Source organism: Crinia signifera, chromosome 5, assembly GCF_055691185.1.
Source record: "Crinia signifera chromosome 5, ASM5569118v1, whole genome shotgun sequence".
NCBI lineage: Eukaryota > Metazoa > Chordata > Amphibia > Anura > Myobatrachidae > Crinia > Crinia signifera.
In genome coordinates, this window is record NC_139221.1 from 31,730,551 (window position 1) to 31,874,729 (window position 144,179).

General features: G+C 44.9%; 2 protein-coding genes across 9 annotated transcripts; both read left to right on the forward strand.

Annotated features, from left to right (window-relative positions):
- The first annotated feature begins 1,276 nt into the window (after nucleotides 1–1,276).
- UBR5 (ubiquitin protein ligase E3 component n-recognin 5) lies at nucleotides 1,277–79,879 on the forward strand. 8 transcript variants are annotated; one of them, XM_083186958.1, is made up of 60 exons: nucleotides 1,277–1,789; nucleotides 16,158–16,202; nucleotides 17,129–17,210; nucleotides 17,297–17,373; nucleotides 21,821–21,940; nucleotides 22,282–22,471; nucleotides 26,827–26,986; nucleotides 27,207–27,356; nucleotides 28,288–28,499; nucleotides 29,792–29,908; nucleotides 30,106–30,216; nucleotides 32,137–32,291; nucleotides 33,736–33,853; nucleotides 35,568–35,654; nucleotides 37,844–38,028; nucleotides 38,127–38,236; nucleotides 39,071–39,183; nucleotides 39,284–39,427; nucleotides 40,331–40,442; nucleotides 43,295–43,449; nucleotides 44,807–45,004; nucleotides 45,533–45,743; nucleotides 45,894–46,020; nucleotides 47,364–47,512; nucleotides 47,808–47,903; nucleotides 48,006–48,129; nucleotides 48,555–48,652; nucleotides 48,737–48,885; nucleotides 49,968–50,059; nucleotides 50,162–50,308; nucleotides 50,983–51,101; nucleotides 51,225–51,351; nucleotides 51,432–51,561; nucleotides 53,571–53,731; nucleotides 53,882–54,121; nucleotides 55,125–55,215; nucleotides 55,365–55,476; nucleotides 55,554–55,685; nucleotides 55,771–56,032; nucleotides 57,746–58,001; nucleotides 58,414–58,625; nucleotides 60,844–61,071; nucleotides 61,567–61,640; nucleotides 62,102–62,274; nucleotides 69,283–69,396; nucleotides 72,007–72,224; nucleotides 72,365–72,485; nucleotides 72,573–72,671; nucleotides 72,841–73,084; nucleotides 74,177–74,282; nucleotides 74,374–74,518; nucleotides 74,823–74,953; nucleotides 75,062–75,122; nucleotides 75,390–75,565; nucleotides 75,681–75,765; nucleotides 75,909–76,064; nucleotides 76,859–76,972; nucleotides 77,190–77,334; nucleotides 77,811–77,896; nucleotides 79,057–79,879. In XM_083186958.1, the coding sequence occupies exons 1-60, from the start codon at nucleotides 1,728–1,730 to the stop codon at nucleotides 79,267–79,269; spliced, it is 8,427 nt and encodes a 2,808-aa protein (XP_083043084.1). In that variant the 5' UTR covers nucleotides 1,277–1,727; the 3' UTR covers nucleotides 79,270–79,879. The 8 variants fall into 8 exon arrangements, with proteins under 8 accessions (XP_083043084.1, XP_083043079.1, XP_083043082.1 ...); XM_083186953.1 differs by having other exon boundaries at nucleotides 1,278–1,789; nucleotides 55,092–55,215; XM_083186956.1 differs by having other exon boundaries at nucleotides 1,278–1,789; nucleotides 51,438–51,561; nucleotides 55,092–55,215.
- Nucleotides 79,880–95,740: 15,861 nt separating this feature from the next.
- RRM2B (ribonucleotide reductase regulatory TP53 inducible subunit M2B) lies at nucleotides 95,741–123,613 on the forward strand. The gene is made up of 9 exons (XM_083186962.1): nucleotides 95,741–95,890; nucleotides 100,585–100,743; nucleotides 104,797–104,913; nucleotides 106,536–106,669; nucleotides 111,941–112,035; nucleotides 117,003–117,136; nucleotides 118,543–118,647; nucleotides 119,190–119,303; nucleotides 120,307–123,613. The coding sequence occupies exons 1-9, from the start codon at nucleotides 95,837–95,839 to the stop codon at nucleotides 120,457–120,459; spliced, it is 1,065 nt and encodes a 354-aa protein (XP_083043088.1). The 5' UTR covers nucleotides 95,741–95,836; the 3' UTR covers nucleotides 120,460–123,613.
- The last annotated feature ends 20,566 nt before the right edge of the window (nucleotides 123,614–144,179 follow it).

Below are 144,179 nucleotides of genomic sequence, written 5' to 3' on the forward strand. Positions count from 1 at the left end.
GTGTCCATTTACACGGGTCCTCTACCCAGGTCCTGACCTGGGTAGAACCCGGATGGGACCCGTGTAAATGGCGGTGTAAATGGTCCCGCTGCGGGTCCAGGCACCCGCAGCGGGTCCACAGCGTGCAGCGCTGGGGAAGCTGTCCCCAGGTGCTGCGGGAGGAGGGAGGTCCCTGCGGCTACTGAGGGGAGATGGGGTACCTGTCAGCGGCCAGCCTGACACGGCGCTGCCACTGCTGTATCTCCCCCCGGCGGCCGGTCCTTGCGGCGGATGGACAGTCAGTGTCGGCGGTCCCTCTGGCGCAGGGGAAATAGTACTATTTCCCCTGCGCCAGAGGGACCGCCGACACTGACTATCCATCCGCCGCAAGGACCGGCCGCCGGGGGGAGATACAGCAGCGGCAGCGCCGGCAATCATAGTGTCAGGCTGACAGGTACCCCCTCTCCCCTCAGCAGCCGCAGGGACCCCCCTCCTCCTCACAGCACCCGGGGACAGCTTCCCCCCTCTACCCCCACAGCACCAGGGGACAGCTTCCCCCCTCTACCCTCACAGCACCCGGGGACAGCTTCCCCTCTCTACCCCCACAGCACCCGGGGACAGCTTCCCCCCTCTACCCTCACAGCACCCGGGGACAGCTTCCCCCCCCTACCCCCTCCAAGCTATATAGATAGATCTATATAGATCTATATATATAGATATATAGATATATATATCTATAGATATCTATATATATATATATATCAACAAGGAAAGGCAGGGCTGACCCAGGTTCAGTGTAACTGGTGCAGACCCAGGTCCGACCCAGGTCGAAGTGCTGTGTAAATGCAGTATAAAGCAGGGTCAGACCCTGGAAACTCCAGCGTTCAAAGACCAGGGTCGGACCAGGGTTTTTGGTGTAAAAGGGGTATGATTAAAGAGAGAGGGAGATTGCTGCTATTTCAGGGAGTCTCCTGCAGAATGCAGGAGGGGATGTAACTATGATGTAAGTGTAATGTGGGCTAGGTGCAATGAGGGAGATTGCTAGACTAATATCAGGGAGAGAGGGAGATTGCTGCTATTTCAGAAAGTCTCCTGCAGAATGCATAAGGGTAGGCAGCTATGTAATAATAATAATAATAATAATAATAATAATAATAATAATAATAATAATAATAATAATAAATATGAACGCTTGAAAAACATTGTAGTCCCGCCTGCGCCCAGCTGCGCATGCGTCCTGATTTGACACGCCCCCTTCTCCCATTCTAGCGCTGCCTCTGGGTTAGCAGTTTGCACATGCTCAGTGCCGCAGCAAGAGCCCGTTTCCGCTGTGACCAATAGGGAAGGGCGTTCCGTGACAGCCTTTTGGCCGGCGAGGCCTCCCCGATCCAGCCAACCAGCGACGCGGTGACATCGGCCGCCCAGGCCCCGGAGAGAGAGAGGAGGAGGGAAGAGAGAAAGTGCTGGGAAGCGGCAAGATGGCGGCTGAGTGCTGAAGGTTCCGCTCCTACCCCGTCGCTGTGTGATACCCCGTGCGGCTCGTTGTGTTCCCCCCCAGTAGAGACACTGTTAGGCCGGGGGAGGAAAGAGGAGAAGCCGCCCCCTCCCCGTCAGAGCAACGTCGTGGTTTTATATCCCATTCTATAAGGCGGCTGTGGCCCCGCCTCGCCCAGGAGCCCGCAGACATTTTCTTTTCCCCCCCGTATCAGTCTCTGTCAGTCCGGGGACCCGCGCCCGGAGCCGTCGCTATGACGTCCATACACTTCGTGGTGCACCCGCTGCCCGGCACCGAGGACCAGCTGAATGACCGGTAATAGATTCCTCCTCTCTACCCCCCAACCCCCCCTCCCGTCACACCGGGGGAGGGCGCTGCTCTAGGCCGAGGCCTATCCGTCATACCATCCGTCCTTCCCGGCGGCCAGGACAGCACCCGGGGCCCCCGTGTGACAACGGGGCGCCTAGTGTTAGCACCGGGCGCGCGTCATATCCACAGCGTGGGGGCCACATGGCGGCCGGGACCCTCATCCGGCCCTCGCACCGGGGTATAGGGATTACCCTGTGTATTATAATATACTAGTCACTGCTACCTGGGGTGTAGGGATTACCCTGTATATTATACTACAGTTACTGCCACCGGGGTGTAGGGATTACCCTGTATATTATACTACAGTTACTGCCACCGGGGTGTAGGGATTACCCTGTATATTATACTACAGTTACTGCCACCTGGGGATATAGATTACCCTGTATATTATACTAGTCAATGCCACTGGGATGTAGGTATTACCCTGTATATTATACTATATTCACTGCCATCTGGGGGTATAGATTACCCTGTATATTATACTACTACAGTCACTGCCACCTGGGGGTATAGATTACCCTGTATATTATACTACTACAGTCACTGCCACCTGGGGGTATAGATTACCCTGTATATTATACTACTACCGTCACTGCCACCGGGGTTTAGGGATTACCCTCTATATTATAATCTACTACAGTCACTGCCACTGGGGTGGAGGGATTACCCCGTATATTATACTACAGTTACTGCCACCTTGGGGTATAGATTACCCTGTATATTATACCACACTCGCAACCATCGGGGTGTAGGAATCGCCCTGTATATTTTATTATATTATTCACTGCCACCTGGGGGTATAGATTACCCTGTATATTATACTACAGTCACTGCCACCAGGGGGTAGAGATTACCCTGTATATTATACCACACTCAATGTTACTAGGATTATTATATTCTACTACAGTCACTGCCACCGGGGTGTAGGGAATACCCTGTATATTATATTAAACTCACAGCCTTCGGGTTGTAGAGAATACCCTGTATATTATACTATACTCACTGCCACCGGGGTGTAGGGATTACCCTGTATATTATACTACAGACACTGCCACCGGGGTGTAGGGATTACCCTGTATATTATACTACAGACACTGCCACCGGGTTGTAGGGATTACCCTGTATATTATACTACTGGCACCGGGGTGTAGGGATTGCCCTGTATATTATACTACAGACACTGGCACCGGGGTGTAGGGATTACCCTGTATATTATACTACAGACACTGCCACCGGGTTGTAGGGATTACCCTGTATATTATACTACTGGCACCGGGGTGTAGGGATTGCCCTGTATATTATACTACAGACACTGGCACCGGGGTGTAGGGATTACCCTGTATATTATACTACAGACACTGGCACCGGGGTGTAGGGATTACCCTGTATATTATACTACAGACACTGGCACCGGGGTGTAGGGATTACCCTGTATATTATACTACAGACACTGGCACTGGGGTGTAGGGATTACCCTGTATATTATACTACAGACACTGGCACCGGGGTGTAGGGATTACCCTGTATATTATACTACAGACACTGGCACCGGGGTGTAGGGATTACCCTGTATATTATACTACAGACACTGGCACCGGGGTGTAGGGATTACCCTGTATATTATACTACAGACACTGGCACCGGGGTGTAGGGATTACCCTGTATATTATACTACAGACACTGGCACCGGGGTGTAGGGATTACCCTGTATATTATACTACAGACACTGGCACCGGGTGTAGGGATTACCACTGTATATTATACTACAGACACTGACACCAGGGTGTAGGGATTACTTAATGAAGAGAAAAACTTAAAAGCTAAAAAGTTACTCTCCTTATTATGTATAGTCGTCTCTGATTCTTCTTTAGCATTTAGTATATTTGTGCATATTTATTCCATATACTAAATTCTAAAGAAGAATCAGACGACTACATAATAAGGAGAGTAACTTTTTAGCGCTTTTAACAGTGGAAGGGATTTTTTCTTCACACTATATTTAGAGGGTTGGTGTTACCTTTTTCTACATTAAATTATAGCTGCTTCCAGCGCAATCTCTCACCTATTTCTTTATCCTATAGGGATTACTCTGTATATTAGAATACATAGGGATGACAGGTGCACAAGGTGCTGACGCTCATAATATTGAAGCTAGAATCCCCACAGGTGTCCGGCAAAGTATTTTACCTTCCCTCAGCATAAGACTAAAGCTGGGTGCACACTATGCGATTTAAGCGATATGGTATTATCGATACACTAAGCGATATGGTATTATCGTCCATATCGTTTAGTGTGTACCCACTAAGTTAATGATGTGTGCGCTCCTGCGGGTCATTAAGGCTCACAGTGCACTGTGTGAACACATATATTGTAATGTATGTGTTCTTGATGAAATCCATCCATCCCACCATCTGGTTCTACTGCAGCATGCTGTTGTAAAACCTGTGTGGACGGCTGCATAGGAGCCTTGCGGCGCATGCCGGTCATGCTAAACTGGAAGGGCGGCGCCGTTGTGGGGCCCCTGCCTAATCTACCCCTCCGGCAGACTAAGTTCTTAGTTCCTAAAGATGCACATACACGGGACCGATTTGGGCTGATCTCACCGGATTCCAGTGGATTGGGATGATAAATCGGCCCAAATCGAAGGGGTTTGACACCAGGTCCGATCCAATGTGCATCGGATCGCACCCTGGTGATCTTATATGGAGCAGATAAGATGAATCAGGCCATCAGCAGCACATTGCGGGCGCTTTTTCCCCCTCTTTCACATGACAAATTACATGTGATTTATCACATAAAAGATGACACGTCACGTGCCAAATCACATGCAAGCCTTCCCGGGGAGCTGCTGGGGGGAGGTCAAGGGCTTTATGCACCCTGCATGCTTATGTTCAGACTGGAAGGCTGGCGTCTTCATCAATGCCGGGTTTCCATCGCCGGTCTTATGGATGCAAATCGGCATGCTTGTGTATAGGGTTTATAGTAATACTTGATATATAATATGATACTATTGACAGCAGGGTTTTTATCCTTCCGATATACAGTCACTCCTACTGGCATGTAGGGCTAATGATACATCATATATAGTAGGCATAGCCTGGCCCCCAATCTAGCCTAGATCTACTCCTGACTGGCAATAAGGAGAATGATGATCCTGGATATATTTGGTTATAGACATGGCTTCTACTAGTATATAGGAAGAATCATCTCCAATATATTGTAGTAATGGTGGTACAGGGCATGAGTACACTACTGGTGTTTAGTGATACAGGTCGAGTATCCCGTATCCGAATATCCGTTATCCGAATTATTCCGAAATACGGACATTCCAGAAAGTGAAATTTTTTTTTTTTTTTGCTAAAAACTCACTGGGGACATTTGTAACAGCATCACTGGGGACATGATATGTAACTGGCACTATATATGTACAAGAAAATGATTGCTTGGCATTCAAATTCAGTATCTGAGATAGTACACACATTTTGTTTCACGTTTTGAAACCTTGTTTTTTGAACAAATAAAATATATTTGTGTGTATTTTATGTGGTAATAAAATATATTTGTGTGTATATTATGTGTTTATACAGCATAAATGCAAGATACTTCAAAATACATCATTGAAATATTAAAATATTCCGAAATACGGAATAATCCGTTATCCAAAATTCTCCTGGTCCCGAGCATTTTGGATACGGGATACTCAACCTGTAATACCAAATATAGTAATGACAGCATAGCTTTTGGTCCATCTCCGATACATATATATTCACACTGTCACACCTTCATGATGTTATGGGAAGGTCCAAAGCTGGCCATAAAATAGTGCGATTCGGCTGTTTTTCATACCGAGAAATCGGATGGTCCCATTTATATCGGAGCGGGAGATCGGACATGCTGCAAATAAAGGTGGCCACACTGTGTTTATTCTGGCTTGCGATGCATGCTCCCCTTCAAACAAAGTATGTGTGTGCAGCCCATACTCTCTGTACTAGATCGCATCTAATCGAATCACACTCTGCTGTAGCGTATCGCATGCGATTGGAACTAGATGCTATGCGATCTAGTACAAAACATACCGTGTGTGGGAACCCTTTTAGATCTGATGGATCGGACAATCTCCAGCAGCGGTGAATGTGATCTTAACGCTCGGGAAGCCGCTTGCTGGTTTAAAGGAAATCTTATGTGTATGGCCAATTTAATATGTATTTGTCCAGTCACTTCTAAATATTTCCCCTAAACCTTAATATAATAAGAAATAGTTGTTTTGAAATTCTCATTGTTTCCATACGGATTGTCTGAATAGTTTTGTTGTTTGTGTCTCTTTGTCTGCGGTGTCGTAGCAGCTGCTTGTATCTGCATCAGTACAGTGTGCTCGCTGGCTACATGGACCTTACTGGTCCCAGTGAAGAATCTAATAACTTCTAAATGACTAAAGCAGAGCAGACTGGAAGGCAATTACCTATTATATCGTAATTAGCAGCCAGCCTGACAGGTTAATGCTCAGCTGCTCTCACGTGGTTTAAGCACATGTACTGAATATTCCGTTGTCATCTGATGATTTACCTGTTCGTTGTAAACATTTATTTTATAGGGTTAGTTGTTTACATTTATTGCATTTAGCCCTGAATAACAGAGCAGGAAAAATAAAAACGTTGGTTATATAAAAGATGGCTCCTGGCAGATGTTGGGGGGTGGTTTCTTTTTATTTATTTTTTATAATTTTTGTACTTTTTTTTTTACTTTTTTGTGAGTGGAAACGTGCTTACTCCCCTCTTGCAACTGTATTTTTTTTTTTTGTGGGTATTTGCTGTATCCAGGCTCTAAACCTTATGGGCCCCATACATCAGCAATCACAATTAATGGATTTCCAGATCCAGGGATTTTTTTGGCCAGATAAATGGTTTCTACAATCTATTTGACTTGCCCACACATTACAGATTTATTTCAGTGATCGGCAGATTTTTCCATCTAAAGATTGCATCTTGATATCTGGAAATTGCCCAATCGATTGTCATTTCAGCTGTTCATAATGTAAATACATGAAGAAGACGAATTGGGAATGCCCACACATATAAAAAAGATCCGCAGATAATACCAGATTATTAAGCATGTTTAAAAATCTGATTAAGCAATCGATTGGCGATTTTGATTGGGATTGCCAAAAGGGGGAGCCCACACATCTATGATTAATTGTGGCAATCATCTCCAGATCTCAGGATTGTCACAATTAATTGCTGATGTATGGGGCCCATTACGTTGTATTCAGTAAAAGTTTTCCTAGTCCGCCCCAACTATTTTAATAAAATGTGACCGATGATTACATTAGCATCTTGTTTTTCAGAATTATCTTAATGTGAAACATTTTTTAACCCTTTGAGGGCCAATGTTTCTGTGAGATACTCAAAATATCCTCTAAAAATGCCAGCGCCGCACACAGCGACTCTTCTTTTTTTGGGTGCGATATGTAACTAAACTTCAATGAATTGACTTGGCTGTATATGTATGGATACTACAAGAACAGTCACTCTGAGCGACGCTGGAATTTTTAGCACGTCTTCTGAGCAGCTCTCGCCACAACAGTGGCACTCAAAGGGTTAATGTGGCCAAAGTACACTACAGTATGTTGGGTTTCAGAATGAATGACCGATTTCGTGAAATATTTCTAAGGTGCCCATACACGTTACAATTACTGTATCCAATATTGGATACAATATCGCATCTCATCGCATCTCATCGCATCTCGGTTTTGCGATAAGATGAGATTTAGTACAAAAAGTATGTGCAGCACACACTTTTTGTACTAGATCTCATCTTATCGCAAAACTGAGATGCGATATTGTATCCAATATTGGATACAATAATTGTAACGTGTATGGGCACCTTAAGATAACTTTTGTAAAAATTAGGAAGCACTTTATTTTCGGAGCTAGCGATATTTCAGGAAATTGGAACCTTGAGACAGTAAGCCGAGTGTGTAGATTACAGCGGGCTTTGTGTGCAGTAAATGCTGCATGGATGCTGTTCGGCTTTCCATGTCTGCAGAGTTTTTGCTCTGACCTGGTAACATGATTTCAGTCTGCCTTGTCACGTGTTGGAGTAGGCCCAGCCTCATGGGATGCAGTTATTAGCAGCTTATGCCAGCTCTCCTATTGCAGCCCGTGCAGCCTACTCATAACTAGTGTGGCATGCAGCTGGCTTTGTGTTTTTTTTTTTTTTAATGTATCGCTTTAAATGCTTTGTAGTGTAAGATGCTGTTTTTCTGGTAGTATTTGCTTTTTTTTTATTTTTTTAACATTTTATTGAGTTTGAGGCCATATTACAAGTACCCTTCACTGTGGACAGTTTTTCTTCATCTTTCTATCTGAATAATTTATGAATTCTCACGTTTAGCACTTATAACCATGTTTGTACTGGTTGTAGATTCATGTCCCATGCGTTCTGTTAAACACCCAGTGAGTATAAACCAGACAACCACTCACTGATGTGCGTTCTTGGAAGTGTTTTTTTGTTGTCTGTAAATGGAAGTGGTGATCTCCCTATATTTTAAGGTTGAGCCATGATGATTAGCTAAGATTCCTGTGTACCGATGTGCATGTAGGGGCCGTGGTAGTATTTATTAGGGTTATACAGTGCTAGTATATTCTGCTGGAAACAAAACATCAATAAAACAAGAATGCTTAATAACAGGGAGGTAAGAGGGCCCTGCTCACAAGCACACACACTATAGGCTAGCATCATTTCTATTTCTGCTGTCCTCACTGAGGGGCCCTTTTTTATGTCTGCCCCCCATAGCAGATGACCTAAGTTTTATATAAATGTGACAACTGACTGCAACTGAAAAAAGCAATGTTCTCCCAAGGGCCTTTTTGGAGTCTAGTCTTTATATCAGCGCTGAGACACAGACCATAGTGTGCTAGAAGCATCACAGCAGAGAGGGACAACCAAGGCACCAAATAGAAACTGCACAGGTTTTGAAAGGTGCAGGATGCTAGAATGAACACTACTGTGACCATTGGCCAAGCCTCTTCTGAAGCCAGCAATCGGTGCCGAGCATTTAACCTGTAGCCTGGACTACAGGTGGTGTTCTATAGCAGTGATTGCTTGCCTTCTCCAGGAAGGAAGTGTTCATGAGAGGCTGGTCTGTTTGTGCAGGCATCATCTGCAGGGTAAAGCATTGCTCGTCTACACTGTACATTGTAGAAGCAGTTTTGGTTATATTATCCCATTATAAGGTTATTCTATAGTAAGAGGCAGCAATGAATCACTCATGGCTATATAGGCTACACTGTTGAAGTATATTATGGAGTAAAATGCCCATCAGTGTCTGGAGATGAGTGTGCACAATTTCACCACATCACACACAACCCCCACTTCATCTGTTGCTTCAAGGCTGGGTAGTGCTATGTACACTAATAGTAAGTTACGTAGGACAGGCGGTACAAAGTAGACCTTGTAATTAGTGTGGCATGGCTTGCTCTATACAATAGGGCAACACTTAGTCTTTATAGAAAGGATTTAGGTGTAAAGCAGATGTCGCACTGAGACAGTAAAATGTTCTGATCTCACACACCTTCCTCCTGTTATGGTCATTAATGGCGTTCTTTGGCTGTCTGTTTATGTTGGCTGTCTGGATGGCTGAAATTGGCAGATTGTGTGACTGGTGACTTCTTACTGTATACACTAAGCAGCATATCTAAAAATGGGTACAGTGCTTCAGATTATATTATGTAGCAAAGCATCACCTAATTCAGGCATGTCCAAACTGTGGCCCTCCAGCTGTTGTGAATCTACACATCCCAGCATGCCTTGCCATAGTTCTACATTCCCTTATAGCAAAACTGTGGCAAGGCATGATGGGACTTGTAGTTTCACAACAGATGGAGGGCCTAATTAGAAGTTTGTAACGTGTCATGGAGAGCAGTGGCTCAAATAGTGGTTGGCAAAACAAAGAAAATAACCAGATGCTGTCCTTATTTGGGGAAGATGTTTGTCCTTATAGCTCAGTCAGGCCTACATTCAGTACCTGCAGTGGTGTGGGGGGCCCTTGCTGGTAAATTGAAATGGAGGTCTAATTGTAAGAGTAGAAGTTGACTACTGTCAGCATACGTTGTCTAAATAAGCAGAGGTGCATTATTCAAATAGTTCTATTTAGCTTGTCAAATTCAGTCCTGAGTCAGGAGAGGCAGTGTCATCACAGTATGCCAGCGATTAACTTGTAGCTTACCTGCCATCACAATCACAGCATGTTAGCAACAGTCTCATTTAGGGGTATTCAATCTTCGCAGAAATATCGGCAACCCCCTATTCAATGCTGCCGTTAACGACAGCATTGAAGGGTGTCAGATCAGACAGTCGGATCTGTTTTGTCGGAAACGGACGCGGATTTCCTGAGTTCACTGCCGGTTTTCATCTATGCCCATTTTCGCCAATCCACTGACACTTGACAGCCAGTACATTGAATTCCATCTGTTGAGTTACGTTCGATTAGGCCGAAAACAGCCCTCGATTCCGAATTGTCGGGATGCCCCCCACCCACCCCCCCTGTACACTAGCCAAGAGTAACTCACTGACTGCTCAGGGTGACTCGCTTATAGAACAGGTGAGGAACGGTTTCATACAACCCACCCCTCAGTTACTGGATAACACCACGGACGGTTTAAAGCTTGTATTTTTCTTTGAACCTGACTTTATAGGTAGTTGTGTCTGCATGAATATTCATTATTCTCTTGGAGCTTGCTTCACTAATCCTGCACTTGGCTTCTGTAACCATAATCTCCATGCATCTGAAATGAATGAGATAGACCACTGGAGTCACTGGAGCCTGCAGCATTGGCTGCATAGAATATTAGGTGGGACATCTAAGTCTGTGTGCTCCAATTTGGAGCTGAAGGTACAGAATACATCATTTATTCAGGGTTAAACAAAATTTGTTTTTCGTTTAAACCATTTTTTTTGCACAATTGTTTTTAAGGAAAGAAAAAAATTATTCCTGCATGTTATCTTAGTACTGTGAAACATTGGTCAGTGACTGTGTTAATCGCTCCGCTTCCATGTCAGTACAGGTAAATAGACACAAACTGCAGGTATTGAACACTTCCGCTTCATGCGTTCTTTTCCTGTCCTTTAAAAAAAAACAAAATAAACCAACAATATTATTTTAGCAATCTAGATCAGCCGTAAGTAAAAAAAAAGTCGTGGCTAGGGCAGCGGAGGTCTGGTTGTATCCAGGGAAGTATCTGAGGTTGGGGCAGGCAGAGCATCTTCAGGGACATAGCTGGGGTAAGCAGTACAGCTGAGGTTCCGGGCAGAAGGTTTATCTGTATAGCAAGTTTGGTGTGGGACAACCACAGAGGATGAGGAAGACGTTTCTGATTGATAGGTATCCCTGGGTATAACTAGTTGTGGGGAATGCTCAGCAATATATTGCTGAGCAATATATCGCCCCCGTGTGTACAAAGCTATAGAGAGATTTTGTATAAAACAATTACAAGCAGAGTAATAATGCTTTCACATTGCAGAAATGGGTAAAGACCCGGTATTCTTAAATGGGACTTTAAAACGGGTCTGAACCTTAAGACCTTTCACATTGCAGGTGAAAACAGTTTTAAAAAGCATTTAATACCATTCACACATTTAACCCGTTTAACCCCCAAGGGACACGTTTCAAGCCATTGAAATAGAGCTGTTCAAACTGCCTAAAAAATGGCTCTGAAACGTGTAGGACTCTGCTTTTTAAACGTGTTGAAATACCGGTTAACTTTAACCGGTAACTCAACTCTGGCACCTTCACATTGCAGCCTTAAACGTTTTAAAATGGAAAAAAAAACGGCAATATACCGTTTTAAAAGTGCGATGTGAAAGGGGTATAAATATTTGATCTCAATATTTATAAACTATTATAGAGACACGTTTTCATGAACGTACATATATTCTTAACTAAATGATGCTCCAGAGAGCATTCGTGAAATATTTTTGTATATAGTGTGAATTTGTTAGATTCTAAAATATCAGAACAAGATCAGTTCCTGTAATAGATGTATGATCGTTCTAGGCTGCATTTAATGTATTCATTGTTGTTCCATAATGGTGAAAAAGACCACCATCATATCTCCTGTGGAGATAGCAGTGGTTCCCCAAACTCTGTGCCATGGCACCCTGAGGTGCCTCAGGTTTGGTGGTCCAGGAATAACTCCATACAAATTGGTCAGTTTAAAAGGCAAAACCAGCACTTGTGGCTTCCCGTCATACAATATGTGGACAAACAGAAGTGAATCCTGTCCCTCACAAAGTAACTGACCCTAATGATCACATATAAACACAATTTACTTAATCTAAACTTTTTTCTAAATTTCTCAATAAACTTTGGGCCTAGGGGAGCCATGAAAAAAATTTGATACCCAAGGGCACATTAATTCAAAAAAGGAACCACTGTCCTAAAGTGTGGTCACCTAAGCGTTGGGTCAGTGTTCTTAGACCATTTATGTGATTTTTGGTATTCAAAAATCACATAAATGGTCTAAACACTTGGTAAGTATACACATGCAGTAATGATACTAACTTTTATAGCAAAATATAGGAGATAATGTTTTTAGAATCTGGACCTTGGTGCCCAGAAATTGAGAGAGTCCTGTTCGGTACCAGATGTGAATGTCATAGAAAAGAAGTGGGCAGTCTCTAGTACAAAACTCTGCACCACCACCTATGCCGCAGTGCAGGGGGAGTATGCAGAGAAACACCTGTGTGATTATGCCCATAGAGAGACAGAGAGAAGGTCATGTATAAACCGACAGACTGCTTGTTCATTTATTATATTTGATTGATATACCACTTTTCAGTTGTGCTGTGCACAATAAATAAATAAATAACTATAAGTTGCTTATACCCCTTTCACACCGCCCTTGTTAAAAGGTATATTGCCGTTTTTTTCTCCTTTCTAAACGTTTAAGACTGCAGTAGGAAAGAGCCAGAGTTGATTTACTGGTTAAAGATAACCGGTATTTCAACACGTTTAAAAAGCAGAGTCCTACACGTTTCAGAGCCGTTTTTTATGCAGTGAGAATGGCTCTGAAACGGTATTTAATAAAAACAACAGACTACAGACCTGTGATAGGCTGTCCCTGCGTTCTTCCTTGAAACGTGTTCAGGGGGTTAAACGGGTTGACTGATGTGAATGGTACTTAAACGGTATTTAAAACTGTAATCTACTGCAATGTGAAGGCTCAGACCTGTATTAAATACTGTTTAAAAATACTGTTTTTTAAAATGTTTTGGCAGTGTGAAAGCGGTATTAGGGTATGGACTATGATACTGTGCATAAAGCACTCTGGTGTCTCCTATTCCACTTGCTGAGCTAAAAGCAGCTATAATGTGCACAGGATCACATGTGATCTATAGTGTTGTATTGCTTGAGTCTAATAACTTGCAACAATGAAGCAATCACTGAGTGTCAGTTGCTTGCTGTATTTGCAACAAAAAGACAGCGTTCATTTCACAAAGTGTCAGTTGCTTGTTGCAGGAATGTGTATAAAAGCGCCATAGTAAGAATCTCAGCCTGGCGGTGATCCGTCCAGGGTATAACAGGAGGTGTATCTCCAAGGAACTAGCTAAGGTCATGGCAGGTGGGGCATCTTCAGGGAGGCCGCTGCTGTAGATGGCAGACAATACTGTTGTTGTGTTCTTGTTATTACAGCTGAACGTAATGATATCATCAGATGGTTTTAGATAGTGTTTGGAATTGATTATGGATGTGCACTGCAATTTTACCTAATCTATGTAACTATAATCTCTATAAATGTGAATTCCTATAATTGGTTCTGTTGCCTTCCACAAAGTATGTGACCAATGGTGGCTGCCTTCAGCTCACAAACATTTTTTTTGTTTTTAAGAAATTGTCTGTGCACAAACCAGCTTAATGTGTTGCTTCAACCACTTCATTGCTTTCCCTGGGGGGTCTGATGGCTACATAGATGTGTTCTCATACATGGTGTATTGAGGCTACTAGATGTAATGTGAGTCACCAGGTCCCATATGATTCTTCTCGCACTTTAAAAAAAAAAAAAAGTCTAAAGCTGGGTACACACTGGATGACGTTCTTAATGATCTTGATGATTCCGATGAGTCGGAACGACAAAATCAAAATGTCATCTAGTGTTAATGCACTGATTTACTCTATTGACCTGTACATGCGGGATAATGCAGGATATTGCTAGTGACAGCCATGCTACTGATAGGGGTAAACACTAGATAATGTGCCTGGTACGTCAACTCTGTCTGATGGCTCAGAAGACACATTGGGGCAGATGTATTAAGCCTGGTGAAGAGATAATGGCCCAGCCAATCCGCTATGTTTGACAAAATTACCGGAGTTGTGGCTGATGTGTTATCATCTTCCACTTTATCTCTTCACCAGGCTTAAAACATCTGCCTTGACGTCTAGAGTGGATGTAAGTGGCACAAATGTTATAGGGGGTATTCAATGTCTGCCAATGTTTCTGAAAGTCGGAAGTATTGACACCTGCCTGTGGCCTTTTTTTTTTATTTTTTTATTTTTCTACTGCATTGAAGCCATGCAGATTTGACTTTTGAGAGTCTAATTTTCATTGGTGAAATAGACTGCTAGATTTTTGAATCTGAGCCCGTTATCAACACTCGACTTGGCCAGTATTTGCAAATTTCTGTTTGGCCAGTGTTTCAGACTGTTGGAAATATTCCGCTAGTCAAAAGATCACTTTGGCCCCTTTCACATTGATTAATCTGCAGCAGTAACTGTGGGCAAACATTGGGATAGGACAATGCTTGCCCTGGGCTGGCCAAGTGGCTGGGCCGATTTAAGACATTGAAGGCTGTTAATACATTGCCCCGGCTGCTAATTGCTGGCGAGTATTGCAGGGGACAGCCACACTGAGCGTTACTCGGCGGGCTGTTCCTAGCGCACATTAGATGCGCTGTTGTTACTTCTTAAAGTAGTCCCGTCCCCCCGTTAAGTGCAGATTTGCACTTAATGCTAGTTGATGCATCTACCCCTTTATTTTTTAGGCGTATATGATCTAAAAATATGTAAATATAGATAGGGCAATCACTCCTAGGTTCTGTCAGCAGCCTGCTTTCCTGGGCATGTGCTGTTTGGTCACTTAAGAGTGTTTTGTGGCCCCCAGTTATGCTGTGAGGGTTAGGGTTCACTATTCTGTAATACTGCTGAGCACGTGCTGGCCATGTTACACAGGAACTTTGGGCTGTTTACTTTACAACCCACCCCCCCCTCCACAAAGAAAAAAATCCTCCCAATGTTTAAAAAAAAAAAAAAAAAAAATCCCCACCTGTTGGAATCGCTGCTGTTTTCTGTCATATGGCCTCCGCTGCTAGGATGAATTGGTTGTTAAATCTTCACTACCAGGTGTTCTCTATGAGTTCAGAATGCAAACACCATTCTTTTCCCAACCATCTCTTCTTCTTTAGTAATTCCTGCTTCCATTACACGTTCCCAGTGCAACTTCCTTTTGCCTTTTATTATTTACTTCCGGTTTTGTTAAATAGCTGTAGAAATGTTGTGGCTTATACGCAGCTATTTTAGGGAGCTTTTTTTTAATTTTTTTTTTTTGTAATATTGGTCTTATTCAAAAGCTTTAAAAAGTGACAAACAAACAATCAACTCCTACCTGTCATTTTTCAAACCCAGCCTGTAACATGGCAGGCAGGAGCTGATTGGCTGGTTTATCACTCTCTATTTTATCACTGTTTGAAGCCTGATACATCTGGAGCTGTATGTTGGCGGAATGAAAATGATACTTGCATAACAATACACATTCTGGTAATTTTTTACTGAGGGGAAATAAGGGAATATAAGCTTTATTAAAGAAGAAAATCTTAAGCTTTCTTCTTTAATATTTGTCTGGTGAAGCAAACGCATATGGGAAGCCCTTGCCTAGCCAATGCTGGGTACACACTAGGCCAGTGATGGGGAACTAGGTTTTTGGAGCGAGGGGGAAACGGAGTGTGTGGCCACTAAAACAGGCCATCCACTGATAGTGAGGATTTCCACGGCGCGTTGCATAGGGTGAGAGGCTGCGGTGGGGGTTTAGTGATGAGGCGATCCCTGCCGTTCAACACCTTTGCCGGCGGCATTAAATACGGCCTTTAGTGTGTAGGCGCACATACACTGGGCAATGAAAATCGCTGGCTGATAAATTGCTCAGGCGAGGCACACAGCAGGAATATTATGTAGTAATATATGCACATTGGCGAAGCAGCATTCTGTTAGTTTCTTGTTATGCAAATTAGAGGTTTTTAAAAATTTTCCTTTTGTTTCTCTTTTTAGGTTAAGAGAAGTTTCTGAAAAACTGAATAAATACAATTTAAGCAGGTGAGTGGGGTGGGGCCATCCATTTACTATGTGAGTTCTACTAAAACTGAATGTGGAATTAAGCTCCAGTGCTACAAGTTATAGCAGCAGAACTTATTCTGTTATGAGATAATTCAGCTTAGTACTGTATGTAGTTAGATACTTTAATATGCTGCTATTTGAAGGAGTTTAAGTAACTCAGGGGTAGATGTGTGAAGCAGTGATAAGGGATAAGAGGCCCGTGGCACCCAATCAGCAATGAGTTTGAAAAGTGACAGTTGAGAGCTGATTGACTTCACCAGGCTTAATTAATCTGCCCCAAGGTAACAGTAATGTCAGTTCTGGCAGCTAAATGAAACACTTGACTTGGTCTGTCGGGCGACATTTAGTTGCTGCCAGCGTGCAAAACACTTTAATTCCCCCATAGAGGTAAGGAGCAGCTTTATTTTTTTTATTGTATAGAATGAATGTACAGATTTTATACAGTGTATATTTTTTTGTTCTCGTAAAACCTGTCTGTGTTTTCAGTATAGCAGATATGTGTCAATCTTTCCATTGGAATATTTTTTTTTTTTGCATGATGTCAGTGCAAAATGACTAACGTCCGGCTATAGACTAAATAAACCATGTAAGCTTTTTGTGTGAAACTGGTATTCAAATTATTTTACATCATTTCAGTTAGTTCTGGAGAATTGAAATGATCTGCGACGTGCGGGGGCTGCACCAGTCATGGATAATTACAAAACCACATCTCTGGGCACACATATTGAAGTCTAAATGGGGGCGATGATGTGCCCCTTTTACTAGCATGCTGACCACTAATCAGTCTTCTCTTTTAATTGAGTCTGTCCCTTAAACACGAATAGGGAATTGTCTTGCATTACCGTTAATGAGTAAATTAAAATGTTGGTCTAAGATGATATGTATTTGTTGTGTTTTCTGCACAGCCACCCCCCTCTGAACGTACTGGAACAGACCACTATAAAACAGTGTGTGGTGGGGCCGAACCATGCCGCTTTTCTCTTGGAGGTAATGAAACCCTTTTTCCTTTTCTGCATTTGTTACGTTCTACAGTGATGGTATTTCTGATTTCACAATGGTTTGTTCTACATTAGGATGGCAGAGTTTGCAGAATTGGCTTTTTAGTCCAACCAGACAGACTGGAATTGAGTAAACCAGAAAATAATGATGGGTAAGACATTATACTCTAGAATGGGTGTGTTTTGGGTTTATGTCTATTTTTCTAAAAAAAATCTATATAACTTTTTTTTTATTCTGCAAACTTCATGTATGCACCGCTATTGAAGTGCCACACTCACAGTGGATATTGGATAAGCTTTCATTGGCAGCAGCGACATTCATTTTGAGCTAAGAAAGGGCAAAACATATTTAAGCCGGCCATATACATATACAATTTAGTCCCGTGCGCATTGAGCCGGAGCTGGTGATCCCAAGTGCTGCGCTACAGATTTGTCGGATTCATGAGCCTTGTGAACAAGGGAGCTGCCCGTAGTATCGTATGCAGTGCCGTGGCCTGGTGTATGGGCGCTTTTTACCCTTGGGCTATTTGGGTAAACTTATCTTAACCCTTTCTGTTTTTTTTTGACCGTCTCAACATTGTTTTAAATGTTGCAGTGTCGTATTCCACCATGCTTCACAAAATCTTACTCTTTAATCTTCCATGTGCTGCGATATTCAACTTTCTTTTGTCTAGAATGCTTACAAATCGGTCACTGCCAAATGAGGTTCATTGTTGGGAGGAGAATAAATTTAACCCGTTGAGGACCAACATCTGTGAGATGTGCAAAATATCCAATAAAAGTGCCAGCGTCGCTAACATTTGTTATATAAATTCAAATAAAAAATGTGTAAAAAATGATCAGGTCATTATGATAAATAAAAATGTTTGCCAACGTTCGCCCCTATTCAGACAAATTCACTTGACACCTGAAAGGAGGTAAAAGCTGTAGTTTAATATTAGAAGGTGTTTTCATGAATCTGATTGTATTTGTTTTTGACAAAACGTTGAATCAAATCTAAGTTTGCAGCATTTTCGTGCATATGTGCATCCTTTGACCTTGCTAAAAAAATGCCCATTTGTTTTATGAGTATTTTAGGGGGGGAATTCTATTGCTGGCAATGTGTCGATGGCAGGACGATAGGAGCCAGTTAGGTTACCCCCGAGATGTTAACTTTTAATGTTTATCTATGGGGTTTAACGATAGTATCATTGAATGGCTTCCCGCTTAGTGTGCTGTGATCTTCTGACCAGGAAACTAAAAAAAAAAAAAAAATTAGTTTTTGTAAAATAATTTTTATTTTTATTATTTAAAGTTGTACAAAGCACTTGAGCATTCCATGGGGGGGGGGGGGGGTATTCAATCCTAGCCAGTTTTCGGCCCACTCGCGAGTTTATCGGCAGGCGGGATTCAATGTCCCGTCTGCCGATCGGTGAAAAGGAGGCATGTTTGCGAAAACGGCCCTGGATTGTCTCAATAATCCACGGCCGTTTTCAGCAAAACGGGCTTGACTGCTTTTAAAGTAGGGTCTGTTTTGAGGAAATGCCACTTCAATGCTGTCGGGAAAGACGGCATTGCATAGGCGTTCCCCCTCTATTTCCAACTATTCCCCCCCCCCCCCATAGCTTGCTTTGACAAAGGCAGTAATATAACTTGCTGCTTGTGCATAAAAGAAAATTAAATTCATTTGCAATGTATATTTTATTATTGGAATTGCATTTGAAAGGACTAAAACGAAAAAAATTGTTACATAAATATTACGTAAGAAACGTAATCCAAAATCGAATGCATTGGAACTTTGTTTTGGATTTGAGTTCTACAGCTGGGTAGGCACCGAGCGATATGTTGCCTGATTGGGCAGATTGTACCAACATGGTCTACATCGTTCAGTTTGCTTGGTCAATGTGCGCTATTCAGCCGGTGCATACTATGTTAGGTTTTGTGTGGTGCATATCAAACCTAGCAATTTGTATTGTGCAGTGTGTATAGCAAATCAGATGACAAACGCTATGATGAAAAGATTTTACCTCCCTTTCATGCCACTTCCTAGAATGAAAATGACATGAATGTCCTGGGTATTTGGTCTTTACCAAGATTGCAGTGTGTGTAAATTCGGGCAAATGTATTAATCCTGGTGAAGTGATAAAGTGGAAGGTGATAACGCATCGGCTAATTCACCTGTATGTTCCACTTTATTACCTCACCAGGTTTAATTAATCTGCCTCTTAAGGCCCCCCATACATTAGTCCGACTTGTCCTAAGGACAAGTCGGACCTGATTTCCCCCTGCAGCTCCCCGGGAGGGGGATACACGATTAGGCACTGATATGCCAAGTTTTGCAAATAATACATTGCATGCGATGTATCATTTGCAACTCCCGGGGAGCTACAAGGTGGAGGGAGCAGGGGGGCAAGGGACATCCAGGTGGCGGGTGGAGGACGCTGCGAGGTGGCTGGGGGGCGCTGCTAGTAGCCCAGAGGCAGCGGACGCTACGGGGGACACAGGCGGCAGGCAGGGGGAGCCGCTGCAGAAAAAAAAAAGCCCATACAATGAATGGGCGGCCTGTGATTGGCTGAGCGCGCTCTCAGCCAATTTTTTCTCCAGCGCTGACAGCTCCCGGCTCCCCCTGCCTGCCTATACGTTACTGCCGCCTGTGTCCCCCGCAGCGTCCGCTGCCTCTGCGCTACTAGAAGCGTCCCCCCCCTGCTCCCTCCACCGGACGGAGCATTGACAGCTCCCTGCTCCGGTTCCCCCTGCCCATCTCCCTCTCCAGCATCCGCCGCCTGTGTCCCCTACCTGGCTGCACATAAGATTTAGCAAATCTTATGTGCAGCCGGTCCGACCTCCCGACTCTGACCCGATGTGCACGGGACCGCGCATTGGGTCGGACCGGGTGTCTATACCTGCGATTTGGCCCGATTTCACTGCCCGATCCATCTGAATCGGGTGAAATCGGGACCAAATCGCATACTGTATGGGGGGGCCTTTAGTTTGCCAAGTTCTGGGCCCAAGGGATATTGGGGGGAGGGGTAATTCAATTAGTCCAGTTTTTTTTTCAGCTAGGCAAAAAAGGATGTTCTTAACCACATGGTAGTCTTTTTAGGGCCATGAAATGGCCAAAAATTAGTAACGGCTTGTGGTTCGGCTGCTAATTCACTGATGCACATGTTTTTTTGCCAGTGCTGTATTTTTTGCTTAGGTCAGTGGTTCCCAACCCTGGTCCTCAAGTACCCCCAACAGTGCACGTTTTCCAGGTCACCCAGCAGGTGCACTCCGTATTCAGTCACATTTGAAAAGATCCACAGGTGGAGCTAATTATGTCGCCTGTGATTCTGTGTGGAGACCTGGAAAACGTGCACTGTTGGGGGTACTTGAGGACCAGGGTTGGGAACCACTGGCTTAGGTGAAAAATCTGCACTTTAATTGAATAGGGTCAATCCAAATTCGCCCTAAAAAAGTTAGCGTAAAGCTGCCCATACACGCTGCGATCCCGGCGTGCGTTGTGGGCTTAAATAGCATCCATCACATCGCATTGCATGCCTTGTGCATGCAATGCGATGTGATGAATATCAAGTACAAATAGTATGTGCAGCACATACTTTTTGTACTGTGCGATGAGGTGCCGCGGGAGCGCGCACCTCAAAGCACACATCGCACCGCCGGGATCTGTGCATGTGTGGGCGGCGTAAGAATACTCCGCACCAATTGAATGTCCTCCATTGTTGGAACGATTGGCGTGTTGCTCCGGCATGTACCCTGCTTATGGATTTAACTCCTTTGCAGGCATGTGTCACACTTTCCGTATTTTCTGGGTAGTTAAGGACGCGCGGGCGTACGCATCGTTAATGACATGGAGTGTACACACTAGGCAAAGGTGTTTATAATATGGCTCAGAAAGACCTTTCTAAGCGATGTTGTGAACCATATCGCCTAGTGCAGTGGTTCCCAACCCTGGTCCTTAAGTACCCCCAACAGTGCATGGTTTCCAGGTCTCCACATAGAATCACAGGCAAAATAATTAACTCCACCTGTGGATCTTTTAAAATGTGTCTGAATAATGAGTGCACTGTTGGGTGTACTTGAGGACCAGGGTTGAGAACCACTGGCCTAGTGTGTATGGTGCTTATTTCACTTATGTGAGAACCTGCTGTGACTAACTGAAATCCTATGAAGACAGTGTAAAGCTTATTTTAGATAGAATACACTGATTTTTTTTTTTTTTTAATGCATCTAGATTAGTCCTCTGGTGAGGAGGAACTCAGTAGGTTTCTTTGGTTGAGAGCAATGCAGCTGGTAAAAGCAGAATGCATGTTCCAAGTGGTCAGTCTGTAGCAGGTTCTGCAGTATAAAGAATAGGAAGGTGGTCAACACAAGTTTCCCAAGGGTGTTGCTTAGGCTTGTATGTTGCCAGTATAAGTCCTTCAGTATTTGTTACTTTTAAGGATACATTCCACCCAAAAATGAACAGGCTGATGGTTTCGGTGGGAGTGTGAAGTATAAATTGTCATATTATTCCCGATATTTCAGTTTTGGGTGGAAATGTTTCATTTACAAACCATTTGGTGGAATATTTCTTCTTTCTTTTTCCTTTTGACTGATTTGCCCTCTCTCGTTTTTCAGTTCAAAGTTGAACAGTGGCTCAGGGGCAGGAAGGACATCCAGGCCAGGCAGGACTAGTGACTCTCCCTGGTTTTTGTCTGGTTCTGAGACTCTGGGCAGACTGGCAGGCAACACCCTTGGGTAAGTTTTATAGGGCTAAGGCTGAAGATGTTTTGTTCCAGGTCGATAAACATAACAATTTCTGTGTGTTTCACTAGGCTTATACCAGTAATTCATGTTGGTTCACTTTATTTACAGTTACAGGTAAATGGATCATAAAGTCTGCGTTGTTCAATAACCTTTAGTTTTAATTGATTTAACCTTTTTGAAATGGTAAATTTTATTTTGGTTACTTTGATATCTCGATGCCTGCAAAAAATGTACACGTAGGTTGATTTTTACTGTTTTTGTTTCTAAATACAAAATGTTAAGAATATTCTTTACAGTTAAAGTATCTATGTTCTGTGCATCAATTTTGTTAGCAGTCGTTGGAGTTCGGGTGTGGGAGGAAGCGGAGGTGGGTCTTCCGGCCGATCATCTGCTGGCGCTCGAGACTCCCGTAGACAGACCAGAGTTATTCGTACCGGAAGGGACCGGGGCTCTGGACTCCTGGGTAGTCAGCCACAGCCTGTGATTCCAGCTTCCGTCATACCAGAAGAACTTATATCACAGGTAATCATGTCATGTTTGCTAAAGTTTTTATATGGGTTTTTACTTTTTGTTTAGCGGAAAGTGAACACCTGTTGTGTTAGAATTTCATTTATCTTGAGTTTTGTATTTGTATCCTTTTATTAACCATTTCTTATATAGCGCACACATATTCCACAACGCTTTACAGAGAATAATTGAACATTCACATCAGTCTCTGCCCCAGTGGAGCTTACAATATATATTCCCTACCACATGTACACACAGACATTCTAGGGTTAATTTGTTGGGAACCAATTAGCCTACCAGTATATTTTTGGATTGTGGGAGGAAATGGGAGTACCCGGAGGAAACCCACGTAAGCACAGGGAGAATATACAAACTCCACTATGTTAGGGTCATGGTAGGAATCAAACCCATGACCTCAGCGCTGTGAGGCAGTAATGCTAACCAGTAAACCATCCGTACTGCCAAGATTCCAATGTTTAACCTGAGAAGACCTACCCAAACAGATAAATCCATACTCACAATGGAAGACTTGCATAAAAGTTACTTTTGCCATACCTACCATCTCCACCCATCCCAGGATTGACAGAATGCTCTGTTCCTCAACTTCCATTTAATCTGATTGCTGTCACCTGTGGTTAAAACTTTTCTTATACAGGGACTAGTTCAACACAGGTGACCACAATCAGATAATTTTGTCCCTCCTGGGATGGGTTATGTTGGGAGGTATGTTTAAACACCTTAATGTTGGGATTCTTGTCTGGCCAATGTTTCCCGCTTATTTATATTGTGCCTTCATAGCTCTATAAATGTGTTTGTGAAACTGGATATCAGGCTAGACTAGCATTTACTAACATATAAGTACCGTACTTTATTTGGTTCAATTAGATAGAATGTGATTAGTGCTAGTAATTTTATGGGGCTAAAGTTACCCTTTTGTGGTAAATGTAAAGGCAATGAATTAGAAGGTATAGGGGTCGATTTAAATTCCATGTGCTGTGAATATCCAACAAAACTAGTTCCTTATTGCTGTTTTGTGCCCTAGTGTGGGGCGCTTAAGTCGGTGAATGCCGGTTCTCATGACTGAACACTCAAGAGTACGGCATTTTCCAACAGCGCACGGATTTGAATAACTTTCTTTCGTCCAGCTCCATGGGGATCGGGGGAAAAAATGAGAAGCTCCTACCCCATTGGATGCACACATTGTTTGACTGGTTAGGTTGACCAAGCCTTTTCCTTTTCCTAATGTGGCCTCTCCCACTGACAGGAAGTTGGAGAATTGTAAAAAAAAAGTGTTTTTTTTTTTCAAAAAACAGCTGGAGGACGGGCTCCACACTGGAGCTAGTCGGTTGGGCCTTTTGCCCATAGTAGAATCCCTCAGATAGGCGGGTAGTTTACCTGGGTGAGGCAGCTATTGATGCAGATTTACTCGCTTCTAAGGTCTCTGCTTCCTCAGTGGCCACTAGCCTGACCCCATGGCTTTGAACATTGAGAGCAGACAGTGGAACCGTTTAGGTTGTGGAAACTCTATCTCCAGAGATTTTTTCTTTCTCGGTTGAACTTTCTATGGCACCTCAGGTGTTTGCAAAGGTCATGTCTGTGATGACTGAACATCTACGTTTTAGTCACATGGCAAAGTCCAGCATTGCTGCATCACAGGAAATTATGCATCTGGGAGCCCACCTAAGTTCACGGGTATGTGGTCATTAAGTCAACCGTGTATATGTAGGTCGACCACTATTGGTCGAAAGTCAGAAGGTCAACAGATCAAAAAGGTTGACATGAGTTTTCAATGTGTTTTTTTTTTTTTATTATTATTTTAATTAACCAACTTTACATACTTTACAATCCTGGCGGCTTGGAGAATATAACAGTCCCGAAGCATGGCGAGCACAGCAGTACACTAATACGATGTCCATATCGGCAAACGCCACAAAAAAAGTGAAACTTTTTCTTCATCAGCACAGTCTTAATCCACCTTCTGAATGTGGGTTCTGGGAAAGCTAATCTCCACCTTTCAACATTGTGGAATTCACACTATTCCATTCCTGCCTGCTACAAATGGTACTTGGTAAGACCATGCCGATGTACCCCGTAGATGTGTCTATCTCTATTGTGGCTCCAGTGGTTGGCCCTTCTAATTAAAGGATTGGATTCTTCTAACGTCTGTGTTAAGGCACCATCTCCAGAAGCCACATTTTTCAGGGCAGGTGGTCGATTTAGGAGGCTGCCCTCTCTATGAAATTTCTCGAATTTTGAGCTGCCTACTTGGTGATGTCAAATTCTACCTTTCCTTCAACACAAGGCAGTGAAAGTTCAGGGACATAAATACAGGCATTTACTAGTTTATGTGAATCGAGAGGACAAGTTGGATTCTCTGTTTTTTACGACTACAGCAAGCATGGCTGGCCTGCTCCCAAACATGTTTTGGTCTGATGATTGCACCTTGCCATTCGCCGGGCCCATTTGTCAGTGAATACCCATACCTGGCCTCAGTGAGGACTCAGTTCCAATTGGTCAATGGAAGCCTCTGTGGATCAGCTTTGTATGGAGGCAACGTGGTCCTCTGACAATATTTTCATACAATTTAACAGCTTTGATACCTTTTGGAGATGATGCCTTTGGGCATCTGGCAGAGGCACTTCCCTTCTTTTTAACGGGACAGCGTTGGGATGTTCCATGGTGCATGATAAACATAGAAAACTGTTCACTGCAGCGTATCGGATCATAAATTCTATAAATGGCGTTTGACCATTGCCCACACCTGTGCTATTTTTGGCCTGCCAGCTGCTCTGGAGCTTAAGGTGGCCATACATCAGAAAGACCGGTCTTACAATCCTGATTGTGTCCAACTTTCCCTTAAACTCCCAGGCAGTCCTTGGTGGTTTTTGGACACACAATGTACTCCGAATTCATTGTACAATCCAGCTGCTGCCTACGACCGTCATCTCGCATCCGATTGTATGCACCTAAACTGCCACTCAAATTACGCCGGTTGTATGAGCCGGCAAATGACCGATTGCATGTAATGCAATCTGCTCCCAATATCAACTGATGCAGCACATCTGATCATAGGACCAATCCCCCAACCAGCGGGACCACACATTGCACAGTTGTGTGCACACAATCTGCATAGAATCCCTCAAGATTGTATGATTGGGTGCAATGTCTTTCAGGTGTATGGGTGCCTTAAGTATCCCAGCAAAACTGTGACCAGGCTGGAATGTGTAGTTTCACATGTTGCCTACCCTTGCTACAGCATAAGTAGAAAACATTAATATCATGCCACAGACTTGGAACAGATAATGGTGGTAAGGGTAGGGTAACTCGCTGAAGCTACCTAGTCAGTCCTCTTTTTACCCAATGTGCAGTATGGCGAGCAAGCGGTCTCCTTAAGGGAACCTAGAAGCAGAGCACTTGTGATGCGAGTTAGGGAATAAGTGTTGTCAAACTATGGGGACGGGTAGTGATGTATATATGATTTCTTCTGGTGAAAAGTGCCCAAATCCTATGCGCCTATCCTCCAAATGCGATCCGATGCGAGTTGAGTAGCTGAGTAGCCTGGCTGTGATACAGCACAACTCAGCTGGTGTCCCTAATGCACTTTAAAGGGACAGGGTGCTGTTTGCCCTTTTAAAAAGTCGCTAAAGTCTAGTGTAAACGCTACAGTTTTTTAATATAAGAAGCAATTTTTTTTTTCATCAAAACACAAATGCAAATTAAATTGGTTTAAAAAAAACGGGATGCAGTTTAAATCCCGGCATTCAAAATCCTGACCCGGAATCCCGAACGCCGAAATCCCGACACTTTCTCCCCCATTGGGTGTCCACGACACCCTTGGAGGGAGAATAAATTAGTGTGCCCGCTGCGTGGCATTCGGGATTCCGGCGTCGGGATTTTGAACGCCGGGATCCTGACCGCCGGCTTTTCATGCCGAATCCTAAAAAAACAACAAATGCTTTTTTTCACGGGCAAATAGCACATAAGCCCCTGCATTAGCAGAATAGTCACTCTGGAAAATGTTTTACTACTGTGTGGTGTTGTCTTGTACATGAAACAAGTTTTATTTTTTTTGCTGCATTACAGTGGTTATAGCGGTTTATTTATGCCAAATAGTGAAAATATTTACAAAAACCATGGGTGCAAGTGAGGTATTCCTTTATATGATCTTTTATATGCTGCGGTTTGTTGCTGTATAAACCTTAAAATTGCAACATAAACCTACAATTGTGCGTTTTGATTTCTACGTGCTTGGACCAATTACAGCCAGCCGGTGCACAATACTACCAAGAATGGTCTATTTGTACGTTTTATCCACCTCTTCAATGAGTTTAGTGTTCCCAGCCAATCCCCTTTCTCTGTGTTTTTTACAGGCCCAAGTTGTCCTTCAAGGCAAGTCTCGGAGTGTTATCATAAGAGAACTCCAGAGAACAAATCTTGATGTGAACCTGGCTGTAAACAACCTCCTGAGTCGGGACGATGAAGACGGGGACGATGGAGATGACACTGCCAGTGAATCCTACTTGCCAGGAGGTTAGTGTTGGCTTCCTTGGCCCACCGATTAGACTTGGTCTTAGTTGCTGAATCCTAATTCTCATAGGCAATTAAAAGCCTTTGGAAGCTGAGACACATGATGATTGTTATTGGATGTGTGGCCTCAGTTGGAGGCTTGTTAGTGACTGTAGTGAAATGTCTCATGGCATTCTGTTTTCATATCTTGCTTAATGACGGCTTGTGATCCTTGTGTTTATAGAGGATCTTATGTCACTGCTGGATGCTGACATTCATTCTGCTCACCCAAGTGTCATAATTGATGCTGATGCTATGTTTTCAGAAGATATTAGCTACTTTGGTTATCCGTCCTTTCGGCGCTCTTCACTTTCCAGGATAGGCTCATCTAGAGGTAATTCTGTGCCTTTGTCTTCTTAGCAATTAGCCATGTTATGTCCTAGTCGTTTCCCCTTGTGATCCGGTTCTCCTAAAGTTTTGTAGGCGCAGCACTAAGGAGCTCGTAATGCAGTCCAAAAACGTCCCTTCATGGCCCAGTCACTCCAAAAGTTACAAGGATCATATCCGTTTAAGAATACGGTTACGCACAGGCTTTATCTGGATGCGCCGACTGGCATGAAAGACCCTTTGGCAATGTTTCATAGTCAGATTGGTAGAGCACATTTCTGATAATCCGAGATTTCAATTCCGAACCTGAAATTGTTATTTATTTTTCTGTTGACTTGGATCGATTCATTGGCAGATGGTCCTTCGTCAGTTCAGCTTTCCCAGATAAGTCCCTTTTTCTCTTTCCTCCACTAGGTGACACTGGAGAGTTACAGTGGGGAATAGAAGGCGACCACAGGGAGTGGTCCTTTTTATATATTTTGGTGTCACTGGCCCATTTAAATGTTAAACGGAAAGCCCCAGCCCACGCCCCCAAAGTCTGTGCTTTTTATTTACACTACGTATTCTAGCTCCTGACCCTCTTAGTGAGTAGTCTTGCATTAAACATCCCATTTAGGGCTTAACCATGCTTCTTGTCTAAGCTACTGTCATTTTTTTTGTTTTGTCCCTCAAGACCGATAAACAATGAAGTACGATTTCCCCTTGCTGGGTATAGAAGCACAATTATTGATTATTAGTTTCATAGTCCGTATCTAAGATACTTCCTATAGTTCAGCTGCAAAAAAACCTAGTTCCGTGACCCTGCATATCAAGAAATGGTAGTAACGGAGATCATTTCTATTGAGCATACGTAAGCTGTACTTGCTGCTAGATAAGAAGGGTCTTTAATAGAGATTGGCTTACTTTTATCCCACTGGTGTGACCCAATTGCATACCAGTTCTCCTTCTTCCCTTAGAAAGAGACTCTGAACTGTTGCGTGAACGCGAGTCGGTATTACGCTTGCGTGAGAGGCGGTGGCTTGATGGGGCCTCATTCGATAATGAAAGGGGCTCCACCAGTAAAGAAGGGGAACCCAGTTTGGACAAGAAGAACACACCCATACTGAGTCCAGTATCACTAGGAGAAGACCTGCAGTGGTGGCCTGAAAAGGTATTTGGTTTTTGATTCAGTCATGTTCTGTTTGTTTTTGACAATTAAACAAAGGCCTGCCTTGTAATTGTAAATATGAAAATGCCGACAGTTAGTTGCATCTTATAGGGCAGTGATTGCTAACCTTGGCACTCCAGCTGTTGTTGACCTACACATCCCAGCATGCCCTGCTACAGTTTTGGTATTGGTCATGCCAAAACTGATGCAGGGCATGCTGGGATGTGTAGTTCAACAACAGCTGGAGTGTCAACGTTAGCCTTCACTGTTATAAGGGCCAGGTGGTGGTGAATAAAGTTGGGCATGTGGGGGGGATTATCCTACACGATAATTAGTGTTCATTCTAGCACCCTGCAACTTTGAAAACAAATACAGTTCCTCTTCCCTGCCTGGGCTTTCGCTCCTTGTTGTGCTGCTTCTAGCACAGTGTGTTCTGTATTTCATAACAGGTATGCAGACCAGAACGTGCTAGAAATATCTAATTAGGTACTTGTGTATTATAGCGGCGCCCCCCGATGTACATCGTACGATGAACGTATCGCATCGCATGCCATCTACCTGATGGCATGCGATGCGACGCGATTTTGACCCCCTATACGATTAAAAATCGTATAAGTATAAGCACCCTAAAGGGTGCTTTTGAGCACCCTAATGGGTGCTTACAATGTTAAATGCACCCCCGTGCCACCCCCCCACTATAAACGTGAACCCGAAGCGTGGCGAGCGGCGGCGGTACGCGTTCTACGAACTTTTCATACCCCCACTATCGACGTCGGCGTGGAGTTGAGAATAGAATAGTGTGGCGAGCCACCGAGCCCGAAGCGTGGCGAGCGCAAGCGGATACCTTCAAAGGTAAACGCGTCCCTTGGCGGGCTTCACAGGTATCAGCGGGGCTCGCTGCGCTCGCCACACTATTCTATTCTCAACTCCACGCCGACGTGGATAGTGGGGGTATGAAAAGGTCGTAGGACGCGTACCGCCGCCCCTTGCGGGCTCGCCACGCTTCGGGTTTCACGTTTATAGTGGGGGGGTGGCGTGGGGTTGCATTTAACATTGTAGGCACCCATTAGGGTGCTTATACAATGTTTAATCGCATCGCATGGCATTGTATGCCATGTACAATGGCATACAATTTCAAAATTGTATGCCATCGTACAGTAACTAACGACATTGCATCGCATACCATCGCATGCGTTATGGTATACGATGCGATGGGCGCCGCCAAAATACACAAGTACCTCTAATTATATTGTTAATAAATTCATTACATTATATTAATCTTTTTTTGTGTTCAGGATGGAACAAAATTCATTTCAATCGGAGCCCTGTACTCGGAGTTAGTTGCTGTAAGCAGTAAGGGAGAGCTGTTTCAGTGGAAGTGGTTGGAGTCAGAACCATATAGGAATCCACAGGTTTGTACTTTTTCTTAGGTCAGTACAGAAACGTTTCTAAATCATAAAATGCCTTATTGAGTAACCTGTTTGGGGTGTCCGTAGGATGGTTCAGTTTGTGGGATAAACTAATAACTGTTTTTGACTGAAGCATTCTGCAGCATTAACTTCATTTTGACCATTTTTGCTTCCTTCCCACTACCGGTTTTGTCCTCCAGAATCCTTTGCTTCATCATCCAAGAACAACATTTTTGTGCCTGGCAAATGAGAAAATTGTTCTACTTTCAGCAAACAGCATACGAGCTACAGTCGCTACAGAAAGCAATAAGGTTTGGCCTATTTGAGATTTATATGGTCACTTATAAATGGTCTGTCTGAAAAGTTTTATTAATAACATTGCATTTTTCCTACATAAAAGACCATTAGGTGCAGATACAAAATTAAAGGGCTAATTAAGTTCTGCTTTCTTGGTGCGGACTGTTTTGCAAGATCAATGCTAAATGTGAATAGATTGCAGTAGAGCTCGTGGGATTTACATGCACTTTGCCAGATGGAAATGGCCACTGATTGTCCTCATCGATACAGGTTTTTGCATTGAGCTGGATTCCTGCAAGAGATTTACAGACACATGATATCTAAAGCTGTGTACACACGGGGGCGATATATATTGCTTAGTGTCTCCTTTTCATCAGTGGCCAGAGATGGTCATTGATAAAAGGGAACCTCTGCCGGGGGAGCAGCAGAGGGATTTGGCGATCATAAGTGGGCTAAAAAACGGGAGCGCGCGCCCGGCGAATTATCACCGGTGCACACTCCAATCGCTGGCAGTATGGTCGCTCAGCGACCATATTGCCAGCGATTATAGCCCGTGTGTACTTGTAGTCCACATGGATTAATTTGCAGGAACTCACACCTGCAACCTCCGTTTGGTTCAATGGACCAAGTGCAGAATGTTTCTAATGTGGAAATAAAATAATCTCCTTTCAGCCTATGGTGGATACTGGGACTATGGAGGTGCTGGTCTGGAGGACCCGGACACCAAGGAGATTACTTCTTTAAGGAAGTGCAGCCCATAGCTCCTCCTCCCTCTTACCCTCCCCTGGCCTCAGGAACCTGATTTTTTTTTTTTTTTTTTTTCCTTGGTTCATGAGGTAACGGCACCTTTTTTTATAGAGTCTTTTTACATTTCTTTGTTTTTATTTTTTGTTTAACAACTTGGGCTGTCAGTGCCACGACATGCTGAGTGGCTACTGAGCGCTCTCTCGCTCAGCGGGCGGTGTATGGACAAGTTGACTGTTCTCACAACCACCTCCCGACACTTAGAGGGAGCCGGGGCCTGGGACAGAGGAGCAAGTAAGCGGGTCTCCGTTCGCGGAGACCCGGTAATGCAGCTCACACCGCCGGTTCTTGAGGCAGCACCAGCGGACCTAGCAGTGGCGTTGAGTCATTTCTTAGCATCCTTTAGACCACCAGGGCGTTTTCAGGCCAATTAGAGCCATTATGGAGGCATCCCAGGAGGTGGGTGGCATGAACTCTTTAGCCCCGCCCCCATCCCCCTTGCCAGCATCCTGACCCAGGTTTCCTACCTTGGGGACAAATATCCCTCCTTTGTGAGCTCGGGGGCCATCTTGTGATCTCCTCACAGCTCTGCGGACTAGAATGCCCTCCTGCCTCCCTAGTGTCAGGTTTCGACTACCCTCACCTCATCTTTTTGTTCTGGTCCTAAGTGCCTACCTTTATTTATAGAAGTATCTGTACTTTTATTATTTTTCATATATCACTGTATTGATATATGGCGCATTATTAGTTTCAGAAAAGTAAAAGTTCTTAACTCAGTAAATTAATTTGGCAGACACTACTTTCGGCCAATGTGTAAAGTGCAGTTTGGGAGCGTACCCACCCTTAAGAGGGGGGGGGCGGCTTTGGAATGTCCCATTGTCCCAGCATCCACCATAGGTTGTAAGGAAAAAGCAAGTGTGTGATTTGTGCGGAGTATACGTGTCTCTTCCTCCTGTTACACTCGGCTAGTTACAATAACTGGTTCCTGAGGACAGGGGAGGCTGAGTGAGGAGGATCACTTCTCTAAAGAAGGTATCTCCTTGGTGCCTGGGTTCTTCAGACCAGCATAGCCATAGTCCCAGCATCCACCATGGCTTCAGAAAAGAAGGATTCTACAGGTAAGACCAAAAATCTTTTTCAGTGCAGCGACAATAAAAAAAATTTCCCCCGATTTTGTCATTTTGTGTTAGGTTGCCACATGGGTGGATGAGACACTAAGTTCTGTAGCCTCAAAATTAGAACACACGGCCCAAGTGTTCCCCGAGCTTCAGGGAGAGAAGATAGTCTCCTTGCATTGCTGTGCTCTTTACACCTGTGCTCAGCTGGAGAATAATCTCTATTGGTGGTAAGTAGAATTACTGTGGTCTATCTTGTTGAAACCCTTACGCTGGCTACCCAGGCTGCGAGTGCTTGGGCCTTTGGTCTGGGATTAGACACACTGCGATATCAGTACAGGCTGGTTAGTAATAGGATGATTAGTTGGCATTTTAATAAATACTGTAATTGGCTTTATGGCCAGAAGTCTAGGTGTTTAGTCCTGTATCTCAGGTGATACCGGCTTTATGTTGGACCCGAAACCAGACAAGTGCTGTTAATTACACGTATAGAACACATGCTGGCTTTTTTTAGTTTTACACTACCAATTTTGTCAAGGGTAAATATCTTTAAAATTAAACATTGACATTTAGGGGGGTATTCAATTGCCGGCGACCATCTCTCCATGGGGGAGATGGTCGCTGGGCCCTACTCAATGCTGTCTTCCCCCGACAGCATTGAGCAGGGTTTCTCTGCAGAACGAGCCCGACTTCACAAGCTGTTGGGCTCGTTCTGCCGAGAACGGCTGGGAAGTGACGAGCTGCCGGCTGCAGCTCGCCTCTTACCGGCCGCAGCCTGCGGCCACGCCCCCTTCTCGTCCCACTGCAGACGTGACATTGAATCCCGCCTGCATGTTCTCGGTCTAGCTGACCGAGAACGGGACAGGGTCACGGCGGTCGAGCAAGCTCAACCGCCGTGACCTACACATTGAATACCCCCCTTAGACTAGTACCCCTCATTGAGTACAGACACTCTCATACTCCTGTATAAAGCTAAACACTACACTGGTGTTATCATTAGACACTTTGCACTTGGATGCAACATTTGCTAAACCTTCGTCGCCATGTATTATAGATTGATACATGATTTGGCAAAATCATAGACAGGAATATTTTTCCTCATAACTAGGGGCATTCTCTTAAATTTATTTATTGCCGACCATGGCTGCCTGTGACCATCTTTTCGGCTTTTATCTTAAAATGTCTATTCTGCCCACATTTATACATATTCATATATGTTTGACCGATCACCTGTGCTATTAATTTTTCTTTTATTTTAAGCCTTTTTTTATTGGGCATTGTATGGTTTTGCACCAATTTTATTTTCATATATAAATTAGACTCACAATTATTTTATTGGACGTTGAGCAAATTCTGTATCATTATTCTTCTGTCTTGAATAAAAAAATAATAATTTTGTTAATTGAAAATTTAAGAAAACAAATGTCTAAAAAAATTGAATTTTTGTAATTGTGATTTTTTTAAACAGATTTTTCACGTAGTTTATACGTAATTTTTAAAAAGTTCCTTTTTTTATTTTTAATATTGCTTTTTCACTTTTTGAATACATTTTTTTTTTTAATATTTTTATTTTCTGCATAGATACGTAATTTAGATTGCGTCTGACGTAGTAAATGAGTGTTTTAAGAGCGTGTGAGCTCTGTGCAGTATAATGATTGATTGTCCTTCCCATAGGGGAGTTGTACCCTTCAGCCAGAGGAAGAAAATGCTTGAAAAGGTGCGGGCGAAAAACAAGAAACCCAAATCCAGTGCTGGAATTTCCTCCATGCCAAATATCACTGTTGGTACCCAGGTGAGAACTGTTCCACTTGTATGAAAGAAAAATCTAACCTTTTTCAATGTGTAAGTTTTTGTTACAGAGGAACTAGCTCTGTTAGGGGATTAAACGGTTTCTAAAAGTTGAATGGGTCGGCATTGCTTCCCATGGACCATCGGTTACTTGAAAGCACGGCTTATGTGAAGACTCCGCTGCGGCTCACAGTGCAGGAAGGGTTAATCGGTCCAGTCCTATATTGTAGAGCATAGTATTACTTCTGACTTCTATGGTATACAGGTGTAGGCTCCTTAGACGTAGGAAGCATTGTAGTACCACAACGCACTCTCCTCTATCTTTTATGTGAAAGGCCTTTCCCTGGGTGAAGTCTACAAGTGCCTTAGACGCAGGATGTCTTTCCTGATTCTCATGTTTTTGTGACCGATTTTGTTCCCTGACTTTGTCAGATTTTATTCCCTCAGTTATCCATACTGGTGGTAACCTCCGCATCTATTTGACCGTTAACAGCGTCATGCTATAACGCAGACATAGGCAGCAGAGTCCCAGTGTTTGCAGAGTACAGTTTATTCAAAGCACCAAACTATTACATTGTAACCAGTCGCCATGTATTGGAAGTCACTTGCACCTACTGCAAATACTTGCAGTTAATGGCATAAAATACATTTCGAAATGAAGAAACGCATCCAAAATCTAACACACGCCAGTGGTTATGATGTTAAATCATCGGTTTCTGATTTCAGATAGGTTTACATGCGTTTCACTGTCATTGTAAACTCAGTTGAAATGCATGTGACACCAGTGGGGTTGAGGCCTTTTCTGATGGAGGTACAAGAATTTATTGGTGTGCAGTAAAGGCCTAGGTGTCTCTTGTTTTACCTACTTTGCCTATATATTGTCTCTCTGATGGAGAGATGAGCAGAACACATCTGGACTGCTTGCACTCACCTCACCGTGCTCATACCTTTTACCCTTTTTAAATTAAGGTAAACTGACTGAGAATTCTTAGTGGTGCAGAATGTTCATATCCTGGCGGTGTATTGTCTTCACTGCTGCACTTAAGATCACCTAGGAAATATTGTAATTACACTAAGTTCGGAATAGGAATGTCTTACAAGTTGCTCATAATGTAATGTGACCATTAACAGTCTTGAACCATCACATGAGATCTGTTCTGGGCTGCAACTCCTATACCTTGTCTGTGTAGTCCGTAATCACGTGAGCCACTGTAGTGCTGGATGCGGCGGTGAGTTCAGCTGAGTGCGTGTTTGGTAAGCTATGGGGATGACTGCGTGGAGCTGTTCAGTTGCTGTGCGCTGGAGAACCCACAACTTGCGGATTTCTGTTTGCACCTTCCCGAGATTCGAGTCAGTCTGCTCTAGCTCCTCAGGGCTTGTTCTCTCCACACTTAAGTGGGTCTACACAGCGTGGTCAATCGAATATCTTTGGCAGTCATCTCCGGAGCTCAACAAATGCTGAATTATATTCCACATAGTTATCATAATGCCAAGCCGTTGTATCATACGGCTGTGTAATGTATATGATCAGTAAGAAGGATTTGTATTCTCCTATAACCTGTCACCCCACAGCGATGTAAAGTACTAATGGAAGGGAACCTGCATTTACATGGATCTTCTCTTCCCGGTTCTTGCTATGGAAGTTCTAAAACTACCTTTTGTAGAGAAAGAAATGACCAACCTGCTTTATAACATGTCACCTATTGTATCACTTTCAGGAGAAAATGAAGGCTTATATAAATATACCCTTGTTTACACATTACATATTGCCCCTTCACTCTGAGGAGAAAATGGCAGGAAAACAGGTAACCCTCTGATACGGTGTGTTTTACTTCTACACAATGTAGAGTTATTATTACTGTATGATACAACTTCTGACAGTCCTAAATCCTACGGAGGCGCAGTGTTTAATGACGCCATATAACCAGTCTACATCTGATCGATCATGCTTGTTGCAGACGGTCTGATGTTACACCTTGCCCCTATACCACTGTGAAGCCCAGAGTTCACTCCGTTGATCTCTCCCCCCCCCCCACATCCCAGCAGCAGAAGTTTGTTTCTGGGTGGTATCTTTTCTCCTAAGAACGCTGTAGAACATGGCAATCGCCAGATAGTGAGCCCCCACTCCATGTACCTTACAACTGGCGTTAATGAACACCATTATATGATGGGAAGTAATCCCTGGTTTATAAATGAAACAAGGAGGACCATTTTCTTCTACAGCATTCTTGGGTAGATGTATGAAGCAGTGATAAGAGAGAAGTGATAAACTGCCTGGTACTTTATTATCACCGGCCAATCAGCTTCTGACTGTTCAGTTACAGGCTGGGTTTAAAAAGGGGCAGTTAGTAGCTGATGATAAAGTACCAGGAACTTTATCACTTCTCTTCCCTTTATCACTGCTTCATACATCTACCCTCTGTGTTTCGGAATCTGATCTGCTGTCTTCAGGCACTGTGCAATCTTTCTAACCTACCATCCTTCACTAACGAAGACATAAGAAAATAGTGCGTGCTGTCTGCTTTATATATTCCGTCTAAGTAGCTGCCAATTTGTTTGCAATTTCAATCTTTGCCCACACACACAGCTTTGTTGTCTGGCCATTACTCAACCTGTGTGTCTGTCTTCAACTCATCTATTCCAGGTGTATAAAGTGAAAACAGGCGCACCTTGTAATGTCATTGTGTTACTGCAGAAATGTCTAATCTGTTGTGTGTATGGCATATTGATATGGATATTGCTTCTCATGCTGTATCATAGACACCAACTTTTTATAAAAAAGTCAACTCAGTTCGGCCAAATTTAATATCCGCGTAAGATCCAGGTGTTGTAGCAACATTTGCCGCATCTAACGTAAGAATAAGGAGATGGATGGAGTGCAACTAGTTTTTCTGCAGTTGTCACCCATTGCCAGGATTATCACATTGGATGCTTCTTGTACAGAGCACTTCCCCATGTAACATACTGCAGTAGTACACAGCCAACATGAATTCTGCTGGTCTGTTCTGACCACTCATCAAAGAGACCGTTCAGTGTCTTGAGGACCTTACTAGGGCTAATCTTTTCTATTCGTTCTATACAGTTATAACATATAAGATGCCTGATCCATTTTTTTTTTATTGTCCAGACAACACTTATGCATTGGTTAACAGGCTTCATTCTCTACCCACCGTTGCGGTTTGAATTCTTTTGCTAGTAACAGTAGTAGAAGGCTTCTGCTGAACATCTTACCTGTTGAACTTCCTCTGATATTTTTGTTCTGGCAGAACTTTCCTCCTTTGCAGACAGTACGTCTTTTTCCTTCCCGTCCAATAGCTTTTGGAGCTTCTCAGGTCCCCCAAATGACTGAAGGAGAACAAGGGATTTCTTTACTGTTTTTTTTCTTTTGTATCTATTAGTGGACATCAAACTTGCTACTCAGTGCCACTTTGGGGACATATGTTCTGGTATTTTGGTTCCGGAAGGATTGCTGTTTTTTTTTACTATTTGTAACTTAGAACTCGCACTACATAGCAGCAGGCAGAGACAAGCAAAGTGTCCTTTATCCTGTTTGAGAGTAGGGTTGACTGGTTAAGACAGTATATTTGCTCTACTGAATAGGACTGTGCTGATATGTCATTCTGCACAGTGAGCTGCAGCAAGTGGGTCTGGTTCCTGGTGCCAGGTAATGGTGGTTGGAGGTCCTAGAGATGTATTTAATACCAATCCTTTTGTACAGCGCGCGCACACGTTCCACAGTGCATTACAGATATATATATATCTATCTATCAAGCCCAAGACCTCAGTACAGTGAGGCAGTAATGTTCTACTTTACATGGGGGCGGGGGGGCTGACATTAAAAACAAAAGATTTGAAGTAATGTTACTGCCATTAAATGTGTTTGTGAATGCACTGTGGAAATGAATGTTTTTTTTTTTTTTTTTTTTTTAATATAAATAAACATATTTTTTATCAAAAGAAAATGTCACCAATGTTATATTTTTGTTTTTACTAGGTCTGCTTAAGAAATAACCCACTATACCATGCCGGTGCTGTGGCCTTCTCAATTAGCGGCGGAATTCCCAAAGTCGGGGTCTTGATGGAATCTGTGTGGAATATGAATGACAGCTGCAGATTCCAGCTGAGATCCCCAGAGAGCCTAAAAAACTTAGAGAAATCAAGCAAGACCACAGAGGCCAAGTGAGTGGAAGGTTTCTGTTATCGGCTGCCTGTCGTACAGTAGTTTTTTGGTTTTTATATAGATCACTCATTTTTTTTTTTTTTTTTTTTTAATAAAGGCCTGAAAGCAAACCGGAAGCTGTAAAAACTGAAATGGGACCTCCTCCATCTCCAGCGTCCACCTGTAGCGATGCCTCTTCCATTGCCAGTAGTGCTTCAATGCCATACAGTAAGTCTGAGCTGTTTTTTCATTCAGTAATATATAATCCGTACTGCGTAGAGCACTTTTATAACATGGCAGCATTTGCAAATCCAGTTTGTATACTTGCTAGTGTGGAACCAGAACCTCGTGCCACCTGGAAAACAGCCTGGGGGGTGACCTGTCTGCAAGAGCCTGCCATCTATTGGTGGCAGTCTCACTAATAAACTGGCCTGGTGGTCTAATAGCTGGTGATTTTTGTGAGAGTCGATGCGTTAGATTTAAAGAGTCAAATAGTTAAAGGCCAAACCACCTGTTTTTTTCCTTTATTAAATACTTTGAATCTGATCACCATCTCTCTGGAATTGTGCCAGCTCCTGCAAATGGCAGGATAATACATGTGGGCCAAATTGTCTATACCAGTGGTTCCCAAACTTCTTTGAATCACGGCACCCGAGTATCAAATTTTTTTCACGGCACCCCTAGACCAAAAGTTTCACATAGAGAAAGTCAGTAAAAAATCTTAAGTTAAGTAAATTGTTTGTCTTACCCTAAGGGTCGGTTATGTGGTAATGGACAGGATTCATTTCTGTTTGTTCACACCTTGACAATTGCATTGCTCATGGACCACTAATCCAGGGCACCCCTGCAAGTCCTCCAAGGCATCCCAGGGTGCCGCTGCACACCGTTTGGGAACCACTGGTCTATACATAACCATACTCTGTGGCAGTACAAGTGCACAAATAGAACTTTTTGTTGAATCTACTACAGTACATGTGAATTTGTCGGCTAATGTGTCTACTGAGTTCATGTATTGAAAGCAAAACTGCTGTGCTCCCAATTACAATGCTGCTTTATTTACAGAGCGCAGGAGATCCACCCCTGCTCCCAAGGAAGAAGAGAAGGTCAACGAAGAGCAGTGGTCACTCAGAGAGGTTGTGTTCGTTGAAGACGTGAAGAATGTTCCTGTGGGCAAGGTTAATAGCTTCTGATCTATTGTTGTGTAATGTGGCTGCTTTAAAAATTGGTTGAGGCCTCGTGCGATAACGACTGTGGCTTCTGCTGTTTTTGTGTTAGGTTCTCAAAGTTGACGGCGCCTATGTTGCTGTGAAGTTTCCCGGTACGTCGAATAATACAAACAGCCAAAGCACTCCTGGATGTGACCCAGACCCATCATCTCTCCTCCAAGACTGCAGACTGCTGCGGATTGATGAGCTGCAGGTACACTTTATCTCTTTATTCCCAATATTAGTACTCCTGTGTGCTGTAACTGGCTGCCCCGCTCTGTGCACTATCTGTAATGATTGGGCTGATGTTTCTATAGTATAGTTTTATCTACTTTGTGGTGAAACACATTCAATTTAAGGGACATACACTTTCCATAACATGGAATTTTATAGTTGTAGTGATTGTTGGCTACAGTTCTCTTTTGCAATAAATGCCTGAGTCTCATGAATAATAAAGAAAAGGAGTAACTCCTTTTCCCCAAATTGGGAAACTTCTATTGTTACATAGTAATTACACTGTCATTAACCCCTTCAGTGGCAATCCCGAGAATTTTCCAGGCTGTGGCTCAGTGTCCAGTCTGGCAAGCCCGGAAAATTCTCTGCTTAGAGCCGGGCAGCGCTGCTGAGTTCAATCACTGAACTCAGGCAGCTTCGCCGCTGCCCGGCTCCCTCCCCTCTGCCGCACCTCCTCAGCCCTCTGGGTTTTCTATCGAAGGCGCCGGCTTATGACAAGCTGGCTGCAGGGGACGGGGTGCGAGCACGCAGGTCCGGGTAGCCGCTGATTGCCAGTTCAGCGGCGCTGCCCGGACCCAGGTAGGCAGTGGTGGTTGGTTTTTTTTTTTTTTTTTAAGGGAGCGCTCCCCATAAAAAAACTCACCCAGTGGGGAGCGCTCCCAAAAAAAAAAACACCACTGAAGGGGTTAAAGGGTAGAGCAGATGGTAAACTTAAAATGTAATTGGAGAAAGCCTTTAAGTATGTAAAATTGTTAAAACATTTTAGATGTATTTTTTGACTTGACACTAAGCTTGTGAACGGGACAGTGAAGAATGATCCGGTCTGAAATGTTGTTATTAAACATAACAAATACCAATAACTTTGCCTGGGAACCTCTTCTAGGTGGTGAAAACAGGTGGAACACCTAAAGTCCCAGACTGTTTCCAAAGGACTCCTAAAAAGTTGTGCATACCTGAAAAAACGGAAATCCTCGCCGTGAATGTAGATTCCAAAGGTAACGTCCATATAGACTCATACCAAATGTTTTATTCCTTTCATCAGAAGCATTTTCTTTCTTAGAAATCTTTTGGGAGCTTGCGGATGGTTGCGGGAGTTCATCCCACTCAAACAATAGTAATAGGCCTAGCTCTATTTTGTTTCATCCAATCCATTATTTGTATAGTAGGCAAAACCTACCTTTCAATTACTTTAGGATAATAGATCGCAGTAACTGTGGAATATGAAGACTCCTCCATTCACCCACACAGTGCAGACACCCACTTGGGCTGAACCAATATAGGAGCCTGTAGAATCCACGGCTGATCTGGACCAGGTTAATGACATGAGCCCTGATTGGTTGCAGGTGGCCACATAAGATTAGAAGCAAGGCACTTTTTTTGCTGAATGTAGAATTTGTCTGAACAGAGACGGCAATAACACCTGTATAGGTCTAGTATAAAGAGCATTGGGGCAGATTTATTAAGCTCAGTGAAGTGATAGTGTCTGGTTTTTATCATCGGCCAATCAGCTCCTAACTGTGAAGGTACAGGCTTGGTTTGAAAAATGACAGGTAGGAGCTGATTGGCCGATGATAAAAACCAGACACTTTATCACTTCACCGAGCTTCATAAATCTACCTCATTATAATAATGGTATCCTGCATATTCACATGAGGCAACTTAACCAAAACCAGATTTCTCCTGGTGCCCTGTAGTAGGTCACTGTCCCACACAGCAGCCGTGGGGGCAGTTAATGCATGGGAAAAGCCGTACATACCTCTTCTACGTAGAATGTATAGGTTAGTGCGCAATAACCCTGTGTTTTACTTGCACAGGGGAAAGGCTTTTATTGAATGACGACGTTTGAAAGCTTTAGTTATTGTTCCCTCGACTAATTGGGTTCCTGGCTTTTGCAGGCATTTTTTGCTTCCCTGTGTACCGTTTCCTTGTTTTGTTATGTGACATAGCAGGTCAGGGAAAGCAGCAGAAAAGGCTTCCAAAGCAAAGGTCTTCTATTTCCTTTTTTATGCATGTTTCAGATGTTAAACAAAATTTAATACAAAGTCTCAGAGCCATGAGGTTCAACGGATAAGCCTGTGACCTGACATGAGCTCAAAGAGATAAGGTGGTGCATATAATGGTACCATTGTCTCACATTAACCAGCAAATAGTACTTACAGCCCTTGGCCACTACTGGAAGGATTTAAAAAAAAAATAATTTATTACATATAGTACAAACACTTTGGACATATGTTTTTTATACAAGTCTTAAAATGGAAAGATTACCTGTGAGGCTTTCAGAGGAGCTGGTGAGCCTGTTCTAGCTGTTGTGACTGCCTATTTATCTTGGCCTGTCATGGAGGCAAGGCTGCATGGTGCCTCTGCTGAGCAAGTTGTCTATGCCTTCTTTTTACTAAATTCTGTTGGCTGAACACTTTTCCCCAGGAATGCTTGCTTTGGCCATATGGTGCGTTGCACTGCCACGGAATACTCCTTTACCTGGGGACAATTTTGTCCCCCACTGGATGAAGCAGAAATCGGGGTTTCTTTTATATTAAACCCCTTTCTCCGATACGATCTGAGGACAATGGGTGACCTCCCTAGTTTCCTTTTTAGACTTTTTTTCTCTATCAGCTGTTCATTTTATGATGGCGTTCTGTGCTTGCCACTCCCCTTCTGTACTCCTCTTCTGTACTCCCCTTCTGTACTCCCCTTCTGTACTCCCCTTCTGTACTCCCCTTCTGTACTCCCCTTCTGTACTCCCCTTCTGTACTCCCCTTCTGTCTTAAGCTATGATAGGATATAACAGGTAAGGTTCAGTGACGTGCGGACAATGGCTGGGGAGGCACACATAGAGATGAGTGCTGGGAGCCTGTCTCATCCCCTACTAAGTGTAAATTTCCCCTCACTACAAAAAGTTTCTGTGTCCATTGATTCTCCTACCTGCATCACTGTATTCTCTTCCATCCATTACTGCTGACTGAGCAGTGGTCTGAGAGCAGTGCATTTTGTAGTGACATGACTCATCCAAGGCATCAATCGGTGCTCAAGGCTACCCCTCCATATTCAGAGGCAGGACTCTTTTTGGCTCCCTTTGTCATTCGCTCTGCAAGCAGTGTATCGGAGGGGTGTTTGTGCTTTTTCTGCTTCACCTTCTAGACCAGTGGTTCCCAACCTGGGGTACTCTGCAGACCAGTTGGGGGTACTTGAAAATAATATTGGTAATGGCGGAAGATGAAAAGGTCTTTTGATGGCTGAAGACCCATTGCCGTGGAGACAAACCATGTTGTGTCATATGCCTGGGAGCTTCCCATGCTGCCCTTAGACATCAGCAGTCATCTGCCCAGCACTTACAAAGGTGGAGGAAGCAGCGGCATTAATCCTACCGGTGTTAGCGGGAATCCTGGAGATAATACACAACCAGTGTCTAGACACAGAAGGGCATGAATCCTTGCTGTATACTACTCCTCCGCTCCTTAATATATGGACATGCATAAGGATCCGCATACCGCTAAGTACTGTCCATATTTCAAAATGAGAGGAGGTACTTATCAATGAAAAGCCTAATCAAGGGGTACGGGAGAGAAAAAAGGTTGGGAACCACTGTTCTAGACAGCCTACCTTGACTGCATGTCCTAGATAAGAGGCAGCAGCCAACGTATAGAGGAAGAATTATTTAAAAACAGATTAGTTCTTAATGCATCAGGCTCCTTACCAACCCTACTTATGCCCCAGGTTTTGTTCCCCATGAAATCGGACAGGGATTTTACAAAAGTTCTGCTTCTGAAGATGCCACATAGTAATTTCTGCGAAATATTGTCTATGAATGTTGTACTTAATATTGTAATTATTTTATTTGTGTGGACAGGTGTTCATGCGGTTTTAAAGACTGGAACATGGGTGCGATATTGCATTTTTGACCTTGCTACAGGGAAAGCTGAACAGGAGAACAATTTCCCCACTAGCAGCATTGCCTTTCTTGGTCAAAATGAGAGAAATGTGGCAATATTCACTGCAGGACAGGTTTGTATTTTTCGTTTTAATCCCTGTAGTGTTGTAGGGTTTTTTGGTCGGTGGGGTTGTACTTTTAATTTTGTTGCGTTGTCCTATAGTTTCAAAACTGTAAAGGAGTGCACACACACGGATCGATTTTGTGCTATTTTCTAAGCAATCTGACTAGATTGCTTAGAAGGTAAGCACAGATCTCTTCGTGTGTATACCCCGGGAGATTAAATATCTCCTGCTAATTAAGTCAGTGCATGCAGTCAAAATCTAGTCAGATTGCTTAGCAAGTGACTGCAAATCTCTGTGTGTACAGAATGAGAGATACTGATCGCAATTTCTCATTCTGAACCACTACCCGGACTTTTTTTGCTTAAGCAAAATTGCTTAGCACAAATCTCTGCATGTGTATGTGCTCCCCATGGGAGATCTGGACACCAGGAAATCGCCTACCCTACCCTAAATAGCTTAGCAAAATTGCTTAGCACACATCGCTACATGTGTATGCCCCTTAAGTCGACTGACGTTACTGTATGTAGAGTAGAAGGTGGATAGTAAACCACTCCACAGCGGCACACACTACTTCAGAGTAGTTCAGTGTTTTTCAACCACTGTGCTGTGGCACATTAGTGTGTCGTGAGCAGTTCCCAAGTGTGCCGCCGGAACCAGGGATGCCTTTTTAACTACGCTTTAGGGGTCTCCACATTGGAAAACGTTAGCATTGACATAAGTTCTCTCCTGTGCTCTGCAAGCAGATTAGTCTGGAACAGACTCTGTACTGTATTTTACTGTGTTCTTATAGGGGCCAATGTGTTTTTTTCAATGGGCGACGATGTGAATGATAGTGGGGTTTATTTATGTGCGGGCTAATGTGAATTTTTTTTATTCATGTGGGGACCGATGTGGTGTTTTTTTTTTTTTTTTTTTTTTCTGTGTGGCCCCACTATGCGTGTGTCATTTAAACTGAGGACATTCTACCAAAATAAGTTTTACACTTCACAGTATTCTACACATCCACGTGCCATTAATAATAGTTTGATTGTATTTAGCATCATCCAACAGGCCTCCCTTTATTTGAAGATACCCAAGCTGTGCCAACATTTTATAGTTATGGGTTCCACATATGTGAGTTCTGGTGTAAATAACAGAGGTGCTAGGTGTGCTGACACTCATCAAAGTATTTGTGCTTCGTATTGTTTTAAAGTAACACAATTTTCAAAGATAGAAGTAGGGTGACATTAGAGCGCCTAGGAAAAGGGTAATGTTCTGTCTAATGTGTAAGAACTAGCCAGAAACGTGTGAACAAGGAGCTGAGCTCATTTCTAACAGGAGGGGAAATCCAGCCTAATTCTCATATTATGATGACTCTTTGTTGCAGGAGTCTCCGATTATTCTCAGAGATGGAAATGGCACGATTTATCCCATGGCTAAGGATTGTATGGGAGGTATTAGAGACCCTGATTGGCTGGATCTTCCTCCAATCAGCAGCCTGGGCATGGGTGTGCACTCATTGGCTAATCTTCCTGCAAACTCTACCATCAAGAAGAAGGCTGCCATCATTATCATGGCTGTTGAGGTATGTGTAGTCGCAAGACGCTACAAGTATTAACCAAGTTTTAGCGAATTGTTAAATGTTATCAGGTGTTTAAACACAATATTGAGGGAGATGTACAGTAATGTAAGCACCTGCTAACTTTTGGTTCTGGTAAGTGATTTTGTCCTCCAGGCTTATCGGGACTGAACATAAAAGGAAAATTTGGGTTCTGTTTCCATATATCAAGTTAAAACCATAACTTATGTTTGTCGCAAACCATGTAGGGGGGGGGGGGGAAGTTGTTTCATACTATTGAATCAATGAAGCCTTAGAGTAGCCTATCCTATTTTCAGGGGAATTTAAGTGTTCTACCTCCGAGGCCGCTAGATGGTTCACAACGGAATAAGTGTTGCTCTTTTTGAGCACACAGAGGCGCCAGCGCGGACGTTACTGTTATGTTCCATCATTTTGATTGGGTGGTAACTAATAAATATTTCCCTAATTGTATAAGTAACTCTTTGGTCCTATAGATCCCTATATTGTGTAATTCTGTGTATCTTCTGCGTTCAGAAACAAACCCTAATGCAGCACATCTTACGCTGTGATTATGAGGCTTGCAGACAGTACCTGATGAACCTGGAACAGGGTGTAGTTCTAGATCAGAACACCCAGATGCTGCAAACCTTTCTCAGCCACCGGTGCGACGGCAATCGGAACATCCTGCATGCCTGCGTGTCTGTCTGCTTCCCCACCAGCAACAAGGAAACTAAAGAGGAGGAAGGTAAGCGTAAAGCACATACACACAATGTAAATGCTAGTGTGGCTCATGCATGGCAATGGGTCATGGCAGGAATCGTTGTCTTCTGGTTAATGAGCGCCCATAGAAGCAACGGTGGTAAAAGAATACAAATGATTATTCTCTTTGTTTCAGAAGCAGAGCGCTCTGAAAGGAATACGTTTGCTGAGAGACTCTCTGCTGTCGAAGCCATTGCCAATGCGATCTCTGTGGTGTCTAGTAATGGTCCGGGGAATCGAGCTGGGTCCTCCAGCAGCCGAAGGTAAATGTGCGCTCAATGCTGCCATTCTCAAATGAGTAGTTAAAGCCCTCAACCCAGAGGGACGGTTCCTCTAGAGGGACGGTTCCTCTAGAGGGACGGTTCCTCTAGAGGGACGGTTCCTCTAGAGGGACGGTTCCTCTAGAGGGACGGTTCCTCTAGAGGGACGGTTCCTCTAGAGGGACGGTTCCTCTAGAGGGACGGTTCCTCTAGAGGGACGGTTCCTCTAGAGCAGTGGTGTCAAACTCATGACCCTCCAGCTGTTGTAGACCTACATGTCCCAGCATGCCCTGCCACAGTTTTATAAATCCATTATAGAAAATCTGTGGCAGGGCATGCTGGGATGTGTAGTTCCACAACAGCTGGAGGGCCATGAGTTTGACACCACTGCTCTAGAGGGACGGTTCCTCTAGTTTGGCGTTCACTATGAAGACAAGGTGTTTGTCTACAGCATAATATCAAGCGTAGTATGCCGACACCATACTAATGTTAGTTAAAGCTTTGTAATGTGTCGGCATGTTTGTCAAAAGGTTAACACCCATCTGGCCTTGAAAATGTTTCGCAGGGAGAATGGCAAGAAGCCCGTGGGCAAGGAGCAGTGGGGGCGGCGGCGCAGAGTAACAGGGAGCCGGGCAGGAGAAGACTATGCAGCAGCACCGCGAGTGGCACGAGCAGCAGAGCACTTCCAAAAGAAGAAATTCCCCATACAAATGAGTGATTGGCTGAGAGAGGTCTCAGCCAATGAATGGCTTCCTATGCGTTTGTATGGGCTTTTTTTTTTTTTGGAAGTGCTGCTGCTGCAGCGTCTTCTCCTGCCCGGCTCCCTGGTACTCTGCGCCGCCCCCCCTGATGCTGCCCAGCTCCCTGCGCCTGATCCCTCTGCTCTGGTAGGTCCCCTGTTGCGGGGGAGCACGGCTCCGGGCAGCACATAAGATTTAGCAAATTTATGTGCAGCCCGTCCGACCTCCCGTCTCCGATGCGCACGGGGCCGCGCATCGGGTCGGAGGGGATGTCTCCATATGCGATTTGGGACGATTTCACGGCCCGATTCATCCGAATCGGGCAAAACCGTACCCAAATCGCATAATGTAAGGGGGCCTTTACACTTCGGGATTGAATCGTCATCCAATGAGGCTGAAAACCATTAGATGTATGTTCAATTTCAATTCAATTTTGACTATATAGTCCAAATCAAACACTAAATCTCACCGTGTGTACACCGCAATAGTTATAGATAGATATAAACCTAAATGACTGTATGTATAGCAGAATCTTAACCTCTGTCTGCAAACATTGTACACAACCATCCAATCCCTGCATGAAGTATAATTTATGTTCGTTTTCAGCTTGAGACTTCGAGAAATGATGAGGCGATCCCTCCGGGCAGCAGGATTGGGTAGACACGAAGCTGGAGCTTCCAGTGATCACCAAGATCCAGTTTCTCCTCCTATAGCTCCACCTAGCTGGGTGCCAGATCCACCTGCTATGGATCCAGGTGGGTGACATTACATAAGACCAATAATTGTTAGTCACATGGCTTGTGCGTTCAGTACTGTATGATCTGCTGGTGTTCTGGGAACACGGTCTACATGGCTTAGATTTGTTTCCTATAGAATCCCTACTATACTAATAGAATGTGCAGGGGTACACTTTGCTTTACTTGGCCAACGTGATACCTGCAGTACTATGGTATTGCTGTGTGTCTAATTCAGTTACCTGTATCCTGAAACACTATATGTACAATAACATCCCAGAATTGTAAACTATTGTTAACATTTCACTTCTATCAGATGGCGACATAGATTTTATCCTGGCCCCTGCAGTAGGATCCCTCACCACAGCGTCCACGGGAACAGGTCAAGGGCCCAGTACCTCAACCATACCAGGTGAATGAAACTACTGCTTTGATATGCTTCAAATCAAATCTCTTTAAACAATGTTGATATTATACATTGTTGATGGGATCTTACACTGACCTCTTGTTCTAGGTCCTTCTTCTGAGCCTTCCGTGGTGGAATCTAAGGATCGGAAAGCTAATGCTCATTTTATTCTGAAACTGTTGTGCGATAGCATTGTATTGCAGCCATACCTCCGAGACCTCCTATCTGCCAAGTATGTCCCATTCCTGGTTTCTTACTATTTTAATCAGTCTTTGGGGTCGATCCTATTGGTGCCGAAGGGTGTGAGTTGCCGTTCGGGTGCCGTGTAAACACTGAAAACCGCACCCGAATTCAGCCTCTTGAACCCTGCAAGCCTCAGGCCCAAATTCGCTTAAAATTGCTTGCACCCCTATGGAGGTGCGAGCACTTTTAACCAAATTCAACCTGCCATAATGTGCGTCCGGTGCCGTGATTCGCACTCGCGTATTATCCGCAGGTAATAGGATCGACCCCTTTTACCTTTTTAATTATTTAAGGTTCAGTAGTTTGTTTATTTTTTTCTTGTGTGGGATTTGGCTAATTGTGCGGTGTGGTTAATATCTGCAGAGTATTGTTTATAGATAAGTAACCAGTTCCCCCCCCCCCCCCCTTCCCTAGGGATGCCAGAGGTATGACCCCTTTCATGTCCGCTGTCAGTGGAAGAGCTTACCCCGCTGCTATAACCATCCTTGAAACTGCACAGAAAATTGCCAAAGGTAAGTAGCAGAGGACCATGAATAATATATAATGTTTACCCTGCTGAAGCACCTCGTCTTGTGTAACACAGTTGTCATTTCTAGCTGAAGCCAATGCCAATGAGAAGGAAGAGGATGTATTCAAGGCAATGGTTTGCCCCCCGGGTACCAATGCAGATGACTCTCCCCTGTATGTTCTCTGTTGTAACGATACCTGCAGCTTTACCTGGACAGGAGCGGAGCACATCAACCAGGTGTGCAAACCCTTTCTCTGCTTCCTATTGTCTGTTATTGCTCTTTGTGGCTTTGACTATTGCATTGCACTTACCGCAGTCTGGTCCAGTAAAGGTACTTCCTTCCATACTAATCCTTCCATACTAATCCTTTTGTGTATGTCAGTGTGTAGAACCACCAGTATTATCAGAGGTAAAGATCCTCTTTATGGTATGCAATTATTCCATAAATACCAAAACATCTGAGATCCAACATAGTCCTGGTTACAATCCTTTCTGGATAATCTCATATCACCTGTAAAGGGGCATACACACGGGGTGACTTCAGGCCAGTGCTGAGCTATGCCGTTTAGCACCATTAAAGCACCACTGCTAATAGGATATTCCCCTTCATGTCCTCACTGTAATTTGGCTGGGAAATCTCAGTCAGGAAGGCACGTCTTAGCAAACATGTATGTAAAACTTAGGAGTCATTTGTTGGAAATATGGGAGGAAATGCACAATAAGCTGCTTAATACAATTATAAAGGGTCCATACATTAGCATCCTTATTGATTGAAACCTTTTTTCTTTGATAGTTTGGCAAGTTTATTGGACCGTGTGTTTCCAGCATCCTTTTGCTGCTTCACTATTTATTGTGAACTTATGAGTGGCTACTGGCTTCTCTCCCTCTAGTAAAAGGCAGCAGTGCATGGCGTTCTGAGCCATTCCATGCAGCAGTTTCCTCTTACATAGCCCAAAACATTCAGGATGTAATGGTGTTATTCCAGGGTGCTTCATTAGACTTGCAGACTGTAGTCTGGTTGGCATGACCACACTTCTGTGCTCTATGGATAGCCGTCCTTTTGAAGTATTGTTGAAACTGGTGAATACATGCTTTGTAACCTTTCTTAGAGGCAGCTCCGGTAATGTCTAACCATTAACCAGACTCTCCGTGCTGATACAACAACTTGCTTTTGGGTGTGTTTTATTCATAAGGGTTCTTGATAAAGAATTTTGGGATCCAGCTAATTTATTTTGATGAGCTTTTACGAAGTATCGTACGAGACTTAATGACCCGTGAAGCGTATCCTACAATCCCCTTGTGCATTTCTCTGTTCTCAGGACATCTTTGAATGCCGAACGTGTGGCTTGTTGGAGTCTCTCTGCTGTTGTACAGAATGTGCCAGGGTCTGCCACAAAGGACACGATTGCAAGTCAGTTCTTGTTTTAGCAATCTTCCTGTGTGTGTTCTTCCTGTATGGGAAGCCTTTTCGGTTCTAATTGTGGCGGATTGTTTGCTTTTGTTTCAAATGTAGATTAAAGCGGACATCACCGACTGCCTACTGTGATTGCTGGGAGAAATGCAAATGTAAAACCTTAATTGCAGGCCAGAAGTCTGCTCGCCTTGACCTCCTGTACCGCCTGCTGACCATCACTAATCTGGTGACCATGCCAAACAGCAGGTACTTTCTATGCTAACAGCCATAGGCCACATCTAATAAAGTTTTCTATGTACTTGTTTCCTACCACGGCGCCCATCTGGTCCCATCGCATACCATAACTTAAACCCGATCAGACCCGACCGACCCGATTTTTAACCTTCAAAGACGTTTCCCTTACAATTAAAAAATCTGTCGCATCGCATGCCATTATAATGGCATGCAATGCGACGCGACCCAACCCGATTTTGCCATTGGACCCAATGTTAAATTGTACCTGACACCCCATTTTACATGGGATCCGATGTTAAACGCCTCCCAGACCCAATTTAATGGTTAAATATGTGAAATGCTCCCCCCCCATTGTTAACGCGACGCCATGCAGGGAGCCCGCGAGGGGTAGCGGTACGCGTCCTCCGACCTTTTCATACCCCCTCTATCCACGTCGGCGTGGAGTTGATTTTATATAGTGTGGTGAGCGCAGCTTGAAGGGTGGCGAGCGCACGCATAATACCTGTGAAGTAATGCGCGTCCCCTCACGGGGCTCGGTGGCTATATAAAATAAAGCTTATTTTCTGGTTACAATGGCAGTTTGTACTCCACTACAGCCTGTGTTAGATACTGGAAGCTATTCCGAACCATGGCACACCTAATCTGACAATGCTGAAAGATATACAGATCTGTTTTTGTTTTTACAGAGGAGAACACCTTCTTCTGTTCTTGGTGCAGACTGTGGCCAGACAGACGGTTGAGCACTGCCAGTACAGACCTCCGCGGATCAGAGAGGATAGAAACCGCAAGGCAGCCAATCCCGAAGGTGTGTACTAGACTGCTGAGATCTTTCCAACCACTATTCTGTTATATTCTCTAGGCTGCATAGTTTAGTCTTTGACATGTTCTCTTTGGTCATGTGAGTAATAGTCCAGTTTTTCCTTTCCAGATTCAGATATGCCAGACCATGACTTGGAGCCACCAAGATTTGCACAACTTGCTCTGGAACGTGTGTTACAAGACTGGAATGCCCTTAAGTCCATGATCATGTTTGGCTCTCAAGAAAACAAGGACCCGTGAGTTATTGCGTTTCTATAATGGGATAGTGGATTCTTTTAAAGTGCTCGAGTGCTAATATACAATTTCTTTTCTTAAGTCTTAGTGCAAGCAGTAGAATCGGCCATCTTCTCCCTGAGGAACAAATTTACCTGAATCAGCAGAGCGGTACCATTCGTTTGGACTGTTTCACTCACTGCCTTATTGTGAAGTGTACTTCAGACATCTTGGTAAGTTTTACTGTCTGACCAGTCCGTACTAACCCCAACAGTCTCCATTATCTGCATTGTCCTCCCTGTAGACCAGGGGTGGGGAACCTTTTGGGGTCCGAGGGCTGTTTACATTGAGGCATAATGCCTCGGGGGCCATTTAAAAAAAAAAAAAAAATGCTTACAAATCGTCCTGCGGCAGCCGTCCAATGCTTCACCTGCTGACGAAGGTTACACGTCGCCAGTTTGTGTGGTCTGGCGGCTGTGCAGGGAGTCTCCTACAGGGGAAATCTCGCGAGAGGTCGGTAGCTCTTGCAAAATTTCCCCTGTATGAGACTCGCTGTACAGCTGTCGGGCGGGCCACAAAAAACGGCTTTGGGGGCCGTATACGGCCCGCGGGCAGGAGGTTCCCCACCGCTGCTGTAGACCTTAGTTTAAGGTGGGTGTATAAATGATGTGGAGAAGAAGCTGGGAGCAATGGACATGACAGCAGAGTGGTGGAAACAGAACTGTGATGTGAGGTCACACTCCTTTTTTACCACATCATTCTGTATGTGGAAACCTGACATTCTCTTTTCCCACCTCCTTGAGAGGTGAGAGTCTGTTCTGTAGGGATGTGGTTGGGATGACGGCATTTGGAGTACAGAGACCGGCATCCTTACTTGCATCCTGAATTTAAGTATGTACGGCGGATTATTGTTGCTCCAAGGGGTTGAAGGTTAGGTTTAGGCCAGTGATGGCTAGCCATGACACTCCAGCTGTTGTACTACACATCCCAGCATGCCCTGCTACAGTTTTACTGTTTGGCTAAAAGTGATGCAGGGCATGCTACAATGTGTAGTTCAACAGCTGGAGTGTTAAGGTTAGTCATCACTGGTTTAGGCACTAGCGGGGGATTTAGGGTTAGGATGGCTTTTGGCCATGCGGGGTTTCGCCACTCGGCAGGAGCCGGAGCATGTGAAAGGGGCCTTAAATCTATGCGGGGTGGCGAAACCCCGCATGGCCAAAAGCCGTGCTTTACACAAGTTAATAATGGACATGATCGTGTCATAGTTACATAGTAGATCAGGCTGAATAAAGACTTGCGTCCATCGAGTTCAACCTAGGTTTTAATCGCTTATCCCTTGTTATATACTATATTCTGATATTTTTAAAGACAGATTGATTCTTATTTGTACCCGTTCACAGCCGGATGTCACCACTGGAAGGGGCGGCTGCCGTGCTGTGGCCATCCCCACCATTCCAAACTTCTGTGTGCGGCACAGCTTCTTGCCCGCGCGGGGTTTCCGCTGCCCTGCATGAGCCTGAGCGTGTGAAATAGCCCTTAGGCCAGTGGTTCCCAAACTGTGTGCCGTGGCACCTTGGGGGACTTGCAGGGGTGCCCTGGGTTGGTGGTCCAGGACCAATTCAACTTATTTATGTCCAATATAATAGTCAAATTGTGGACAAGCAGAAGTGAATCCTGTCCATTACCACATAACTGATCCTAAGGATGAGATCAACACAATTTATTTAACTTAATATATGTTTCTCAATTAGAAACCTTTAACAATTCTTGCTTTGAGGTGCCATGATTCAAAAAGTTTGGGAACCCCAGCCTTAGGCAGTAGGGGACAAAGGTTAGGCAGCAGCATGGAGAGTTTGGGTCGGGCTGCGAAGGGTTAGGCTGTGGGAAGGGAGGTACCTTATTAATATATTTTATTGAATAATGTGATTTAAGCTTTTATAAAGAGACCGTAGTGTGTGATGAAGGGAGTAGTAGGTATAGGCAGGGCTGAGCTGAATTTGGCTTACCTAAGTTAAGGTGGTGGGTAATTAAACTGCACTCTGTGCTTAGCATGTCAGCTGGTATCATCAATGAATTTGTGTAACGTCAGTGGACCAAGGTTTAAGGCTGTAGTGCTCAGCAGTGTGAGGAAGGAGACAGTAATGGTTATGCTGCATTTTTCTGGATATTCAATTGGATTTATCAAAAAATACCAACCATTTACTTTAATTTGTGATAACGGAATTTGTCTTGACGTTTCCAGCTTCTGGACACATTGCTTGGGACACTTGTGAAGGAACTTCAGAACAAGTACACACCTGGGCGACGAGAGGAGGCCGTAGCGGTCACAATGCGCTTTCTACGCTCTGTAGCTCGAGTCTTTGTCATTCTCAGTGTTGAAATGGCTTCTTCTAAGAAAAAAAAGTAAATATTTTTATTATTATGGTGTCACAAAGTTATCAGTTTTGGATGTATCATTGATCTGTGAATAAGCTGTCTTATAGCACAATATTTTTACCATGGTTATATTCCAGGCTTATTTGTTATATATTTATTTTGTCTGGTCTCTCCCAGCAACTTTATTCCGCAGCCTATTGGGAAATGCAAGCGAGTGTTCCAGGCGCTGCTTCCATACGCAGTGGAGGAGCTGTGCAATGTTGCAGAGTCTCTCATCGTCCCTGTGAGAATGGGGATTGCGCGCCCCACAGCACCCTTTACTCTGGCCAGCACAAGCATTGATGCGATGCAAGGCAGTGAGGAGCTTTTCTCTGTGGAACCTCTCCCTCCGAGACCATCTTCTGACCAATCCAACAAGTAAGTAAAAATATGTTATCGGCGTCCAGGTTTCTTGTTTTGAGTGTAAGAAGTTAATTCGCTGTCAATGTCTTCTCTCTCTGATACTAAAGATTGCTATCCATTGTTTCTTCATAAATTGGTAAATCTAAATCGATAGTAGTTCAGAGATTACAACACACATTTATTAAGCCTTTTTGGTCCTGAAACAAACCAACGATTCATGATGGGCAAACACATGTCAACTGTTGTATCGCACATACACCCAATATGTCTGCAGCACAGCCGGTGGCAGATAGGTTTTCAAATATATCCATGCGTCTGGCTGTGAGTACAGGCTGCCCAAAACCAACTCGTGCTGTGGGGACTGGTGTCGCAGCAGGGTCAGCAAATTCAAACGCTCAACCTGTTTGATGTCAGACGCATAGGGGTATATTCAATGACCCATGGCGAGCTGCGACGGCGAGAAGTGCCTATTGCTTGCCGTCGGGGCTCAGTATTCAACTGACTTCCCCCTGCAATCGCCGTTTCCACCTTGCTGAGTTTTTCCATTTTTCAGCATTAGCGGCGAACCTCCCCGTTCGGGGGGAATCGGCGAGGATTCCCGTGGGACATAGAATAGGGTGAGCAACTGTCGAGGGTGTTAGATGTCAAGGATGGCTTGTTTTCGGTGATCCTCACCGAAAACAAGCCCCCCTCTCCGGCGGCATTGAATACCGCCCATAGAGCGGCCAGGTGGCAAATGTTTACGTTTACCTGGATTGGCTGCTGTGACGGCGGGACATTTGATATGCCATCAAGTTTTGACTCTGTGCGCCCGGCTTAGACCTTTAGTAAATATAACCGTTAGTTTATCATTCATCTAATTGGGGACACTGGAAATAAAGACACTTGGGAAATAATTGCCTTGCGTGCATCCGGTTTCATTTTCCACAATGAGATGCGATGCCCACTTGTCATTGATCTGATAACCTTGTACTTACTCGTACAGCTCCAGTCAGTCACAGTCCTCTTACATCATTAGAAATCCACAGCAAAGAAGGATAAGTCAGTCACAACCCGTGAGAAGCAGAGATGAGGAACAGGACGACATGGTATCGGCAGATGTTGAAGAGGTAACTGCTCAGCTTTACAACATCTTGTAAATCTCATATACCTCTAGTAGTTTGCTATATTGCTTTGCATATTAGTTTTTTTTTTTAAATGTCCTTTGAATTGGACGCTTGGTTCTTCTCTGGGTCTTGTAAGTCTGGTTTGTTATCAGGTGGAGGTGGTTGAAGGAGTGGCTGGTGAGGAAGATCACCATGATGAACAAGAGGAACATGGGGAGGAGAATGCAGAGGCCGAAGGACAACACGATGAGCACGATGAAGATGGTAGTGTGCACTGTGGACATATGATCACATTCTGCACCGATGTGGAGTCCACATCCTTATGAGAGTTTGTATTGTAGGGAGTGATATGGAGTTGGATCTTCTAGCTGCTGCAGAGACTGAAAGTGACAGCGAGAGCAACCACAGTAACCAGGACAACGCTAGTGGCCGCAGAAGTGTGGTCACCGCGGCCACAGCAGGTTCAGAAGCAGGTGAGCATATAAAAGTCTCGGAAATAGAAGTCTTCTCTATATCGTCAGAATGTGATGCACTAAACATACACCTATTCCTATGCAGGTGCAAGCAGCGTCCCAGCTTTCTTTTCTGAAGATGACTCCCAATCCAACGACTCCAGCGACTCTGACAGTAGTAGCAGTCAAAGCGATGATCTGGACCAGGAGACCTTCATGATTGATGAACCCTTGGAGAGGTCAACCAACAGCACCCATGCTAATGGTGCGGCACAGGCTCCTCGTTCTATGCAGTGGGCGGTTCGGAACACGCAGAATCAAAGAGCCCCCAATACTGCTCCATCCAGCACCTCCACCCCTGCAGGCAAGTCCCATAGTACTTCCAAGTGCCTTTCTTGAAGGCTACACAATTTTTCCTTATTTGCATGTTGAATCACAGGCACTGAAGGGGATATTGAAATATTTTTTTTGTCTGCAATATTGCCTTTAGGCGATTCAATTCCAGCCTGTTTTTCTTTTCACCAGAGAGAAGTTGACTTTTTCATATTAAAATACATTGATCTGGTATAAGTTCCAGAATGCATGTGTCCTAGCGACAGTGGAAAGATAGCGTTTATCAAAGATTTTGTTTCTCCTGCCTCTTGACAGGTGAAACAATCTGATAATGCCGGCTGGGGACAATTAAATAACTCCTCAGGCACAACAACCCCCCCCCCCCCCAATACCTCAGGTGTGTTGAAAACCAATCATAGGGGGGCATTCAATTAAGTCTGTTTTATTTGACTAGTCAGAACAAAACAGACTTTACTGAAGTCTAGCTGCCATTTTCAGACCGGTTTAAGTCCTGTTTCGCCGATGCAGTTGACAGACCATTTTTGCTATTCAACAAACCATGTGGTTTTTTTTGGCTTTGCCGGATTTTTCAACTAGTTGAAAACTCGGCACTTTGAAATTTATAGGTCGAATGATAATTACCTATTCAATTAAAGTGCCGGAAAAATGAAAAAAAAAAAAAATAATTTCTTATTAAACTAAAATTCTAATAATTTGCCTTTTTATTTAAAGAAATTTTTTATTTATTCTGTAATATCCTAGCTTATTGAACTATAGCTTCCTTTGTACAACATATAGTTTTGTTTAATGTAGTTGGCAACATTCTAATTTGCTAAAACTAGGCGACACAATCAGCCTCAAGAAGTATAAAGGTGTGTACATAAGATATGATATAGTTAATGATATATTGGGCCTATTGTCTAGTCACAGGCATGTCCAAACTGGCCCTCCAGCTGTTGTATAACTACACATCCCAGCATGCCTTGCCATAGTTTTAGCATTCCCTAATAGCAAAACTGTGTCAAGGCATGATGGGACTTGTAGTTTCACAACAGCTGAGGGCCATAGATTGGACATGCATGGTCTAGTGCAGTGGTTCCCAACCCAGGTCCTCAAGTACCCCCAACAGTGCATGTTTTCCAGGTCACCCTACAGGTGCACTCAATATTCAGACACATTTTAAAAGATCCACAGGTGGAGCTAATTATGTCACCTGTGATTCTGTGTGGAGACCTGGAACATGTACACTGTTGGGGGTACTTGAGGACCAGGGTTGGGAACCACTGCTCTAGTGTGTAATTAACTGTCCTCCATTGCCTGAACATGTTTTTACACTTTTACTTTATCGACTGCATGTTCTGTGCGGGGACCTGGTGACTTCACTGAACGATATCATTAAGTTTGTATTCACTAGACCAGGCATTCCCAACCGCAGTCCTCTAGGCACGCCAACAGTGCAGGTTTTAGTGATATCCAGGCTTCAGCAGAGATGGTTTAATCAAAATATCCCTGGTACTAATTAAGTCACCTGTGCTCAAGCCTGGATATCGCTAAAACCTGCACTGTTGTTGTGCCTTGAGGACTGTGATTGGGAATGCCTGCACTAAATTGTTTGCCTGGGAGTTCAAGGTATATCGCTAAAGGAGCGTATCGTGTACTGTGTACCCAGCTGAATGACATTTTACCATACATGTTTTCTCCACTGAAAGCATTTTTACCGTGGTATTTTTATTTTCCTCTGCAGCAAGCTCCGGTGCACTCATTTACATCGAACCATCCAGCTTACGCCGAAGTGGCAACATGAGTTCCAGTGCGGCAGCTGCCCTTGAAGCCAGCAACTCCAGCAGCTACCTGACATCTGCCAGCAGCCTAGCAAGGGCCTACAGCATAGTCATTCGCCAGATATCTGACCTTATGGGACTAATCCCCAAGTATAACCACCTGGTCTACTCTCAGATTCCTGCTGCTGTAAAACTGACCTACCAAGATGCTGTTAATTTGCAGGTATTTTATTTATGTAATTGCTTCTAATCATTTTGATTGGATAGAACAGACTAGTCTGGGGGACATTGCTATAGAGGGAAAGGCACAAAGAAGCATGCTTGTGAGACTGTTTACCCCAGTATAATTATTGCTGCTTTACCTTCAAGTGCTCACACACACTGGGCTATTTTTTATACAACTTCACTCACATTGTCGCATTTGATAGACAGCATTTAAAAAATTGTATTCATCCTGTATGTCTTCCTGAGTTTCCTCCCTCATGCTCAGTCGTGCAGTGTTCGGTTTCTGTTTGTGTGGTTTGGTTTGGTTTGCTATGTTTCTAGCAGTTTCACTAGGAATAGTAAGGGTATTGTTCTCTAGCAGCCTCAATTCCTATTCAAACCAGTTTGTGTCCTGTTTTGTTTTATTTTAGAACTATGTGGAAGAAAAACTTATCCCAACCTGGAACTGGATGGTCAGTATAATGGACTCCACTGAAGCTCAGCTTCGTTATGGGTCTGCTTTGTCATCTGCTGGAGATCCAGGTCATCCAAACCATCCTCTCCATGCATCCCAGAATCCTACCCGTAGAGAGAGGATGACTGCACGTGAGGAAGCCAGTCTGAGGACACTAGAAGGCAGAAGGTATGTAACTAAGATGCTGGTCAGCGTGTCCTTGTTAACCCAGCTCATTGAGAAGGTTACTTGATGACCAAGCTGCTTTGGTGTGTTTGTCTATATAGTGGTGACCATGAAACTGCATGCAGTAACAGTATTCCTTTGCCGTCGTTCCGTTTTGACCAAGGCCCAACCTCTGGTGTTATATCAGGGATATAATGAAGTTGTAAATCAGACACTGTTAAAATGCTTTAACTATCGTTAACGTGTGCACCTCTGGTTCAACCACACTCTGGGCTAAATGAGTGAAGGTTGGAGAAGTGGTATCTATCCCCAGAAAAAAACGCGTGGAAGTGCAAGGTGATAATGCTCCACCCAATCAGCTCCTAACTCTCAATTTACATATTGGAGCTGATTGGCTGAAGCGTTATCACCTTCCACATAACGTTCTTTATGGGGATAGATACCACTTCTTCAAGCTTCATACATTAATCCCTCTGTCCCCATTCTCATCAACCTACCCAAACAATTAAACATTTTGGCGTCTTTGACCATTGCCCTGTAACAGTATATTCATCTATCAAGGCGCCAGGCATTAGTGTACATCCCATCGCGTTCTAGCATGCAGTGATCGAGGTGCAACCACAATCTTGCAAAGTTCTGTCCAGTTGGATGAGGCTGAAAACACTTGGGTATAGAGACATGGGATGGGATGATAGGATCTCTTTCTGGACTTTCCTCTTAATGTATGATTGCCATCACCTGTTCTAAACAGGTGAATACAGGTTTTGATACTGTACTGGGTACAATTATCCAATCCTTTATATTTTGCAGTCGAATAGTGTGTATGCTCTGTATCAGGTTTTTGGGGATTTTGCAAAACTGGGATGACCCCTGCATAGTTACTTACACCCAGAATTGGGGGTCAATTTACTAATGCTTCTAAAAATTATAGCCGTTTTCCATAGCAACCATTCATATTTTGTTTATAATTTTCTAGGATGCAATCGAGAACTGATCTACAGATTCTGGTTCGTTGCTATGGCAACTTCACCTCTTTTCTTTTTTTAGAAGATTTAGTAAATGTACCCCTTTGACAGCTCAAAAGCATTCTTATTTTGAGTCCCTAATGTTGGTTATGCAGATCACCATATATCCTGTTAAACTCCATTCCACTTAAATGAGGATATTGTCAATCTGATTGTAGGCCGTGGTCGTTTTTCTTTTTTGGTGTTTGTCATGGCTCGTTTTTTTTTTTTGTCAGTTTTGCAAAGCTGGCCTGTTCCTGCCCGCAGGAGTTTGGTCTGCAGCTAAGCAGACTGCAACTTTGGAGCTTTGATACCTGTACATGAAAATGATAGGCCATAACCTAACAAATCAGTTAGTGTCTCCCAGGCATCACAGCTTTGAAGCCTTAGCTGACCAGCCATGTTGTGTAGCCTGCTTGGTCCTCTGTCCATAAAAGGTTTTAGAAGTTCTGTCTGTGCATCCAAGAATGTAACATTTGGAAAAACATCTCTGCGTACAGCATCTTTAACGCCTGGTGGCAACCAACCCCATTTACCGCCACCCACCCCACCCTCGCAGTTTTAGTGGCATTGACAGGATAATTGAGAGAAACTTGCATTGTGAGGGCTTGATTAGCAAAATGACAGATAACCCTGCATGTTAGGCGATAAATATGGAGGTGATTTCAGAGTGTCTGATTTTTAAGTTTCCATGCTGTTCTATCCCAATGGGTTCAGAGAGAATGATTTAATGGAAATATAACAAATGACATTTTCAGTTACTTTACAGTCGTGGTCAATAAGTTACGCATCAACAAATATTTCAATATTGTCCACCCAATCTTGTGGATCCTGCACCACCACCACCACCACCGCTCCCGCAAATTGTGTTGTCAGTCAACAAATCCCAGCTTCTATGAATAAAAATCCTAGCAGGGACCAGGGGAACTCTTGGATTGGGTAGGACACAGGACCAAATATAAGTACTATTGGGGTGATGGTGGGAACGCATTCCACTTAAAGCTCTGCTTTATATTTTGCGTCTGCATCAGCCTTTAGTGTGTGATTATTACGAGCCTGTGATCACTTCACAATTTCTCTCCATTGTAGTGTTGTTCTAGGTCATTAAGAGCTTTAGAGATTTTACCAATAAGTTTTTATTGTTCTACTAAACACTTTAGAGATGTAATATACCTGGTTCTACAGACTGCTAATGTATCGTTGCTCTTTCTTTCTAGAAGAGCAACTCTGCTGAGCGCACGCCAGGGGATGTCGGCCCGCGGAGACTTTCTAAACTATGCACTTTCTCTAATGCGCTCGCACAATGATGAACACTCGGATGTGCTCCCGGTGCTGGACGTGTGTTCCCTGAAACACGTGGCCTATGTTTTCCAGGCTCTAATATACTGGATCAAAGCCATGAACCAACAGACCACACTGGACACTCCACAGCTGGAACGAAAGAGGTACTTTGTAAAATGTCGATGCCGTATTGCTGGTCCTTTATGCAGTCCAAAAGAGTTGGTAGTGATCGGAGATTAGTGTCTTTTGACATGTATTTAGGGCACACCGATTCAGACTTGGTAGCGCTCAGATTTCATTTGAAACTAAGAAATGCTGTCTTGGGAAGCAGGTTGCATCACATTGCGACTAAGGCACCGGTTCATGCGAAAGACACTGTGCTGCTCGGCACGATTCAAACGCCCCAACTGTCTTGCACCACTTGGTGTATTGATAGGTGCACGAGGGCACATCTGTAGATTAAGCTCAGAATCCGCTGTGCCTGTGCAGAACCTGTTGCTGTTTTGACTCCCGATGCTGCAAGTCATTGTTTCCTAGTAAATTGACAATATCCACTCTGGTGCGTCTGTGTGTAAGTGAGTGGTGCAGTTTAAAGGATGTTGCTGGTTTTATTTTTTATTTTTTTTGCTTCATCCATATTCTGGTTTTTCTCTTTCTAGGACCAGGGAACTCTTGGAGCTCGGCCTTGATAATGAGGACTCTGAGCATGAAAACGATGACGACACCAATCAGAGTTAGTGCAGAATCGTTATTTACACCTCGCTATCACGTTGTCAGTTGCTAATTAATTTCTGGATGACTTAGACATGAATAATGCACGTGGAGATAAATGTAGACCTTGCACATTTCTGTTCTGGGGGAGTCCTGTTCAGCTAGCAGCTACGGAGGCCGCCTTGCAGAAGAGTTTGGTTAATTGTGTGCTATAGTTAATGTTAGCTCTTACTTTCATTTAGCCCAAGTATGTCTAAACTATGGTCCTCCAGCTGTTGTGAAACTAAAAGTCCCATCATGCCTTGCCACAGTTTTGCTAATAGGGAATGCTAAAACTATGGCAAGGCATGCTGGGATGAGTAGTTTCACAACAGCTGGAGGGCCACAGTTTGGACATGCCTGGTTTAGCCAAATTCTTCCTGTATTTTTTTACAAAGACCACCATGTAAATGTGTATAATAGGGACCTATATGTAATTGTCAGGTTCCACTTTAAATGACAAGGACGACGATACGTTACCCGCTGAGACCGGCCAGAATCACCCTTTTTTCCGCCGCTCGGATTCCATGACTTTCCTCGGTTGCATTCCACCAAATCCTTTCGAAGTTCCTCTTGCAGAAGCCATCCCGCTCGCCGACCAACCTCATCTCTTACAGGTATGGTCAGACTTCACAATCCTGGGTTTTTTTGATCCCGCACGTAAAACATAATGAGTCATATGCAAAAACTTTATTTTAAAGCGCGCCCATATTGCAGTTTATGCTTCAAGTTGTTTTGGCTGGAGAGGAAGATTAGGGTTGTATGTTTTGAGCCATCCGTTTCTTTAAAGGAAAAAGAAAACCTGTTAAACTCATGTTGAATATAAAGCAGATTTGGGAGATGGAAAATGTGGAATATATGGGTTATCTGATCTTGTTCATTGATATGAAACCTGTACACTTCCGTGTATGCAATGTTCTCACTAGGCACATATGGATGCCCTGGGATCACTTATATCGCATCATTACACCGACCCCTGTAACTCATGGCAAGTTCCCAGACCGTTGTTAGGGAGTTAAAGGTCCACCCTCTGCTTATCTAATATTTCCTGTAATTGATCCTATAAACAATCTCCAGTAACTCTACATCTTCCTTCCCAAATAACAGGGGGGGGTGGAAGCACTGGGCTGAATTAACGAATTACACCATGTATGAACTCACACTGTTCCTTAATATAATATTTAATTTAATAATGTGGATAATTTCAATATGATATTGAAATTATCCACATTATTAAAATGAATAATATTATATTAAGGAACAGTGTGAGTTCATACATGGTGTAATTCGTTAATTCAGCGCAGTTCTTCCACCCCCTTATTTTTTGTCCAAAAATTGAAGCTGGTTTGTATTCCTAAAAATCCAAGCAGCATCAAGATTACCCAGTGTGTAGACATCAACACACTAGAAGCCTGCAGCTTATCAAGATCCTACATTACCAATAGAACCGTTATTATCCTATTGAACAATACTATTATTTTTCATTCATGCCAATGGTGGTCACTGGGACAGTGGGGTGTGGGTGGAGCTTCAGCTACAGGCACCAAGTAGAATAGAGTTCTTCAAGTGCAGCCCAGGCTCCTCCTCCTCCACGCCCCTACAGGCTTCAGTTGTTTCTTGGTGCCTCAAGGCACAGGTACCATGGGACAGGGCTCCGTGCCCTGTCTGATATCTTAATTTTTTTTTTTTTCTATTTTTACACGGAGACAGCGTTACGCTGCTCCCCTGTGGCTGGCAGCGGCGCGCTGACTTCCATAGCCAGACCCGCCGCTCTCCTCATGACACGGAGGACGCCGCGCTCCACCACAGGTAAGCGGGCCCTCCATGTGAGGTGACGCGCGCACCTTTTAAGTGCGCACCGCTAGCGGTCGAGTCACCGGGCGGGGTGCAGCCCGGGTGACCCTGGCAGTGGCACCCAGTCCTTTCTGCGCGGCCACTAGACCACCAGGGAGCCGTACTGTGGAGCGCCATTTTTGTTAATGGCGCAGGGCACTGATGGTTCCAGGGGAGGCGGGACCTTGATCCACAGCTCCCCGCCTCCACGCTCAGAGCGGCATAACGCTGGTTTCCCGCCTGAGCTTAGCTTCCCCACGCCCCAGCAGCGTACTGAAGACGCCATTACGCGGGACTACACGGTGGGAGAAGTGCACCAGAATCCCTGCTCCTCTACACGCTACAGGAACAGGTTTTTCAGCAGCCCTCTGTACCTCAGTATTTAGCTGAGAGTCAGAGAGTATAGTGTCTTTTTTACTGTCATCCATCTGTATACCTTTATAGTTTCAGAGGGTGTTACTGTCCACTGTATTATTGTTACTCAGTGCACACAGGGCCTGTCTGTGTTAACATGTCACAGAAAAACCCCAAAGCAAAGCCAGCTAGGGATACACCTAAACTGCATGCTTATACATGCGCTAACTGTAAGGAGAATTATTCCTCCATACAGGAGCAAGCTGGTTTGTGTGAACGTTGTTCTGCACAGGACTCCCTGGGGGGCCCCTCAGTCCCAACACATGGGGAACCCAGTTGGGCTTCCACTCTCTCAGCAGCCATGAAGGAGTTAGCAACTCAGTTAGCTGCAAACAGAGAGTCTGCTGCGCAGCCATTGCCAGCTCAGCCTGCTGTTGCTGCATCAGAGCCATCCTGGGTACAGGGTTTATCCTCCTCTGTTCAGGATTTAGTCCAAGTGTCTGCTTCTCTGCAGTCTGCATTGAGGGCTCCACCTAAACGCAAAGCACAGGCCCCTTTAGCTTCTAATCAAACAGATGCTGGGGATGACTTGGACGACCAGGTGGGGGTCGACACAGACGATGATCCTGACATAGATGATGTCGACATAGATGAACCTGACAAGGAGGAAAGGATGACCCAGTCCAGAGTAGACTCCTTAGTTAAGGCTGTTAGGATGTCTCTCAATATTCAGGACACCCAGGCCACAACACCTGACACACTTCTTTTTAAAAAGAAAAAGAAGGAGTTGGCTCTTTTTCCCTCAAATTCAGACTTAAATGAGGTTTTATCTGAAGCGTGGCAACACCCTAACAAAAAGTTTTTAGTGTCCAAACGCCTGATTTCCTTCTTTCCGTTCGCGCCAGCGGACCGTAAGAAATGGGAGGAGCCTCCACAGGTTGATGCTCACGTGGCCCGCCTGGTTAAGGCTACTACCCTTCCCATTCCTACAGTGGCCTCTCTTAAAGATCCTACTGATAGGAAGATTGAGCACTGCCTAAAGTCTGTGTTTTCCAATGCTGGCGTGTCAGCAAGACCGGCTATGGCTTCAGCCTGGGTGGCAAAGGCGATTGCAGCTTGGGCTGACTCCCTACAGGAGCAGATATCCTCAGGTACACGTCGCTCTGAATTGTTATCAACGGTGGACCTCATTAGGGAAGGGGCCACATACCTGGAAGAGGCAGCGATAGATGCAGCGGCCCTCTCCTCAAAAATTTCTGCCTCTTCAATTGCTGCCCGACGTGCACTGTGGCTGCGCACTTGGAACGCAGATTCTGATTCCAAAAAGGCATTAGAGGCCCTTCCATTTTCAGGGGAGGTACTGTTCGGCTCTGAGCTGGACAAGATTGTAGCCACCATTGCAACGTCCAAGACAGCTTTTCTGCCTTCGGCACCAGCTAGGCCTAGATCTCAGTCCTTTCGGACCTTCCGTCCACAGGGGAGACCCAGGGGTCAGCCTTCATCAAGGGCGCAGCCCGCCACAAGGCGTCCATCCGCTCCCAAGACCAAACAGTCCTGGGCGGGTCGCCGTCAGGCCCCAAAACAGGCCGACAAGCCCTCAGCATGAGGATCAGGCGGCCCACCAACCACATCAGGTGGGCGGTCGCCTGTTGTCATTTGCCGGGGTTTGGCAGGCCACTACCACCGACAGGTGGGTAAACACCATAGTGACCCAGGGTTACTCCCTCTCCTTTCAGGGGCGAAATCCGCCATCTCGGTTTTTCACAACAAGCATGCCCCGGGAGAAGGACAGAGCGGCTGCTCTGACCAGCTCCATTCACTCCCTGCTGGCAGCAGGGGTCATAGTGCCTGTCCCGCTTTCTCAGCGAGGAGCAGGTTTCTACTCAAGCCTGTTCCTGGTGACAAAGCCGGACGGGTCATTCCGGCCCATCCTCAACTTGAAAGGCCTGAACAAACACCTCTGCATTCCCAAGTTCAGGATGGAGTCCCTCCGGTCTATCCTGCAAGCTCTGGAGCCGGGGGACTTCATGGCATCCCTGGACATCCAGGATGCCTACCTCCATGTGCCAATTCGGACGGACAGCCAGTGCTACCTCAGGTTTGCGGTCAAGAGCAACCACTACCAGTTTGTGGCCCTCCCCTTCGGGCTGTCAACCGCGCCACGAATCTTTACAAAGATTATGGCCACCATGGCAGCGGCCCTGAGGGCCCAGGGCGTTCGTCTACTACCATATCTGGACGACCTCTTGATACTAGCTCAATCCGCACAGACACTCCAGGGGCATCTGGAGCTAACGGTTTCCCTCCTGCAGACCCACGGCTGGCTCATAAATTGGAAAAAGTCCTCAACAACCCCATCACAGCGGATGGTGCATCTCGGAGCCGTGATAGACACCAAAACCCTCAGGGTTTACCTGCCGGAGGACAAGTGGATACTTCTCAGAGACCTCATCAAGCTCTTCCTGAAGCAGCACAGAGTCTCGGTGCACTTGTGCATGAAAGTCCTAGGCAAGATGGTCTCTTGTTACGACATGGCGGAATTTGCGCAGTTCCATTCCAGGCCACTGCAGAGGGAAATGCTGCGTCACTGGAACCGTTCCCAACCAGGCCTAAAGTCACAGACCTTTGTCCTGTCCAGGCAGACACGTCTGTCGCTCACATGGTGGCTCAGTCCTCTAAACCTTCAAAAAGGGCGCCAGTTTATCATTCCTCAGTGGGTGATGTTAACGACGGACGCCAGCCTCCGAGGGTGGGGAGCTGTTCTGGCAGAACACTCCTTCCAAGGCCGTTGGTCAAGGGAGGAGGCGCTGCTCCCAATAAACATACTGGAGCTAAGAGCCATCCTGCTAGCCCTCAAGTCGGCAGGCCCTCTGATTCACTCCAAACCGGTGAAAATACAATCGGACAATGCCACTGCGGTGGCATACGTCAACCACCAGGGGGGGACCAGGAGCCTAGCTGCCATGAGGGAGGTAACATCCATTCTGCAATGGGCAGAACATCACCTGTTAGCTTTGTCAGCGGTACACATCCCAGGGGTTCAGAACTGGGAGGCCGACTTTCTGAGCCGCCAGGAGGTACAGTCAGGCGAATGGGGGCTCCACGAGGACGTGTTCCAGGAACTAGTCAACAAATGGGGTCTCCCGCAAATAGACCTAATGGCCTCAAGCGTCAACAAAAAGTTACCCCGCTACGGGGCTCGCTCAAGGGACCCACAGGCATATCTGGTGGACGCCCTGTCGGCTCCATGGCCTTTTTCCCTGGTCTACATCTTTCCCCCAGTAGCACTGCTTCCAAGAGTCCTCAGGCGCCTCAAACAAGAAGGGACCACAGCAATCCTTCTAGCCCCAGACTGGCCCCGCAGAGCCTGGTACTCGGACCTTCGGGAGATGTCTCTGCAGCCACCTTGGAGGCTGCCAGCTCGTCCGGACTTGCTAGTACAAGGACCATGCCTTCATCCGAATCTAGGCAGGCTAGCTTTGACGGCGTGGTTTTTGAAACGGAAGTTTTAAGAGAGAAAGGTTTTTCTTTACCGGTCATAAAAACCATGATAGCAGCAAGGAAACCGGCTTCTTCCCGGATCTACTATAGAATCTGGAATGCCTTTTTCGCCTGGTGTGCAAAGAAAAACCTTCCGCCTAGGGAGTTTCGTCTTTCCAGGATCCTGGCCTTCTTGCAGGCGGGCCTGGATTTGGGCCTTAGGTTGTCCTCCTTAAAGGTCCAAGTTTCCGCTCTCTCTATTTTGTTTCAGCGGAAATTAGCAAAGAGGATGGCTATACAGACCTTTTTACAAGGCGTCCTTCACATACAACCTCCCTTTGTGCCCCCAATCCAGCCTTGGGACCTCACAGTGGTACTCTCAGCACTGCAAAAACCACCGTTTGAGCCCCTAGAATCTGCAGAGCTCAGGTGGCTAACATGGAAAACGGTGTTCCTACTGGCTATTTCTTCAGCCAGAAGAGTTTCCGACCTGTCAGCATTATCCAGTGCATCTCCGTATCTGGTGTTCCACCCGGACAGGGCAGTCTTAAGAACTAAAAAGGAGTTCCTGCCCAAAGTTATTTCCAGTTTTCACATAAACCAGGATATTGTTGTCCCTGCCTTCTCCCAGTTGGAGGACTCCCCAGAGTTACGCTCTTTGGATGTTACAAGAGCTTTAAAAGTTTACGTCAATAGGACCCAATCCTTACGCAAGACAGAGGCCCTGTTCGTGCTCTATGATGCAAACAAGAGAGGTTGGCCGGCAACGAAGCAGACATTGGCTCGATGGTTGCGGCTAACTATAAAACAGACTTATGTATCTTCTAATAAGCCAGTTCCATCCTCTGTCAGAGCCCACTCCACGCGTTCGGTAGCAGCCTCTTGGGCGGCTCATCAGGGAGCCTCAGCAGAACAGTTGTGTCGCGCGGCCACTTGGTCCTCTCCACACACCTTTTTAAAATTTTACCATTTTGACACGTTCGCCAGGGCAGATTCTGCTTTTGGGCAACGCGTCATCAGTGCAGCTCAGGTGCGTTCCCTCCCGTAAAAGGGACAGCTTTGGGACGTCCCACTGTCCCAGTGACCACCATTGGCATGAATGAAAAAAGGGGATTTTGGTCCTACCTGTAAAATCCTTTTTTCTGAATCCATGGTGGACACTGGGCGCCCGCCCTCGCACACTGATCTACGGTAATGGGGGTCGGTTTACACCTTCCTGAAACTTATTCTTCCTTTGGGTTGCTGGTTTCTTTCCTATTTCTCTTCCTTTTCCTGTACCTTGCGGGTAAGCTGTTGAACAAACTGAAGCCTGTAGGGGCGTGGAGGAGGAGGAGCCTGGGCTGCACTTGAAGAACTCTATTCTACTTGGTGCCTGTAGCTGAAGCTCCACCCACACCCCACTGTCCCAGTGTCCACCATGGATTCAGAAAAAAGGATTTTACAGGTAGGACCAAAATCCCCTTTTTTTTAATTGGCACCTAATAATTGAGTTTGTTTTTAAGAGTTTCCCAAATAGCCATATTCATTTTTCAGTTAAAAATAAAACAAATCAGGGGAGGAAAATACCTTTTTTTAATATACATTTTATATTGAAATAGTATTAAGCATTTGGAATCATGTTTTTAGTGTATAACGTTTATATGAGTAATCTATTGCTTCTGTTAAGTGCACCTCTCTTCGAAAGCTGCTACTTTGAGGGAATGGCCCAAACCAGGCCTTCCCATCCACAGTCCTCGCGGCATATTAACAGTGTGATCCACGCTAAAGTACAGATGGATTAATTAGTACCTCCGTTATTTGGGATATCTATAAAGACCTGGGCTGTTATGCCATCCCTGTTATATTGAGGCAAAGCTCTAAGAGAAGGGAGAAAGCAACTTCCAAACCATTGTATTTTTTTTTTGGACTTGAACAGTATCATTTCACTATTTATTTATGTTTGTTCTAACTATTTTTAGCCCAATGCTCGGAAGGAAGACTTATTTGGTCGCCCCAGTCAGGGTCTATATTCATCTTCAGCTAATAGTGGAAAATGCTTGATAGAAGTGACGGTGGACAGGAATTGCCTGGAGGTAAGAGAATGCAACCATTTGTGTTCAGTGTGTCTTATTGAAGATGATTGCAACTGTATAAAACACTAAAGTGGACTGCAGTTATGTAGAAAGCGTTATCAGTGTTAACTATGATGTACTACTGGCTTTATAATCCTTTATTGGTCAAGGAAAGGCTAGTTGCCTACGTTGGCGTAGTGCTTGACTTGTCCAAACGCTCACACTTGGGTAATGCCTACTCTGGTCTTCAGAGGTATTGTCTTTTTAGATCATTTATAGCCCCATATACTGTACAATTACATGCTGTCAAGTAAACTGCTTGTTTTTGCATTGAATATGTCCTATATATATACTATGTTCTGCAATTATATACTGCAAATAGTTGTATCTCTCGTCCATTTGTGGGACTTGGAACACCTTGGGATGTAGGATCAATCACAAGTACTTTAAATGTATACACTAGGGGCGTGCCCATGGGAACACCCAGCATTATTATTAGGAAGCCCATAAACCGCTGGGTGTTCCCTCCCTCCTGCAAAACGGCCCGGGGAGTGAGTAATTGTTATTTGCAAATGCTCAGAGATGTGCAAACCCTGACCACTAATTGTGATCCAGAATCGTCCCCTGATCTGCAGGTCCTTATCACCTCTTTAAGTTCATATACCGTACATTGCTTTATATGCCCACTGTAATGGAAAGGTGTGGGATTTCTTTGTTTTTGGCGGAGTTGTCTTTACTTTGTAGATTTTGAGAATGGTTTACCACTCTCATCTCTGGTGCACATCTCAATTAGAGTGACTCCTTTTCTGCAATTAGGAGAAGAGGGTTCATGAGTCATGGGCCCTTATTCTGATCGGTGCGGATATATCCGCGTGCGTTCGGGCCGCCGATGGTTTGTGTCTGCGCATGTGCAGAGGCGTCTCTGCGCATGTGCGAGCGGGGCGTACGGCCAAATTCTGCATGATATGTGAACACTCCAAACAGAGGGTGGAGAGGGGCGTGAAGGGCTATTTGGGCTCATTACCATATGCATACGCCCCGCGTTTCATGGGAGATCCCATGAAAACGCTGGGCGTACGTATGGTAATGCGGCCGTGACGCACGTGTAGGGGGCGGACATATGACATCGCCGGATGTCAGCTGCCCGCCCAGATCTCTGCTTTTGCACGGAAAAATGTCCGTGTGGTCTGAGGTTGCGGGTGCTGGTGGAGCACTCGGTCCTGCATTCAATGGTCTGCGACCATCGAATGATGGGGGAGGTTCCCTTAGATGGAGGAGGCGTATTCCGTGAAAAATACACGTGCGGTCCGTTCGGACAGCTTCTTACCGCATACGGACGGAGTTGGCGATCCGTATGGAAGGCGAGGTTTCCTACGCACGGTCCTGGCCGCATATTCGGCTCCGGCCGCACCGATCAGAATAAGGGCCATGGTGAGCTCCGTTATTGGAACCAGCCCTAGATGCTCCAATCTCATTCTTATGATCTGTGTTGAAGGCATTCAGACCTTCAGAGGACATTGCTTTGTCCCTTGTGGAGAACAACAAAGGGAAATAGGCTGAGCAATCTGCTTCCAAAACATTCAAATTGATATGATCACCCCAATCTGGTCTGCTTCACTGATGTTTGGGACAGAGGAGTCCAATATTGGTGGTGAATCCTGAATGTACCCACCCAGATATTTTAATCTTGGGTAGACCTTCCTTAATCAGAAGACCTTCTGTCCCCGAGGTTGAGAATGCTTTGGGAATTTTTGCTCACATGTCGTCTTGGCCTAAAAACCAGATGTGACCATCTGGTCATGTTTTGGACTTAGAGGGGATATAGACGGTTAAGGCAGAGCAAAGTTATTTCAGTTTAAGCCAATTAACTACAATTTGTCCCTCCGGGCATTCAGATAGTCTGCAAAGGTGCCTCTGTTCCTCCTCTTGAGGCTTGGGGTTGACTAATTACAGATGCATTTATGGGGATCGATCCACTTATGTGTAAGGTGATTGGATCGTTCCAACCCAAAGTTTGTTATACTATATTTATAACCTAAGGATTCGGTGGTGGTTCTTCACTTCTTTGATGTGGTGTATGTCCTCTAGCTTCATCAGTATAGGGACAGGGCTATGTTCTTGAATCTGGGCTGAGGACAAACCTGGGATATGCGTCGTGGGGGTAGAAGTAGATTTGTGGTTTAGCACAAGAGACTATTATACTTAATGTCCTTTTTGTAGAAGGGACCCCTTCACTTTTTAGGCTATGCTTTTTGCATATTTTTGCCCTCCTTATGGCTGTACTTATTGTGAACTGCTGTAGTGGAGGCGTTCTGTTCTAGTTCCAATGGTCTGCGCTCTGCTGGTACACACAACCGTCCACCTATAGCCTTGTGTAATGGGACTTTACAGCAAATACAAAAACCCTACGCTCTAGTGTTCTCATGTATTGATTGCAGTGATGATTAAATAAGCAAAAGTTTAAAATGAAGTTATTTATTGTCCATCATCCACTGAGTATTCATGCTGACACAATGTTTATAATGATCTTAGATCAGTCCTATTATATAGTCTTGTTTTCAGTCTAATAGAATATTCAGGCTAAAGTGCTGGAGAGGTCTATCTATTTTAAAGTCTAATTGTTTAATGCAGGTGCTACCTACCAAAATGTCCTATGCTGCTAATCTGAAAAATGTAATGAGCATGCAGACCAGACAGAAGGAAACCGAAGAGATGAACGTGCCACCTGAGGACACGGACGCCTCAAAGCCCGGACCTTCAGCGCATGATCTTGCAGCTCAGCTAAAGAGCAGCTTGTTGGCTGAAATCGGGCTGACGGAGAGCGAAGGTCCTCCATTAACGTCTTTCAGGTACTTGTGAGTCTGAGCTCCAGTCCTCATTGGCAGAACATTGTGCTCTGTGCAGTGCGTACTGTAGTTACATTTTTACTATGTTGCTGCTTCAGCTTTTAATTGTTGCACACGATTTACTAAGGATTTCTTCCTTCTAGGCCTCAGTGCAGTTTTATGGGAATGGTGATATCTCATGATATGCTCTTAGGAAGGTGGAGGTTATCCCTTGAGCTTTTTGGCAGGGTGTTCATGGAGGATGTGGGAGCAGAACCAGGATCTGTAAGTTTATTTTTATTGATTTTATATTTTCTCTTCATAGATTTTGTATGATATTACTATTGCAAATCTTTATTTGTTTTTACTCAGATTTTGACAGAACTAGGTGGTTTTGAAGTGAAAGAATCTAAGTTCCGCCGCGAGATGGAGAAGCTTCGAAATCAGCAGTCAAGAGATCTGACACTGGAGGTAGGGTCCGATCTTGGGTTTTCTAAAATAAAAAAATGTTTGAATTCACTACATTTGTGGTATTGGATTTTTATTCATACCTTCAGGGAGAGCGTCCGAAGCCTGCAACGTTCTTAGTCTGATACTTCATGTTCAAGGTCACATTTTATCTTTTTTTTTTGGGTTCTAGGTTGACCGAGATCGAGATCTCCTTATTCAGCAGACAATGAGGCAGTTAAACAATCATTTTGGCCGCAGATGCGCCACAACGCCAATGGCTGTGCACAGAGTCAAGGTCACCTTCAAAGACGAGCCAGGGGAGGGTAGTGGAGTAGCCCGAAGCTTCTATACGGCTATTGCACAAGCCTTTCTGTCAAATGAGAAACTGCCTAGTCTAGATTGTATCCAGAATGCCAACAAAGGAACACATACAAGTAAGGACAGCTGTGGATTTATGGTGGCCACATGTGGGCCGGTCCTGGAGCTTGGTATTAGGATCAGTATCCAAATTAGTGGCACACGTGGGTGACCAAATTGGGCAAGATCAAGATATTCCGGCTCGTGATGTGTTTCAGAGGCTACCACAAAGATGAGCCCCAAGAGTGTTGTGTACATCGTAACTACCATCATGTCTTTTAATCTGATATCAGATCAGTAGCCTGAATTTCTAAAATTGGGGTTGTAGACCTCTGTATAAATGGAAGAGATGTTCCCCCTTACGCAGAACTATAGTGTCGTCAAAAGATCTGACCGAAACCTAGGGCACTTTTACTAAAGCTTCTTTACAATAAAAATTGGCGTTGTTGCCCATAGCAACCAGTTAGATTTTAGGTATAATTTCTAGATTACATCCTAGAAACTTTAGTAGCTTGAAATCTTAAATTTAGTACAGAGTTGTATATTTACAACAATCTCCAATTATTGGAGACATTGTGGACATCCTACACAGTAACATGACCATATAAGGACCCCCCTGGGTGATACCTCGTTAGACACGTGTGGGATACTGTGTAGGTGCGACTCCATAGTGACAGTGGTATCTTATACCCCTTTCACTCTGGCCACCCGGCATGCTGGGTCATTTGCCAGGTGCAGCTGGACCCCATTCACACCACCCGCAATTTACCAGGCTAAAGCTTTTCAACCCGGTAATTTGCTGAAAATCCCGGGTATTTCGGTGGTGTGAAAGGGTCAATACGGGTCTTAAATCCCGGCACTCCGACCCTGGTCAAGAGCAGGGTCGGAGTGCCGCAATTTAAGATCCGTGTTGACCTTTTCACCCCACAAAAAAAAAAATACCCGGGTTCTTCAGCAAATTACCGGGTTGAAAAGCTTTAACCTGGTAATTTGATTCTTGGTGTGAAAGGGGTATTAAATTTCAAGGGAACTGCTGCGAAAAAGCTGCTGTGACAAAAAATTTAAGTAGAATTTGCTTAAGGGGCTAACGACACATCTATGTGAAGTAAAACCGGTTGTTGTGCGTTATGTTGTGAGAACAGAAGTGTAACAGTTACTCTTGCTTTCAGGTTTAATGCAGCGACTAAGAAACCGAGGGGAGAGAGATCGGGAAAGAGAGCGAGACATGCGGAGAAGTAGCGGTTTGCGAGCAGGTTCTCGGCGTGATAGAGACAGGTTTGCTCTGCTACTTTTTGATCACTACACTTGCCATACTGCTGTTTTATGGTAAATATATTGTATGTAACACAATTTGATTTATTTTTAGAGACTTCAGAAGACAGCTGTCTATTGACACAAGGCCTTTTAGGCCGGCCTCTGAGGGGAACCCAAGTGATGATCCAGATCCCCTTCCTGCTCATAGACAAGCTCTTGGAGAGAGACTCTATCCACGTGTACAAGCCATGCAGCCAGTAAGGGCAATGCTTTAACACAGACTTTACTTATGGCTATCATCCACTGGTGGACACGAGCATTACTCTGGGGTGTAGGTAGTGACGGAGGGGCTTGACACTTTAATAATCAAAGGCGTCTGAACTGGCTCGTCACATGACCTTTATGTCTGTCCTGTTGCCTTGCAGTAGGTGGGATTGATCGGTTGGAAATCTGTATATATGCCACCTGTATAATACCTGGAATGGTCTGTTTGGTAACAAATGTGAACAGTGTTTGATATGTTGGGCACATTTTAAACTGACAGAACGTTTTTCTCTGTAGGCGTTTGCAAGCAAAATTACTGGTATGCTGCTAGAACTGTCTCCTGCACAACTGCTACTGCTGCTGGCCAGCGAGGACTCACTGAGAGCTCGGGTGGATGAGGCTATGGAGCTGATTATAGCGCATGGAAGGTAAACAGATCGCAAGGTGTTATTTCACCAATTTATATGCAAGTTTCACATATTATCTATTCTATAATGGCGTATCTATGAAATAACCCAACAACTTCATTTCTCTAGGGAGAACGGAGCAGACAGTATCCTTGACCTCGGCCTGCTAGATTCATCTGAGAAAGTGCAGGTATGCCACTGTTACTGCAGCAGTTTCTTTTCTGGATTCCATATTAGGTTAGCATGTCTGTACCAAAGGTGCGTAAATAGCTAGCATTCGCTGCTGATACCTGCGCACAGGGGGGGGGGGGGGGGGGTTGCTGTACTCTGCAGCATGTCCGTCGTTAATGATCCACTCCCTCAGTGGCATAACTATTAAACTTGCGCCCCCCAAGTAGTTATCTATATCTTGTGTGCTTGCGTCTCCAAATGGTAACCAGTGCTCTCATTGTTTCAGGAGAACCGTAAACGTCATGGTTCCAGTCGCAGCGTGGTTGATATGGAGCTGACAGACACCGATGACGGTGACGATAATGCCCCCTTATTTTATCAGCCTGGCAAAAGAGGATTCTATACACCCAGGCCAGGCAAAAACACAGAAGCGCGATTAAACTGTTTCCGAAATATTGGCAGGTAATCTAAAATCACCTTCATTGTCCGAGCATGTGGCCGGCTTCTATAGTTCTTTACAGACCAACGTAACTGGGAGATCTAATGACTCGAGCGCTAACGAAGAATTGTTTTTCAGGATTCTCGGCCTGTGTCTGCTGCAGAATGAATTATGTCCAATCACATTAAGCAGACAAGTTATCAAAGTTCTCCTAGGCAGAAAAGTAAGTGGCCATTTTGAATCCTCATTTAACAGTTGGCTTGAGAAAAGGTTCTTGTATTGATCGTTGTTTAACGTCCATCTGTCTCTTGGGATCCTTTGCATAAGGCATATTGCTTACGTGTTTTCTGTTTGCATTGCTCCAAGGTGAACTGGCATGATTTCGCGTTCTTCGATCACGTCATGTATGAAAGTTTGCGGCAGCTTATCCTCGCTTCACAAAGTCTAGACGCAGATGCCGTCTTTGCATCAATGGATTTAGCATTTGCAATAGACCTGTGCAAGGAAGAAAGTGGCGGACAGGTAGGAATGTTTAGCAATACAACGCTCGTTCGCCTCACTGGAAACCATTGTAGCTCCAGTGTTTCAAGTCGTTTCTCCTACCAATGACTAAGTGACGTGGGTCAGTAGGCTTTAGTAATACACAATTAAATCTATAGAAGGGTTTTTGGGGTTTAGTCTTTTTTATTAGGGCTTGTATTTGCATGTCATAGTGTTTAACTACTTATGTGTTGGTAGATGGTATTAATGTGTCTGTATCTAATTGCAGTGGGTTAATGTGTTTGCTGATAAATGTCATGGCGTTTTTCCCATTTGAACATGTGTAGTGAATGGCTTTGCCTCAATTTCCTTATTCCTGGAACGTTGTTCTGCACGGTCGGATGCATGGTGGATTCCTCCAGATTTCTTAGCCCAGAAGGGGAGCAAGCCTCATAATTAATCACTAGATGAAGGTGGTGTATGGAGAACAGTGTCTCGCATGGTGCACCATATTCCGGTGGTGTCAGCATTATGAGGCAGGACGCCAAAGCATCAAGGACTTGCCAAATTGGAGGAATCCATCCTGCATCCGACCGCACAAAAGAACTTTCCAGGAATGCAGAAACTGGCATGAAGCCGTTCACTACACATGCGCAACTAGGAAAAACGTCACGCCATTTATTGGCAAACACATTAACCCACTGCAATTAGGTACAACGTCGCAACAGCAAAAGTCTCCTTTTCATTTGCACCCCGTATGTATAAGCCATTATCGGCTGCTATAACTTCAGTTGCTGCTTATTCATATGTACACTGACTTTCTTGTTTCCCCACAGGTGGAGCTTATTCCCAATGGTGTAAATATTCCCGTTACCCCACAAAATGTGTATGAATATGTAAGAAAATATGCGGAACATAGGATGTTGGCGGTTGCAGAGCAACCTTTACATGTAAGTTGTCTATTGTTTTTTGTTTTTTAAATACGCTTTTTTTTTCCCCCAGCTATGGTTTAACAGTTTGCCCTCTAACCTAATGATTAAAGGGTCTCTATCATATCTACTTTGGGGTAGATTTACTAAAAATGAAGGCGTGCTGTGCTGACACGCTGTAATATGAAAGCGTTTCTTTGTTTGGGCGTTGTGTTGGTAACGTGTTCACGTGTTTCAGGCAATGAGGAAAGGACTGCTAGATGTGCTCCCAAAGAATGCCCTAGAAGATCTGACCGCTGAGGACTTCAGGCTGCTGGTGAATGGCTGCGGGGAAGTCAATGTCCAGATGCTCATCAGTTTTACATCTTTCAATGATGAGTCAGGTATGCAGCTGTGAGAGTTATGCTGGTTGGTTTGTTCAGTAGGGGTTTAAGTATATATATGTTTTCAAAGGTGTTTTTTTATTTAATTATTATTCTTGAGCCATAGGGAGCACCAGGATAATACTAGGTCTAGGCCTGGGATGGGGGGGAACCTTCTGGCCGTCCGGCTGTTGAACCGCTATCACTATGGCCCCTATACACGCAGCGTAGGTCATTTTCTAAGCGATCCAGTCAAATTTAGTCATATCGCTTAGAAAATGACCCAAAATCGCCCCATGTGTAGGCCTCATTTGCCTACTTTATCTTTGTGTCCGTATTTTATCCTTCATTATCACTTCTACTAGTGATAACATTATCCATATAAGCTGAGCTTTGTATAAACAGATACTGAATGTGTAATAGGGCTGTATTAGCCAGACAAATCCATTAAATACACATGAAGCCTAATTAAAAAATGTTTGTCGCGCCTTTTCCAGGAGAGAACGCAGAGAAGCTATTGCAGTTCAAGCGGTGGTTCTGGTCCATAGTGGAGAAGATGAGTATGACTGAGAGACAGGATTTAGTAAGTATCCATTGCATGAGAAGCGGCCATATTGTGTGTTGGCTTGGGTTAAATGTCACCATCTCTTATGCTACCAACTAGGTGATTACTTATTCAACTCTCTTAAACTACTTTTATTTAAGGTATTTTGGGATTCTCATTGGGTTTTTTTGTATTTTTTTTTTCCATGCACGTTGTTACAAATAGTTGCGTGTCACTACCCTAAAGTGGCCTACACCCAGGGTGATGTTGCTGAGTGATCGAGATCACTCAGCGATATTGCTCGGCACACAGTGCTGAGTGATCGGTCAGGGCCAGTGTGCACTGGTGAGAACACTGGTCCTGATGGGCGATTAACTAGATTTATCCAGCATGCAGAATTTTAATGGCTGGGCGATATCAACCAGCAATTGCCATGGCCCTTACACATGGAGCAAGGTAGGGGTATTTTTTAAGCGATTTAGTGGGATTTCTTAGAAAATGCCCTAAAATTGCCCCATGTGTAGGCCCCATTAGATTAAATGGATATGTGCATGTCTCACTACAATTTCTTACACTGTCTACTACTGTTGCACTGTGCAAGCTCCGAGCGGGGAGGACTGTGCAGTAGCTACACACCACAAAGCTCAGATGCTGGTTGCTGCTGATGTATTGTACTGGCAGCAAAAAGAAACGCAGTGATAGGAAGTGTGTTACTGGAGGTCTGGTCTAAGGTGTGTGTATAGATATCTGATCATGGCACATGGAGAGCTCACAAGCAGGTATAGAAAGTTGTGTAGGTGGGTTACGGCAGCTGTTCTGTAACATTACACCTACAGATACAGAGGCGGCTTTCCTCATCTGTTCTCCATATGTTATGAGTCGCGTTACACAGGGTGCATGAGAGCTGTTAGCACTGGGCATTCCATAATTCTTATTTGCCTTGATATGCAAATCAGATGCGCGAGCAGACTCTGCTTCTTAAAATATCCTGTATATGTTTATATTCGGTGGGTGACTGCAGCTGTGTCTGTATAAGGAACGCTACAGTGGAAAACCGCCACCTATACTAACGAAGATATGTATGTGGACTCATGTCAGACCCATGGTTCATGGGAAAAAAAACATCAAGCCGGAGATGATTTGTAACATGTTTTCTTATTGGTCATAGACCTAACTGAGGTTTCTTGCTTCTACTTTAGGTTTATTTTTGGACGTCAAGCCCGTCTTTGCCTGCAAGCGAAGAAGGCTTTCAGCCCATGCCATCCATCACCATCCGCCCACCAGACGACCAGCACCTCCCCACGGCGAACACGTGCATATCCCGCCTCTACGTCCCGCTGTACTCCTCCAAACAGATTCTCAAACAGAAGTTATTACTCGCTATTAAAACCAAGAACTTTGGTTTTGTGTAGAGTAAATGAAGTGTGCTCCCATGTAATATACCTAGCAAAAAATGTATTATTTTTTTTGTAGAACTTTTTTCCATTTGCTGATCTATACAATTTATGAAGGTGAATGCGGTCTAGGCCCCCCTGGTGGTACTTCACGGACATTGCTACTCTTTAGGTGCAACTTTTAACACCATCTGGGCCAACAGACATTCCTCATCTAAATATAACCAATGCAGGAATAACCTACATAATCCTAGCACATTAACGGTTTGGCTAGGTTGTACTTATTAGGCCTCTACCAAGGAATAAGCAGCAGCGGGACAATATAGAATACACTGAGAAATTCCTTTTTCTTCCAAGACAGTACAACTCCCGCCTGCTTTTGTGTAAGCTGCTTCATTGCTGGCTCTTGAACGGAGGGCAGTCAAGAATTCCAATGTAAAATGTTATAAAGGAAAATGTCCAGTTCCCCACCCCTCTTTTTTTTTTTCCCTTTCTCTTTTTTTTTTTTAATAATGTGTGGGAATGTTTGGGTACATTCTTTTACTCCCATGCTATTTAATTTGTAGTTTGGCTACTGTGATGTACATGATGTATATTAAACTTGTAAAAGTGATATCCAGAAAAGAAATATTGAGCTTATGTTGCACTATTTTTGCTTTGAGGTGTCACTCTCCTAGAACTTGGTCTGATCAGGCTATTTAGCATAAACTGGAGGGAAACGAAAAATCAGTTTTAAAAAATTTGCATGTAGAGATACTTTGTAACATTACGTTAACATTTGTAACATTACGTTAAATGCATTCAGTTTTTTTTTTTTAACGTGGTCTTCACTTATGCTTTGTCATTTATTAAGGAAATAGAGGTTTACAACGCAAAGCAGATCTCTACTGTTTTTAAACAGACACTTTTTAGTAAAAGGTAAAAGGAAGTGTTTGAGTTCTTTCTGTCCTTAAGGTCTGCGTATCTGACAAATACACACCTAAAAATATATCACAACACAGAAGATATTGTGGTAAACACAGGAACTAACCATTGTATACTTTCATTTTTGACTACTGTTATGGCAATATTTTTCCACTGAACTGGTGATATGACCACACACCTAAAGATTATCTTAACTTTCAGGGGTGGGGGGATGTTATTTGGGCACTCAAAGGAACCCAGCTCCACGTGTAACGAGGACTCCCTACGGAGTGCTGCACTCCCTAGTACTTGGTGACCCCAATCCCTGTAAGAGCACTGGATATTAATTATTTCTACAATTTCTGTCTATCAGCCATTTGCTCCCAAATGCCTGAAAACAGAACAAAAACAGTTGTGTAGACCACTGGTTCCCAACCCTGGTCCTCAAGTACCCCCAACAGTGCACGTTTTCCAAGTCACCCAGCAGGTGCACTCATTATTCAGACACATTTTAAAAGATCCACAGGTGGAGCTAATTATGTCACCTGTGATTCTGTGTGGAGACCTGGAAAACGTGCACTGTTGGGGGTACATGAGGACCAGGGTTGGGAACCACTGGTGTAGACAAATTGGTTAAATCAAATGGATTTAACCAACTTGCCTCAATGCCTGTTTGAATCTGGGTTCTGGTATTTAAGAGCAAATGGCTGACTGCAATTGTAGAAAGAATTAATATCCAGTGATCATCAGTGGAGCATCTGTGATTAAGGGCTCTAAACCAACATAGTCTCTGCCCAATCAATGCCAACCCCAAGCTCTTATGCTTTCTGAACCTGGCCCGTGAGCTCTCTCCACCACTTAAATATAGAACACATTTTCCCAATTAAGGCGCATACACCGTAGTCTATTTTGAGCTGAAAGCAGCTCACTTTGCCGTTTAAGCTGCTTGCAGCTCAAAAAAACCCCCTGAAGTGTGTATGGCCGGGTGGTGAGCGCATTACTGCCGGCCACCGCTATCGATCGTCCTGTTTGCTAGGACCAATGAACGGCTTTCCATAGTCTCCTACTATGGAAAGTGGTTCATTCCTGTGAAAATCGCTCAGTGTATTTTCTGATTAGTTACCTTTTGATCCAAAGCCTTTCAGAAGATGAAGACCAGTATCTCGCATCATTGTCTATTTTGATAGCTTGTTGAGAGCTACATTTATAGACTGGCCTGCTGCAGTAATTTTATGCTTGCGTGAGTGCAGATTTAAATAACTGGTTTTGAATACCAAAGCTTTGCTAACAAATGTCCTGAAATGAAAATGCATATTTCCTTTTCAGGTTCCATAGCCATACACAGGAGTCACACTGGGGTTGTGTAGGTTAACAGGGCACCAAACCGTTAACATCTTTAATTCCAAGATACTCCGGCCCACCTCCCTTACACCCCGCCCCCTGAGCCTAGGACTTTAGTTTTTTGATTGCTGAGGCATGAGCCAGTCCACTGTTTTTGGATATCTTACATTACAGATATTAAGTATGCTGCAGCCTGTTTGGGAGAGGAAGCATTGTAATTTGGCCAATTGGCATCTAAGGCCTCTGCTACTTTGGTATGTGGCACGTTGGACCATTTGGTTACGTTCTTGAAAGACTGACACCAGTTCTAAGAAGACTTTAGACGTTTTGCCCTTTGCATGAAGAATCTTGTGTGGCTCTGAGGCCGCTATAGTTGCCACAATCTTTTCTCAGTCTGCGTTCATGCTTTCTACTATGCCAATGAAGCCCCCAGGGCAAGGCTAAGGGGGAGTCCTTTTCTAGGCAGCAGTCTACAGTCCAAACTCAAAAAGTCCTGGTCTGCCCAACTCAAAAGTCTGATGACAAGCCATCCACCTGATGGGACCTCAAGATGGGAAGTCGACTTCTTCAATTTGCCAATTGATGGAAACATTCCACCACAAATGCATGAGTTCGAGAAGTGGTTTCTCGCAGATGCACCATCACCTAATGGAGGCGTCCTTGTCAATTCATTTGCACAGGTCTCCCTGCAGATCTCGTGAAAGTGGGGGGCTTACGGGCTGCAGTACAGGCTTTTCTTAATGCAGGGGTCATTTTTCCTGTCCCCTCAGCCAAGCGAGGCATGTATTCCACTCTGTTTCTAGTGTTGAAACCCAACAGTTCTCATCGCCCTATCCTCAACCTCCAATTCCCTCAACAAATTAATATGTGGGCCTACGTTATGCATGGAAAACCTGCAGGTCCATAATTTTGGATTTAGAATCTGGAGATTTTGTGACACCCCCTACTTCCATATTCTGATAGCACTGGCTCATCAGTGGTTCTTCTAGTTTGATATTCTGCTGAATCATTTCCAATTTCAGGCACTTTGGTCTTTCTACAGCCCTGAGTGTTTACGAAAATTCTGGCAGTTATGGCAGCTCAGCTCCACCACCAAGGAATTAGAATCTTGCCCTACCTGGATGACCTGTACATTCTTGCTTTGTACAAGGAGACTTTGCTACTCAACCTGCACATGACCCCTCCCTTTCTTCAAGATCACAGTTGGGTGATCAATTGGAAAAAGTCCTTCCTCTGTGGGTATTACTTCTAGGGGCGTTGCTGGACTCTTCAACAGCAAATTCGCAAGTTGTTGCACGGTCATTGTGTCAGTTTACTCTCCAATGCGTGTGTTTGGGTCCATGGTATTGATATAGTCGAATACAGCCAATTCCATTCATGTTCGATATGGTCGAATACAGCCAATTCCATTCCTGTCTGCTGCAGCGCCTGATCCTCTCCAGATGAAATAGATAACCTCAACCGATAAAGTCAAAACACTGGTGATCCCAGCAAAGGTACATCTGTCCCTGCTATGGTGGCTGCAATCTAAACAAGTGACATCCATTCTGGATTTCACACGGTTTACTGCTCACCATGGATGTGAGTCTACGCAGCATGGAAGTGATGACTGATCAACATACCTTTCAATCGATCATTGTGTGCCATCTTCAAAACAATCAAGTTAGCAAATGGCATTCTCTGCTATAGACGGTACAAATCCATTCAGACAATGCCACAACAGGGGCCTCCTACCTCAAACACCAGGGCAGAACTCCCAGTCCGGTGGGGATGGGAAAAGTAGCCCGTATCTTGAATTGGGCTGAACTACATCGTCCGGCCAACTCCGCAATATTTATCCTAGGTGTTTTGAATTGGGAGGTGAACTTCCTTAGCAGGAACGATGTTGACGTGGGTGAATGGGGGGGGGGGGGGGGGGTCTTCAATCTGTTAGTGAACAGATGGGGCCTGTCAGACATAGACCTTTTATGTCCTCAAGCCACAACAAGGTTCCCCTGGTTGGAGCCTGAACAAGAGACCCCCAGGATGCTCTAGTGGTGATGTGGAACCTTCATTCTCTCTACTATCCAGAGTCATACTTTGAGTATTTCAAATGAGATGGACAACTCCTTATAGCTTGGCTCAGGTGCCATTGGTTTGCAGATCTACAGACTCTTGCAGTAGACATTCTTCTTTCTCTGCTTCCATGTCCAGACCTCTCCTTGAATGCCCTTGTGTACACCCGGACCTTTCACTGCCTTCTTTGACTGCATGCTCAGATGCTGCCTGGCATTAGACTGTGCACATAGTCTAATCCTGAAATCCCTCGATTGCATACTCTTTATAAGTCCTCTCTAGGGGCCAGATGTATCAAGCTTCAAAAAGTGATAAAGTGGGGAGTGACGACCAACCAGCTCCTACTTGTCATATTCTAAACCCAGTCTGTAACAAGACAGGTAGGAGCTGATTGGCTGGCTGTTTATCACTCTCCATTTTATCACTTTTTGAAGCTTGAGACATCTGGCCCTAGGTGAGCTCTTTCGACCTCCAATATTGCCTGTATGCTGATGATACTAATCCAGTGGTCTCCAACCTTTTTTGGGTCGGGAGCTACTCGCGACAAAATAAACCGCCCGAAGAGCTACTAAAGTAAAAATTTTTTAAAAATCTGCATAATATCCCAATAAATGCCCTTTACACATGATGCCACAAACTGTAATGCCCCTGACACATTATGCCACACACTGCAATGCCCCAAAACATACCTCCCAACACTGGAGGCAGAGGAGAAGAGTCATCCAAAAATTAGAAGGTTCAGCTACTACCGTGGAACTCCTGCGAGGCTACATCCCCCATTTTTTCCGCTATAGGGGCATAGTCAGCTCTCTAAGAGCTGTAGCCACATGGGGTGCGGCCATGGAAAATGGGGGTGTGATACACATATGCCCCTAATAGTGCAGTACCAGATATACATATGCTCCCACGGTGCCAGGTATGCCCCCACAGTGCCAGAAACAGGAATACCCCCCCACAGTGCCAGCAAGTATGCCCCCCACAGTGCCAGCAAGTATGCCCCACAGTGCCAGCAAGTATGCCCCCACAGTGCCAACAAGTATGCCCCCACAGTGTCAGGTGTTCCCCAGCAGCACACTTACCATTGTTGCTGCTGTCGCCGGGCAGAGAACTATTCGGCCATCCGGTGCCCCCTGTGGTGCTGCTGGCACTGTCTGTGTCCGGCGGTGTCCTCCTGTGTCGGCGTGCTGCTTCTATTTCAGGGGAGGAGAGCACAGCGCAGCACGCATCTCTCCTTCCCCTCACTTCCTTGTTACTGCGCCGTCTGCCATTCAAAGCTCGCGGGCCGGCTGCTGATTGGCTGCCGACCCGAGAGCTCTGGTTGGCGGACGCCGCAGTCACAGGGACCTGGGACGCACAGGGAAGGGTAGGAGAGAAGCGCAATGCTCTCTCCTCCCCTCAGGGAAAAATTGAAGCAGGGGCGGACGGCGGCGGATAATGGAGGGGCGGGCGGTGACAGTGGTCGAGCTACCCCGATCGCTGCCGCGAGCTACTGGTTGGCGACCACTGTACTAATCCCTCTACCTCTTTCCTTACATGTATTTCTAACTTTTTCTCTGCAATCTTTTCTTTGATCCTCCCAGTGGTTTCTCAAACTTATCATGTAAGACTGAACTAATCATCTTCCGCATAAGGCTGGTTACACACCTACAGATTTATCTGTCCAATCTATTTGGTGGAAAGGAAGATCTGGCAATGTATGGGAGCATACGAGAATCGAACATTTGCTCCTAAACATTGTAAATAGACAATGGTGGTTCAGACAAAATGGTTGAAAACATTTGAGTTACATCGTTTTTTTTGTCCATCTTCAAGTGTTTGGGAGTCAATAGTTGATAGTCCTTTGGGTACTTGTGGAGTATCACGGCTCCCATCACATGCCATATGTAGTGGCATGAGATGGCATGCGATGAGATGAGATTTTCCCGTTTTTTGAGCTATTTTTTAGCAAAAATCACATTGCATGCGTTTTTGCACTGAAATGCATTGAAATGTGTAGCAAACATGTTAAATGCCCCCAAATGTCATTTTTCAGAGTGTACCACCCCACCGAGCCTGAAGCGTGGTGAGCGCAGCGGACACCTGTGAAGCCCACGAGGGGACGCGGATACCTATGAAGGTATCCGCGTCCCCTCGCGGGGCTCGCCACACTTTCTATTCTCAACTCCACGCCGACGTGGATAGTGGGGGTATGAAAAGGTCGTAGGACGCGTACCGCCGCCCCTCGCGGGCTCGCCACACTTTCTATTCTCAACTCCACGCTGACGTGGATAGTGGGGGTATGAAAAGGTTGTAGGACGCGTACCGCCGCCCCTCGCGGGCTCGCTGCGCTCGCCACGCTTCGGGTTGGCGTTGATAGTGGGGGTGGTACACTCTGAAAAATGACATTTGGGGGCATTTAACATGTTTGCTACACATTTCAATGCATTTCAGTGCAAAATCACATGCCATCGCATGCGATTTTTTAGCATGCGATGGACATCGGGGGAGCTGTGATACTCCACAAGTACCGTCCTTTGTGCCCATACATTACCCGATACAGGGTAACCAATCACCAAAGATAGTAGTTCCCAAACTTTGTCCTCAAGGTCCTAACAGCCCAGGTTTTAATGATATCTATCTTTAAGCATAGGTGACTTCATTAGTACCTCAGTTCGATTATACCATTGTTATGCTGTGTACACACGGGGGCGATAGGGGCTGAAATCGCTGGAAATATGGTCCCAGGCGACAATATTGCCAGTGATGGGAGTGTGCCCCAGCGATAAATTGTCGGGTGCGCGCTCCCGTTTTCAGCCCCATTCTAATCTCTGATGAAAAGGGGACACTGAGCGGGTGTGGTATGATTCACCGACAGTCGGGATCCCGACAGCCTGGTCTCAGACAGCGTGGCCAGCGCAACAAAGCCCCTTGCGGGCACGGTCATGGACCCCCACGAGGGAAAATATATTGCTCAGTAATATATTGCTGAGCAATATATCTCCCCCGTGTGTACGGGGCTTTAGGGTGCCTTGGGAACAGAGATTGGAAAATTCTGAGCAAAGATCTTTTACATGAAGATCACTATTTTGTAAATTGGGGGGGGGTGTCTTAAATTGTATTCTTCAGCTCTGCTCTTGAAGTTTTTTTAAGGATTTAGAGATCTTAACCTTTAAATAAAAAAAAAAATCCTATTGCATGGTGCAATAAACTTTACAATTGGCTGTCCCACATTGATTTTTCAGATCAATACTGGGTCGTCATGTTGCATGTAATCCAGAGGATGATCAGAAAAATTAGAGACGGGCGCTAGAAGTCATATTTGACCATTAGTGTCTGAAGGGAATGCCATAACCCCTGACAACGAGCACTGCCCCCCCCACCCCATGTCAATGAGCATTGACCCCTGCCAACGAGCAGGTAATTTAAAATTAGTGAGAAGCATTGCTGTGGGACATTGTGGTGTGGCATATTGTGGGGCATTACGGTTTGTGTTATAATGTGTACTAAGCATTACGGTGTGTGGCATAATGTGTAAGGGGCATTCCTCATTTGTAAGGCAGTTTTTTTTTCTTCAAAAATGTAAGCTCTTCACAAGGTTTATTTTGTCTCGAGTAGCTCATGCCTGGAGGTTGGGGACCACTGGCTTAAAGTGTATGGGACTTTTGGAAAGGATTGGACCTGTGCGATTTAAAAAGAAACAAAGAAAAGAAAGGTGCAATAGAGAAGGAGATGTTGGGGATCAGGTCATACTTGCCTTCTTTTAAAAACTAGTTTCAGGGAGATTATAGTTGGCGGTAGCAGAATTTTGCACAGTGCCCCATTGGGTGGGTGTGTCATGCTCCACCCAAAGGGCGTGTCTAATTCCATATACGGAGATTGTGAATGTCACACCTAGAAGCGTGGGTGTTTACTGCTACATCTGAGAGGAATCTTTTAAAATGACTTATATACAAATGTAGATGAGCCCCAAAGCAGTTAGTAAGAGCTACTATACTTGGTAAAGAAAAGTCACTGATACATGTCAAGGATTGTTCATCTGTTGTGTTTTACACCTGGTCCCATATAAATGGCCACAACACATGCATGTAGCCATAGAGATTAGAGTGTTTTATCACCAACGCTGGGAAATGGTGCTGATGATTCAATGTAAATGTATCTATCTCTCATTCCTTTTCCCCAAAAAGAAGAGAGTGGGAGAATGCTGCTATGTCAGGGAGTCTCCTGCAGAATGCAGGAGGAGAGGTAACTATGATGTAACAGTGTAATGTGGGCTAAGTGACATGAGGGAGATTGCTAGACTAATGAGGGAGAGAGGGAGATTACTGCTATGTCAGGGAGTCTCCTGCAGAATGCAGGAGGGGAGGTAACTATGATGTAACAGCTACACAATGTAAGCTAGGTGACATGAGGGAGATTGCTAGACTAATGAGGGAGAGAGGGAGATTGCTGCTATGTCAGGGAGTCTCCTGCAGAATACAGGAGGGGAGGTAACTGATGTAACCGTGTAATGTGGGCTAGGTGAAATGAGGGAGATTTCTAGACTAATCGGGGAGATTGCTGCTATTTCAGGCAGTTTCCTGCAGAATGCAGGAGGGTAGGCAATTATGGAGTAGGTTAGTACAAAAACCAGTGCTGGATTTCCCACTAGGCACTTGAGGCACGTGCCTAGGGAAGGCACTTGCTTCCTTGCATGATGCTGGGAGAAGCGCAGCTGGAACAGGGCAGTACGGATGGTGTAATGGTTAGCATTACTGCCTGAGGTCATGGGTACGATTCCCACCATGGCTCTAACCGTGCAGAGTTTGTATATTCTCCCCGTGCTTGTGTGAGTTTCCTCCCACTATACTGGTAGGCTAATTGGCTCCCAACAAAATTAACCCTACAATGTCTGTGTGTACATGTTGTAAGGTATATAGATTGTAAACTCCACTGCGGAATATGTGTGCGCTATATAAGAAACTGCTAATAAATAAATGTAAAGAAGGGGAGGCTTGTTATATTTTATACTACAGGGTGAGGGAGGCACATTCTACTCTATATAATCTAAGGAATTTAATTGTCTATACGCCCCTAAGCACCACTTTTTGGGGGCCTAGTGGGAAATCCAGCCATGGGAGGCACATTATACTATTTTGCTCTTCATTAGACATTAAAAATAATTACGGGACCCCAGCAAGTTACTGCAGAAGGTCATCACATCACATGTGTAGTCAGCAGACAGCACATACACGGCAGCATTGTGGAGGCACAGAGTGATGGGAGGAGTCTAATATACCATAACCCATCACATCACGTGTAGTCAGCAGACAGCACATACACGGCAGCATTGTGGAGGCACAGAGTGATGGGAGGAGTCTAATATACCATAACCCATCACATCACGTGTAGTCAGCAGACAGCACATACATGGCAGCATTGTGGAGGCACAGAGTGATGGGAGGAGTCTAATATACCATAACCCATCACATCACATGTGTAGTCAGCAGACAGCACATACATGGCAGCATTGTGGAGGCACAGAGTGATGGGAGGAGTCTAATATACCATAACCCATCACATCACATGTGTAGTCAGCAGACAGCACATACATGGCAGCATTGTGGAGGCACAGAGTGATGGGAGGAGTCTAATATACCATAACCCATCACATCACATGTGTAGTCAGCAGACAGCACATACATGGCAGCATTGTGGAGGCACAGAGTGATGGGAGAAGTCTACAATAACAGACAATCCAACAGATTATTCAGACTCCTTGAATCACTGACAGAAATAGAATAGAAAAGTCATCTGGGGGCTCAGTCTATTCTATGGATGGGCACAAAGAGAAAGAATATAATTATTTATTAGGGGTTTTGCCTAGGGACAGCTATATCTGTTAATACAGGTTTCCCAAAAAACAGAAATCAGCCATGACAATTAGGAGATTGGTGATTAATACCAGCCCCTATTACATAGTCAACAAATACACTAATGTATCTTTCTCCCTCGGCCAGCAGGGGACACTGCAGTCTTCACGTATGGGATAGAGTTGGTGTACTGGAGGAGTCGGCACTTTAAGAAAGTTTAATCATGGCTGGCTCCTCCCCCCTCTATCCCCACCAGACCTCAGTCTTAGAAAAAGTGCCCGGAGGAGTCGGTCTCCTGGGCAGGGTCTCCCTATGGAGACCTAAGTTTACCTTTTAATTTTTAATTTTTTTTTTTTTTTTTTTTTTTTTTACTACAGACAGGCACGATTGCCTGCTTCGTGGGATCCTGGAGGGGTCCGGTCGACACTGCACGCAGTGCTTCCTCCGGTACCCAAGCCACCTGATCAGCCGTTCAGGGGACCCGCCGCAGCTGCATGCGGCTATGCGTTACGGGTCCAGGGCTCATCCCCCCGCACTCCAGGAAGGCTACCGGTCGGGTAAGCGGCGCTGTGCGCCATGCAGGGGGGCGGCCAGTCGGAACGCGCTGGCCGAGAAAGGAGAGCGTTTGTCAGCCTGCAGCACGTAGTGCTCGCAGCGCTGACATGGAGGGCTGAGGCTGTTTGCTTCAAAAGTACCGCCCGTGAGCGGCGCGAAAAACACGCGCGCGTGAGGGGCGGAGCTTGTCTCTCTCCTCGCGGTGGGCGCCATTGCTCTCAGCCGACACGCAGCTCCAGCATCTCTCCATCGTACGCCTGCAGACCTGGTTCTCCAGTCCCTGCTCGCACCGCTCAGCGTTCTCCCCGGAGATCACAGGGGTACTGTGAGTCATAAGGGGATTATTTCTGTTGGGGTTTTCAGTTATCTGAAACATCAATTGGGAGGGTAGTGGCTCCTCTCTCCCTATTGAAGCCAGGCCTCGGACTTATACGTCCTATCCTGTGGGTGATAACTGTCTGCCTGTGACTGTGTGTGTGTGGTTTTAACACTATATTGTCTGTTATATAAACTGCATGTACTATGGCAGGAAAGGCTACCTCTTCCAAGGCAGCTCAGAAGGTATACACATGCAAAAGCTGCAGGGATCAGTATACCCAGCACAAAAAGGGTGTTTCCCTTTGTGAGGCATGCTACGCTGTTACACAGGTGCCTGTGCTCATACAGACCTCTGTACCTCAGGCCCCTGTGCGCATACAATCACCTGTACCTCAGGCCCCTGTGCGCATACAGTCTCCTGTACCTCAGCCCCCTAATCAGATACCTGATACATGGCAGACGGTTTTAACAAACCTCACTGCTGAATTAGCAGCATCTAAGAGGGAAAGAGAGGTTTTTCAATCTCAACTAACACAGCTCTCTTCTACTGTGGATTCTATACAGCAGGCTATATTACCCTCCACACAGGCAAAGCCCTCTTCACCGGGACCGGTGAAAAGGAAGGTTGCGTCTGTTTTATTTGTCCCCGATGAAGATGTACAGGCACAATTAGATGATGCTGACATTTATGCTGATGATCCTTATCAGGACCCTGTAGCTGATGATCAAGATGATCAGGACGCCCAGGGCGTTGAGGGGCTTATAAGAGAGATTCGTTCTACCCTCAATATAGCCGATACAGCGGCTCCCTCACAAGTATCCATCTTTGGACGGGTACAGAGGCAAACGTTAACTTTCCCAGACTCAGAGGAATTGGACAATCCCCTCTTTAAAGTCTGGAAAACCCCTGACAAAAAGTTTCAGATGTCAAAAAGATTCAATTCTTTATATCCTTTCTCAGCGGAATCCAGGGCAAAATGGGAGACTCCTCCCACTCCTGACGTCTCTTTATCCCGCCTATCAAAGAAGACTACTCTCCCCATTCCGGGGGCTGTGTCCCTAAAAGAGGCCCCAGACAGGCGCCTGGATGGTTCTTTAAAGAACATTTACACTACAGTGGGGGTGATTATGCGTCCAGCCCTCGCCTCCTCTTGGGTGACCAGAGCAATGGAGAATTGGGCGGGCGACCTAATTAGGGGTTTGGAACAAAATACTCCTAGAGAGGAGTTATTAGCCTTGGCAGAGTGCATCAGAGACGCTGCTACGTATGTAGGAGAAGCAGCATCAGATGTGTCTATCCTAGCGGCAAAGGCCTCGGCTTCAGCCGTCCTGGCCAGACGCACTGTCTGGCTCAGATCCTGGCAGGCGGAGCCAGAAATTAAAAAAGCCGTAGAGGCACTCCCATACCTGGGAGAAAACCTGTTTGGGCCGGAACTGGACAAGCTTATTTCCCAGGCCACGGGGGGAAAAACTGCATTCCTCCCCTCCTCAGCGCCCGCGCCAAAAAGGCAGTTTGTTAACCCTACTTTTCGTTCCTTTCGAGGGACTTCAGGTTTCAGGGGTCGCTCAAGAGGTGGTTTCTCCTCCTTCAGGGGACGCAGAGGCCGAGGCAGACCTGCACAGGCCACTGCCACCTCCTCTCACAGAGACCCCAAGCCCACTGACAAACCAGTGGCATGACTGGCTTCCCGCTCACTTGGGGGATCCCAAGGTGGGCGCCAGACTGTTACTTTTTGCAGAAACGTGGAAAACTCATTGCAAGGATGCATGGGTACTTCAGATAGTCTCGCAGGGTTACAGGCTAGAGTTCACCACTCCGCCTCCAAAAACTTTCTTCCCAATAGGACTCCCATCCTCTACAGAGGCAAGATTGGCTTTATGCGGAGCCATCCAGATCCTCATATCGTCAGGAGTAATTATCCCGGTTCCTCCTCATCAGCAGGGCACAGGATATTACTCAAGCATCTTTGTAGTGCCAAAACCGGACGGTTCTGTACGCCCAATCCTAAATTTAAAACACTTAAACGAATTTGTGTATTACCACAAATTCAAAATGGAGTCAATCCGTTCCGTAGTGGCGTCTTTGGAAAAGGGAGAATTTCTCCTTTCCTTAGACATCAAAGACGCGTACCTTCATATCCCAATTTGGGAACCACATCAGAGGTTCCTCAGATTTGCGATACAAGACCGCCATTTCCAATTCAGAGGACTCCCCTTCGGCCTTTCCTCCGCCCCTCGGGTGTTTACAAAAGTAATGGCGACCATGATAACAGCTCTTCGCCTCCAGGGTATAACCATCATCCCATACCTGGACGACCTTCTCCTGAAGTCGCAAAGTCAAGAACAGTTGGTAGCGGACGCTATCCAAACTTGCAGCTTTCTAGTACAAAATGGATGGATAGTGAATTTCAAAAAATCACAACTCAATCCATCCCAAAGACTGCAATTTCTCGGCCTTATCCTAGACACAGTCGAGGAAAGAGTATTTTTACCAATGGACAAAATAAGGACGTTACAAACAAGGGTGAGACAGGTGTTACAGGCACGGAGGGTCTCGGCCCACCTGTGTACCCGGCTGTTAGGACTAATGGTGGCTTCGTTCGAAGCTCTGCCCTACGGCAGATTCCACTCCCGAACATTTCAAGAGAATCTGTTACTACAGTGGTCGGGTTCACACCTTCAGATTCAGAAGAGAATTACACTCTCTCAGAAGGCTCGCTCGTCTCTTCTGTGGTGGCTCCACACTCCTCATCTACTACAGGGGCGCAGTTTCAGGCCTTGTACATGGACCATGGTTACAACGGATGCCAGCCTCCGGGGCTGGGGGGCAGTAACGCTAGACCACACCTTCCAGGGGAGGTGGTCAGAGCAAGAGGCGAGGCTCCCTATCAACATCCTAGAATTGAGGGCCATCAGACTGGCTCTGTTACAAGCCCACAGTATTCTGCGCGGACGTGCAATCAGGATTCAGTCGGACAACGCGACGGCAGTCGCTTATATAAATTCGCCAGGGAGGCACCAGGAGCAGAGCTGCCATGCGGGAGGTCCGCCCAATCCTGGAATGGGCGGAAGCTCATGCCTCAGACTTCTCGGCAATCTTCATACCGGGGGTAGAGAATTGGCAAGCAGACTACCTCAGTCGCCAAGACTTTCACCCGGGGGAGTGGGCCCTGCATCCGGAGGTTTTCCTCCAACTGACTCTGCGCTGGGGGACCCCCCAAATAGACTTAATGGCCTCCAGACTAAACCATCAGGTTCCGGTTTACTGTGCCAGGTCCATGGACCCTGCAGCAGTGGCAGTAGACGCCATGTCGATACAGTGGAACTACAGCCTGGTGTACATATTTCCACCATTCCCACTTCTTCCACGAGTTCTGAAAAAGATAAAGAGGGAGCACACATCTGTAATCTTAATAGCTCCGGACTGGCCAAGGAGGTCGTGGTACTCCGACCTCAGGAGCCTGCTGGTAGAACCCCCTTGGACTCTGCCAAAACGTCCAGACCTACTCCAACAGGGGCCATTCGTCTACCCAAGCTTACATCATCTGCATTTAACGGCTTGGCTGTTGAAGCCGAATTGCTAAAAAGAAGGGGCATTCCTTCAAAGGTTATACCGACGATGCTCCATGCTCGAAAGAGTGTAACTGCAGCCCATTACCACAGAATTTGGAAGAGTTACATATGCTGGTGCGAAAAACACAAGTTCCCTAAAGCAGTTTTTAAGTTGTCCAGATTGTTAGAATTCCTCCAAGTAGGTCTGGAAAAAGGATTGCGTTTGGCTTCGCTAAAGGTACAATTATCAGCGCTATCGGTTTTCTTCCACCGTAGGTTAGCTGTCATACCAGAAATACAAACTTTCCTAAAAGGGGTGTTGAGACTTCAACCCCCTTTTGTTTCGCCCACTGAGCCCTGGGACTTGTCCTTGGTCCTCAGTTTTCTGCAATCAGACGTTTTTGAACCTCTAGATTCAGCAGACCTAAAACATATCACATGGAAGACCCTTATGCTCCTAGCATTGGCCTCGGCTAGAAGGGTTTCAGAATTAGGGGCCTTATCCTGTCGCCCTCCTTTTCTTATCATTCATAACGACAGAGCTGAATTGAGGACCAATCGCTCTTTTCTCCCCAAGGTGGTTTCCACTTTTCATCTAAACCAGCCTATTGTCATCCCTGTTTTCAAGGAAGATTCAGCATCTTTGGATGCAGTGAGGGCTTTACGTATTTACCTAGCAAAGACGGCGCCTTTTAGGAAAACAGACTGTCTTTTCATCCTCTATGCTGCTGAGCGCAAGGGATGGCCTGCGTCCAAGCAAACTCTAGCGCGCTGGATTTGTCTGACTATTAAAGCAGCTTACCTTCATTCAGATCTAGGAGTTCCGGCAGGAATTACCGCACACTCTACCAGATCCGTAAGCGCTTCTTGGGCCTTAGCAAGAGGGGCCTCCCTATCACAGGTATGTAGGGCGGCCACCTGGTCAGGTTCTAACACATTTGCCCGATTCTATAAATTCGATACTTTTGCCAGGTCAGAAACGGCCTTTGGCAGAGCAGTTTTGCAGGAATCCCAGCGCTCTCCCACCCGGGAGTAGTGCTTTGGTATTATTCCCATACGTGAAGACTGCAGTGTCCCCTGCTGGCCGAGGGAGAAATAAGGAATTTGGTACTCACCGATAATTCCCTTTCTCCAAGGCAGCAGGGGACACTGCACGCCCTCCCAGCGCTAGTCTTCCTGCCATGTTACATGTTGAGTAGTTTGCAAATAATGTTTGCCTTTGTTACACAATAATAGTGTGTTTGGTATTTAAATTTATATATATGTTTCTTGGTTTGTTTGTTGACTAACGTCTGTTCAGTCCTATAACTTTCAGCATTCTCCTCCTCCTATCGGTCTGTCTGCCCTATTACCTCGTCCTCACGGTCACAGTTTTTCTAAGACTGAGGTCTGGTGGGGATAGAGGGGGGAGGAGCCAGCCATGATTAAACTTTCTTAAAGTGCCGACTCCTCCAGTACACCAACTCTATCCCATACGTGAAGACTGCAGTGTCCCCTGCTGCCTTGGAGAAAGGGAATTATCGGTGAGTACCAAATTCCTTATTTTTTATTTTATGTGTTGTACAGGAAAAAAAATAAACATAAAAAATACAACAACAAAAACAGGTTTACTTAGGTAAAAAAATGGGGGCCATGAAGAAGGATGTGGGTACAAGGGATTCTCTAGTAGGGACAAGTGAGGGTGTGCATAGTGCCTGGATTATTCTCTGCCAGCTTCTCTTACTTATGCAGAACTTTTCTTACAGTTACTTCTGTTTCTGTAATGATTTCCAGCTATTAGCCGTCAGTGCAGTCCTCCTGTTACCCATCCCCGATGTTCCCATGGCGACTGTGCGCAGCAGTGTCCCCCTCCCCACACAGATACAACAAGGAGAGCTTATTGCAGACAGTCAGAGCAGCCTGTGTGTGACGTCACGTGTGGTTACCGGCCGCAGCAGCGCTCGCCGCTCAGTCTCTCTCCAACCAGCAGCTGGCACAGGAGGTGACATCAGCACCAGGCTCTGCCCACTGCTCCCATCTGAGGCTGCGCCGCAATGGGGGACTCCAGACTTCCTCCGCCGGGTGATGCCAGTCCTATAGGGGGGCAGGTAATACAAACATCACATGTATGCATGCAGAGGGCTGTACATCACACCATGAGGGCATAGGGGGCAGCTGAGCTGGCATAACGCAGCAGCCGGATAGGGCATGTAAATCAGTAGCAAGCAACCCCCCACCCCCCATATGAAGGATTCACCTTGCAGTGACCTGTCACCCTGCACCCCCACTTCCTCTTTTTATGTAATGTAAATGTCAGAACGCCGATCTGCGGTATGCAATGCAGGCAGTCATACAGATGCAGTATATCCTAGTCTCTAGGCTGCCTGATAATTAGCTAGGTACATAGTAGCTTTTGGATTGCAGGGCATGCTGTAACTAGTAGTTCTACAACTGCCGGAGAACCCTAGTTTGCCTAAGCTTCAAGGTGCTTAAAATAATAGTGTCACATGTCCCAACTTGCCCCAGAGACACCAGGATGACCACAGATACATCTTCCATCATTATAATGTTTTATTATATCTAATGTATCATATAATGATAGTATTCACCCTCTACATAACATGTATAGCAGCAACATCTATTTCACTTGGGATGTTGCTATGGGCAACCAATCAGAACCTACTTATTTATTTAGCACCTTCTAGATCAAGCCTGGCCTACCGGTAGGGTTACCACCTTTTTGTTGAGAGATTCCCGGACATTGGCCCGCCCCTTGACACACCCACTGCCCCGCCCATGTCCCGCCCCAGCTCCGCCCTTTGGCCCCCTTATGTTGAATTTTTTTAAACCTTTGCTTCAATTTCATTCTTGATTTTGCATACCATAATGCCAGTTACATGTTACATCATATACAGTAATACCCATTACACGTTATGCCCCACACCGTGATGCCCATTACATGTTACGACATACACCGCAATGCCCATTACACGATATGCTAGGACTGTAAAGGTTTTTTGTAAAGCAGGCATAATACAGACAGTGCGCGCCGTAGGCAAAAAAATTCAACATAATGCCGATTACACGTCACACACCCATTACATAATGTACAAAATGGCATAGTATACCACATGCCATAATGCCCATTACATCTTATGCCACACAGCGTGATGCCCATTACACATTATGCTTATTACTTGTTATGCCAGGACTCCATTTTTTTTTAAGATAGGGACAACACAGACACCGTAATGCTGATTACACATCACACACCCATTACATAGTATACCACATGCCATAATGCCCATTACATGTTATGCTATACACCTAAATGCCCATTACACGTTATGCCAGGACTCAACAAATTTTCTGTAATGGAGGGACAAACAGTGCACGCCGAAGGCGTGCGCTAAAAAAAATTCACCGTAATGCTGATTACATGGCACACACCCATTACATAGTATACCACATGCCATAATGCCCATTACACATTATCCCAAACACCGCAATGCCCATTACACATTATTCCAAACACCGTAATGCCCATTATGCCACACACTGTGATGCCCATTACACACACCCTAATGCCTATTATATATATTGTGCCATATAAGTGCCACTTACATACATGTTAATTGTTAGTGGTTTAATGCGTGATGACAGGGCCTTCATGCCCGATGCCACTAGGTAGTGCAAATGCATGTTGCCAAAGGGGGGGGGGTTGCAAATGCCCATTGCCAAGGGGGAGAATAAATACCTATTACCCTTATTACCAAGGGGGTGTGTATTCCAGGTCTGGGCTGGATTGGTCACATCAGTGGAGTGGCGTAACTAGAAATGTTGCGCCCCCCTGGCAAAAAATGTTTTGCACCCCCTCCCATACATTATTAATTATAATTTTTTTCATACATATCCTTACATTTAATCCATCACTATTTCCCCTTTACCCCTCCTATCACAATTATCCCTCCTCCTCCCATCAAAGTTATCCCTCCTGTTCCCTCACTTAACACACATATATATATATATATATATATATATATATATATATATATATATATATATATATATAAATATATAAATATATATATATATAAATAATCCTAGAAGTTTCAGAGTCAGACCTGGGGTGGCAGGCAGGCAGGCTCCAGGTGCAGCTGTCCGGATTCTGGACACACACAAGTGCAGTGTGCACGTGAATCTTTAGTTTCTCTTTCAGCTCAGACTGTGGCAGCCTTTATAATCAACCTAAAGCCTCACTATAATATACCTTACTGTGAGGATTTAGGTTGATTGTAAAGCCTGCCACAGTCTATAAAACTAGCGAAGTGTCTGTGGCAGGCAGGACCGAGGGCGAGAAGCATTATGCTCACCTCGTCTCAGCAGGGAGAATTCCTCCTTGCTTCCTATACCCTGCTGAGGCTAGCACCGCCAAGGACTGAGCCCTGGCAGTCTCCTCCTGCATTTACACAGGTACTGCTGCTGCATCACAGGGTCCGACAGCCCAGGGAGACGGGGGTCCCTCCAGGGTATGGGAAGTCCCGGCGGGGTCCCTCCAGCGCATGGAAATTAAGCGGAGACACCTCCGGTTACTTCCCATGCGCTGGAGGGACCCCGCCGGCGACTTCTCATACCCTGGAGGGACCCCTTGTCTGCCTGGGCTGACGGACACTGATGACACAGAGCTGTCTCTCCCTCCACCCCCCCGCTAACCCCGTAGATTCGGACAGTGCTGCAGCTGCTGCTGCCAGGGCCACCTGAATCCCGGACATTGAATAGTCCGGGACAGCCACCCGCCCGGACTCCGGACGCCGGCCTGAAATACCGGACTGTCCGGAGTAATCCCGGACGGGTGGTAACCCTACCTACCGGTGGCTCTCCAGCTGTTGTGAAGCTACTAGTCCCAGCATGCCTTGCTACAGTGTTGCTATTAGAGAATGCTAAACCTGTGGCAAAGCATGCTGTCCTTAACACTTCTCATGGGTATATTTATTAAAAACCCTGTTTTCTGGTGTATTTTACAGTCATCAACTCAATAAACTACAACTCCCATAATCCTTGCAGAGCCCTCAGCTGCAGAGCTGTACAGGATGTTAGGAGAACGTCTGTGGACGTGTTTTACATACACACTGGGCGAATTGCACCAAACAAAAAATGCTGTAAAAACCCCATTTTTGGGGGTTTACCGCATTTTCATATGCAGCAAAGCCCCACCGCCGGGGTTTCGCTGCGGGGGGTTACGCCAGTTCTAGATGGCCTAACCCCATGGAAGCCTATGGGCTTCCCTTCGTATCCCCCGCCGCCCCGCGCGTCCCCCGCCGATCCGCGCCGCACCCCCCTCACCTGTGTCCGGGCAGCCTCAGGCTGTGCTGCCCGGACCAGTGACCTTCTCCTCCCTGCACCGCTTCCAGGTGCAGGGAGGAGGAAGCTGAGCCCTCACAGCCGGGTAAGGGTTCAGGGAGGGAGGGGGGACCCGCTGCACATCACCGGCCATCGCCTTTGCGTTAATAATCACACATGTTACTGCATATGCGATTATTAACAATGCGAATGCCGGCGATGTGCGGCCGGGGTTATTAGAGAATCCTGCCCACTGTATTTTTTTTCATTGCAAACAGCTCAGTTTTCTCTCTAGTGATATTAGCATTTTATTAAGTGCCCTAAATTCTCTGGGCCTGATTCAGGTTACGTATGCGGAAAGCATAGATGCTGCTTCCTCAGTAGCGATACTTACATATGGTAATGCAGCAGGAGGACGAAGCATCGGATTACCTGCGTCATCATCGTCCGGCTGATGACCCTGAGGTGGCGCAGACTGGAGAATATATCACACACCTTCATTTTATGTAACGGAGAATGTCACTGCCTATTCCCCGACTCCAAAGTGGCGACAGACTGTAAATCATTCACATCTGCAGGCTGACTGCATGTGAGGATGCAGGTTCCATACTGCTCATGGGGCCCGATTCAGGCTTGATCGCTGGGCTGCAAGATTTCGGAGCCCATCGATCAGGTAAACACTGTGGCAGCGCCCGCATTCCCCCCCCCCCCCCCCCCTGCCCATGTGCATGACTGTGAATGCGATCTCAGCTGTGCACATGAGGGTAAAACTATTCTAAACCATCACATCTAATGTTTTTCCCCTCTGGTCGCAGCGCTGAGTAAGTCTTGAATTACTCAGCAATGCGATGGCCGCGGGAAAGTCCAATAAAGTCAGCGACCACTCTCCTAACGACCAGCGATGAGGTCTGCTTCAGTTCCAGTGTGCACCTAATGACAGCATAGTATCGGTGCAGTAATACATAGTGACATATATGGGGTTATAGTGACATATATGGGGTTATATACTCCTTAATACTAATTATCACATCATAGCTGTTATTAACAATATGTACAAAAGGCCATTGGAGTATAGTGACTGTTACAAGTAACTGTGGGGTAGATGTATGAAGCAGTGATAAGGGAGGAGAAGTGATAAAGTGCCTGGTACTTTATCACCGGCCAATCAGCTCTTGACCGTCACTTATTAAACCCAGCCTGTTACTTAACAGTCAGGAGCTGATTGGCCGGTGATAATGTTCCATGCACTTTATCACTTCTCTCTTATCGCTGCTTCATCCATCTACCCCTGTGTTTCTGTTTATTATTCTTTAAAGAACACTGATGACATCACAGCAAGGTCCAGTATGTAATGCGGTACACTGCATTCCCTATAGGAAACAATACCAAAGTATTTTGTTTGTCGTAAATACAAAAATAAAGTGATGAACCGATTGTTTTGTGTCTTGTGTGACCCCCTAAGAGCTCAATCAATGGCTGCAGCGCATGTAATGGGAGTGGTGATGAAGATGAGCCTTTGCTCAGGAAGAATCCCCATCGCTTCGTCATCTTCCCGATCCAGTACCCTGACATCTGGAAAATGTATAAGAAGGCACAGGCCTCGTTCTGGACCGCAGAGGAAGTAAGTCAGTCTGTCTCGTCATTCTCCTGTATCTGCTGCTGTACGTTCTAGATATAACTCGGAAATAAGAGTGATTATCCTGACTTATGTAGTTCCATGGTCTAGTGGGCATGATGCAGCTGTATTGTCATTCCCTGTCCTGTCCTTACCACATAGCACACATACCACATACTACATAGCAGAAGGAACTGGCTGTTGTTACCTTACTTGAATTTGAACATTGTACCTTTTTGAATGAGGGTGCACCTGAGTCTTTGGGGGCCAGGTTGGGGCAGATCTGGCTTTTTAGGGTTCTTTCTTTGTTAATGCTGAGCACCAGCGCAATGACATCATCATTTCCCTGCCTCTTCCCCTGCCCCCCACCGGAAAGTGGTTGAAAGGTCTACAGCATGGGTGGGCAATCCTGCCCTCACGATTTCTCGATTCCTGTGGATCTCTAGTAGAAATGAATGCAGCAGGTTTGAAAATGTGACCGCTAAGGCCCCCATACACTAGTCCAGTCGGACAAGTTTGCCCTTGAGAGCCCCCCCAGCAGCAACCCGGGAGGCTTGCTTACTATTTGGCACTTGATGTGCCAAATGACATGCAATAAATCGAAATCGATTGGCTGAGAATTCTCTCAGCCAATCAGCATCCAGCCAGTCTTTTAAAAATATGTTTTCATATTCAGCAGCCACTTTCGCACCGCCGCCCGGCAGCAAATAGCACTACTTAGTTCACAGCCGCTGCAAGGACCCCGCTGCCCGCTCCACGGACCCCGCCGCTGCACATAGGTGTGTGCCAGCGGTGTTTCACTACTGGCACACACCTAGGATAAAAGGCACCGCGATGTGTCAGTAATGGGTCAGATCCGAAAAATGTAATGAGCAGCCTGTCCGATCTCCCCACTCCGACCCGATGCACAGGGGACTGTGCTTTGGGTCGGAGGGGATATGAAATGCATCTGATTTGGGCTGATTTCTCTGCCCGATCCGTCAGAATTGGGTGAAATTGTCGCAAATCAGGCAAGTGTATGGGCACCTTTAGTAATGACTACAGCTGTGCACCGGCTAGGTGACCTGGGAGATGTGACAGTTAGTAATGACTACAGCTGTGCACCAGCTAGGTGACCTGGGAGATGTGACAGTTAGTAATGACTACAGCTGTGCACCAGCTAGGTGACCTTGGAAATGTGATAGTTAGTAATGACTACAGCTGTGCACCGGCTAGGTGACCTGGGAAATGTGACAGTTAGTAATGACTACAGCTGTGCACCAGCTAGGTGACCTGGGAAATGTGACAGTTAGTAACGACTACAGCTGTGCACCAGCTAGGTGACCTGGGAAATGTGACAGTTAGTAATGACTACAGCTGTGCACCAGCTAGGTGACCTGGGAAATGTGACAGTTAGTAACGACTACAGCTGTGCACCAGCTAGGTGACCTTGGAAATGTGATAGTTAGTAATGACTACAGCTGTGCACCGGCTAGGTGACCTAAGAAATGTGACAGTTAGTAATTACTACAGCTGTGCACCAGCTAGGTGACCTGGGAAATATGACCGTTAGTAATGACTACAGCTGTGCACCAGCTAGGTGACCTGGGAACTGTGACAGTTAGTAATGACTACAGCTGTGCACCAGCTAGGTGACCTGGGAAATGTGACAGTTAGTAATGACTACAGCTGTGCACCAGCTAGGTGACCTGGGAAATGTGACCATTAGTAATGACTACAGCTGTGCAGCAGCTAGGTGACCTGGGAAATGTGACAGTTAGTAATGACTACAGCTGTGCACCAGCTAGGTGACCTGGGAAATGTGACAGTTAGTAATGACTACAGCTGTGCACCAGCTAGGTGACCTGGGAAATGTGACAGTTAGTAATGACTACAGCTGTGCACCAGCTAGGTGACCTGGGAAATGTGACAGTTAGTAACGACTACAGCTGTGCACCAGCTAGGTGACCTTGGAAATGTGATAGTTAGTAATGACTACAGCTGTGCACCGGCTAGGTGACCTGGGAAATGTGACAGTTAGTAATTACTACAGCTGTGCACCAGCTAGGTGACCTGGGAAATATGACCGTTAGTAATGACTAGAGCTGTGCACCAGCTAGGTGACCTGGGAACTGTGACAGTTAGTAATGACTACAGCTGTGCACCAGCTAGGTGACCTGGGAAATGTGACAGTTAGTAATGACTACAGCTGTGCACCAGCTAGGTGACCTGGGAAATGTGACCATTAGTAATGACTACAGCTGTGCAGCAGCTAGGTGACCTGGGAAATGTGACAGTTAGTAATGACTACAGCTGTGCACCAGCTAGGTGACCTGGGAAATGTGACAGTTAGTAATGACTACAGCTGTGCACCAGCTAGGTGACCTGGGAAATGTGACAGTTAGTAATGACTACAGCTGTGCACCAGCTAGGTGACCTGGGAAATGTGACAGTTAGTAATGACTACAGCTGTGCACCAGCTAGGTGACCTGGGAAATGTGACAGTTAGTAACGACTACAGCTGTGCACCAGCTAGGTGACCTGGGAAATGTGACAGTTAGTAACGACTACAGCTGTGCACCAGCTAGGTGACCTTGGAAATGTGATAGTTAGTAATGACTACAGCTGTGCACCGGCTAGGTGACCTGGGAAATGTGACAGTTAGTAATTACTACAGCTGTGCACCAGCTAGGTGACCTGGGAAATGTGACCGTTAGTAATGACTAGAGCTGTGCACCAGCTAGGTGACCTGGGAACTGTGACAGTTAGTAATGACTACAGCTGTGCACCAGCTAGGTGACCTGGGAAATGTGACAGTTAGTAATGACTACAGCTGTGCACCAGCTAGGTGACCTGGGAAATGTGACCATTAGTAATGACTACAGCTGTGCAGCAGCTAGGTGACCTGGGAAATGTGACAGTTAGTAATGACTACAGCTGTGCACCAGCTAGGTGACCTGGGAAATGTGACAGTTAGTAATGACTACAGCTGTGCACCAGCTAGGTGACCTGGGAAATGTGACAGTTAGTAATGACTACAGCTGTGCACCAGCTAGGTGACCTGGGAAATGTGACAGTTAGTAATGACTACAGCTGTGCACCAGCTAGGTGACCTGGGAAATGTGACAGTTAGTAATGACTACAGCTGTGCACCAGCTGGGTGATTTGGAAAACGTGGACGTTGGCAGATCTCAAGGACTGGTTTGGTCACCCCTGATCTAGAAGGTGCTAAATAAATAAAATAAAGAAGTATAATATGATTGGTTGCTATGGGCAACATCCCATCTTCAGTAGAACTCCCATCATAGTGAATTTTGTCCTAGGTGTCAGCAGCTCTTACCAGCATCCTCGGTGTTAAGGTTTCATCGGATCGGGACGATATATCGGATGAAAATATGTGAAATCGGATGTGATTGACATCTGAACCGATCAGATGCGGATTCCCGTGCGCATCGGAGCCTACAGATATGTGCAGCACATATGATCTGTCGGATCGGATGCATCACTGGGACATCGCGGATGTTTTGTAGTAAATCAACCGTCCAACCACTGCTCATTTCTGCGATGCAAGTCTTCCTGTCAGTCTCTAGGCCCATACACACTGAGCGACTTTGAGCTGAAAGCCGCTCAAAACAGCAAGTTTGAGCGGCTTTCAGCTGCAAGCCGCCCAGTGTGTATGCCACGGCGGTGAGCGGTGATGTGCGCTCCCGCATCATCACTGGGAAAACCACTCATCTGCTGGTAGTACCAGCAGTATTACCAGCAGATGAGCGGCTTTGTGGCTAGCTTTGCATAACGATGCTCCATGGAAAGCCATCCGCCCCCCTGCTGACAGCACCGGACAGGGGGAAAGCCGCTCAGTGTGTATGGACCTTTTCTCTTGTTTTCCATTAGAGAAGCTTCCCCCTCTTAACATGAGACCTTGCTGCACAGGAGCGACACAGAGCCAGATGGTCTCCGGTCATTCATGTCAGTTATTCAGCTCAGTAGTGCACAGTCCCCGGTATACATTGCTGCATACACTACCGCTAAATGCTGGGTCTACTTCATCCGTAACTTTGAGTATCCTCTTTGTACTAGGTGGACTTGGCGAAGGATCTTCCTCATTGGGAGAAGCTGAAAGCGGATGAGAAACATTTCATTTCCCATATATTGGCTTTCTTTGCTGCTAGTGACGGAATAGTGAATGAGAATCTGGTAAGTGTGGGGAAGCAGCACAAGCAGAATGTATTAGTATCAAATATAAGATTGTAAAACAACACCCCAGTGTTCCCCTAACGCTACAGTCCAGGTTGTAAGGCTATCCACGCTTAAGTCCACAGGGTTAAACCAAATTGACAGTTGTACTAATTAAGGGGAAGATTTATTAAGCTTGGTGAAGTGATAAACTGTCTGTTTTTTATCACCGGCCAATTAGCTCCTATCTGTGAAGCTACAGGCTTGGTTTGAAAAATGACAGGTAAGAGCTGATTGGCTGGTGATAAAAACCAGACAGTTTATCACTTCACCGAGCTTAGTAAATCTACCCCTAAGTTCTCTGTACTCATGCATGGATAGCCTTAAACCTGGCCTGTAACAGTGGAGTTTGTGAAACTCTCATTTAACACAAATAAAACCCCCTTTTGCTCTTCGTACTCCCTAAAGTAAGGTGTCTGAGCCCTACTTAAGCTCATATGCCGTAAGTCAGGTGTGGCAGAGGGGTTCACACATATGGCCGCCCGATTCAGATCTGATAGCAGGACTGCAACACTTTGCAGCCCTGCCATCAGTTAGTCACCCCCCCCCCCCCCGCCCGATTCAGATCTGATAGCAGGACTGCAACACTTTGCAGCCCTGCCATCAGTTAGTCACCTCCCCTCCCCCCCCCCCGTGCAGTGCTGCCTAAGCCAAGGCTTATTCAGAACTGAGATGGCTGTGGGGATATCGGGCCCGCTGCTGATGTCACTATCCCACCCTCCCTACAGCTGCGATCCACCTGCATTCTTCAGCAGCACTCCCAACAAATGCTGTGGTGCCACCCACAACCGCCTGCTGCCATCTTGCAAAAGGACATCGATGGCTTACTTCATTTGCAGGTGGAACTCACGCACAAAATCTCACCCTGTGCCCGGCTTCAAATGGCTGGCGAAGACTAGATGTACGTTGATTCCGCCGCACCAGCTGCAAGTGCGTGCTCGGCTGCAGCCGCCTGAATTTGTATTGAGATGCTCAACCGGCGGCTTTGCAAGTCCCAGCGGCTGCCTACAAAGACGCAGCGTCGATCACAGATCAATTATCAAATTTAGGGCCATTGAAGAAGCTGCACATGACATCACAGTCGCACTCTCTAAAGCGGTGTACACACGGGGCGATTCATTTCTAAGCGATTTTGACTACATCGTCAAAATCACTTAGAATGTGTACCTGAATCGCCCCGTGTGTACACAGCGGGCGGTATCGATGCACGGCCCCACACTGTCACTATCATCTGGCCAAATATACACTGCAGGCAAGAATATTCTTCAGTGTCTATTAGGTAGTACGCACGGGCTGCTGCTGGGGATGGCTTATCTTCGGCAGCGACTGGGCGATTTTGAATAAGCAATATTGCTGCCACTCCCCTGTTACCTCCCCCTAATGGTTCCTGTCTGCCAATCACTCTATGTCTGCCATAGCATGACCAGCTCATGTGCAGCACCACCTAGATGCATGGGCTGCCAACCAATCAATCACGCATCTGATGACGCACATCCTGAAACAGTCCCAGAGTTCTCCGTTTGGCCCTTAATGTGCAATGATCCCCCTGCTCCTAAGCCATTATGCTGTTGTTACCTCCGCAGGTGGAGCGCTTCAGTCAGGAAGTGCAGATCCCAGAAGCCCGCTGCTTTTATGGCTTCCAAATTGTCATTGAGAACATCCATTCGGAAATGTACAGTCTGCTGATCGAGACCTATATTAAGGATGCCCAGAGACGGTATAAAGGGACATATGCCTTGCCTATACAAAGTCGTAGTTTTTTTTAACATAGTGTATATATATATATATATTTTTAAGATGTTATGATTGCCATACTGTATATTACAATGAAATACAAATCTAACATCATTTGCAAATAGCATTGTATAAATTGTATGCAATTCAATAGAAAGTCATTTTTTACATTTATAGACTATTTATTTAATTTACTATTTATGTAAGGGGTGTTAGACGGGAGCATGGTGACTATGTTAGGGGTATTAGGAGCATAGTGACTATGTAAGGGGTGTTAGGAGCATAGTGACTATGTAAGGGGTGTTAGACGGGAGCATGGTGACTATGTTAGGGGTATTAGGAGCATAGTGACTATGTAAGGGGTGTTAGACGGGAGCATGGTGACTATGTTAGGGGTATTAGACGGGAGCATAGTGACTATGTAAGGGGTATTAGGAGCATAGTGACTATGGGTTTATTCTGGTTGGTGCGGTGGGGCCGTACGCGGTTGGATCGGGGTTTTTTTGATCTGCGCATGCGTATCTTTCGCAATGCGCAGGTGCGGCGACTTCACACCGCTCACGGATGGGTCTTTCCTTGCAAAAAACCTGTCCGCAAGAGTACGGTGATTGTGGGCGGCATAGGGGTGTGTTGAGGGGAGCGGCCGAAATAATGAGGAAAACTGGGCGTAAACATGGGCATACACGGGGGTGTTCACCAAAATTGTACGGTGCTACAACCGCTGGATCGGCGAAAGCACCGTGCATTTCGGACAGAAAACAGGCGACCGCCAACGATACCTCGAGACCACCCCTAGAGATACCGTATGAGAGCGGACGCCTGGGTCTGCTAATTAACGCTGATTACTAGTCAAACACATACACCTAAATGTAATAAGCAATGCTGCAGTCTATTAAGTCCAAACCATTATTTCACTACCTGCAAGCCACACACAGCCCTCAAACACATTGAAAGCATATCTTTCTACACTTCTCTACATGTAAAGGTTGGTTTAGTTTTAGGTAAGATTCATTTTAACACCTGCTCATATATGGCAAGGTAGTTAGGTTATAACCATCTAGACCCATTCAGTAAGTGTTTTTATATACTTTAAACAGCAGGACACTCAATCTACAGAAGTCGACATGTGTCAACTTTTTCACTCTAACACAAACATTGTATTTTTGGTTTATGCTAAATAGACACATTAGAACATAATAAATATACATGTAAGGAGGGTTAAAACTTATTTTTTATTAGGCTGTTCATTAAGGTAGACAATTGAGGTAATAGAAAACAATAATTGATTAACAATTAGAATCATTCTTTTAATTGCCTTAATCATAGTTGAAAGGCTAGATTTGCAGTGCCATATATGTGAAGGATTTGCCAGCGTGCACGGACGTAACCTCACTCTCACGAGCGGTGACATACATTCTATTGAAAACAGGCGAGACCCGTCCGTGCACGGTGGCGTACGCTCAGATAGTCGCAAGATGTCGGTGGGAAAACGGCTGAGAGACGTCCGTAAACGGTGGCGTACGCTCTGTTGTACGCCAGTTATCGGTGTCTAAGAGGAGATCCGTCCGTGTGTGGTGGCGTACGCACAAGTGTACGCCACTCCCCTTTGTCGGTGTTTGTGACCGTCCGTATGCGGATGTTTTGTGGGCGGACTTACGCTCACCGTCCACGTACGGGAAAGGTACGGTGATACGGACCGTACGTACGTTTGGCCGACCGGACCAGAATAAGGCCCCATGTTAGGGGTGTTAGACGGGAGCATAGTGACTATGTAAGGGGTGTTAGATGGGAGCATGATGACTATGTAAGGGGTGTTAGACGAGAGCATAGTGACTATGTTAGGGGTATTAGGAGCATAGTGACTATGTTAGGGGTATTAGGAGCATAGTGACTATGTAAGGGGTGTTAGAAGGGAGCATAGTGACTATGTAAGGGGTGTTAGACGGGAGCCTAGTGACTATGTTAGGGGTATTATACGGGAGCATAGTGACTATTTAAGGGGTATTAGGAGCATAGTGAATATGTAAGGGGTGTTAGACGAGAGCATAGTGACTATGTTAGGGGTATTAGGAGCATAGTGACTATGTTAGGGGTATTAGGAGCATAGTGACTATGTAAGGGGTGTTAGAAGGGAGCATAGTGACTATGTAAGGGGTGTTAGACGGGAGCCTAGTGACTATGTTAGGGGTATTATACGGGAGCATAGTGACTATTTAAGGGGTATTAGGAGCATAGTGAATATGTTAGGGGTGTTAGACGGGTGCATAGTGAATATGTTAGGGGTGTTAGATGGGTGCATAGTGACTATGTTAGGGGTATTAGATTGGAGCATGGTGACTATGTAAAGGGTATTAGACGGGAGCATGGTGAATATGTTAGGGGTGTTAGACGGGAGCATAGTGACTATGTAAGGGATGTTAGACGGGAGCATAGTGTATATGTAAGGAGTGTTAGATGGGAGCATAGTCAATATGTAAGGGGTGTTAGACTGGAGCATAGTGAATATGTAAGGGGTATTAGGTGCATAGAGACTGGAGCATGGTGAATATGTTGGGAGCATAGTGACTTTGTTAGGGGTGTTAGATCGGAGCATAGTGAGTATGTAAGGGGTTTCAGACGGGAGCATGGTGAATATGTTAGGGGTATTAGACGGCAGCAAAGTGAATATGTAAGGGGTGTTAGACGAGAGCATAGTGACTATGTTAGGGGTATTAGGAGCATAGTGACTATGTAAGGGGTGTTAGAAGGGAGCATAGTGACTATGTAAGGGGTGTTAGACGGGAGCCTAGTGACTATGTTAGGGGTATTATACGGGAGCATAGTGACTATTTAAGGGGTATTAGGAGCATAGTGAATATGTTAGGGGTGTTAGACGGGTGCATAGTGAATATGTTAGGGGTGTTAGACGGGTGCATAGTGACTGTTAGGGGTATTAGATTGGAGCATGGTGACTATGTAAAGGGTATTAGACGGGAGCATAGTGACTATGTAAGGGGTGTTAGACGGGAGCATGGTGACTATGTTAGGGGTATTAGGAGCATAGTGACTATGTAAGGGGTGTTAGACGGGAGCATGGTGACTATGTTAGGGGTATTAGACGGGAGCATAGTGACTATGTAAGGGGTATTAGGAGCATAGTGACAATGGGGTTTATTCTGGTTGGTGCGGTGGGGCCGTACGCTGTTGGATCGGGGTTTTTTTATCTGCTCATGCGTATCTTTCGCAATGCGCAGGCGCAGCGACTTCACACCACTCACGGATAGGTCTTTCCGTGCAAAAAAAACCTGTCCGCAAGAGTACGGTGATTGTGGGCGGCATAGGGGTGTGTTGAGGGGAGCGGCCGAAATAATGAGGAAAACTGGGCGTAAACATGGGCATACACGGGGGTGTTCACCAAAAATGTACGGTGCTACAACTGCTCGATCGGCGAAAGCACCGTGCATTTCGGCCAGAAAACAGGCGGACACCAACGATACCTCCAGACCACCCCTAGAGATACCGTATGAGAGCGGACGCCTGGGTCTGCTAATTAACGCTGATTACTGGTCAAACACATACACCTGAATGTAATAAGCGATGCTGCAGGCTATTAAGTCCAAACCATTATTTCACTACCTGCAAGCCACACACAGCACTCAAACACATTGGAAGCATATCTTTCTACACTTCTCAACATGTAAAGGTTGGTTTAGTTCTAGGTTAGATTCATTTTAACACCTTCTTATATATGGCAAGGTAGTTAGGTTATAACCATCTAGACCCATTCAGTAAGTGTTTTTATATACTTTAAACAGCAGGACACTCAATCTACTGAAGTCGACATGTGTCAACGTTTTCACTCTAACACAAACATTGTTTTTTTGGTTTATGCTAAATAGACACATAGATGGTGATTAAAATGCAACATTAGAACATAATAAATATACATGTAAGGAGGGTTAAAACGTATATTTTTTATTAGGGTGTTCATTAAGGTAGACAATTGAGGTAATATAAAACAATAATTGAATAACAATTAGAATCATTCTTTTAATTGCCTTAATCATAGTTGAAAGGCTAGATTAGCAGGGCCATATATGTGAAGGGTTTGCCAGCGTGCACGGACGTACGCTCACTCTCACGATCGGTGACATACATTCTATTGAAAACAGGCGAGACCCGTCCGTGCACGGTGGCGTACGCTCAGATAGCCATAAGATGTCGGTGGGAAAACGGCTGAGAGACGTCCGTAAACGGTGGCGTACGCTCTGTTGTACGCCAGTTATCGGTGTCTAAGAGGAGATCCGTCCGTGTGTGGTGGCGTACGCACAGGTGTACGCCACTCCCCTTTGTCGGTGTTTGTGACCGTCCGTATGCGGATGTTTTGTGGGCGGACTTACGCTCACCGTCCGCGTACGGGAAAGGTACGGTGATACGGACCGTACGTACGGTTGGCCGACCGGACCAGAATAAGGCCCCATGTTAGGGGTATTAGATGGGAGCATAGTGACTATGTAAGGGGTGTTAGGAGCATAGTGACTATGTAAGGGGTGTTAGATGGGAGCATGATGACTATGTAAGGGGTATTAGGTGCATAGTGACTATGTAAGGGGTGTTAGAAGGGAGCATAGTGACTATGTTAGGGGTATTAGAAGCATAGTGAATATGTTAGGGGTGTTAGACGAGAGCACAGTGACTATGTAAGGGGTATTAGGAGCATAGTGACAATGTTAGGGGTGTTAGACGGGAGCATCGTGACTATGTTAGGGGTGTTAGACGAGAGCATAGTGACTATGTTAGGGGTGTTAGACGAGAGCATAGTGAATATGTAAGCGGGATTTGACGGGTGCATAGTGACTATGTAAGGGGTATTAGATTGGAGCATGGTGAATATGTTAGGGGTCTTAGACGGGAACATAGTGAATATGTAAGGGATGTTAGATGGGAGCATGATGACTATGTTAGGGGTGTTAGATAGGAGCATAGTGAATATGTAAGGAGTGTTAGATGGGAGCATAGTCAATATGTAAGAGGTGTTAGACTGGAGCATAGTGAATATGTAAGGGGTATTAGGAGCATAGAGACTGGAGCATGGTGAATATGTTAGGAGTATTAGACGGGAGCATGGTGACTTTGTTAGGAGTATTAGACGGGAGCATAGTGACTAGTATTAGTATTAGACGGCAGCAAAGTGAGTATGTAAGGTGGTATTAGGAGAGTTCTGTTCTGGAAGTTTAGTCACAATTAGTGGCATTTTACTTTTTTTTTCTTCCAGGAATTTCTTATTTAATGCAATAGAAACGATGCCGTGTGTAAGAAAGAAAGCAGAGTGGGCCTTGCGGTGGATCTCTGACAGGACCGCTTCCTTTGGTAACTATGTCATCTGTGAGATCTGAATATGTAAGGGGTATTAGATTGGAGCATGGTGAATATGTAAGGGGTGTTAGACAAGAGCATAGTGACTATGTTAGGGGTATTAGATGGGAGCATAGTGAATATGTTAGGGGTGTTAGACAAGAGCATAGTGACTATGGAGGTTATTCTGATCGTAGCGGCCAAACGTGCGTACGTTCGCTATTAACGTACGCTATCCGTACGCGGCCGTTGGGGTTAAGTCCACCCACAAATCAGCCGCATACGTACGGCCAGAAACAACGTCAAAGGGGAGTGGCGTACAATTGAGCGTACGCCAACGTACACGGACGGACCAACCCTTACACTCCGACAACTGGCGTACAATTAAGCGTACTTTAACGTTTACGGACGTCTCTCGTCCGTCTTCCCACCGACTTCTTGCGGCTATCTGAGCGTACGCCAGCTTGCACGGACGGGTCCCTATTGTTTTCAATAGAAAACTCAGCTTATGTCACCACTCGTGAGAGTGAGCGTACGTCCGTGTACGCTGGCATACCCTTCACATATATGGACCTGCAAATCTTGCCTTTCAACTATAATTATGAAAATTAATTAATTAATTGATTGAATTAATTAATGTGCAAAATAGTGGGCATGGGCTTAAAACATTGCTGAAACATCCTTTGTAGATGTTAGATGTGGTTTATGTTATTGTATCATAAATACAAAACCTATGTTTGTATTAGAGTGAACACGTTGACACATGTCGACTTGTGTATATTGAGTGTGCTACTGTGTAAAGTCTATGAAAGCACGTAGTGAATGTGTATAACTGTTTAACAAATAGCTACCTTAGCATATACAGTATAAGCAGGTCTTAAAAAGATTCTTACCTTAAATTAAACAAACCTTTAAATGTCGAGAAGTATAGAAAGATAAGCTTCCAATGTGTTTGCGTGCTGTGTGTGGCTTGCAGGCAGTGAAATCATGGTTTGGACTTAATAGACTGCAGCATTGGTTATTACATTCAGGTGTATGTGTTTGAGTAGTAATCAGCGTAAATTAGCAAACCCAGGCGCACGCAGGCATGCGGTATCTGTAGGGGTGGTCTGAGCTGGCGGTTGGCGGCCGCCTGTTTTGTGTCCGAAATGAACGGTGCTTTAGGCGATCGTGCGGTAGTAGCACCGCTCATTTTTGGTGCACACCCCCGTGTACGCCCATATTTACGCCCATTTTCCCTCATTATTTCGGCCGCTCCCCTCAACACGCCCCTATGCCGCCCCCAATGCCCGTACACTCGCGTACAGGTTTTTTCGCACGGAGAGACCCGTCCGTAAGCGTTGTGGAGTGTTCGCGCCTGCGCATTAGCGAATGTACGCATGCGCAGATCATGAAAAACCCCGGAACGTACGCGTACGGCCCGGCCGCACCAACCAGAATAAGGCCCTATGTTAGGGGTATTAGATTGGAGCATAGTGACTATGTTAGGGGTATTAGATGGGAGCATAGTGAATATGTAAGGGGTGTTAGACAAGAGCATAGTGACTATGGAGGTTATTCTGATCGTAGCGGCCAAACGTGCGTACGTTCGCTATTAACGTACGCTATCCGTACGCGGCCGTTGGGGTTAAGTCCACCCACAAATCAGCCGCATACGTACGGCCAGAAACAACGTCAAAGGGGAGTGGCGTACAATTGAGCGTACGCCAACGTACACGGACGGACCAACCCTTACACTCCGACAACTGGCGTACAATTAAGAGTACGCCAACGTTTACGGACGTCTCTCGTCCGTCTTCCCACCGACTTCTTGCGGCTATCTGAGCGTACGCCAGCTTGCACGGACGGGTCCCTATTGTTTTCAATAGAAAACTCAGCTTATGTCACCGCTCGTGAGAGTGAGCGTACGTCCGTGTACGCTGGCATACCCTTCACATATATGGACCTGCAAATCTTGCCTTTCAACTCTAATTATGAAAATTTATTAATTGATTGAATTAATTAATGTGCAAAATAGTGGGCATGGGCTTAAAACATTGCTGAAACATCCTTTGTAGATGTTAGATGTGGTTTATGTTATTGTATCATAAATACAAAACCTATGTTTGTATTAGAGTGAACACGTTGACACATGTCGACTTGTGTAGATTGAGTGTGCTACTGTGTAAAGTCTATGAAAGCACGTAGTGAATGTGTCTAACTGTTTAACAAATAGCTACCTTAGCATATATAAGCAGGTCTTACAAAGATTCTTACCTTAAATTAAACAAACCTTTAAATGTCGAGAAGTATAGAAAGATAAGCTTCCAATGTGTTTGCGTGCTGTGTGTGGCTTGCAGGCAGTGAAATCATGGTTTGGACTTAATAGACTTCAGCATTGGTTATTACATTCAGGTGTATGTGTTTGAGTAGTAATCAGCGTAAATTAGCAAACCCAGGCGCACGCTGGCATGCGGTATCTGTAGGGGTGGTCTGAGCTGGCGGTTGGCGGCCGCCTGTTTTGTGTCCGAAATGAACGGTGCTTTAGGCGATCGTGCGGTAGTAGCACCGCTCATTTTTGGTGCACACCCCCGTGTACGCCCATATTTACGCCCATTTTCCCTCATTATTTCGTCCGCTCCCCTCAACACGCCCCTATGCCGCCCCCAATGCCCGTACACTCGCGTACAGGTTTTTTCGCACGGAGAGACCCGTCCGTAAGCGTTGTGGAGTGTTCGCGCCTGCGCATTAGCGAATGTACGCATGCGCAGATCATGAAAAACCCCGGAACGTACGCGTACGGCCCGGCCGCACCAACCAGAATAAGGCCCTATGTTAGGGGTATTAGATTGGAGCATGGTGAATATGTAAGGGGTGTTAGACAAGAGCATAGTGACTATGTTAGGGGTATTAGATGGGAGCATAGTGAATATGTAAGGGGTGTTAGACAAGAGCTTCCAAACTTTTGCAGGCTAGTATATATATATATATATATATATATATATATATATATATATATATATATATATATATGTATAGTTTATATTCTGGCCCTTGGGACCACCAAAACTGTCACCCATGTACTTATCAACTCCCCAACTGGACTCCCATAGCCTCCGCCTCTCTAGACTCCCTCACACTAATGCCCCAAACACACTAAGCGATATTACAAACAATATCGCTAATTTTGACCCTTCTGAAAGATATCGTTTATACTATCACTTAGGGGATTATTCTGATTCACTCGAAAAGGCACAATCACTCTCTAATGGACAAAACCATGTGCACTGCAGGTGGGGCAGATGTAACATGTGCAGAGAGAGTTAGATTTGAGTGGGGTTTGTACTTCAAACTGATATCTATATTGCAGTGTAAAAATAAAGCAGCCAGTATTTACCCTGCACCGAAACAATAAAACACCCAAATCTAACGCTCTCTGCACATGTTACATCTGCCCCACCTGCAGTGCATATGGTTTTGTCCATTAGAGAGTGATTGTGCCTCTCCGAGTGAATCAGAATAACCCCCTTTAGTGTGTATCCAGCTTAACCTTGACTGTATCGTAAAAGATGCATGTTAGGAGCAGGGGGCTGGTGACATCACTGAATTATATCGTTCAGTGTGTATGCGTTATATTGGTCACCCGGGATCTCCGACAATATTCATTGGAGATTTTGGATTAAAAATGTCTCACCTTGTGCACAGGCTTAATAAGCAACGCCTTTATGGCCTGATTCTGGTTCAGAAGCAAAGGACCTGATACAGGTCCATTCGCAAGGGCTTATGCATTCACACGGGAGCAATGTTTTTTAACTGCGCATGGTGCACGCACCCATCCTTGTTGGCGGATCGTGGGGTGGCGGAAACATCCACTCGCAGCCAGTGCGAACTTACGCACATTGTGAATGGTGGGTCGGCATACCAGCATTCGAAAGGTGGGATCTGGTTGATTCTCAAGGATGCAAATTCGCATCCGAGCGAATCAACCAGAATAACCCACAAATTTTCTATCTCTAATGGACAAAACCATGTGCACTGCAGGTGGGGCAGATGTAACATGTGCAGAGAGAATTAGATTTGTTTGGGGTTTATACTGCAAACTGATATCTATATTGCAGTGTAAAAATAAAGCAGCCAGTATTTACCCTGCACAGAAACAAAATAACACCCAAATCTAATCTCTCTGCACATGTTACACCTGCCCCACCTGCAGTGCAGCATGGTTTTGTCCATTACAGAGATCATTTGCTTTTGTGAGTGAACCAGAATCATGCCCTTAGTTTCAGTGTGTGGGTGAAATGTAATAGGATGAGAGAATCAGAAAGTGAGAGATTTGGTAAGTAATCTCCAGTTTATTTAAAGCGGTAATCATTTACACTGTTAAACCAGTATGATTTTGCAGTGTAAATGATTGCCGCTTTAAATAAACTGGAGATTTCTTACCAAATCTCTCACTTTCTGATTCTCTCATCCTATTACATTTCACCCTTGGTGTCGGTTTTGTTTTATATGCAGTACCCTTATTCTACCACCAGATGTCATATGGAAGCAAGCAATCACTTGGCTGGAATGTTTTTTGAAATGAATGAGAACTATAAAATTCCAGGGCTATGCAGTCTGTTATATTTCCCTCTATAAAAGGCATCCAAGGGTGTGGGATAATATTTCTAAATGGGACACCAATGCAAATCCCACCCATAATGTGTTCCAATCCTATTCAGCCTAGTGCTATTACAAGGTTTTCTGGAATTATTTGGAGTATGAATTTTATGGATAAATGCAATTTTGCCGAGTGGCAAGAGTCCACCAAGTGGCCATTAGTGTTTATATATGGGTAAATGTAATTGCGAGTTGCCAGCAGCTGCTTGATTTAATGCAGAAATATCTGAACTTGGTTTCGACCTTTTAAAATATTGTGACTTTAGATCTATCGGTTCAGTTGCTGCCTGCAACTGTAGACCATCACATTGCCCCTTAGTATAATGTTCTTGTATTAATAACAGGAGAGAGAGTCGTGGCGTTCGCTGCAGTTGAAGGAATCTTCTTCTCTGGGTCGTTTGCTGCTATATTCTGGCTGAAGAAGAGAGGTCTGATGCCTGGTCTCACCTTCTCCAATGAGCTGATCAGCCGCGACGAGGTAAGGACACCCCCGCACATGAGAGCTCACCCCTGATTTGCTTCTTTTGTAAATGAAAGCGACTCTAAACATTTAAAGGCAACTCTGTAAATGTATCCCTGTAACAAAACTTCACCTCTGTTTATTAATGCACAAAATGCTCTGACCCCCCCCCCCATAACATAAGAGTTCATACAGACTTCACTATTTAGTGCAGTTCCGTTATTTGACCTCTCTACCCCATAATGTCTTTTTCACATCCTAGAACCTCTCTTTATTTATTCATTATATCCCAGTAATAAATAAATAGAGTTCCGTCAATGAACAGATCAATCCGCCTGTTCCGCCGCTCTCCCTCCGTGTACATGTTACACTTGTACGCAGTGTGTCGCTACATTTTCCTGTGTGAGCCCACTTCAGAATCTGGCCCGTTACGGGCGTGCAATCTAGTAGTGTCACAAGTCATTGTCCACTATGATAAATAACTGCCCCGCCCCACTGTTAGTTCTTTTGTCGTTTTCTTCCTCCGCTTTATTGTCCTCAGCTGTAGAACCTCCTATTGCATTAGTGCCGGGATGGGGAACCTTTGGCCCTCCAGCTGTTGTTGAACTACGCATCCCAGCATGCCCTGCAACCGTTTTAGCTTTGCCAAATAGAAAAACTGTAGCAGGGCATGCTGGGATTTGAAGTTCAACAACACCCGGAGGGCCAAAGGTTCCCCAAGCCCTGCATTAGTAGCACGTTTGAGCAAATCCTACCTGCAACAGGTGACCAGATCTCCTGCCTGGGCCTGTAACAGGACGCACCGAATAAGCACAGAGGAAGTTATATATATTATATCAGGGCTATTTTTCAGCAGGCTCCAGCAGGAACTGAGGCCCTTATTCTAGTTCACTCTTTCTGACAAAATATTTCTTAGATGGATAAAACCATGTGCGCTGCAGGTGAGGCAGGTGTAAAACCCCACCCAAATCGAATTATCTCTGCACAAGTAACACCTGCCTCACCTGCAGTGCACATGGTTTTGTCCATCTAAGAAATATTTTGTCAGAAAGAGTGAACTAGAATAAGGGCCTCAGTTCCTGCTGGAGCCTGCTGAAAAATAGCCCTGATTATAATATATATTATTTTTAATAATTGGTAGCAAATATTGTCTTGTCGTACATCTTCGCTGCTGGGTGATATAAATATTGGAGGTAAATTTACTAAAGCTTCATTCAAAAAAAAAAAAAATGAGTTGCTATTGAGGGAAGTTAGATAACAGTGGACTGGTGTTTAAAAATGCTGTAACCCCCTAGCAACCGATCAAGTTTTGTTTAGAGAAAACAACTAAAGTGTATGTTTCATAAGTTCAGCCTGTGTTATTGTCAGGTATTATAGAACCAGTCTCCGCTATAACAGAAATACTTGTCATTGTGGATCTGCAGGGTCTTCATTGTGATTTTGCGTGTTTGATGTTTCATTACCTGGTGAGCAAACCGACACTACAAAGAGTCACCGATATCATCGTCAGCGCCGTCAGAATAGAACAGGTAATGTCTAGTAATTAATGACGTGTTTGTGCAGAATTACAGACTGCTTGGTACACATGGTGCGGTTTGGCAGTCCCCGATAGCATATCCTCCAACATGTCCCATTCCATTAGGTACAAAATGCTTTGTTCCTGGACTTCCCAGTGACAGAGGTTGGGCTCCAGCTCAATCCAATATTCAAAGAGGGGGTCACTTCAACTGCCAGTGAGTCCAGGACAGTGATGTTTGGGGTGGCAGTAGGTGTGGCTCCACTTTTTGAATATTGGACTGTGCTGCAGGCTCACATCTGCAACTGCCACTGGCAGGGAAGTCCAGGAACAGAGCATTTTGTTCCTAATGGAATGGGTCATGTTGGAGGGTATGCAATAGCGATTCGCTGATTTACTATTTCATATAATTAGCCGTCATCATAAACACACCTAGAGAACAATAACGCGAGTAACGACAGTACATGATTGGCTAATCAGTGTAATGTGAAGAACCCTTGCTGGAATTGGTGCATTGTCCTTCATCATTGCTGTACGTCCTTCTCTCCGCTGCAGGAGTTCCTGACAGAAGCTTTACCTGTGGATCTCATAGGGATGAACTGCAGACTGATGAAGACGTATATCGAGTTTGTAGCAGATCGGCTGCTGGTGGAACTGGGGTTTCCGAAGGTGAATGACTGACAGAGCAGGAAGCTGATAAACACACGGAACCAATAATGGATTTTATGTTCCAGAGTTACATTACATAAGGGGGGGACTTTGCTAAGATGTTGCTATGGGCAACCAATCAGAATCTACTTCTTATTTATTAAGCACTTTATAAGATCTGATTGGTTGCCATTAGCAACATCTCATGTGAAAAAGAGTTGCCATCTTAGCAAATTTCCCCCAAGGTGTCTATACAGCTCCTGCTGTTCTGTATTATTACTCAGGGGGAGATATACTAAGCCTTGAATAGTGATGAAATGGGGAGTGGTAAACCACCAGCCAATAAGCTCCCAACTGCCATGTCACATACTGTGTTTGAAAAAAAATGACAGTCAGTGGCATTAGCACTTTTCAAGCTTACTACATCTGGCCCTCAGAGAGTTTGCCCCTCACTGGATCTCACCATGGGGGTATATATCAAGTAGTAAAACAAGTGGAGAGGTTACCCAAGAAAATCAATTGGCTTAAAGGTAGAATTTATCAAGTACATTCTATAAAATGATAGGTAGAAGCTGGTTGCTAAGGGCAACTTCTTCACTCCGCTCATTTTACTGCTTGATACATCTTTTAGTGTATTTCACTTGTGGCTTGATAAATGTAGGAAAGGGACAACCCAACGAGCAGTAATGGCTTCATTGATACCCACTTCATATAAGTTATATTTGGATCATGTTTACAGTTATCATGCTGACAGTATGACAATGCTTTAGATAACGGCAATGCGATTTTGCTGCAGTTGCGATCATTTGCAGCATATTTGCTGTAACGTGCGCAGCATCTGATCCTATATATCGCGGGTGTGTGCACAGCGCCCGCAAATATTCACGGGCATACTGTTTGGGGCGAATTACCGGCAGTTGCCAGGAACAGCAGGTAAGTTGAGCCTGAGCACATCTGCATATTACTGTTTGTTGTCAATCATGGTTCTGCACATTTACATCGTTGGCTTCTGTCTGGATTCCAGGTATTTCAAGCCAAAAATCCATTTGACTTTATGGAGAACATTTCTCTGGAAGGGAAAACCAATTTCTTTGAGAAGCGTGTTTCCGAGTACCAGCATTTTGCCGTGATGTCACAGGCAGCGGATAACGTCTTCACTCTGGATGCAGACTTTTAATTGGCTGGTGGAGCTGGTGGAGCGAGCAGTCTGAGAGGATGATGGCGTCAGGGACAAGAGCGGCAATGAAAGCAGCAGTCAGGTCACTGCAAATTCCTGTCCCCTGCATTTTAATGTACAGTAATCCCTCAGATGCACCGGTCTACCCTCATGTCAGCAGAAACTCCAGATCTTGTCAGCTGCGTCGACTCAATGAAGCGTCGTATGGCCTCTACAGTAATCACCGAGACTACTGGATGAGCTCACTGTGGTGTGAGCTTTACAATTATTTATTTCTTCACTGCATTTGGGTATATAGGGGCATATATACAGTATATCAGACCTTGGAGAGCGAGATAAAGAACATACCCTCCAACATGACCCATTCCATTAGGTACAAAATGGTCTGTTGCTGGACTTCCCTGCCAGTGGCAGTTGCAGATGTGAGACTGCAGCACAGTCCAATATTCAAAAAGGGGAGCCACACCTACTGCCACCCCAAACATCACTGTCCTGGACTCACTGACTGTTGATATGACCCCCCTCTTTGAATTTTGGACTGAGCTGGAGCCCCACCTGTGTAACTGGAAGTCCAGGAACAGACAATTTTGTACCTAATGGAATGGGTCATGTTGGAGGGTATGAAAGAACCAGCCAATCAGCTCCTAGCTGCCATGTTACAGGCTGTGTTTAATAAATGACAGAAGCTGGTTGGTTGGTTGGTAGTTGATCTCTCTCCACTTTATCTCACCAAGCTTTGATAAATCTGCCCTAAAGACCTGTTGGAGTAGTGGACTGATGGAACACAATAAATGTCACCCTTATCCTATACTCGTCCACAGTACGCAACTTGTACTCTGCTCAGCTGCGCACAAGAAGCAGCCATTTTGTTGGCTGCAGGAATCTTCCTCAGGAACTAGTGACATTGCTGAGGTATTAAGTTATATTATTGCTTTACTGTTAACTGATGTTAACCATCTAGTATGTAATCTGTTAACAAGCTGATATTAAAATGCAATTTTTAGAGTAATAATAATGATAATTATTCTAGTATATAGTGCTTTTTCTCAAATATATAGCATATATTAAATAGCTGGAGTGCTTACACTCCTATATATCCACCATGATCGATCTCATTGCTCTGCAGGAAGTTGCCATGGTAACAGGGCAGGGATTCTCTCACTGCACAGGTGCCGTCTGACTGACAACGACGTGTTTTGGATTTTTGTACTTTTTCATACGGTTGGGAATGGTAAGTGTGCCGAGCGCAGCTGTAGCTCAATCATGCACACGGCCCGAAGCATGATGATGGGGGTACACATGGTCAGGTGTCGTCATTGACACCAAAAAAGGTGAAAAACTCATCTCGACTTTTTCACGTTAACCTTTTCCATCTTGTTCTTTTTCCATTGACAACCTTTTTATGTTGACCTAGATATGGTCAACTTAGACAGTGATAACATGATATGCCACATCCATTGTAACAGACCTTTGATGGGTACCAGAGTCTAGGTCAACAGGTCATTAGGTCAACATGGGCTGGGTCGACAGTCAAAAGGTCGACATGGGGTTTTTTCACTGTTTTTTTGAGCCGACATGTGCCGACAGGCGGTATTTCATGCCCTACCATCCACTAGGGCATGGTGGGAGAATAAAATAGTGTGCCGAGCGATGCGAGGGGATGCGGTGCACTTCAAACTGTGTCCATGTCGACGGTGTCGACATTCTGGTAAAAAAAGTGTGAAAAAAACCCCATGTTGACCTAATGCTTGTGTCGACCTAATGTCCTGTCGACCTACACACATGTCGACCTTGCTGCCTGTCGACCTAGTGGTGTCGACCCAATGCTTGTCGACCTAGTTGGTGTAGACCTAACAACCCACACCCTTCTGCAGTAACTTTCTGGGGTCCTGTCATTATTTTTATTGTCTGATGGGGTCCCAGAGCAAAATAGTTTGAGGACCCCTGTTCTATGAGACTGATGTTCCACCAAAGCTTGTATTTCAGGAAGAAGTCTGGCAATAAATGGCAAACCTTTTTCGCATTCAAGTAAAAGCATTGCGCAGTAAATGTGATCACGTGACTTTGTAGATACAGTGAGCCGCTAGTATAAAATAAATAATAATAAAGTGGGATAAATATTTGTATATATTTATTTATTTACCGTTTCTTATATAGCGCAGCAGATTCCGTTACAGTGTCTTATATAGCGCAGCAGATTCCGTTGCGCTTTACAATAGTAGACAGTGATAAAACAAACTGAGTAACAACAGACAGACTTGGGGGTTAGAGGGCCCTGCTGCAAGCTTACAATCTATAGGGATATAGGGGGGTAACACAAGGACAGGCACCAGTAATAGCATAGCAGTCCCACCAAGTTACAGGTCCAGAAGGGAAGCTATATAATACATAAGTGCCTCGGAGGGTTATGCGTGTAGAACTTAAATATGATAGGCTTGCCTGAAGAGGTGCGTTTTCAGGGAACATTTGAAAGTTTGGAGGCTAGCGGAGAGTCTTATTGTGCATGGAAGGGCATTCCATAGGATGGGAGCAGCCCGATGAAAGTCCTGTAATAGTGAATGGGATCTAGTGATCCGTGCAGAGGAGAGACACAGATCATGTGCAGAGCGGAGTGGTCGAGATGGGAGATATTTTGTGATAAGTGCAGAGATATATGCTGGTGCAGTATGGGTAATAGCTTTATAAGCGAGTAGAAGTATTTTATATTGAATACGGTAATATACAGGCAACCAATGGAGGGACTGGCAGAGAGGATCAGCAGACGATGAGCGTCTTGCAAGGAAGATCAGCCTAGCAGCAACATTTATAATGGATTGCAGTGGTGAGAGTCTGTTCTTGGGAAGACCAGTTAGGAGACTATTGCAGTAATCAATGTGGGATATAATGGGTGCATGGATAAGGGATTTGGTAGTGTCTTGTGTGAGATACGGTCGTATTTTGGATATGTTTTTTAGATGCATGTAACATGATTTGGAGAAAGATTGAATGTGGGGAAGAAAGGATATATAATATGTTTTAATTTATTATTATAACTGTAATATCATTGAATATGTTTTTTTTTTTTGTTATTTGGAGTGAAATTTTAAATATTTCACAGTAAATGTAATAATAAAAATATTTATTATTATTGTTTATTTATTACTGATTTCATACATTTGTTTTGTCAATAAGGATCAAAATGAATGCTATTTGAAAAACATTTTTCCAAAATAAAAATTAGATTAATAACTTTATAACATTTTATTACCAGCATATTTTATTTGATAATGTCTTTTGTATGTTCTTAAAACTTTTTTTTTCCAAACTTATTTCTACTTCAAATCGAATTTAATGTTTTTGTTTTTTAAGTGATTTTTCAAATAGGATAGGAATAGGATAATCTAGGTCGACAAGCATTGGGTTGACACCACTAGGGCGACAGGCAGCAAGGTCGACATGGGTTTAGGTCAACATGGGTCAAGGTCAACAGGTTATTGTTTTTTAAGTGATTTTTAAAATAGGATAATCAAACAGAATAATGAATAGATGACAAATGGATTTGAGTTTTAATCCTATAGTTTTTAGAATTTCATAGGTAAAGCTTCTAAAAATAGGTGATGTTGCCCATAGCAACCAATAAGATTCTATCATTTCTCAATTGCGTCCTATAAATTGATAGACAGAATGTTTTTGGTTGCCATTGGCAACATCAACTCTTCATTTGTAGACGCTTTAGTAAATTTAATCCTTACAGTTTGCCTCAGATGGTAAGCAGAAATGTACTCGCCACAGGGAGCAAACTTACAGCCTGCATAAGTCATTTTCAAACACACCTGTAAAATGACTGTTAGGGGCTAATTGGTTGGTACTTTGTCTACTCTCTTTCCAAGCTCTGATAAATCTCCCCATAAATGACCCAATTAGCTCCTAACAGTCAATTCCAAGCACATATGTAAAATTACAGTTATGGGCCACCTGGTTGGCACTTTATCTTTCTCCAAGGTTTGACTCATTTCCCCCTAGAGCCCCATACACACTAGACGTTGGGGCTGCAGCCGATAAAGTTAACAATATCATTGCGCGTCCACACTGAGCGATGTCGGCCACCGATATCATTCAGCGATGTCACCGGGGGCCGCTGAATATGCAGGTCCTTTGGCTATATTGCCAAATTGACCTGCATGTTTATATCAATCATCATTAACCATGCACGGGAGTGCGCATCGTTAACGATATTGAGTGTACACACTGGACAATATTGTGAAAGCTATCGTTCAGAATGCCTCTTCTTAACGATATCTTTCACTTTATCTTCTAGTGTGTATGGGGCCTTCGTCATCCACCATTTGGTAGTAAATGGCATACCAGTAATGTGTGGTATATAGTGAGTTTAAAAACGTGACCTCCTTTCATCTCAATATATACCACTCATTACGGCAATTTAGTAAATATGTATTACACATTTTCGCATATGAATAGATGCTTCTTACATAAAGTTTTATATTACGGATGTTAAATTGTTGCGACTAGTTCTACTAACATGAGAAAATGTTGCTGTATACAGCTGTTTGCTTGTGATATTCTGTTTTTCTCTATTATCCCCAGAGCGTCTCATTACGTGAAGCCTGAGCAGCTGTAATACAATAATATGAGTTACCATCGCCGATGTAATAATATCTCAGAATAGGATTAAATGCTGCACAAATGTTTTATCTTGTATGGATTTGCTGCTGCTGTACTGATCAGATAAACGAATCGCAGCCTTAATGGCTGTGATTTGTAATTACTGATTAGATTATGTTTGATAAAAGGACATGTCTGTCTCCGTGTTTTTGTTTTGTGTTTGATCATTTATTGACGTAGGGGAGGAGGTTGGGTAGTGCGAGAACATTTTGGGAAGTAGAATTTTTAGTAATATGAACGGTAGCACAGTAGCTAGATGTGCTTCCCCCTATATGTGATTGGTGTGGATGTAAATACTGGTGTGTGTGCAGTGGACGAATTTACCACTTTAAATCGGGTGTGGTATAGCACACCGACAGTCGGGATCCCGACAGTCATTAGCCTGAGGTCGGGATCCCGACTGCCCGGACTCAGACAGGGGGGGGAGTGCAAAGAAGCCCCCTGCGGGCTCACTGCGCTCACCACACTGCGGGCACAGTGGCTCGCTACGCTCACCGCCTATTCTGTTCTCCCTCTATGGGGGGCGTGGACCCCTACGAGGGAGAATAGCCGGTGGCCATCGGGATCCTGAGTGTCTGGGTTTTGACAGTCGGGATTCCGACGTCGGTGTAATGACTGTCTGTCAGCCATCCGGCACCCTTTTATACCCCTTTCACACCAGAAATGCAGAGACAAATCCGGGAATTACATTCCCGGGACAAGCAGGGACATACCCGAGTTGGGACCCTTTCTCACCAGAAAAGTCCCTGCATTTTCTGGTGTGTGAAGGGGGCGGGAAGGAGGACGGCAGGAGATGGGGAGGAGGCGGGCAGTCGGTGGGATGGCGTCAGGCAGTCGGCGGGATGGCGTCGGAGGTGGGCAGGAGGTGGTGAGAATACTCACCCCGGTTGCTTGTCCTCTGTGCAGGCCGGGGATCCACAAATGACGGGACAGGCGGCGGATGAAGATGACGCAGCTCTCCGGCGCCCTCACTGTCGCCGGAGATCTGCGTCATCATCAACCACCGCCTGTCCTGTCATTTGCGCCCACCGCCTGCGTAAATTCCCGGCCGGACAGGACACAGAGGACCGGTAAATATACCCTACCCCATTCACACCAGCCAGGTCCCTGTGTTGAACCCGGGAACAACCCTGCTACCTAGCAGGGTTGGATTGCTGGCAAATTAGCCCAGTATTTTAGGGGGTGTGGTATGGGACTCCGACAGTCGGGATCCCGACAGTCATTATCCCGACGTCGGGATCCCGACTGCCCAGAGTCAGACAGCATGGCGAGCGCAAAAAAAAGCCCCTTGCGGGCTCGCTGCGCTCGCCACGCTGCGGGCACGGTGGCTCGCTACACGAGCCACCTATTCTATTCTCCCTCTATGGGGGTCGTGGACCCCCACGAGGGAAAATAGCGGGTGTCCGTCGGGCACCCGGCTGTCGCCATTTTGACAGTTGGGATCCCGACGTCGGGTAAATGACTGTCGGGATCCCGACTGTCGGGAACCCGTCCGGCACCCATTTTAGGCTGGTGTGAAAGGGGTATAAGTCAAGACTGGTCTGGCCCAAAGAGGTGCAGGGGAAACCCCCGTTGAGTCCCATTGTCTGTGGGGGCCTCCCAGGTTCCAGACTGTGCACATGAATCTATACATTATCCCTATATCCATATGTTACACTATACTGCACAGAACTATGGTGCATTTTCTACAGCGCAATGTTCTTAATCTGGTACATTACCATGCACGGACTAGCAGTATTGCTATATAGATTTATCAAGGGGCCCCGACCATGCACTCCTAATGATTAACCAAGCCTGTGGTGGGCGGCCACACCCATAACAATGTACCCCTAAAATGGAATCCCCCCTTGGTGGGCCCTCCATGCCCCAGTCCAATACTGCTTTAAGTTGATGTTCTAGATTCTTGAATGTAATATACACATATAAATCAGAGTAAGAATTACAATGGAGTGTGAATAAGAGCAGAGTGAATACATTGAAGAACATTAAAAATGGCAAAAGACTGATGTAGTGTTGGTTCTGTACAATGGCGCGGAAGGTCTGTGTCAGCAAATCGACATTAAATTCCTGTGATGTGATAAGTTGTAAGGATTTATATGAACAGTTAATCTTAATGGAAGTAGAAGGCAGTGTCCTGCTCACTACACAAATGTTTTTTTACACCTTAAATAAAGTCCACTCCTTCTTCATGGTTATACTTCAGAAGTTCAGGCAGAGGGACTGGAACCGGGCTGGGTGGGTAACTGCAAGGACTGCAAACGTTACCTTCCCAGCTGCATTGCGGTAGCCAGTGGCACTTTCCGGTAGAGATACGCACCCCTGAGCTGGGGTTCTACAGCGGTTGGGTCGCGGTCTGGGGAGGGGATGTGCCAGTATTGGGCATGCACTCCATACAAAGCCTCAGCTGGTTCCTTTGTGCAGCCGCATTCTGGTCACCTCCACTTGCGTTATTCCTCCTCCATCTTGTGGATATATTAGTTCCTCCTGTGGATATATCCCTTGCTCTAGTGTGAGCCAGATTCAAATTAAATTATTTCTTTAACTCATCTGTAGATGGTTTGTTTGGTAGGAGAGAGTCCTTTTGGAACCGACCAGAATTATAAATAGTCTTAGAGGGACCCAAACCAAATCCTCTTCCCTTATATTCATTGGTTCATGGAAAAAAGACGTCAGAATAATCTCCTGATATAAAATGAAGATACTACTTTCGACAAAAAAAGACTTTCCCTAAATGCATTGTCCTTTTCTACCAGCAGGTGGCACTAGAGTTTTGTTACTTGAATAGGATTTTTTTTTTAATACAACATAAAAGTTCATTTTATTTCTACCAAGGTGTGATTTAAAACTTACTGATGCTTTTGCAGTGATATACAGCGGATCACAGATGTGCCAGACAAATCTCTTCTTGATCAGCGGGTCAGACTGAGCTAGAAAACTAACATAAATGAACCAGCATCTTGTTGCTTGCAGCAATAATAAACATGACTGGTTTCTAGCTCTGTCTGGAGGAAAAGGCTGGGTGTTGCCTAGATTTAACCCTGTTCTATGCTTCAATACAACATCCCCAGTGCATGAAACATCAGATTAGATACAATAGTTGATCATTGATCATCTAAAATAACATTCATTTTCACATGATATATAAAATTTAAATAACTACTGTAAGATTTATAAAAATTAGTTACCAATAAGCATTAGTAAAACTGGTTCTGCGTATACAATGCTATGCATATTTAGGCAGGTGTGGAACAATTCTGAAAAGTAAGAACACTTTCCACAATAGAAGTATTAATAGTTTATTTTTATCAATTAATAAAATGCGAAGTGAAGAACAGAAGAAAAATCTAACATTTCAATATTTGTTTTTTTATGACGACCTATGACCCATACCCCTTGCACAAAGTTTCTGGAGGAACTTGTCAGGGAGGTTGTGCCAAACATCTTGGAAAACTAACCACACATCCTCTGTGGATTTAGGTTTGCACAGATCCAGCGGCAGCTTCTATCTTTCTGTAGCTAGGTCCTGTTCCACACCGCTGCTGATGCCGCTGTCCAGGAACCTCGGGAGCCTGTAGAATGCAATGATAGGCGCCAGGTCTGGCTCATGCACAGTATCGGCAACGGTGGTGCGCATGCGCATACCCAGGCTTTTATGAGCTGCATCGGCTGCAGTCCATAGAATCCAGCTAGGGCTGCACTGCGAGGAAGAGAGTAGCTCTCTACTGGAAGCCAGCTCTCTGTCTATCACAGCCTCGACTGGCAGTCCCGGATGTTGACTGGCAGGTCGGTCTTACAATAGGAAGCCACTGCCAGTCACAGTGAAGCCAGCTGTATGATTGCAGAGCTGCATTTCTAGCCCTTTGCAGAACAAACTGTCTTCTGTTACAGCCAAATATTTCAAATTTTGACTCACCTGTACCCCAGCTCCTATGTTTTGTGCATAGTTGATACACTTGGCCTTAATTCCACAGTGAAGGCCAGACTTCTCTGAACAGTAGATGAGTGTGCCTGGGTCCCACTGATTTCCGAGCTGATGGCACTGCTGGACTTCTTCTGATTTAGAAGGAAAGTAAGCATGATGTGTCTTTCATCTGATGCACTGTTTTATTGGCTGACCAGTGCATCTACGGTCCTCAGTGTTGCTCTTTGTTGTGCTTCCTAAGAGCATGAACAGTACATCTCAAAACCCCTAGTCTGCTTTGAAATCTTTGCCTGAGAGAGACCTTGCTGATGCAGTATAAATATCTTGTGTCTTGTTGCTTGTGTCTTGTTGCCATGGTGAATGACTTTGGGATGAAACTATTTACCACAACCTCACCTTTGTACTAAAGTTTTGGCTGTTCCTCACCCAGTTTAAAGCCTCCTACACAGTTTTGTCTGTTTAAGTTATACTGCATATAAAAACGATGATTATTATCACCTGTTTGGTATGATTGGTTAATACTACTCCTGACTACAAACCTACGATCATTGACTGTGTGCAAGTATACCTGGAAGAACTGATGTGGTTTTGAAGGCAAAGGGTGGTCCTGAGAAAGGGCAGAGCTAAACACCAGATGAGCATGGCTGAGGACAGAGTGGAGTGTCCTGGTGCAGTGACCCCCAGTGCTCCCCTAGAGGCTGGCCAGCCCCCGGGTCTCTCCCAACACCGATGCAATCACCGGCTGCTCTGGGCAGAGCAGCAGTGAACTCCAGCTCTCACCATCTGAACCCCCTCCCACGGGACACTGCCTCCCATGGGAGCGACAGCAGGAGAGTCTCCAAATAGCAGGACTGTCCCACTGTAATCAGGACAGTTGGGAGGTTTCCCCCCCCCCCCCCCCCCACAATATGGTGACACCTGGAAATCACCTCCCTTGGCAGCAGGCTTCTGGTTCCGTGCTCCGCATGCAGCGCACAGTGGTTCTTGAGTACTCCCATCACCGATGTGTTGTGTCCCGTGCTGCTAATGAGGGGAACTAAGGAACCCCTTTGTGCTGCATTTAGTTAGAATAGCGACAGCCCCTGTCCCGGACCAAGTGTACTTGTGCCCAGAAATTGCAGGACCAGAAGATATTCCAACGATTGCACATACAAATTGCTCATAGTGCGCATGCACCAGGCAGATGCATCTATGGCAAAAGGCTTTAAAGCAGCTTATGACTCCGAATACTGTAAGTCCCATAATGGCAACAGCAATGTAATTACAATGAGTTTCTGTTATCACGAGCAGCCAGTACTTCCGCTGGCCTGACACTAATCATCTCCACAAGTGCCCAGGACTAGGCTACTGACAGGTAACAAACCTCTGCCTTTGCTTTGTATTTCATTTCTAAAGAAAAAAAAAACTAATTTAAAAGAAATAAATCAATATATGTTCCAGTTTGCATGACTATTATTAAAGCAGCGAGGTGCTATCCCACCAGAGGATTGGTGGTATTACATGGAAAGTTATACTAATTTATTAGTATAATAAAAATATAAAGGTTGGGGACCAGACAACACTGCGCTCTTGTTTCCATGGCGATGGTCCGTGCGCTCTCTGATTCCATCCACTGTCTTCTGCTGCAATTTACAATGTTCATTAATCTGCTTCATAGAAACAGCAGCCGTTACATCAGGAATGTTACAAGTACAAAGGCATTTTGTAACATCAATTATTAAATGTATCAGAATACAAATGAGCTAGACTAAAAAAAAAAATTAATCTAAGAGATTGCAAAAAAAAAAAAAAAAGTAGAAAAATAAAATAAAAAAAACATTGTTCTATTATGAGATAACTGCCCTTTTCCATAAAATGACACCCCGACACTGTACAATGCTTGTCTTAGTGGTACAGGTTGGCGTATTTCGGTAATGCATATGAAGACATTATCCTGTGATGTCAGTTTCCTGGGATACTGAGCCTCTAGTGGATCTCACTCAGGGAAAGGAAGGAGAGGCGGTCGGTGTTTTGACAGCAAAAAAAATCATTAATATTTTCCGCTTCGGCAAACAGAAGACAGAACACACAGTGAGCGCTCTTCCTTGCGACATACAGGAAAACGGAACTTGTTACACATTTTTAGTTTAAAGGACCACTAAATGGAAAATATATAGTATATATATTTCGCCTACTGCGCTTTTAAGAATAAAACAAAAAGCAGCTCCTCTGAAAGGATCCCCTGTTAGAAAGGATTCCAGAGACATAAACATACAATGGGAGTTCAGAGGGCACTACTGATAAACCTTAATGGTAAACATAATAGCAATACAAGATAAATTCCAGGTTTTTTTTTATTACAAACTAATCACAAAGAAAATCTCAGTGAATGTACAGTCAGCTTGTTAACATCAGTTTAGATGGATATAATCTGCCTGACAAAAGTTTGACAAACTAATTATCCGAATTAAGAAATCCAATGCGTTTCGTCATAGAATGACTTAATCAGGGGTAGATTTATAACATAGATCATTTGTCATAACTGTAATAGACATTTAATAATAGCATATTATAAACATAAGAATGATGGTGAGCAAAAGTCACACAAAGAGGAGGAAGAGGTAAATTTAAAGGGTACAAAAACATTTAAAAAAAGGGCAAATCCATCAAAGGTTGCAGAAACCTATATCTTCCATGAGGTTATTTAAGATGAGATATAAATACACACACATATATATATAAAAATAACCAAATATACACTAACAATAACCAAATATACACTATCAAGTGTGCTGCTAGTATCGCTAAGGTTCCCTTCTAGTGTAAATTGAGACAGAAAATATCACAATAATGAAATAAGTGCCCTAGTCAGTGGCAAATGCAGGATTTCTGGAGAGGGGTTTCCAAATGCAGTCCACAATCACCCACTCTGCAGAACATTGGGGTAAGCATGGGAGTCTGGTGGAGTGGTAGAAGAACCGAGTAACCACCATGGACATTAATGTAAACATTGATCATTTTATACACTATGTATGGAATACAGTACTAATATCTAACACTATAAATTGAGTATAGTATCGGCTGTATCAAACATACAGAAAAATAATAGAACCAATACTGTACTTTCTAAGCTCACGTTCTCCCACCTTATGGTAAGACTCCTGCCACTTCCTGCTAGCTGCTCTCTGGTCCAGTGCACTGATTGAGGACTCAGATCCACACATAGCAAACTTGGTAGAAGAAGCCGGTACACTGGGCATGTGCTTCAGCTTTCCTCTGTCCCTTACACTGCATGGTGTGGCAGCAGCTGTAGTTATCATATTATTTACCATTGCTATTGTTATAATTTGAGACACTTGACAAGAGGAGGGGGTTTCTGGGCAATGCCCAACGTGATTCGTCTCGTATAAGACTTCATCAGGGGTCAAACCTTAAAGTTGGCTTACCTAGAATACCGCGACTCTAAGGTAGTTAAAAACAATATAAGAAGGGCCCCTATATAGGACGTCTCCTTTTAAAATTGTTGAACAATGACATAAAAAAACTTCAGCACATCCAATTAGTGTGCTATTAGTGCTATTAGTGCTTAGATAATACCAGTGTATAGATCAGTAACAACCTGTCCTCTGGAGTGACAACCTGCAAGTGTCCTTTTATATCATGGTTCAGGGTTAGGACTGAAAGATGAGGTCTGAGGTCAAGACGGCTCTGAAGCAATGTTTTATCAATGATGTCTCTGTACATCGCTGCATTAATCTTTCCCTCTATCCTGAATAGTCTCCCAGTTCCTGCCACATAAAAAACATCCCCAAAGCATGATACCGCCACCACCATGATTCACTGCAGGGATGGTATTAGCCTGGTGATGAGTGGGTGCCTGGTTTCCTCCAAACATAACACCTGGCATTCATTTCAAAGAGTTCAATCTTTGTATTATCAGACCAGAGAATTTAATTTCTCATGGTCTGATAGTCTTTCAGGTGTATTAAGGCAAACTCCAGATGCATACCCTCCAACATGGCCCATTCCATGAGGTACAAAATGCTCTGTTTCTGGACTTCCCTGCCAGTGGCAGTTGCAGAGGTGAGGCTGCAGCACAGTCCAATATTCAAAAAGGGGAGCCACACCTAATTCCACTCCAAGCATCACTGTCCTGGACTCACTGGCAGTTGTGACCCCCCTCTTTGAATTTTGGACTGTGCTGGAGTCCAACCTCTGTAACTGTCACTGGCAGGGAAGTCCAGGAACAGAGCATTTTGTACCTAATAGACAGCCGGCCAGCTCTAGGAAGAGTCCTGGTGGTTCCGATCTTCTTCCATTCATGGATGATGGAGGCCACTGTGCTCATTGGGACCTTCAAAGCAGTAGATCTTTTTCTGTACCCTTCCCCAGATTTGTGCCTCAAAACAATCCTTGACTCAGAGGTCTACAGACAACTCCTTAGATGTCATGCTTGGGTTGTGCTCTGACATGCCACCTGCCCATCTGCCTTGGAGGCGAGAGTCTCATTACTATAAGAAGGAAAAATATCAAGGAGGAGGGTGGGCGCTGAAACAAACCATTATTTCGGGTACCATGTCACCTATCTACTCCTCTGGCTATAGCATAACAAAATGTGGGTGGGAAAAGTGAAAGGCTGTGAATACTTTCCAGATGCACTGGAGAATGCACTACACCACTGTGTCCGGTCCGCAGGGTCATTGTGAGTTGGGCTGGTGTTGTAAGAGATGGGATTATTGAGGATGTGACCATATTGTTAGTAAAAGGGATTCATGACATGAAAATAATACCCTGACACAATTCCCAGGAGAAACTAGATGGTGTCGAGGGGGGGGGACGTCTTGCTCTCGGAGTCTGTCCTCTTGCATAGTGCACCCAACCACCTATATCTATTCCTAACTTTGTCTCAAAGGGTAAATTGCTGTTAAAGTCATTCTGTCAGTGGATTCCACAGGGGAAAAGAGAAGCACAGGAACCGGTGGATTTCTGTTACAATCTCATCACTCTACTGAATAAAATGTAAGCAAAGATACAAAAAGCTTCCGTTTTGAAGATGAAGCCAAATCACTTGAGAGGTTAAAGTAATTTTGCAGTGATACCGAGAATAGACAAAACTCAATCACTATTTAATAACCACAGGTCCAGAATGTGAGAACTCTTGTACAGTTCTAATTACAGAATATATTGGTGTTACGCCCACAGTACATATTTATTCTCTTCTGTGAATGTCACCATGTTCAGCCAAAGCTAAATATACGAACTGAAATCTTTTCTGAAGTACATCAGTAAGGTTCTGCAGAAATCTCTGGGTTATTCTATTGCAGCCCTTAATTACTAATCAGTTTGTTAATAGCAGACTTTACTCGTTGTCACTAAAACACCATAATAATGTGGAGTGCTTAGCCCTATTAGACCTCATACCCCCTCACAGATAGGCAGGAAGATCGGCGGCACTCAAACTCTTTAATGAATACGGGATACATAAACTCCCAACTTTTTGCTTGAATTCAACGTTTCGATTTTTTTAATTGTCATCAGGAATATATAATGATTTCTACAGCGCCCGCAGACCTAATTAGACACCTCTATGGTGTCTTAGGACTGTGGGCACCCTGTACCGGAAGCAGGCAGCTGACATCCGCTGACGTCAGTTGTGCATCCCCGCTTCATCGCCGAATTACCATGGGAATGCCCAGCATTTTCATGGGAACGCCCATGAAACACTGGGCATTACCATGGGCGCAGGCTGCCTCCCAACGCCCCCCACTCGCATTGGTAGGTGTGAATGGGGCGGCGAACAGGCAGCTCACCGTGCCTGCTCGCATAAATGCACATGCGCAGATGCCAAACATCTACCGTTTCAGTTATCACTGTGTACCGCACCTGTAGAGTGGTCTGTCTGAAACCATCACAGGGCTCTGGAGAGCTGCAGAAGTGTGTCTTTACTTATGGCAATCATGCAAAACAATGGCTCTAGAATCACTTCCTGTATAACAAACACTTCCTTTATGAAACCACTCATGCTGATCCTACAACCTGGAAGTCCAGATCTTCTACACAACATACCAGCCTATTGCACTCTGCCCATGACTGTTCATAATGGTTATGGTATAGCGGGATAGTAAAGTAGGATTCAAGTGGACCGGCACCAAAAAAATCCTGAAAAAATCCTGTCGACCATGGTCCCACCTATCCCCGCTGGCGTCTATCTAGCGTTACTGCTGCTCTAGCGTCTGACCATCTATCTTTAGCTAAGGGTTGTCAACCATAACATGGTCCATCTACACCCGGTTGACCTGGCGTCCAGATAAAGTTCATTATATCCACCTGTGAATCCTGGCATACAGCCTACTGGCAGGCATCAGTTGGGGCGCCAGCGGGATGGCAGTTTATCTGCAGTGCCAGCTCCCCAAACATGATTAAAATATCCAGATCCTTCTTGGATTGAGAGATGGACCGATTCAAGTGGCTTCCATACAAATAACAAGTGCACATTATATATAGATAAAGATAGATATTAGAGATGTGCAGGTTCTGATTTACTCTGATTTCAAAGCAGGATCTTATTGGCTATCAACTGTCAACAACTGTCATGTGATTTAGGATATCCAATTAAGATCCTGCTTTGAAATCAGAGTAAATCAGAACCTGCACATATCTAATAGATAGTTACAGTAGATATTTACTACTGCCAAATAATTGGTCAGCCATGATTATAAACATATATACACTGGTGGTCTACACTACACTTACATCATTTCCCACCGTAATTGGAAGCCCGATGTAGCTGATTGGTTAGGTGTCTTGTAAGTGACATCTGGTATCTAATTGATCACATAAAGCGTGGGAGGAAAATACTGGAACAATGAGTGAGGATTTTAAAGGCTTTGTGGCTTTCACTGCAATTCAGTGAGATTCACCATACAAGGTAGCGTACGGTACATTCTCTTCCTGAAGAGAACTGACACTATGACTCGCTAAGCCACAGGTGGCTCATTAGAGATATATTAAGGCGCATTGGAACAAAACTTGGAGAGTGCATTGCCTGAGGTTGTGCTAATCAAACCAAAAGGTGTCTCTTGACAAAATGGGATCTGATTTCCAGAGAGAGAGAAAAACTCTAAAAAGAGCGCATAGAAACTCTCAGCCAACTTGCAGCCTGTGGGAAGATAACAGTGTTACTAACTTTGTGACTCACATGTACAGTAGTGCCAGCTGCCGCTGCGCTAAATTAGACAACTAACCGCGCAGCTGCCATCACGGCAACTCTAATCATAAAACTTTTTTTTTAATGTAAGTTTTTACCATTTACATTCAATTCCTATCAAACTTTATACATAACAAATAGTTCTGATATATATACTATAAAAATATATAGTACTGTGCAAGTATAATTTTTGGAGACACATCATCACCTTATATAAAAATAAATAAAATATTATCTTTTTGTACACAACATTTTATATTTGAATTTATCTAACAAATATGAACGACGCTGGCATTTTTACCATTTTCACAGAGATGTTGGCACTCAAAGGATTAAGCAGGGCACATCATATACCAAATAAAAGGTCTTGGTGCATAGATTTACAGAAAAATATAGGGGTTTTGCTCGGGAAAATGTGACAGTTGGGGAACTTTCCTTATGCACCTGCTGGGTGACCTGGAACATGAGATCTGCTGAGTGGTCTGGAAACTGTAACAGTTATTTGCAACTAAGCAGGGATTTTTTTTAAATTAAATTCCTAAGGGGGTTAAAAGGAGTAAACCTTTCGGCAGGTTGAACCGGATAAATAAGTGGGTGTATTATTATAATTATTATTATTTTAAATGATAATGTTCCTAAAGACATTTTTTTATCCAAAATTTTAATATTATTATTGAAAAAAAAATGTATAAGATTTTGTTTTAACGGATCAGAGACGTTTGACATTTCCTTGTCATGGGTCTCAATTTGACTACTTTCCACTGTGCAAGATTGAGTGGCAGTAAATGAGGGCGGTGAATAACAAAGTACAGTAGTAGAGCAATTTATTTGGTTCCAAGGCAGCTGCTACTGAAAGCAGATGTCCCATAATCCATAGTACTGCCAATTTGGCCACTTACAGTGGCAAAGTCTACACAGATGGGTAGTGTAAATGTGCTTATATGAACTTGGGCACAGAGAGGACCTGAGGAGGTGGAGGGATCTGAGGAGATCAAAATTTATAGGATAGAACAAAACGCATAACGACCAAGAATAAACACACAAACAATGCTGGTGTTTTAATATTTTTGGAAAATGTATTATTTACAAAAGATACTTTTACATTTTGAAATGGTGGCTGCAATAAAGAACGGACAGGACAACCAAGCGCAGCCAAACAGAAACCAATCGTTGGTGTCTCCAACACTTCCTTCCCACACCCATTTCCCACAAAACTTAACATACACACTGACACATACACACTAATAAAAAATACACACGAAGGGTGGGAGGCTGGGAAATCTGGAACAAAGAGGCGGAACTTCTGCCTCACACTGCTTTCAACTACAAAAACTCCTCCCCACATAACTATTATTGGCTGTTGAAATTAAGTTAAGCAACCAATGGAAAAACTCCCAGCATATTATTAAATGAGGCAACACTCAAACCTTTTGTGGTTTAATGCACCGCAGACTTATAGTGTCAGATTCCGGTGGAACAAAGCTGCTCAAAGCAACCTATCATTTATCTAGAACAGTGGTTCTCAAACTTGGTCCTCTGGACCCACAAACAACTAACGTTTTCCAGGTCACCTAACAAGAGCACAGGCCTACTCATTACTCCCTAACACATTTGAAACGATCCACAACTAATTATTTAACTTGCACTCTTTGGGGACCTGAAGACCGAGTTTGAGAACCTGTGATCTGACACAGCCAATGAAATGACAGAAGCTGTTTGTTTGCTATGGGCAAACTTTGTATTATCTCTCTCAAAGGTTTGCCATATGTCCCTATTGGTGAACCCACTTGTGCAAGAACCGCCCTGACATCACCTTTGTTCCCCATCAGCCTATACGCACATCTGCTTAGCAAATATGACACTATAGCCTACTTCCCAATTTTTTGGCTAGTCCCCCGCAGCCCCAGATGAGTAGGCGGATCTCCCGCATCTTGCCTGACTTCTAGTGAAGTGGGCAGTATTGTGTAATATAAGCCAGTAATTGCAGAGTCTGTGGAAAGGGGGCAGGGCTAAATGAGTGGGTGTTATCCTGGTTTGGGGGGTGGGCCTAATGATAAAACAGTTTATCCCCCCTCCCTGAAATGGCTTGCAGTGTCTCCTCTCCGGCCTTATCTTGGAGAGGAGATGATAAAAGTGGGTAAGTCTGCCCTATAGCACTGCAAAACCTGGCCAAAGCGGAGTTTGCACCACGGTACGCATCTGCCATTTTGCACTGGTAAAGGATCTTCTCTGAGAAAGCGCGTGACGTGACTTTATTTGGCAGCGTGAGAGGAAACAGTCACATTTTGGAAAGCTTTAATAAGATAACGAGCTCTGTCTAACAAGACATAATAACATTCATTAACTATTTTGAGGGGAGATTGTTAAGAGGTCCCTTCCAATGTAAATTACTTGTTATTTGCTTTTCTTCATTTTCCCAAACCCAAACATCTGGTATTTGAAGTAAAAAAAAAAAACTGAGTTGTTAAGAAAGTGGAATTTAATTGAGTTTTGTTGTAATCCCAGCAGAAAATTACAAATGACTTCATTATCATGCTTAGATTTACACGTGCAGCATTACTAAGTGCTGCTAATACCAGTCTAGTTTCCGTCCCCCCGCTGTGTCCCTGCCTCCTGCGTGGAGACATTAAGCACGGAGCGTTATTACAGCCTGCCCTGACCCAGATTCCCCAATATCTGTAAATTCAGATCACCAGGCTACCTGACGACACATTGTATGCATCATTTACATCGATCTGCCTCAATTTCCATGCAAACAACCTAATACATGGTGAGCGTAGGTCTATATTTACGTCACCTCAGAACCTAAAATAGCAATATTATATCAGGAACTGGGGATGACATTCATTTGTTGATGACACGTAACTTGTACTTCTGGCATTAATGACCCTAACAAGGGAATAATTAGTCTTAGGTTCTTCATTTTAAAAGTTTATAGCCTATTTTAATGAGATTGCATCCACAGCTCTGGCAGGGTTTATTGCCATACTGTACATGTGGTTTGAAAGGGGCTTCAGGTAGGGATAACCATCGACCATCGATGATTCGAAATCATCCATGGTTCATGGCCGATGTCGAATACTTTTGCCATTGATGGGGGAGAACCAGATGGCTTCCCTCCATCGATGGAATAGCAAAACAATGTTTTGCGTTTTTTTTCAAAGTGCTGGGTCACTGAGCATAGCTCCGCCCCCGACATCCGTTAAGCCCCGCCCCCTGTGTTTTGATTGGCCCACAGGCCAATCAATCAAATACAATGGATGATATGTAAAAATATGGTCATCCATTGCATAGTTGCAGAATTGCCATCGATGGCCATCCCTAGCTTCAGGTACTGGGCCAGATTCACTGAGCTTCAAAAGTGATAAAATGGAGAGTGATAAACAACCAACCAATCAGCTCCTGCCTGACATTTTTCAAACACAGTCTGTGACATGTCAGGTAGGAGCTGATTGGCTGGCTGTTTATCACTCTCTATTTTATCACTTTTGAAGCTTAGTGCATCTGGCCCTTTACCTTTTAGACCAATTTAGGTCGACATGCATTGAGTCGACCACAGTAGGTCGACACCTGAAATATGTCGACATGGCTAAGGGTCAGAAGGTCGACACGAACAGTAGGTCAACAATGGGAAGGTTGACATGGGTTTTTAAAGTTTTTTTTGTCCTGAATATCGACATGGACACTGTCTAAGTGTACCGCGTCCCCTCGCATGGCTTGCTACGCTCGCCATGCTTCGGGCTTTTCCCACCACTCCGTAGTGGATGGTAGGGCACTAAATACCGCCTGTCGGCTAAAAAGACAATGTGAAAAACTCATGTTGACTTAATGATTGTGTCGAACTCTCGACATTAGCCATGTCGACCTATTTTAGGTGTCGACCTAAGCCATGTCAATCTTTAGTGGTCGACCGAATGTATAGTGTCGACATAGCAACCATTCTCCCCCCGGATGCAGCAATGATTGTATACCATGTCTTTGTCCTGCATTGTCTTGTACTGCAATTCGCTGTTTTCCAGGCTTGCCTACCCTCCCGGAATGGCCGGGAGCCTGACGGAAATCGAGTCCTCCCGGTCCCCCGGGAAGGTCTCCCGCATTCTGGAGATAGCCCCCGCTCCCCCATGCCCGCTGGTTTGATTACCTGAAATTGCGGGTCCACGGAGAGGGGGCGGGGCTAAAATGACGCGATAGCGGCATTTCACGTCATTTAAGTCTCCGAGGCCCGCGAATCACAGAGTTTTCCGGCATGGGGGTCGGGCCAAGTGATGTCAGCTTTGCTCCCGCCCCCTGACCTGTTGCCTCTCCGGGCTTCTCCCGGAGAGGTGAAATCAAAAGTAGGCAATTATGCTGTTTTCTTGTTTTGCTCATTTATGTACTATGGGGGTTATTCTGACCTGATCACTGCTGTGCAAAATTGCGGCATCCTGCGATCAGATAGCCGCCTCACCGCCAGAGTGACATGCAGCCCAGTGCAGGGCTGCAAAAGGCTTGTGCAAATTGCACAGCTGCAAAACTCAGTCACCATCGAATTCTTTGGTACTTGTTTCCTAGAACGGCGCCCACGATATTGATCTTAGGCATCGCAGGGAAAAAAATTGCGTCGGTCGCATCGCATGCGGCCAAAAAATCGAATGCGATGCGACCGACGCGATTACCGCGATTTTACATAGGGAACAATGTTAAATGGCCCAATTGACCCGATTTCACATAGGGAACAATGTTAAATGGCCCACAGACCCCAAATACCCATCCTGAAGTGTGAAATGGCCCCCCCAATTGTTAACGCCACCCCACCATCAACCCGAATCGTGGCGAGCGCAGCGAGCCCGCGAGGGGCGGCGGTACGCGTCCTCCGACCTTTTCATACCCCCACTATCCACGTCGGCGTGGAGTTGAGAATAGAAAGTGGCGTGGCGAGCGGGCGCGGATACCTTCACAGCTATACGCGTCCCCTCGCGGGCTTCACAGGTATCCGCGTCCCCTCGCCACGCTTCGGGCTCGGTGGCTCGCTGCGCTCGCCACACTTTCTATTCTCAACTCCACGCCGACGAGGATAGTGGGGGTATGAAAAGGTCGGAGGACGCGTACCGCCGCCCCTCGCGGGCTCGCTGCGCTCGCCACGCTTCAGGTTGATGGTGGGGTGGCGTTAACAATTGGGGGGGGGCCATTTCACACTTCACGGTGGCTATTTGGGGTCTGTGGGCCATTTAACATTGTTCCCTATGTAAAATCGGTTATCGTGTTGGTCGCATCGCATGCGATTTTTTGACCGCGATTTACATTTTACCATGCATTTCTATGTAAAATCGCGGGCATCGCATCGGTCGCATCGCATGCCATTATAATGGCATGCGATGTACATGCGATGCCCGCGAAGGGCGCCGTTCTAGGAAACAAGTACCAATTATTTTCCCATTGTCCGATGTCTGTGCATAATCCAGGCCCTACAGATGGAGCCCCAGATGTCCTGAGCTGGCGGACAGAAGCTACATCTGACGGGGATGCGTGATTGTCTCACACGCTCGTGCGTCCCCATCAGCAAGGTGGCGGGGAGCGGCTTCCCTGGCCGACTCCGCTTCAGGGAGATGGGCAGGGAGCGGGGGCTGCTGGTGGGGGCTGCAGGGGGCTGCGGGGAAACTGTACGGAGGTGCAGGGGACCGGCGGTGGGCAGCAGGGGGGAGCACGCGTCTTCCGTTAGCTGGCACGAGTCAGTGAATGGGGATTATATCGCCAGGAGTAACTCCATTAAGAGCTGCTCCATCTGTACTCAGCTAGTGCAATAGAATAAGGGCTGATAAACACAGACAATATTGGTCACAATATCATTCAGAAAGGACATATCTTTCCGCCTTGTGCGTACACTCTTGCTGATGCCGGTCCCCCCTCCCCAGGTCCTGGGATTGTTTTAATGTGTATAGCCCTTTAGGCTGATCGGGGCCGGAGCTGACATCACAGATCCTCCCTGAAAACGCCTGGGCACATCAGCATTTTCCCTGACACTCCAAGAACATGGCCAGTCACTACTCCCAAACGCTGCCTTCCTGTCAGTCAACCTGCAAACAGCTTGCGATAAGGATAGGCGCTGGATTTTACCACACAATGGCCTCGCACATATGTGCTGCGATCTGTACACACATATAAGGCGCCTATTGGATTATTGAGATTAACCGTTACTTATACATAATTCTAATTACCCCTAGAAATAACTCACACTGACACCTTATGCTAATATAACCACGCGGACAACAACTGCATAAGTTTAAAGGTCAACAGTATTTATTGTTGGATGACCCTATTGAAAGGGATGGCCAGGAGAGCGCTTGGAGACCAGCTAAGTCACCAACGTTAACAATGGCGGCGACTGCAACGCCCCAACTTATAAAACCAGGGCGATGAGCCGCCCCCATTGCGTTCAAAGCACAGCCAGCACTGTGACGGTCTTACCCCACCTCCTATTGCATGGTGAGGACAGTTCTAGCAAGTGGCCAACGTCCCCCCTTGGGGGCAGGACTCACCAGCCTTCCTGGCAGAGGGTGGCAATACCGCACAGTGACCTCCTGTACCTCAAACTTGACCGCTGGTCGAGAGCGCCCTCCCGCTGATTTTAATAAATTATGTAAAGCCAAATTGAGTGGCGGCCGGGAGGCCATGTGGTAAGCGCAGCAGGAAAGGGAGGGAGGGTGGGAATCCAGACTCAAAGAGGAAGTGGAAAACCCTGACTACCCCTTATATCACTTGCCTAAGCTACCACCCATTCTGCCCCTGATTGGCTACACCTGACCACAGTGCATTCTGGGGTAAGAGACCTTGTCAACTAACTTTATCAAACAATCACAAAATCCTCAGGCTCTTAAATGCCCTCATGCCTAGGCAGCCCTCGCTTAATCTAATTGTCTGCCTTGTGAAATTGCTGCTCTGCGGTCAGGTCTGCATAACCCCCTATGTCAGTGATTTTCAACCTTTTTACCTTGCGGCACACTAAATAAGATTTTAAAATTGCCAAGGCACACCAGGAGATCCCCACAGGAAAAAACACATTGGCCTCCATATAAAAAACAATCACATTGGTCCCCACAGGTAACAAAGCTAAAATACATTGGCCCTTTACATGAAAAGAAGACACCAGTAAATAACAGTTGAACTGGTGGTGGCTGTAAACTGGTTTGGGCATCTCTAGATCTGGGGGCACACTTGAGAGAAGCTCAAGGCACACTAGTGTGCCACGGCACAGTGGTTGAAAAACACTGCCCTATGTTAATAATAATACCCACTTAGTTCACTTCAATTAAAGGCCGTTTGGTTTGATATAAATTTTTTATTTTATTTTAATGTATTAGTAAACTTTTGTTTACGATTGTTGAATCATTTTGATTCATTCGCCACAACATGAAATGTATTTTAATTAATGCAGAATAATACAGCTGTGTTGTATAGATGACATTCCTATTTTTGTTACGTTACTAAAAATACACCCGTGGCATTTACCTCACGTTATTAAAAAAATTCCCAGAAGGCTCTTTCCAAATGAAGACGTCTGTTAATCAGCATAGTGAGATGTTATAAAAAATAGATCGTCTTTGAGTGTAACAGGATGAAACACTTCAATAGCGCTGTCAGATTTGTGCGCAATTCTTATTAGTCAGTTATTCCCTGTGTGAATACACAGGAGGTCTGTTTTGCTAATATAATCCCTAACCGATGTCACATCGCTGATAACATACTGTATAGCCACTTACAGAGTGTATGTAACTGGTAACTTTTTCTGAAATCCTTATTTTTTCAATTTGAGGAGTGTAAAGGTGCCCATACCATACGTGCCTATTTTTGAAAACTAGTTTCAGGGAGATTATAGTTGGTAGTAGAATTTTGCACAGTGCCCTATTGAGGGGGCGTGTCATGCTCCACCCAAAGGGCGTGTCCAGTTCCATATATGAAGAGATTGTGAAAAGA

Bases quoted from the DNA above. Each gene is read 5' to 3' on its own strand.
- UBR5 (XM_083186953.1), top strand. From the start codon at position 1,728: ATGACGTCCATACACTTCGTGGTGCACCCGCTGCCCGGCACCGAGGAC. The intron at 58,002-58,413 runs GTATTTTATTTA...GTTTTATTTTAG, and splicing joins AAGATGCTGTTAATTTGCAG to AACTATGTGGAAGAAAAACT. The intron at 75,566-75,680 runs GTAATCTAAAAT...ATTGTTTTTCAG, and splicing joins TGTTTCCGAAATATTGGCAG to GATTCTCGGCCTGTGTCTGC.
- RRM2B (XM_083186962.1), top strand. From the start codon at position 95,837: ATGGGGGACTCCAGACTTCCTCCGCCGGGTGATGCCAGTCCTATAGGG. The intron at 112,036-117,002 runs GTAACTATGTCA...TATTAATAACAG, and splicing joins TGACAGGACCGCTTCCTTTG to GAGAGAGAGTCGTGGCGTTC. The intron at 119,304-120,306 runs GTGAATGACTGA...TCTGGATTCCAG, and splicing joins TGGAACTGGGGTTTCCGAAG to GTATTTCAAGCCAAAAATCC.